General features: G+C 41.1%; 1 protein-coding gene and 1 long non-coding RNA gene across 2 annotated transcripts in view; both read left to right on the forward strand.

Annotated features, from left to right (window-relative positions):
- Window positions 1-4,629, forward strand: part of LOC126441765 (uncharacterized) — a 22,151-nt gene extending 17,522 nt beyond the window's left edge. Inside the window, exon 2 of the long non-coding RNA XR_007581501.1 lies at window positions 4,447-4,629. This is a non-coding gene — a long non-coding RNA (uncharacterized LOC126441765). The remainder of the gene's footprint in view (window positions 1-4,446) is intronic.
- A 1,926-nt stretch (window positions 4,630-6,555) lies between these two features.
- LOC126441768 (molybdenum cofactor biosynthesis protein 1-like) lies at window positions 6,556-119,218 on the forward strand. The gene is made up of 6 exons (XM_050090688.1): window positions 6,556-6,589; window positions 56,502-56,728; window positions 68,482-68,706; window positions 80,232-80,377; window positions 93,628-93,713; window positions 119,139-119,218. Exons 1-6 carry the CDS (start codon window positions 6,556-6,558, stop codon window positions 119,192-119,194), a joined length of 774 nt encoding a protein of 257 aa, XP_049946645.1. The 3' UTR covers window positions 119,195-119,218.
- Window positions 119,219-144,179: the final 24,961 nt, after the last annotated feature.

Below are 144,179 nucleotides of genomic sequence, written 5' to 3' on the forward strand. Positions count from 1 at the left end.
ATCGTCTCCTGTTCCCGCAATCGGTCGTCCATCTTCCTGAACGTCGGCCCCGGTCAGGTTGTACGATCGCAGTCCACGTCAAAGGGCTTCTCTCCGGGCTTAGGGTTTTTACAGTTCCACCTCCTTTCCGGGCCACTTTGCGACACCCCCATGGTGTGTTCCTCAGCCTTGCCTTCGGCTCGACTTGGCACAGGGCCCGAAGGACTCCGTCCCTCCAGAGGCCTTCCGCTGCCGTTTTTATTCCATCTTGGCCACGTATCAGGGCTCTGGCGTTGTATACACTGACGGTTCGATGGTTGCTGGTCGTGCCGGATATGCGCTTACTCTAGGGGACCATTCTGAACAACGTTCCTTGCTGGATGGCTGCAGCGTTTACACAGCTGAGCTGGTCGCCATCTTTTGTGCCCTAGAGTATATCCACTCCTGCTCAGGTGAGTCCTTTGTTATCTGTAGCAATTCCCTGAGCAGTTTACGAGCTCTCGACCAGTATTTCCCTCGTTCTCATCTGGTGATGGCTGTCCATGAGTCCCTGCATACTCTTGCACGTAGCGGCCGCTCTGTGGTCTTTGTGTGGACCCCAGGCCATGTTGGGATCCCCGGCAATGAGAATGTTGACCGCCTGGTGAAAGAGGCCATCAGTAAACCACCTCTGGAGATTGGCCTCCCGGCGACTGATTTGCGGGCACTATTACGCCGCAAAGTTTTCGATTTCTGGGACACTGAATGGCGCAACCTGCCCGTGCCAAACAAACTCCGTCATATCAAGGAGACGACGACTGTTTGGCGGTCATCCCTGCGAGCCACCCGCAGGGACTCAGTCGTCGTTTGTTGGCTCCGCATTGGCCACACCCGACTGACGCACAGTTATTTACTGTGTCGTGAGGATCCTCTTATTATGCGTTCAGTTAACTAAGTAGAAATTAGTATTATCTTATCTCAGTGAGGAACTTGAAACTTTCAGGACAGGTCAGGAGCATGTAGAGGTGCTCTTCCTCTACTTGAAAAGAACAGTTGACCATGCACTGAGTAGATAGGTTCCTAGTAGAACAGTTCATAATGGGATGGAACCTCCGTGGTATACAGTCACTGTAAAGAAAACGTCTAAAGGAACAGAGATTACTGCATAATAGGTGTAAAACAAAGTGTAGGATTATAGATTGAGAGACGCTGGATGAAACATGTTTGGCTGTCAAGAGAGCAATGCATGAAGCCTTCAATGGCTACTGTAGCAGAATACTGTCAAATGACATTTCACAAAATCCAAATAAATTCTGGTCGTATGTAAGGCCTGTTAGTGGCACAAAAGTTAGTGTCCAGTCCCTAGCAAGTGAGACAGGAACTGATATTGAGGGTAGCAAAGTAAAAGCTGAAATTATGAACTCGATTTTCAAATGTTCCTTTGCAAATAAAAACCCAGGAGAACTGCCCCAATTCAATCCTAGTACACTGAAAAAATGAATGAAATAGGTATTAGTGTCAGTTGTGTTGAGAAACAGTTGAAATCATTAAACAAAGCTCCAGACCCCGATGGAATCGCCGTCAGATTCTATATTGAATTTGTGGCTGAGTTATCCTCTCTTCTCACTGTAATCTATCCAAAAAACCTTATCCAGTTTTTGGAAAAAATTACAGATCACACCCGTCTACAAGAAGGGTTGTAGGAGTGACAAAACTACCATCCAATAGCCTTGACATAGATTTGTTGTAGATTCTTAGAAAATATTTTGAGCTCAAACATAATGAGGTATCTCGAACGGAACTACCTTCTCAATATCAACCAGCATGGTTTTCAAAAACATAGATGATATGAAATCCAACTGTCACTTTTCTCACATAACTTGCTGAAAGCGTTGGATCAAGGCAACAGGTAGATAGTGTTTCTTGATTTCCTAACAGTATTTGATTCTGTTCCACACCTACACTGACTGTGAAAAGTACGATCATATGGGGTATCAAGTGAAATTCGTGACTGGATTGAGGACTTTTTGATAGGAAGGACACAGCATGTTACCTTGGATGGAGAGTCATCATCAGATGTAGAAGTAACTTCAGGTGTGCCCCAGGGAAGTGTGTTGGGGCCCTTGCAGTTCTTGCCCATTAATGACCTTGCTGTAAATCAGGATTTTTGCAGATGATGCAGCTATCTGTAATGAAGTGCTATTTCAGAGAAGCTGCATAAATATTCAGTCAGATCTTGATGAGATTTCAACATAGTGCAGTGATTGGCAACTTGCTGTGAATGTTTAGAAATGTATAAACTTAGTATCCTGTGACTATAATATGGGTGAGTCACTGTCGGAATCTGCCAACTCGTACAAATACCTGTGTGTAACACTTTGTAGGAATATGAAATGGCATGATCACATAGGTTCAGTTGTGGGTAAAGCAGGTTGTAGACTTTGGTTTATTGGTATAATAATGGGGAAGTGCAATCAGTCTACTAGAGAGATGCTTACAAGTCATTCGTGTGACCCCCCCCCACCATAGACTATTGCTAAAGTGTGTGGGACTTGTACCACATAAGACTAGGAGGAGACATTGAATGTATACAAAGAAAGGCAGCATGGTCAGAGGTTTGCTTAATCCATGGGAGAGTGTCACAGAGATACTGAAGGAACTGAAATGGCAGACTGTTGAAGACAGGTGTAAACTATCCCAAGAAAGTGTATTAGCAAAGTTTCAAGAACTGTCTTTAAATGATTACTCTAGGGATATACTACAACCCCCCACATATTGCTCTCACAGGGGTCGTGAAGATAAGATTAGAATGATTACTGCTCACACAGAGGCATTCAGACAAATTCAGACAATCATTCTTCCACGCTCCATACATGAATGAAACAGCAAGAAACCCTGATAACTGGTACAATGGGACTTACCCTGTACCATGCACCTCCTGGTGGATTGCAGATTATAAACGTAGATGTGAACTGACAGTCTCTTACATGTGCATGAGGGAAACAGCTAATCACCTTTATTTTACCAAGACAAAAATTATGATTTACTAAAGTTTCAAACCTTGACAGGAAATAATGGATTAGGCTGTCCATAAATTATAAACTAACATTATTGTGATGATGGAAAATCTCATATAAAGACGTGAAACAAATACTAACAAAGAGATAGAGGGGCTGGCCAGTACAGCCAATAGATACACAAAACATAACAGAAAATTTACGTATCCTAGCTTTTGGAACTTTGTTCCTTCATCAGGGAGGAGAGAGGGGAAAGAAGGGGAAGAAGAGAAAGTGGATTCAGTTACTCACAACCCAGGTTATGAAGCAACAGGGTAGAGGTAAACAGGGAGGGTAGCAAAGATGGAGGCATGGGTGTATACTCTACAGTACGTCAACATGTTGCCTTGACCTGTTTGATCACCAGGTCTGGCTCCAATTCAGTGCACACGGGACATCGTTGAACAACTCCAGTGTCTCCCAAAAACAGCATTAACCATCCCTGTTTCGATGACAATGTGAAACAGGCATGGAACTTCATCCCACAAACTCATATCCAGCACAATGCATGCACGTTTGCATGCTTACATTCGGGCAGTTACACTGGATTTCAATGTATTACTGTATCACATTTGCAATGGTGTATCTCGCACTTATATTATCCTGTGATCTTGCAACGTTAATCACTTAAATAAGTTACTTAGACATATATATTCCTGAAATTTCATTACTCTACGTTAATTACTTTTTGGTGTTGCAATTTTTTTTTTTTTTTTTTTTTTTTTCAGTGTACATGATGACTACAATAATACATTATAATGTTTCTCCAGTGGTTTCAACATTAACTTTTTAACAGAAAAGATTTTGCTTACAGTTCATTTTTAAGTTAACATTTCTAAACTTTTTAACAATCCATATTAAAGCTAGCAATAGTAACTATATTAATAATTGCTACTGTAAACAGTTACACATATGGACATCAGTTTTGAATAATGGGTTTTGAGTGTAAATAATGTTTTATGTAAGTGTTTGTATTGATACTTAAAATTAAATGTCATGTAATGAATGTCGAGATACTCATATAAAAAGTTTTGTTGGATCAAGTTATTTACGAACGCGATGTACTGTGTTCTTCCATTAGAGAATGTGACTGTATTGTTTATCGGTTTCATTACAAAATGCTAATAAGCTTTTAGTTAGAAAACCTTCTATAACTAGAATTATTAATATGAGAAAAATAGGAACAATGAAAGAACGGAAGATCAGTTGCAGAAACAAGAGTAGCTCTGAATTGCAAGAGTGGTTGCTTTTCCCACACATGTAATTAACTGGCATTATCGCCACTATTAACTTACCATGGTTTCACATCTCATCTGTTCATTGTTCCCCATGTCCTGCCCTTCTGTTCCCCCTTCCTAGTAGATCATATATGCCTCTGTTACTGTAATCGATATGTAAACTATATTTATCACATGACCTTTTTTTGTTACAGGTTGTAATATTTGACATTGCAGCTTTTGAAAATGGAGCTGGATGTTGTGCCCTCTTTCCTATTGGAGTGTTTCTCTGTGATCAGAATTGGAGGCAGACAATTCACTTGAACGTCCATTGCTGTTGTTGATGTCTTTGAATCATGTTGTTTCTTTGTGATTAATAAAAAAGTTATACAATCCAATGGTTTCTTCGCCTTGTCTTTAAAAATTCCAGACCTATTGTTCAAACACATATTTTGAGAGTTATGCATCTGAGCCTTTTTGTGGAAAGTGCGTTTCACACATACTTTCAAGATAAAATGAATAATGACCCCCATTTTGTGTGTTGGGGAAGATAATTTGATACAGCTAAATGCATATACGGGTACACACATTTATTAGAAAGTATGGGACAGTCCTCATCAAGCAGGTGTGGTGGTGTGAGGCTGGGGTGGGAGCAGGTAAAGGCCTAGATATGTGAGACAGAGAGACTAGCAAAGGTTTAGGTAACGGGGTTTACAGGAGTGAAGAATATGTCGCAGCTAAAGTTTCTAGGCTTCGTTCCTGTGGCCCCACACCTCAATGCCCTCCACTGCTCCCATTCCAATCTCACACACTGTTACTGTCCCCCTAGTACACCTCTCTCTGTCTGTCCACCTCCACACTCCCAACCAGCAGAGACTCCCTATGCTGAGGTGGACTCTGTCCATTAGATTACACTCGTAAGATAAAAATAAACATTATGCAGCATGAAAGAATTATCTGTGTGGGATGGAAATATGTAGATGTGATGTACGTGCACAGACAAAAAAAAAAAAAAAAAAAAAAAAAAAAAAATTACAATGTCAGAAAAATTGATTGATTTATTCAAGAGAAAGAGCTTCACAAATTGAGCAAGTTGGTCCACCTCTGACTCTTGAGCAAGCTTGGCATTGATAGATTTGTTGGATGTCCTACTGAGGGACATCAAGCCAAATTCTATCCAAGTGGCACATTGTATTGTCTAAATCATGAGCTGGTTGGGTGGCCCTGCCCATAATGCCCCAGACATACTCAGTTGGGGAGAGATCCCGTGACCTTGCTGGCAAAGATAAGGTGTGGCAAGTATGAAGACGAATTGTGTGTGGGCAGGCATTATCTTGCTGAAATGTAAGCAAATGATGGCTTGTCATGAAGAGAAACAAAATGGGGTTTATAATATCGTCAACAGATGTCTGTGTTGTAATGGTGACACAGATGACAACCAAAGGGGTCCTGTTATGAAAAGAAATGGCACAGTAGACCATCAGTCCTCGTTTGGCTGTATGGCAGCCAGCAGCCAGGTTGGTATCGCACTGCTATCTGGTGTGTCCCCAGGCACGTCCCTGGTCTGGAATTGCATTGACTGGAATATAATTGGCTTCAGTGATGAATCCCACTATGAACTGAGCCCCAATGATCAGCACAGATGTGTCTGAAGACCCCCCAGACGGTGGGATACCACCTTGAATGTCACATCCCATACGGTCCAACTACCAGGACTGATGATCTGGGGTGCGATTTCTTTTCATAACAGATCCCTTTTGGTCAACAGACGACTATGCTGTAGGGGTGACATGGATGTCACCCCTACAGCATAGTTGTCTGTTGACAGTACTGCACATCCTATTTTGTTTCCCTTCTTGGCAAGCCTTACATTGCTTACATTTCAGCAAGATAAAGCCTGTCCGCACACAGCTTGTCCTCATGCTTGTCAAACCCTACCTTGGCCAGCAAAGTTGCTGTATCTCTCCCCAATTGAGAATGTAAGGAGCATTATGGGCAGGCCGTTAGACCACCTCGGGATTTTGACTATCTACAGTGACATTTGAATAGAATTTGGCATGATGTCCCTCTGTTGGACATCCAACAACTCTATCAGCCAGAGCCAAGCTTGTATAAGGGCCAGAGGTGGACCATCTCATCCAATTTGTGATGCTCTTTCTCTTGAATAAATCATCCAGTTTTTCTGAAACTGTAATTATTTTTCTGTCTTCACATGTATGTCACATTTACTGATTTCAGCCCTATTTGGTATTTGGATAATTCCTTCAGTACCTAAGTGTTTTTTTGAGTATATAATATCTGACAGTTTCTTTTTTTTTTTCAGTATGCTTGTCTGCTGCACATTGCCTGCTCTAACTGGTGAGTAGCAATCTGTCCTATTACATATTGTTAGAATTAACTTTTGACACTCAATATTTATGATGCAAGCAAACTGTTATTGCCACTTGACATGATGGTGAATGGTACTCTGTTAGCCATTGGCACAAATGGATTGACATGATAAAACAAGGGTCCACAGCTTTTACAAACTTTTTGGATGTGATAAATACTGCTTACTGCTGACAATACTTTTGTTAATTACAATATTGATCGTTTGTTATTTTCAAGCATACGTGTCAGGTGCTACGACACCTTTGAACTACTGCAAATGGACAAAGATGACCAGACTCATTTCTCTTCAGTAGAAACAACTATCGACAAGAGAAGAAACTTGATGTCATTCAAATCTACTTTTTCATTGGTAGAGATCTTTCACTCATGGGATTAGCAGCAGAGATTAAAAAGAAGCAGCAGCAAACAGATCCAAGGCATCCATTGTTTGGAACTCATGTTCTTCCATCACAACTCCTTATAATAGTATCAGCTCTGGAGAACTAAGTCCCGATTCATTTTCTTGTAACAAAATAGACTGTCATTACCTAGCAGTTAAAAATGGGAAGCTTTACATGAATGTCCTACATGCAGTTTTTTTATACTTGTGCTCTTTGAGTTCCTGTCCTAGAATACATTAAAATAAAATATTAAAAAATGTGTAAATTAATCTTTGAAACAATCCAAACCTTTCAATGGAAACCAGGAAAGACTTAGAAACATTATAATTTAAAAAAAAAATCTAGGAAAGGTAATGTAAGGAACAATCAGGGAAAGTCTGCTGTACCCTTCCTGTTGTGTACTGTGTTATTGTTATTCTTAATTTTTTAAAATTTGATAATGGCCATTAAAGACCACGCAGAATAGCAATTGCACATTACTAGAAGCTGCCTTTGCATTCTTCCTCCAACAGCCCGTTGTATTTGCTCAGTGTAGAAGCCTTTAAAGTTGTAACTCTGGTCGGTCTGAGATGCCGCTTAGATTTAATCTAGTCTGCCAAAGATCCCTTTGTCATTCCCCTGTAGTACGTCAGAAACTTTAGGGTTGTTTCCAAGAGTATTAAAAATCTGTTTTGTCAACCTGACCTTAAAACTTTAGTCTTCCTGACTCGACAGGTGCAGGCAGTATTTCTCGATTTCTGAACAGCTTTTGACTTAGTGCCAGATCGATGCTTATTATCAAAATTGCTACCGTGAGGGGTATCGAGTGAAATTTGTCACTGGAATTGAGGATATTTTGGTAGGAATGACTTAAATGTTATCTTGGCTGGGGAGTCATCATCTGATGTAGAAATAACCTCAGATGTGTCACAGAGAGGTATGTTCATGTACATTAATGACTTTGCAGACAATATTAATAGTAAAGCACTCTTTTCACAGATAGTGCATTGATCTAGAATAAAGTACAGTCTGAAAGAAATTGTACAAACATTCGTCAGATCTTGATAATTTCAAACTTTCTTTTAAATGTTCAGACATGGAAAATCGTGCATTTTGCAAAATGAAGAAAACGCAGTGTGGTATGACTACAGTATCAGGATGTCTTGCTTGGATTAAGTCTATTCGTACAATTACCTGGGTGAAGCACTTTGTAGGGATATGAAATGAACAGTCATATGGGCCTACTCAGGGGTAAGGCAGGCGAAAGAGTGAGATTTTTTTTTGTAGAATACCATAGAAATGCAGTCATTCTACAAATCGTTTGTGTGATCCATCCTAGAATATTGCTCAAATGTGTGGGACCTGTATCAAAATGGATTAATGGGGAATTGAATGCATGCAGAGAAGGGCAGATCAAATGGTCACAGGTTTGTTTGACCCAAGGGAGAGTGTCACAGAGATGCTGAAATAACTGAATTGGCAGACGCTTCAGGATAAGATGTACACTATCCTAAGAAAGTATGCTTACCAAAAGACGACTCTAGGAATATGTTACAACCTTGTAACTATTGCTCCCATAGGAACCGTGAGGACAATATTAGATTAATTACAGCATGCAGAGAAAGATTTAAATGGTCTTGAAACATGAACAAGCTTTAATATCTGGTACAGTGAGATGTACCCTCTGTCATACTCTTCATAGTGGTTTTCAGAGTGTGGATGAACATGTAGATAGCATCATCAAGAACGCAATCAATGTGTATCTGAAACTTGAGCTTCTCCTAGTGTGTAGTGTCACAAACGTTTTGACATTATTATACATACTTCTGCCACTGGGGCAATCATAGGTAATGACTAATTTGGCAGTAATATGCAGTGCTAGATTTGTTAAAAGAAAAAAAATAGACTTCTTAACATGTATTTATGGTAAGTAGCACTCTATCATTTCCTATATTTCTAAGTTCCTACCGAGAGTTTCCATAGTTTGATTTAGACTTCTGAAAAAGTTATAACACTTTTCTGGGCTTTTTAAAAGTGTGAATACAACATTTGCATCTTACCGCTTCAACTAGAGCAAAAGTTCTATTGTACCACATCTCAAAATCTTTGGGTCCAATTTTTTTCGTCATCAGCGGTAGTATACTGTCACAAATCAAGCCTTGGTTATGTGTATTGTTAGATTTTGTTTATTATTATTTATGTGGGGTGCATGAGCAATGCAGCTGACTGGGATTCACCTGCTGCAAGTCATAGACTGACCGCTGCTGTGTTCACTGCCTGGGTCAAAGGTGCTGAAAGGATGTTCTCATTGATGCTATGGAGACACTGTTCTGTGTTTTATTTTAACAACAATTATTGTCAGTTTTTTCTTGTTTTGTTTATAAGAAAGGAATGAGGACATCATTAGATCTTTTGAAGAGTACACAACATAAATCACAAAATGTTATTTCTGTATTAGCAAAAAATTGGACTACATTGTATGATAGAGATGAAAAAGAAACCGTGATTAAATTCTTTCTGTGTTAGATTCCTGAACCTGCCGATCTTTGAGAGAGAGGGGGGGGAGAGAGAGAGAGAGAGAGAGAGAGAGAGAGAGAGAGAGAGAGAGGGGGGGGGGGATGGGATTTAATTGTATCTCCCCATGCAGCCGTAGCATTTTGGCATGTCGTACATTGGTCAGATCATCAGTAGCTTGGAGGACTCGTATGTAGGGCATAAGCGACACACACACACACACACACACACACACACACACACACACACACACTTAATAATAGTCAAGAAAATTTGCAACCGCAAAATATTGCCTTGGTACAGGTCATAGAATCTAATATACAACACAGATATTTCAATATGCATATCCAGTTACTGGAATAGTGTTATTAAGAAAGCTGTTGAGAGACAGAAGTTTTTGCTTAAATTCTTATAATTTACACCAGATGATGTACAAAATAAACTCCAAATTACTGTAACAACATAGTGCACAAGGCACACATTCATTTTCTAATTACAACAATCATACCCCAAACTATAACAATTAAAATATTGAAGACCAGCATTTAATTTTAGCTGCTACAAAATTATGTCACAGGTAACAATTATTTAATTCACTTCTTAAACATAACAATTTAATTTAAAAAAGACAACAAATAACATTTTTAAGTACAATATTCAAGTTTAGCTGCTGCAAAGATGCATAACAATCATCTATATTTCAACATTCTTATAAAAAATACAACATAAAAAGGAAGACCTGATTGTAGATCATGGGTGGGCTACGTAAAATAAATGACAAAAATCAGCAGCTGTAAAAGGCAGATTTTTTTTTTTCAACTACAACCAATTCCTCCATTTTACAACAGCATAAATGAATGCAGCTCTTTTTCCCAAATTTGCTGCTTCAGAGTATTAGTGTCATAATGAAGTCTTTTAAGAATTAGGGGCACAAACAGATTAATAAATACAAACAAAATCAGGAATATTCAATTTGCTCGCGGCTACCAAATGAAAGAAGAAAGGGGGCTAGGGAGGAGAAAAAAGATCACGTAAGAAAGAAATAAACTGCTGATTGTTTGCATCATTCCTAGACTCAAAACCCTAAGCAAAAGAAACAGTGATGATAGCATTGATTTAAAATCATGTCAGAAAAGACGGCAGCTAATTCTAGGTGATGCTCCATAAAGCCATGGTCTCACGTTGTCAAACCCCTGCAGGATTGTTTGAGGGACAATGATTTGACACTGATTGTTAAGTCAAAAAGGCAATGCATCTTTGACTGAAGTAACAATCAAAAATATATTCTTTTAATGGAATATTTACATTGCAGTGTACTGATCTGAGAAACATACTGAAAAGAAACATGACTATGTTGAGAAATTTTCATTTTGTATTTTCTTATATTTGTAACCGCAGTACATGAAAAAAGTGACACTCGACATTTGAGTTAACTGAAAGATGAAAGATTAGGGTTTCATGCCCTGCCGATCCTTGTCCCCAAACAGGGACAGCCCGCAAACAGAATTCTACCAGCCAGCTTGGACTGAAAACATAACACACAAGGATCGTGCCCGTGAGTGTAGATGGCTCTCGGAATATCACGCAACACGGATACCCGAGGATGGTGTCTGTCAGAGCAGATTGCAGATGAAGCAGGAAGGCAGAGGGAACAAATTACAGACCTGCTCCATTTGACGATCAGTCTCAAGTAGCACTTTGTAAAAGCAACGACTAATGTCACCGAAATATGCGAGTAAGACAATGATGTCCGACTGTGCAAAGGACAACTCGGGAATTTCAGCAAACTTCTGGAAAAACCTGAAGAATTAAATTGACAGAAACCTGTTCTGGATTGGTAACTTACAAAATAAAACATTTTCAATCTCTGGACAAGTCACACACAAGAAAGATAATAGGCCTTTAAAAAAGAGGATACCATACAGTGTAAAGCTGAAACATGTAAATTAGTCTGGCCAATATGCTCTACACCTGAGCAAAAGTGTCAATGAAGTGGTGCACATTTTAGGAACTGTTAAAAAAGTGTCATTTTACTTCAATGAACACAGCAATGACAACCTGATCCTAGGAGAAAAGAGCTGATACACACTATTTATTTAAGAATGAACACTTCACCTCAACTTTTAACAGCACGGGACCATCAAAAATTGAAACAATAGAGCAACACAGAGGACACTACCACACAGCTGGGGGAGTGCACAGAGAGAGAGAGAGAGAGAGAGAGAGAGAGAGAGAGAGAGAGAGAGAGTTTAATGACCTACTTACTCACTTTTTACTGGCAACAAGATAAGAGTGCAGGTGGTGTCATATCAAAATTGTAGAAAACATACACGAGATAAAGTTTTAACAATAGCAAATTAACGTACTTGCTAGTGCTTATTTTTTGTTTTAAATATCTCTCTCAAATTGATCAGGTATTGGAAAAAGAAAGATAAATATTTTGAATTAAGACTTAAAACAGGATGGAAACAGGTACCATACTGGCCTGAATATAAGATACACCATTTCTACAAAAAATCTCCAAAAAAATTAGAGTATACAGCACACCCCATAAAAACTGGGACTTTTATGAATCATAGAAACCTCAACTGTAGTGCTTCTTCTTAAGTATGAAATGAAACAAAAATATCACTACAGTTTGTAAATCAATTGTTGTGTATGAGGTAGCAATGCAAACATTCTCTTTGTTGATATCCCATTTAGGTAGTGACTACAGAGGGATCCAGAAAAATGTAGACATTCTCTGATAGTTATTACCTTTGGAACAATGTGTTATATGGCTGCAATTTTGAGTGGTAGCATAAACCACTGTTTTCCCAACAGATCTTGTCATGTGGGTTTCCAGCAGATGACAATGCAGCACTGAATGAAGTACAACTATTGTTTGAGCAATGCAAGGCTGTACTGAAACAACAATTTATTGTATTTGGTATAAATTTTAAGCCGACAATACTGTTTAAAATGTGCACAAGGAAAGGTCCTCCGAACAAGAACATCAACCTCCAGGTTCCAGCACTGCTGTATTGCAACATTTTTGTAGATCATCTCAAAAATCTATGAAGCAGGATGTATGGGGAAGTGGGGTAAGCTGATCAAGTGCATGATAAATTCTGAAGACTGCAAAGTGGAAAGCGTACATTCCAAGATTATTTCACACTATGAATGAGGACAACTCGAATCGAAGGATGGAGCACTACGAGTGGTCTGAAGGCATGCTTCACGAAGATGAATGGTTTGCAGGGAAGGTTATCTGGCCTAATGAGGCACAATTCAACCTGAATGGTAATGTAAACTGTCATAGCTGCGTGTATTGGGCTGCTGAAAATCCTCATGTTCACATGGACAAACATGTTACTTCACTTGGTGTTAATGTGTGGTGTGGTCCGTCATAGTATTGTTTCTCTGACCCATTCTTCTTTGAAGGTACATAACTGGTGAGGTGTATCATATGCTGCAAACATTGATTTTATTAGCCATCCAAGAGGTGTTTGGAAACAAAAGATTTTTACCTACAAGACTACTCCGCCTCACCACCACAGAGATATCAGATTCTACTTAGATGAAAATTTACCTGGACGACGGATAAGTCGAAGAGGAGCTGTCAAGTGCCCACCAAGGTTACGGGACCTTACAATTCTCGACTTCTACCAATGGGGGACCTCAACAAACAAAGTTTACCAACAGAACCCAGCTACACTGAATGAGATATGAGAAACCATCAAGACATCCTGTGCAGCTACCACACTGGCAACACTGACAGCTGTACTTCAGTCAACAATTCAGCAACATTGATGTTGCTTGGCTGCTAACAGGTGTCACTTTGAACACACAAAATGATCTTCCTCCCATGCAAGAATTTTGACACTATGCCATTTTGTTCCATCAATATTGACTATCAAAGAGAGTCTACATTTTTCTGGACCCCTCTGTATTACCATTCTCACAGTTTCACTATTTTAGACAATGGGACAGGCACAATTTTTCTCTAACTAAAGAATATAATTTATTCTTCACCAATGAAGCACAACACTGAGAGAAAATTTTGGAATTCGGTACAGTTACGTTGCAAATTTCAAACTCACAGTTCTTCATCTAACAGATGTGCTTTTTAAAGGTACGGTTCAAGAAATGCTGCACATGCAATGCCCGGGATTGTAGTGACGGCACTGTACTTTAGGAGGAGAGTGACAAAAATACTGACAGTGATAAAAGAATGAATGTTAGTGAAGTTAAGAGTGTCTTACATGAAAACTGCAACTGAAAGCTTTGTTTTTGTGTGTAATTTATCTACAGTGTACTACAAAAAAAGTGGTTAAGGGTAAATCACATGTTGAAAAGCTTTTGTAAATGGGCAACTTGACAAATTATTTTTAATTAAGTTTCTCTCTTTTTCGAAATTAAAGGTGCAACTTATATTCAGTCCAATTCGATGTGTATATAATTTATGATAACTACGAACAGACTTTGAAATTTGCCTACATCACACCAGGTATACTTAACTTATTTCACTGACCCACACAGATGCTCATGTCCGGTGGAAGTCTCCTCTAGTTCCCCCACTTTTGGCCAGAAGCATTATTTCAGATATCACAATGTCATGACTCACAGCTTTGCACATATCGTACACTGTTAAGGCAGACACCGATACAGCAGTGAGAGCTTCCATCTCCACGCCCGTCTGCCCTCTACACTTTGCCGTGCCAGTTATAATCACACAGTTGAGAGCAGAGTCCAGTTCAATGTCCACAGCCTCAGAGGATAAAGATATATTATGACACAGAGGGATAAGGCTGGACGTCTGCTTGGCCCCCACAATTCCCGCCAGGCGAGCAACGCTAAGTACGTCACCTTTCTCGTACGAGTTTCATCAGTTCGGGTCCCACAAAAACCTTTGCTCGTGCTGTAGCAGTCTGTTCTGTCACCAGCTTCGAACCCACGTTGACCATTTTCGCCCTGCCGGTCCGGTCAACATGAGTCAGACTTCCGGACTGTGCTCCTGAACTGCAGAAACTGCAAGAGAAGACAGAGGGCTGTGCTCTGGGTGTTTGGCTTGTTAGGAGTCCTGCATTGCACATAATGCTTGGGGTACATGGAAGCAAAAGAAACTGTTTTCTAGATTCAGTCACTACACTCAAATTATGTGATAACAACTGAGACATCTGTGTATCCGACACAAACAGGGGCAAAATATTGGTATCTGAGAAGAAGTACTTTTGAAAATCTTGTTTCTGAAGGTTTAACAACTTCCAACTTTGTGCCTTCATGACATCACTACAGCCATCAAGTTCAGTGCCACCTGGAACAAAAATACAAGCTGTAACAAAGAACTCTTCATAATCTGAAAATAGGTTAACTACAAAAGAATTTTTAAGCATTCGTGTTGAAACATCCCTGATTAATTCCTTTACTGGATTTTGGGTAATTTACCGAAGCCACCAAACAGTTAATTATTATGATATATGACGGTATACTTAATGGATGAAAGGCTATTGGTTGTTCTGCGAATGCGGCTGTTCTGAGACAGAATAGCTAATGATTGAAAGTTTGTCTATTATTAAGTATCACAAAGGTTGCGATGTACAACTGATATATATTTCCTACTAACACACAAATTCTGAGGCAGTTGCTACCTTTGCCTTACACGTCTAATTGCGGTTATTTCTTTTTATTGATTGCTTAATTTCAGTACTTTGTCACACGCAATGCTGATGGTTAACATTCACAACAATCCTCACTGCAATCCATGGTTGTTGCTGGCCGATGTGGTTGATGCGAAACACGTAATTCGGCACTTGTCACTTTCTGTTTCATATCACTCGCGAATCGGCATTAGTGAGAGTCAACCCCACGATGATCAGGGGGACGTGCTCACTCGTCATACTCCAGTGAGTTTTACCGTTTACAACTCACTCGACCACCATTCTTGCCTGTCATTCCCGCACTACTTCTCACTCGACACTCTACCATACTACTGCGCACTCAGCACTAGTCTCACTGCCTACTACAGTGCTCGACAATCGACTCCTGTCCGCTATCGACCTGGGCGTCAGATACTAGCATCTATGTTTGTGGGATCACGGATCCCTTACAGTGTTCAAGACAAGTTCTTTGAACCTTAATGATCTGTGATGATTCTTTTCTTTCCTAAGCTAAGGTCGAAAATCTGTTTTGTCTGCAGAAGTGTGCAATATGAATATTACACAAAGTTGATAGGAACATCTCACATAAATCTCCTCAGTGGCTGTAGATTTCACAATCTTGCAGGAGTGGATACAAGGGGAGGTCGTGGCAATGGTGATAACTACCACCCACTTCCCAAACAACATATTATACTGGGGTGCACTTAAGAAGGCAGCAGTGTGGTGCATTCTGTGCAGAAAGAGATGGGGAATGCTTTATGGTGCTGTCTGTGTGTTCTCTCTCTCTCTCTCTCTCTCTCTCTCTCTCTCTCTCTCTCTCTCTTTCTCTCTGTCCCACGACTCACATTTCAGCCACTTCCAACCCTCGTATCTGGCACAGGCCACTGTGTCTGCTTCTGACTCTGCCTAGTAGAAATTATGCGGTCGGAAAGCTATCGCTGTTGCTTTCTAATGTAATACTTGTCATGTTTCCTTTATGCCAGCCGTTGTGAACACTAATTACTAAGTAACCTCACCATACCTAAATGCCTTGTATCGTACACGCACCCCAAAATGCACACTACAGACAGATGTGGCAGAATGACACGATGTCTTTATATTTTTTACTTCACCAATTTCCAAATGCACACATAACTTTTGGAGAAGGAGGTAGCGTGGAAACAGAAGTGTGTCAAAAATGCCAAGTTCTTCCAGCAATGACAAGCTACATTTAATAAACGACACTTTTCAGTTGCTCGTACTAGGGTCTGCCCACAAGGACATGCTTTTGGTCTGATTGACAACATTCCAGCCGGGTAAAGCTGCACACCACTGGGTTGAACATACCAGCTGTCAACAGATCCGATACAACAACAACAGAAAGAATGACTTCCCGAACACAGTTGGAAATCACTGATAGAAACAGTATTCCCCTCATTCACATGTGTTTGCAGACCGCTGTTCAGTCATAATGTTTATTGAAATAATGATGGTGAGCACACACTCTGACAGAGTTCAACTTGGTTGGTACGTGATTGTTCAGCTTTTTCCTTCTTTCCTCCTCCCTTTTCTCTTCCCAAAATCTTTTCATTCTTAGACTGTGTTCTTGTTTCCTTTGATATGTACATATTTTCTCTGTTTTCTTCCTTCCCTTTACTTCAAGTTTTATGTTCATAATTTTGTTTCTGAATTTGTCTCTTTCATTCATCATTTCCATTCTGATTCCTGCTTGTTTGTAGCCTTCTTCTATTTCTTGAAACCAACTGGTTTTTTTTGATTAAGGCATTTACTACATCCTAAATCCCTTTGTGAATCTGTCGCTATTCATTGTGTGTATGTGTCCACAGAATGTTAGTCGGTGTTTTCTGATTGTGACTGAGTCTGCCTCTGTGTTCATATAATTCTCTGGTTGATCTCTTCATCCATCTCTGTGCACTGCTCCAAAAAATTTTCTGAGGATTTTGCATTGTATTCTTTCTGCTTTGTGGTGCCTGGTCCTCAGATTGTGGTCATTTCTGATGCGAAGAGTTCTTCTGATACTATAACTGTATTGTAGTGCATGTGTTTGCCTTGTACTGAAATGTTTCTTTTATTATAGTGTGTCCATGTCAGTTTGTACACTTTCTGAAGTTCTTTTGTTTGTTCTATGTTTTCTTCCTTCTTTGATCCACCTATTTGTATTGTTACTATTATATTGAATAATTTAATATATTTTTGTGTATTTATTATTGTTATTAAAATTGTAGATGTCTGTCGTATGCTAACAGCGAGGTTGCTAGCGAGTTGCATTTTTGAGGGAAGCTGGGCGGGGGGGGGGGGGTGGAAACAATAACAAACCGTCACTCCCCCCCCCCCAAATAACTAAACCCTGGATGCCAATACATTTGCTCTGTATAGGTGTTTGTGTCCAGAAGTAAGAGTCAATTTAGCAAAAAAAAAAAAAAGCAAAGGAAAGCTTCATGTTCTGGCCCACATCAAAACCGTATGACCAACCACAGTGTAATCCTCTGCAATGGCATCACTGAAAGCAGAAAGGAGGGGGGGGGGGCGTCAGCACACCCTGTTCTGGTCACTGCCAGCTTTCTTGACCTCAGAGTCACTACACCTCAGTCCAACAGTTCCTCAATGGGCATCACAAGGCTTGGTGCACCTCGTTCCAGTCCTCCCACCAAGGAAAACCACAGGAAGTACTACGGGTGAGTCACAGCTGAGCAGCTGCCTTCCCCCTGTACCTGCAGTAGCTGCGAGCGAGAGGAAATTTGTGTTACACATATGCTAAAACTGGCGTAGATGCCACAGGACACTCTTTGGAGTGTCACTAACAAGCACACGCTGCTACACACTTGACAGTGCTAGGTGGCCAATAGTTCTGGCTCAAAGTTCCTGCAACTGTGGTTGGAACTTCCCCAGTGTGACTCTCCCATTCTTTAATAGGGTATTTCAGTGTCCGGGGCACGTTCACATTGGACAACACTGTCCAGTACAGGCTGCTGTCTTCCACCCGTGCTCTCTTGCACTGTGCATTGCATCTTGCACAAGTGAGTCATAAGGACTCCCCTCTTCTTTATGTACACTAAAAAAGCAAAATTGTCGTTTCAGACGAAAAAGTAAAATTGTCTCATATCCACATTCTATCCTTAAAAGTATCCTTATGTCTGGGAGATGGCAGATCCACCGAGCAGATCCCACCCGACGACCCGTAGCAAGACTGCAGCACAAGAGGCAGGAGTGCCATCTGTTCCCTTCAACGTCTTGCTTTGCCACCTATCAGTAAGTGATGAACCAGCTAAATCTGAACTTCGCTGCCACAAATCAAGAAGCAATGGCTCGGAGACAGCATGAGCTCATTGTCCAACTGATGGGTGGAAGCAACACAACAGCAACAGCAACACCAACACCAGTCACACCACCAGTGAATACACTAGAGGCCCTCAATATCACCGCAGTAGTCGTCGAGCTGGAAGTGAGAGCTCCGTGGAACAAAGATGGACCTTGGAAGCTGGTGGGTCCAAAATGCAATCAGGAGCAACATACATGAACAACTGAGCCTACTGACTCACACGGCAAATGCAGCGTGCTTTTACCAACACCAGTTCCGAGCATCGGTAATATGAGGGACCATACAAACAATTCTGCAGCACCTCAACTACATAACACTACCCCTGCCGCTACGCAGAACACTACACCGACTGGCTTCCGACTGGTCATAATACACAATTACACTTGCCTCGGCAAGCTAAACAAGACATTTGTAGAATGTCACTCCCCACCATATACCAAACACAAAACTCACAAGGGACCATGTATCACTGTATGTATGCAACAAAACAGATTGCACAAATCTCCTGAAATTCGTCAAAGCTGGGGGAATTGAGTATCATAAATATAGCACCCAAGGGGGGAAAACTCGAATGTACATCGTGAAAGGAGTTGACACCACAACCCTCAATGACATTCTTCATGGTATAATCACAGCTCTCAGCTGGGACTGTGAGAGCATGAGATGAATTCTGGGATTTGTGACACACAGACTGCAGCCAAACTATTTAGTGGAGTTGGATGACACAGCTTACTCCTGCAACTTTCTGACGCAGATGCTCCTGCTTCACATGGTCATAGTAGAAATATACACACCTCCGTGTGTCCCCCAACAGTGCCACCACTGCCAGCAGTTTGGCCGTGCGGCACCCGATGTGATCTGGCACACGGTGCCGCAAATGCACTGGTAACCGTGTAGCATGACACTTTAAACTTGGTACAACTATCAAATGTACCAAATGTGGAGGGGTCCATGTGCAAACTACAGATGGTGTGCAGCATACAAAGAAGCTCTAAGGTGCAAAAGTGCCAAAGACAGACAAGTGGTAACCAGAACAGCTCCAAGACACTTCCCACCCCCCAACCAGTAAGGTGTGGAATCTCTTTTACTGGCATTGTCAGTGGAAGTGGATGAACTGAGGATGCACAGAGCTCCACAAACTCATGGCACACTCCCACAACAACAGAACCACAACCCACACATGCAATGCTAGAAACTGCCCCTATACTGATGACAACACTGCCGGTCTCAGACAACACCAAGTCAACTCTGTCTGGGCCAGATTGTGACACTCGTGATATCACAGAAGACACACCCAAACTAGGACAACCACAAACACACGAAATGAAACGGAGGTACCCAAAAAACAAAAGAGGGGACACTATCACACCACAACAAATACACCAACAACAGACCAGACAAACATAGGAACACATTCAAAGGAATAATGTAACCGTAACTCACACTCTTGCCCCCCTCACCACAGCAATAACACAGGTGACCCCAGATGAAATACGAACCATGAATAACACACAAGCCAGCCCATCCAGTACACCAACATAAGGACCAGCAGCCACCAACACCACCGCCAACACTTTGGCTGACATAACAAACATTCTCACCACAATCAGAGGCATAGTGGAGACACTATTCCCCACTCACGTGGCTTAAGATCCTCTTGAGGCTCTTCATCGTAACACATGCACAAACTCAAGACGGCTACACCCAGCCATTGCATGGCTGCTATACAAACTGCTATCACCACACTGCCCACACTCTTCCATAGATAATGCACCACAAAACACAAACAACAGTACTTTGACCCAGATGCTATTCTGGAATGCAGATGGGATTGGCAACAAAAGGGCAGAGGTAGCTCCATTTATGGAGGAGAAGGGAATCTGGATTGCTCTCATGAACGAAGCTGAGCTCCAGTCACACAAACAACTACTCTTTCCAAGATATTACATTTACTGTACTGACCACCTGAAGGCACAACTGTGGGTGGAACAGCAATCATCATATATTGAGACAAAGAATACACAAATATTAAGATCCCTGAACCTGAAAGACTAGAAGCCACAGCTGTTAGGGTCAAGTCAGCTGAGTGAACACTTCATTGATATCGATATACAATTGATGTGGTAACATCATAACAAGCGATATCAGCACAATACTCAACATAGCATAGTGACCAATAGCCACTGGTGATCTTAATGCTAAACACTCTGCTTGGAACTAACAAAGATCAAACACCAATAGCAAAAAAACTATGCGAACATGCACTGCGCCCAAACTACATTACACTAGTGCCAGCTGAGGTGACACTTAAAACAGGGAACAGAGACTAGATGTGATAGACATTAGATGTGATAGGCATTATAGTCACAATCAACATTGAAATTATACATGATTTGGCCTCACCAAACACCTGTAATACTTTACTCGGAAGAAACACAGCAGTATGATGAATCTCACAGGATACTGAGCTACAAGCGTGTGAATTGGGCATTGTTCAAGGAAATGCTTGAAAAGTCGTATCCCACAAATTCCCAAAATTACACAAAGCAGGAATCTTGTTGAAGCTGTCAAAGCCCTTACCACCGTAGTTCAGGATGCAATAGCATTTACCATTACAGTACTTATACCACAAGAATGCTCATTGGCCCTGCTCCCAGAAATACAGGGGCCGATGTCAATGAGAGATCATCTCGGGAGATACTGGCTGTACAAACAGCATATTAGCAGGCTCCAGGGGATCATACAGGCTAAATTAAAACTTTTAAAACCACAAACTGGGACAATACACTCGCAGGGCTGCACACCACATGACCTGGAGTGTGGCAAATAGCTGTCCACTCCACCAAGAAGAAATACTACACACCAAGTTTACAAATACCTTACAGACCAGCATACTCCATGGAGGAGAAGCATGAGCCGATGACCAGAACACTAGCAACATCATTCACACTGAATCAGGCTCTTTCCAATCCAGCACTGCTACTTGAAATGGACCAGGAGGTTACATGGCTTGTAACCCAGCCCAAGTGCAATGTAACAATACATACTGCTACACATGAAATTACACAGGCTATTAAGCACAAAACAGCTAGAAAAGCTCCTGGTCCCAATCACTTTCAAAACCGTGTCACCAAGGAGTTCACGAATAAAGCTATAGAGCATCTCACACACATGACGAATACCATTCTACAACATCAACACTTCCCTGTCCTGATGTTCAGGAAGCCAGGGAAATACCACTCCCTACCACAAAATTACGGAGCCGTTAGCCTGCTGAGCTCCCTGAATAAGATTGTTGAGAAGATGATTCTCAAACATCTTACTATGCACTGCATCACCAATGACTCGCTGAGACTGGAGCAATTTGGATTCAGCAATCACCACTCCACAACACAACAACTCCTCCGTGTAGTAGAACATATTACACACACCCCCAACACCAACAAAGCTACAGGAGCACTGTTCCTGGTCTTCAGTCATCAACGGCACAATCGTCTCATTCGCAAAATCTGCACTGCTAGTCTCTCCGATGAGCTCATACATCTTACACACTCATATCTCACCCACAGAAGCTTCAACACCGATGTTCAGGGCAAACAGTCAACACAACACAGTATACAAGTGGGAGTACCCCAAGGCAGCATCCAAGGGCCCCTCTTGTTTAATCTCTACGTCAATGACTTTCCAACTGAACAAAACACAATGGCAACCATCTACGCAGATGACACTACCATCCTAGTGCAAGACTGGAAACCATCAGGCATAGTTCGCAACGGCAAACAAAACTGCCTAGCTGGAACGACAGTGTGTTAAAGCAAATGCTGACAAGTGTGAAGCAGTTCTGTTCACTGACAAACCATAACAACTGCACAAACATTACGTGTTCTGGCATACCCACAAGCTCTGGAATGAAAATTAAGATCGCAGGAGCAAAGAAGGCAGTGAACACACCGTCAGCCAATAGCCCACTGGCAAGGACCACACCACGACGGAAGCAGGCCCCTAGACAAAGAGAATATAAGTGCCGCTCCTGCCAGCCTCGGCCACTCAGTATTTGGACAGGATTAGGACAGTATACGGACAGGCCTAGCGCAGAATGCTACAATAACAGTTATTAGTGATCCACAAGCTGTGTGTCAAACTTGCACGAACATTGTATATAGCAAAGGACTCACATTTATACTGCATGTCGCCTGTTGCTTGCGACACCATTGTAAATTCCAGGTTAAGCATTGTCAAGCTTCTTATTTGTAATAAAATCTATGAATGTTGTTTGCTTGAATTGTTGTATAGCATTTTGAGAATGCAGCATCCTTTAGGCACCCTATATGAGATGAGTGGGTAGGACCCCACGTTAAGACTGCAGACAAATAACACTACACACACGCCCAATATGTTTCAGTGTGAAAGCCAAATACTTCAGTGACAGGCCAACTGAGCAAATGCAAGGCTCAAACAGTGTTACTCTAAGCTCAACAGGTAAAGCACACTGAATGGGAGTGTATCGAGGTCCGTGTACATGATACTATACTGATTAGACCCATGATGATACATGCAGCTGCAGTCTGGGGTTACGTGGCTCTGACCGCCTGTGCCGCCTACAGGTGATACAGAACAAAGTGCACCACAGTCCACACACACTGTCGACCTTCACAGAGAATGCTGCCTTGAGACTCACACACAGATATTCAAAAAACTCACCACAGGACTGTACAGGAACTTGAGACACTCTGACAATCACTTCATTCTTAACCTGGGAAACTATGACCACAACCACGGGTGAAAACACAACTGCTGAAAAACGCTTCTATCTAGGGACAATTAATCACCTGTGGACAGCACAAGCTCACAGACAAAATAAACACTGGTGAATCCCTGCATTACAGCAAAACTAAATGGCATTGCCAGCTGCAAATATCTAGCTGACCAACTGACAATACGGGAAAGCAGTATTGCACACTAAACATAAACATATCCAACCAAACCTCTTTATGGCCAATTGACCACTCGTATAACGACCTTGGCATGTTACAAGTACAGATGCTGCAGGTGGCCCCGGAGACACTCAGGTGCACAGCCCAGGAGTACCCCTCCTCAATAGGACTGACACTCGTAAAGAGTGTTTTAAGCTGCGACAATGGTATCGAGCATCGCACGATACCCAAAACTAATGACAACCTCACCCTTGCAGACAGAAAGAAACTGCTACTGCTCTTACTATCTGTCCAGACTATTGCAGAAGTTCTTTGCCTTTGGTGCTTGCCTCGTCACTTTTCTCCCTCTGCCCTTAAAACTGCTACCTTCTGCTCACTTCCCGACCACTTCTATCGCCTCAAAGTGCCTGTAGTAGTGGGTAATCCTACGGACAACATCATGACCCCACATCCTGTGCACTTCTCAATTGTAACAAAGCAAACAGAGGTGATGGTAGAACTTCGGTGATGGTCACCATGTCAGTGTGGGTGTGGAGTAGCTTCGCCCTTTAAAGAAAAAGGCATTACCACGAATTGGACCTGGGTCCTCCACATAGCAGCAAGATATACTGACCTCTGAGCTGCTCAAATGGACAAGAGAGAATTTAGCATTAATTGCAATGCTTGCAACCATAACAATCACAATATAAATAATTTCCATAGAGAATATGCATTGAAGCTTAGGGTTAAGAAAACTGTTTTATATTCAGGTGCAACACCCTTTTAACATCTGCCAGCCAACATTAGGAGCAATCTGGAAATCCCCAAATATTCAAAATTGAAGTAAAAAATGTTTTATTAGCCAGTCCACCAATAATTTACCTGGATATGTGAATTTACCTACCTGTCCCACCTCAGATACACAACGCACAAACACTTTCTAACAGAAAACCATATTTAGCCATGCAACATATTCTCTAGGAGCAGACAGGAATGGTAGATGGTTTACTCCACGGAGGGAAGCTGGCAGCAGCTTTGGAATGCCTTTTGAAGTGGTGATTCCATCATAATAATAGCCTATGTGCAGGTACGGTTGGTTCTCCACGGAACAGAAACTACTGTACCGGTCCCAACGTGGCATTGACAGCATAAAGGGCATTGCACAGGAAGGAAGTATATGAATTTATCAGAATAAGTTTAGATGACAGTGTCCTGTGTAAAATTAAATGCCCATTTAGCATGAAGTATTAAATCAAGATAGTGGCAGAGCAGTTTAAGTAGCAGGGCATTGGCTTTTTGCAAGTAGTTGCTTCTCTGTATATTTATAAAAATAAAATGATGTAGAACTGATCCCCTTGAATAATGATTAATGTTAGCAGATTAGTAGTAAATGAAAATGGTTGTTAGTAGTTCAGTGGCACTTCTCACTTACTCGTTTTACACCCCTGAAGGCTCTCATCGATGATGGAGCTGTTGGAATATTACATGTGAATGAATGGCTGAACTCGATAATTTTCAAGGTATTCAGTATTCTTGTACAGTGCATTCAAAACAAAGTTATATAAAAATGAAGAGGGATGTGTACTTCATAAACTGGCTTGACAACAAGCACACAACAAAGCAGTGTGATGTAGCTTACTCAAGCACCTCAGTTTCGCAGGAGACCCTGAGGCAACAAGTACACACATCATGTTTGCTCACTGTTTTTTATTGCTTGTGCTCGAGCACAGTATGAAATGTATTAATTTTTATGGAGTCAGCTATCCGTCCAATTTCCTTCTCCAATCTTGGGCTGCTTCGCATCTCTAATTAATTTGTCATTAACAGGATGTTAATTGTAATATTCCCTTTAATGAACTCATTTTCAGCAAATTGCTAAGCTGGTAATCTTCCTTTCTGTATTGAATAATAATAGTAACTCTGACATTTACATGAAGAGGCATACCAGCAGCAGCAGTTAGCTGTCTTTTAAACTTCATTTGATGCATCCAGAACATTGGAGATATACTGCAACGTCAGTAGGACATATTTACTAAGAAAAATCATACACGACACACTTGCCTCCACTGAACGCATCCACACCCATTAATGTACAGGCAAAAATCCACAAAACCTAACATTCTAGAAGTGAAACAAAATGAATAATATTTTTCAAATACAGTGCTTAAAAAGTTTCACACTGCCCCCACAGCTTGCATACTTTGTTTTTAACCCATTTGTGGGCACATTTTTTGTAGCAGCCCTGTAAAGTTAATTGTTTTGGTATCATTTTAGAAGTGTCAACTACATTTAATTTTTGATTATTTTATTTTTGTGATTTAGGAGCAAAAAACTATAGTGGTAAGTATACTTGCCACTGTCTTTAGTAAGCTGTTATGAGTTACTACTACATGTGAAAAAAAGGAATTTTCTGTTTTTATTTGACTATCTATTTTACAATCCTAGAAACTTCATTTAACACTACATAAAGAAACCAGCTGAGACAAGTCACAATAGCATATATTGCAGAATGAAACAATGTGTTCTGTTGTAACAAGTGACAACAGCACTGATGTCATGACAAACAGACACCAGTTGTTTAGCATATTATCACAAAAGGTCAACCACATCCAGAGGAGGTAAAACATTTTCCCAAGAGCATAGTAAAACAACTAAATTAGTGGTAAGTATGGTCAGTTGGTGGTAAGTATCCTTTCTGCAGTCCAAAAAAGAAATTAATTTTGTGGTAAGTATATTCCCCTTGTATCATGGAAAAATTACTTTGGTAGTAAGCATACTTCCCAGTGGCCTTCAAAACAACATTATTTGGTGGCACATATATTTGCAACTGCTTCTGAAAGGAACAAGTGACATTTAATGACAATTAAAAGCTACATTTCATAACAGACAGAAAGTTCAGCTGGTGCAGCAAACTAACATCAGGTGCCAGGTGCATACAGAGCTCGTATGTTGTGTTCTCAGGAATACAGTAAAGAAATACAGTTGATGGTAAGTATACTCCCCACATCCTGTGAAATGGTTAAATCAGGAACTTCTCTCACAATATATCGAGTGAGGTGGCACAGTGGTGAGCTCACTGGACTCACATTCAGGGCGACTAACAGTTAAAGTCCATGCATTACTCTCCTGTGGCAACCTGTTCATCTCAGAGTAGCCCTTTCAACCTACAGCCTCAATTATCTGCTGGATGTATTCCAATCTCTGTTTTCCTCTACAGTTTTTGCTCTCTACAGCTCCATCAAGTCCACCCAGACTTGGGTTTCCTGAGCTTTCTTTAAATCAGTACAGGCAAATGCCGAGATGGTTTCTCTGAAAGGGCACAATAAATAGCCTTCCCATCCTTGAAACAATCAGAGTTTGTGCTCAGACACTAAAGACCTCAATGTTTATGGGACATTAAACACTTATCTTCCTTCATTTCTCCTTTCTCAATATTCTTTTGTCTACCAGAAATCACTAAGTACAACTGACTGTGTAATGTAGGTGAAAGCGAATCTGCACTCTCATTTACCTTAGCAGAGTGCACTGTGTCTCCATTCGTTAATGGGACAGTGTGACTCACGTGGGCCGTACAGTCTGTCGACCTGCTGCAAAGAGTCACTTAAGGCTTTTACTGGTCATGAGAGATATACTTAGCAGTAGCTGTGTTTCTTTACTGCATTTATGGGAATACATTGAACTACTTCTGCATGCTCCTGGCATCCAGTGATAGTCCGCTGCACCAGTTTACTTTCTTTTTGTTATGAAATATAGCTTTTAGGGCTGTGAGAAGTATACAGCCCACCAAATAACAGTGTTTTAATGGCTCTTGGAAAATATGCTTTCCATCAAAATAGTTTCTCAAAATGGTTTGGGAAGTACACTTACTGTATTTACCCGAATCTAAGCCGCACTCAAATCTAAGCCGCACCTGAAAAATGAGACTCGAAATCAAGGAAAAAAATTTTCTCGAATCTAAGCCGCACTTGAAATTTGTGCCTCGAAATTCAAGGGGGAGAAACGTTTTAGACCACATCTCCAAACCGAAACAAAGTTGGTCCATTGTAATATGAGACAATTTAGGTCGAATGAATGATGATGCAGCTACAGTAGTTTGGTGCGTGTGGTAAACTTAGCAGTTAAGCTTTACCACGTAGTCATTGCTATGCGTCAGGCTCTCTGTCCGTATTTATACTAGAGAGCCTTTTTCACGTGCTTCGTCTGGTTTGAATTGATTGCTTATTTTTCTTTGATCTGATAAGTGCCGTTCTCTTTGTTATAGGTGTTTCCGTCACTCTAAGCTCAAAATGCATTATCATACTGTGCCATGCATTGTTTGTCGCATTCTGATTATGCGTGTTTACAGCCTGTCACTGCTCGTGGGATGGCTTGCTTTTGCGCACGCTACCGCTGCTTACAATTAAAAAAAAAAAGAGAGGAATCGTCTCATCAGCGAAACAATGGCAAGAGACTGCTATTTGTTGTTTCTTACACTGCCGCTTTCTTTGATAATGATCAACAAGAACCATATAATAGACTGCATATGATAGATGTTCCAAACGAAAGTTTAGCGAAAAATTTTCTCCGTTTGAAAATTTTTGCAGACGCCTCTTTAGTGCATTACATTCTGCACAGAAATTAGAGCCATCTTAGGTTTAAAAACCTAGTCAGTTGCCGTGCTTCATTTCTGACTGTATCACTATTCAGCATAGGAATAATACCAATATAAACATGATATATATATTCTTCTGCGTTTGCTGTTGTCTCACTATAGTTTCGTAGTTTATTAGGAAGACAGGATTTACATGAGATAGCAGGAAAGACGTAGGAATACATGGCAAAATGTTTACATTCGTATTATTCTTATGGTGAAGAGAATACTGCATGTGATTCACAATTCATAAAAGTTGGTAATAACAACCATCTCTTGTCACAGGTAGGACAAAAATTCAGAATGTAGACTTGGCCATATTGACAAACATCCCAAACAGTCTTCCAGTCGGATTTTCGTAGCACATTGAAAGGCTGCAACATTCGGAGATGAATAATATGGAATTTGTATTTACTTCGTTGGATAAAGTATGAAAATGCAGTGGTCGAAACTTGGGGCAGAGAAAAAAGCTCATCTTCCACCCCCCAGACCCGTTTTTTTTTAATTTGTTTACTGACGCAGAGGTTTTGGCGCCAGTATTTATCTATGTGCCTGCAAAGCATGCCTGTGTAGTGCTACATATATTCAATGGCAGAAGTTAGTTGTGGCAGCACCTACCAACATTTTTCAGAACTTCCGCTTACTTTGCACTTGATTCTAAGCCGCAGGCGATGTTTTGGATTACAAAAACCGGAAAATAGTGCAGCTTAGATTTGAGTAAATACGGTATTACACAATTATGTCTTTTGTGAATCTCGGGAAGCATACTTGCCAACCACTTAGTGGTTTTACAAAGCTTTTGGGAATATATATTACCATCTGTAGATGTACCTGGTATCTTGTGATAGTACACTGTACCAGATGCATAAAAATTGCTACATCAAACAGTTTGTGGCTATTCTAACAGATATACGTAAGGCACTACATTCTAAAATATTTGCATCTTTAACTGAAAAGAAAGCAACTAGAGGTAAAGTTCTCTTGCCATTTGTAAAAACAGTCGCAGATCGCAACCTCCGAGTGCTATGAAGAGAAGGTATTGACGCAGTGCTTAAACCAAACTGAAGACCACAACAGCAGCCATACCCAAGTAAATTGCTATGCACTAGTTTCAGTGAATTTGACAATGATGTGGCTGCTTTCATGGTGGCCCAGTCATATTGTGGGGTAAAAATACGTTTTGTTTATAACAAGTTGTATACCAATAAAAACATCACACACAGATACTCTTTATAAAATTATTTAATTGTATAGATAAAAAATCTACTCACCAAGCAGTGGCAGAACACACACATAAAAGACTGTTGTGATAGGGAAGCGTTTGGAGCCAGTGACTCCTTCTTCAGGCTGAAGGGTTGCAGGGGAAGCAAGAAGGGTGAAGGAAAAGGACTGGAGAGGTCTAAGAAAAGGGGTAGATTTTGGGAAAGTTACCCAGAACCGTGGGTCATGGGTGACTAACCGTACAGGATGAGAAGGAAAGACTAATTGTTGGGGACTGCATCGGGCAAGATTCGGAAACCTGAGAGCTTAAAGGTGGAAGACAGGGTAATATGCAAGACAGAGATTACTACTAAAACTGTACGTGAGTAAATAAGAGTGAGAAGCTAAGTGTATTGTATGCAACAGCTGTTGGAGGGGGCAGTGAAAATAGATGGGAAAGACAATGAAAGATGTAGAAAGCTAAAACGGAGTGAAGCACAGAGTAATTACAGTGAAGAAAGGCTGAGACAGGAGAAATTAACGTAAATTAAGGCGAGGTGGGTGGTGAGAGCCAAGGACACGTTGTAGTGCTAGTTCCCACCTGCGGAGTTCTGAGAAACTGGTGTCTGGCAGAAGAATCCAGGTGGCATGTGTGGTGAAACAAGTGTCGAGGTCACGTATGCCATGTTGTAGAGCGTGCTCTGCAACAGGATATTGTGAGTTTCCAGTATATACACTATGCCTATGCCCATTTATCCTAACTGATAATTTGGTGGTAGTCATGCAGATGTAGAAAGCTGAACAGTGTTTACATAATAGCTGGTATATGACATGTGTCGTTTCTATTTTTCGCCTGATCCGCAGTTCTGGGTGACTTTCCCAAAATCTACACCGTTTCCTGGAACTCTCCAGGCCTTTTCCATTACCCTTCTTCGTTCCCCTTCAATGCTTCTATCTGGAGGAGCCACTGGCTCCGAAAGCTTGCCAATCACAACAGTGTTTTATGTGTATGTTCTGCTGCCACTTGGTGAGTAAATTTTTTATCTATTCAATTAAATAATTTCAATATAATAGAAGGAAACATTCCACGTGGGAAAAATTATATATAAAAACAAAGATGAGGTGACTTACCGAACAAAAGCGCTGGCAGGTCGATAGACACACAAACAAACACAAACATACACACAAAATTCAATACATCACGTACCCTCCTCTCCACAATTCTTCGAACACATAGTTTTGCCTTTTGTAAAAAATCACTGCGTTTCTGTATAACATACTTGGAGTCAAAGTGTCCAACATCTATTACAATCATAAACAGAAGAAAGAAAGTCATTGTATTTATTGGCAGTATTACCCAATCAAATATTTTGAAAGAGTTCCAGTGGTATAAATTTACAAAATCTTACAAATAAATATATACGTTTATTCTTTAAATCAATTCTTAGCAATAACATAATAGTATAAATTGCAGAATCAATATAGCCAATTTTAATGTAATGACTGCAATACAAATACAAAATAACAGCGGTAAGTTATAACAAATGAGAGAGAGGCATTTAGACAATGTTTCATTACAGTGTGAAACTTATTAGAATTAAAATGAAGCCATAGTGAATTATTACATTCCAAAAATAATAATTATTGTGCTCTTTCACCCCAAAATAATACATTCATTAGGTAATATATACTTTTAATTTCAGAAATTTTTACAACAGCTCTGGACTTCACTGCCTCGATGAATTTATTACATGTGTCAATGAATGAGGGTTGATAACACTGCTTTAGTCATTCAGTTGTTCGTCATGTGATATTCGCAATGTTCTTAATAACTTCTTATGTAAAGTTCTATCATCAAAAAGATAATCTACGTAAGTTTTAAAAGTCGCGAATCTTTAAACAACAACTTGAAAATGGGTATATCAGTAGTTTGTATACATTCTAGCATTGCTAGATTTACTTTTAAATTTTAAAGTATATGAGCAGATTGAGCTACTTTCCATCCAGAAAATTTGCTGTTGGCAAGACCTCACTACAACAAAAAATGGTCTTTCCGGAGTCAAATGCTAAAGAATTCATAAATACCAGCATTGTAAGTGATACAAACAGGTATTAAGCAACGGGCATAAATATCGTTCTGCTTGATGAGAAAAAAAAGTAGGTAGATGAAAGAGTAAATTGGGTGCAAGGAATGAACATAAACTCACCCAAATTGCAAAGGTTTTTTTTTAAAAAAAGAGAATTACAGATAAAGAGTTTTCTAGAATGAGATTTTCACTCTGCAGCATAGCGTGCACTGATATGAAACTTCCTGGCAGATTAAAACTGTGTGCTGGACCAAGACTCAAACTTGGTGATCGTAATGCCAGACCTGTGTTGCCATTTTTGGAGGTAAATCTCGTATCTGGAAAGAGATGACAGTTAGGGTACTATGGGCGAGCAGCTGCCATCAATTTTTGATGGTGCAGAACCCACAATAGTGCAACTGCTGCCTAGTCCAAAGGCACCTGTTACCAGTCTTACCCCACAATAGTGTATCGAATCCAGGCGTAATGTCGAAGCTATAAAAAGTCATATGAGAGATTCCTGTAATCTAGGTGTGACTGCACCAATGCTGCATACAGGCATATCAAACTAGAGTGGACCACACCGCGGTTGGTGTCGCTGAGGCATAGAAGAGCATTCAGGTGCGACCTACATGTCTGCTTTAGTTGACAAAGACGGGGAAGCCATGTCAACTAGGCATCAAAGACCGGTCCTAAAAAACACAATGACAGAAATGCATAACTTAAGTCATGGCAGCCAAAAAATGGATGCTATGAGTGAAAGCCCAGGATTGTGCTTGGTGTATTGCTCCGTGCATTCTGCCTCCAGCAATAGCCGTCGCGGACGAACAGAAAAGATGGGGACACCATATGTCATGCAGCTGCCGCCAGATCATTGATAGCCACAAAAAGGAGAGCGACACTCAAAACAGAACCTTGTTCAAGCCCCTTCTTCTGCAGGGGGGGATGCTACAGGAGGCACCAACCTTTACCCAAAAAGTGAGACATGGAAGAAAGTTCTGGATACAAATCAGGAGTGGGCCATGGAGGCCCCACTCCTTTAAGGTGGCAAGGACGTTATGGCACCATGTGGTATCATAAGATATATACGCAGATCAATGAAAACTGCAACAAGGAACTGATGCTGAGCAAAAGCTGTTCAGATAGCACACTTCAAGTGGACTAAATTATCTTCAGTAGAGCGCCCTTGGCGAAAAGCACCCTGGATCGAAGCCAAAAGATCCGGGGATTCAAGGACACAATACAGCCTTCGACTAACCATATGTTCAAATAACTTGCAGGACACTGAGTAAACAATCTGGACGACAGCTGTCCGTTTGAAGAGGCAATTTATCTGATTTCAAAATTGGAATAACAGCATTTTCTCGCTACTGGGAAGAGAATTCTGCATTGCACCAGGAATGGTTAAAGAAAGGCCAGGTACACTGATGGAAAATTTTGCAACGCCAAAAAATAATTAATGTAGAGTAATGAAATACCAGGAATATATTTGTTGAGACAACGTATGTAAAGTGATTAATGTTGCAGCATCAGAGATCAATGTAAGTGTGAGATAAGCCACTGCAAATGTAAAAGTAAATGGTGGTATGCTGTTATACTCGTGTCATGTGTCAGTTTGTGGGATGGAGTTCCATGCTTGTTGCACTTGGTTGGCCAATATAAGGACAGTTAATGATGTTTGTGGCTGGGTTGAAGCTGTCATCAGATAATGTCCAATATGTGCTCGATTGGAGGTAGAGCTGGTTAGTGTTGACACACTATAGCATGTTGGCTTACAACAGCAGTATGTGAGCAAGTGTTATCCTGTAGGAAAACACCTCCTGGAATGCTGTTTGTGAATGGCAGCACAACAGGTCAAATAACCAGACGGACATACAATTTTGCAGTCAGCGTTCGTGGGATTCATACAGACAGTTTTGTCAGTGGAAAAGCGAAAGCCATTGTCGATGCTCCAGGAGTAAAGACAATCAAGACATTGCTGAAGATGCCACTAAGTGAGACAGGTTCATAGAGAACTGCAATAGAATGCAAAATCATCAAAAAAAGGGAGCGGGAGATGTCCGAGGAGGCAGACCCCATACGTACTTCGAAAACTCGTCTTTTAAAAGTTCCTCAAGGAGATGGGGCAGTTGGCCCCATGTGTAGAGAGTACAAACGATACTAGTCCTCCAACAAATGTCATAGACTTTCTCCAAATTGAAAAACACAGCCAGTCTGGGATTTCCACAGAAAACCATTCATGACATGGGTAAACAAAGTGGGTGATGGCCAGAAGGAAGTTGTTTGTCCTTACTGGGCTTAGGTGTGGGTATGACAGTGGCTTCATGACAGTGGCTGGAAAACATGCCCTCTGCCCAGGTCCGGTTGTATGTATTAAGCAAAAAGTGCTTGCCTACAAGAGAAAGGTGCTGCAACATTTGAAAGTTAACAGTGTCTGGTCCAGGGCGGAGGATTGAGATGAAGTGAGAGCGTGATCTAGCTTCCTCATAGTAAAGGCAGCACAGTAACACTCATGATTCTGAGAACAGAAGGGTATTGCCTGAGTCTTCTCTGCTCATTTCCAATAGAGGTAGGCAGGACAATAGTGGGAGGAGCTCAAAATTTCTGCAAAATGGCGACCCAAGGTGTTGGAGATAGCAATAGGGTACACGATGATATTGTCTGCTACTGTCAGGCCGAAAATTGGGGAATGGATCTTGCTCCCAGAGAACCGTCAGAGGTTGGTGCACACGAAGGTAGAGGGGGGGGGGGGGTGAAACTGTTAAAAGAACTAGTGAATGAAGTTCAGCTACCTTTTTGGTTATCCTGAAGAATGCGAATTGCATCGCAGCAGGCTTCAGTCCACCACAGGACTGGGACACAGCATGGTAAAGAGGAAGTGTGAGGAATGGAATGTTCTGCGACGGTAAGGATAATGTTTGTAAGAAATTCCACCTGGTCTTGACAACTGCGGAAATCGTGTTCGTTGAAGGTCGCCAGGGAGGAGTAAAGTCTCCAGTCAGCCTTAGTGAGCTGCCATTTCGATGTGCACAGAGGTGGGGTAGGAGTCAGCAAATGGATAGCACACAGGAAATGGTCGCTCGAGTAGGTGTCAGAGAGAACGGACCGTTCAAGATGATGTGCAGGACGGGCAGTGAAGAAGGAAAGGTCCAAATGGGAATAGGTGTGTGACGAGTCTGAAAGCAACATGGGTGCTTCTGTGTTAAAGAAGACAAGGTTAAGTTGATTAAGAATGGCAGCGAAGAGGGCACCTCTCGGAAAGGTTCTGGAAGAGCCCCAAATGGGATGGTGTGCATTAAAGTCCCCAAGCAGCAGAAATCGGCGAGGAAGCTGTCCAATAAGCTGGAGGAAGTCGAACCTGGTGACATCGAATGACGGAGGGATGTAAATGGTAGAAAGGGAAAAGCTCAAGTGAGGAAGGAAAAGACAAACTGCAACAGCTCGATGACAGGTAGTCAGGGAGATGGATGGGTTGACTATGAATGTCATCCCATATGACTCCCCCATGAGACAGAATGCCAACCTCGAGCGGAAGGTCAAAACAGACCAGGAAGAAATGCAAAAGCTCAAAGCAGTCGCGAGGATGCAATTTTGTTTCCTGAAGGCAGAGTACAAGTAGAAGCTGCGATTCTAAAAGCAGTCATAAATCCTCTTTGTTGGATCAAAGGCTGCAAAAGTTCCATTGGAGGACAGTCACGATGAGGACAATACGAAGGGGTGTCACCTCGGCAGCTGCCGAGTGCCAGTCTGCAAAAACTCGCTGCTACAGGGCACAGAGGCAAGAGGATCCTGCTCCATGAGGTCCTACAGAAGTGTCGGCTTTCTTCTGCTGTTGAAATGAGGAATCCAGGGCATGTTGTCTGTAGTTCAACAATGTCTAGATGATCAATACTGCAGTTCGATCGCATCTGCGTTATTACTTTGTGCCAAGAAGGGCTCTCAGCAAGGGTAGTGTCCAGGCATTGTGGCGTGAACCGTGGCAATGTTGTTCGGACATGGAGGAGATACAGAGAGACAGGAACTGTCGGTGACATACCTTGCTCATGCCACCCGAGGGCTACTAATGCAGGGGGTGACTGCTACCAATGGATTATGGCTCTGAGGAACCCTGACAGCAATGCCACTGTGTCGAATAATGCTTTTCGTGCAGCCACCGGACGTCACGTTACGACTCAAACTGTGTGCAATACGCTGCATTATGTGCAGTTTCACTCCACACATCCATGGCGAGGTCCATCTTTGCAACTGCAACACCGTGCAGCACGGTACAGATGAACCCAATAACAAGCTGTATTGGACTGCTCAGGATTGGCATCATGTTCTCTGCACCAATGAGTGTCACATATGCCTTCCGACGATTGTCAGAGATGTGTTTGGAGGCAACCCCGTCACGTTGAACTCTTAGACACACTGTCAAATGAGTGAAGCAAGGTGGAGGTTCCCTGCTGTTTTGGGTGGGATTATGGGGGGCTGATGCACACTGTTGGTGGTCATGGTAGGCACCATGACAGCTGTGCTATAAGTGAATACCATCCTTATATTAGAACAAATAAGCCCTCGGTCACAAATATTAAGTCAAAATTGACCAGGTTTCGATGCTACTATGAGCGTCATCTTCAGAATAAGACTAACTGTTCTAAAATATATTAGGTATATAATACATTAATAAAATTAAAGTTTGTACTGACTGGAAAAGATGCAGTACAAACTTTAATTTTATTAATGTATTATATACTTAATATGTTTTAGAACAGTTAGTCTAATTCTGAAGACGACGCTCATAGTAGCGTCGAAACCTGGTCAATTTTGACTTAATATTTCTGACAGAGGGCTTATTTGTTCTAATATAATTCTGACATGGGCACTGAACCTTAGCAGCTATGTTCAAAGTTTTATGAATGCCATCCTCCGACCAATAGTGCAGTCATATTGGCAACATATTGGCGAGGCATTCGTCTTCGTGGATGACATTTCGCATCCCCATTGTGCACATCTTGTGAATGACTTCCTTCAAGATAATGACATCACTCGACTAGAGTGGCCAGCATGTTCTCCAGACATGAACCCTATCAAACATGCCTGGGATAAATTGAAAAGGGCTGTTTATGGGCAATGTGACTTGCCAACCACTCTGAGGGATCTACGCCGAATCGCCGTTGAGGAGTGGGACGATCTGGACTGACAGTGCCTTGATGAACTTGTGGATAGTATGGTACGACGAACACAGCCATGCATCAATCCAAGAGGACGTGCTACTGGGTATCAGAGGTACCCGTGTGTACAGCAGTCTGGACCAACACCTCTGAGAGTCTCGCTGTATGGTGGTACAACATGCACTGTGTGGTTTTCATCATCAATAGAAAGGGCGGAAACGATGTTGATCTCTATTGCAAATTTCTGCACAGGTTCAGGAACCGAGGAGATGCAAAACGTTTTTTGATGTGTGTGTGTATGTATGGGATAGGCATCAGTTGTTTGGTAAGTGGTGCTTAGGTGTGTGTGTGTGTGTGTGTGTGTGTGTGTGTGTGTGTGTGAGAGAGAGAGAGAGAGAGAGAGAGAGAGAGAGAGAGAGAGAGAGAGAGTGGAGGGGGGGAAACCGTGGTTGGTAAGACCTTTTCCCTTTTTGTAAGAGTGTAGTGGATTTGTTTACGGTTCATTGAGGTAATTTATGTTTGATTAATTTGGTATTATTTTTTGGGGGTATTTATTTGCTTATATCGGTGGGTTTTATGGAGTGTGGTCTGGTGTTGTTGATTTGTGGCAGTTGGTAGTATTGTGCACCTTGGTTGAGCTATATAGGTCAAGTGAAATTTGCAGTACCAGGTTTTTGTGTCTGGTTTCATGGTATCTCTGGCTATGTTTGAGCGGTATAGACCAAGTGAAAGTTTCAGTGTATGTGTGGGTTTCTAGTATCACTGTCTTCATTGGAGCTGTTTAGTTCAGGCAAAATGTATGATACCAATAGCTGTTTTTTGCAGTTTTGGGGTGGGATGATTGTTGAGGGTTTGTTGAGGATTTTGTGTGCATAATTTTTGGTTTGATATTTATTTTGGAATGGTGTCATGATACTTATTGTTGTGTGTGCTGATTGACACTGCCCAAAACCCCTACTTCGAGCGGTTCCCCCATTAGTTTCACTTTATTTCTGGTGTTAAATATTCCACTTGTTAGGGCCTGTTTATGTTTGTTCATGGGTGTAGTGACAGATGTCGTGGTCTCCATATTGAAAATGCTTGAAATAGGAGTGTCAGCATCTTGAAGATGCCACGGGTTAAAGCAAATAAGAGAACAAGAACTTTTGGTAATCCCCTGCTGCCTATGTCTGTAAAATATGCTAACAACAAATTATGGCTAGTGCTTCTCTGCTCGAATTGATAATTATGAAATTACTTGTAGATTTGTTATGTCAGGGGTAAAACAGCGATTTTGAAAATATCCACTGCTTGTCCTATACTATTTAGCTGCTATTTTTATATAATACTTCAAACAAAACATTCATGTAATGGGACACAGACTACTGTCAACTCTCTATATATGGTTAAAGTCAGGATCTATATAATAGTATTAGTATGCAGAATTTACCTTCTGGAGCCCAGGTATTCTTATAAATTATGGACACCTTGTCTCATGGGGTATTTTTTTACTTCATTTTTAAGGATTTGGGGATTTTTGTTTGCCTGTCCGTCTCTTGTCATACAGTTACACTTTTGTAGCAGAATATAAAGCTGTAATCTGAACCGTACGGAGAGGTGCACAGTCTACATGGAAATATGCCATTGGTACTTGAGGGAACATAGATATATTAATGCTTAAATTCACATCATTGATTTTCCACAATAGTATTTGTTTTATAGTCTGTTATAAACCAGCGTTTGGCATTCTGTGTCATCCTCAGACAATTTCTGATGATGTCCTAAAAAGCCAAAATCTGATTCATAACGAACTGTAAAATAAATGACTTTGATCATGCTGAGCACCACAGCTGAGACCAATATTAATGATTATATGTGTTATTACATATTTATCATGTTGCAGTTGGTTTCACTGATTGAACATCTTCAAATTGCCCATTTGTGTCATGACTTTACACATGTAGGCCACCTGAATATGTTCAGTGAACAAATCTGGTCATAACACAATAAATGTGTAATAATACAGCTTAGATGGTTATTAATATGAAATAAATATTATTGTGGCACATCAATCATGTGTATTTCCAGGGTTGCCGCATGTTCTGGAAATCAGGGAATTTCAAATGTATCAGGGAAATTTGAAAAGAGCACTGGAAAAATCTTGTTTTTGTCTCAGTAGATGAAATGGTTTATTTACTGAGATGTCATGTGTCATCACTGGCTGCATGCAGCTGAGTACGTGCGTAACTTCCCTACTCCCTTATTCTTACTGCTTTTCCCCTTTATACCACTCCCCTCGAATTGCAGTCAGTACCGCCACCACTTCTTGCCACTAGCCTAGCAGCTATCGATGAGAGACAGGGAGACAGGAGGAGTGGTTATTTGAATCTGATTCTCAGAGATTGTTGACGCATCAGCCAGAGGTGGTGATCACGTATACATGAGTTGTGTCTGGGTGAGTGTCTGAATATCTGTGTGCTCCTGTTTTGTGACAAAGGGTATGGCGGAAGTTTAGTTGTGAGAATGTTATTGTCTTTTTTACATGCCTGGATGTGGCTCAGCAATCATCTTTAGCGTGAGTTGCTACTATCCTCATTAGTGTTGATTCTCAGAGTATTTGTGCAACTCACCAGCTACACAACCGGCAGGCCGGAAAGGACAGAAGGAAGACTCCCTTGAAGACTTGCTACATCCCTCCAGCCAATCAACACATGAGTCTCCCTCTGCCAACTGGAAAGGCTCGAAAAAGTCCAACAAAGGCAAATGGTCTTCTCTTTCGCTGACCCAAAGATCCTCTTTGACGGTGTCGCCATGTGATACCTTCTCCTGGCCGGCCTCCATGTCGCCAGTGTGCCCCACCAACCTTTCTTGTGCCCTGGATTCCTCATGTCGACAGCAGAAGAAAGCCGACACTTCTGTAGGACCTCATGGAGCAGGATCCTCTTGCCTCTGTGCCCTGTAGCAGCGAGTTTTTGCAGACTGGCACTCGGCAGCTGCCGAGGTGACACCCCTTCGTATTGTCCTCATCGTGACTGTCCTCCAATGGAACTTTTGCAGCCTTTGAACCAACAAAGAGGATTTATGACTGCTTTTAGAATCGCAGCTTCTACTTGTACTCTGCCTTCAGGAAACAAAATTGCATCCTCGCGACTGCTTTGAGCTTTTGCATTTCTTCGTGGTCTGTTTTGACCTTCCGCTCGAGGTTGGCATTCTGTCTCATGGGGGAGTCATATGGGATGACATTCATAGTCAACCCATCCATCTCCCTGACTACCTGTCATCGAGCTGTTGCAGTTTGTCTTTTCCTTCCTCACTTGAGCTTTTCCCTTTCTACCATTTACATCCCTCCGTCATTCGATGTCACGAGGTTCGACTTCCTCCAGCTTATTGGACAGCTTCCTCGCCGATTTCTGCTGCTTGGGGACTTTAATGCACACCATCCCATTTGGGGCTCTTCCAGAACCTTTCCGAGAGGTGCCCTCTTCGCTGCCATTCTTAATCAACTTAACCTTGTCTTCTTTAACACAGAAGCACCCATGTTGCTTTCAGACTCGTCACACACCTATTCCCATTTGGACCTTTCCTTCTTCACTGCCCATCCTGCACATCATCTTGAACGAACCGTTCTTTCTGACACCTACTCGAGCGACCATTTCCTGTGTGCTATCCATTTGCTGACTCCTACCCCACCTCCGTGCACATCGAAATGGCAGCTCACTAAGGCTGACTGGAGACTTTACTCCTCCCTGGCGACCTTCAACGAACACGATTTCCGCAGTTGTCATGACCAGGTGGAATTTCTTACAAACATTATCCTTACTGTCGCAGAACATTCCATTCCTCACACTTCCTCTTTACCATGCTGTGTCCCAGTCCTTTGGTGGACTGAAGCGTGCTGCGATGCAATTCGCATTCTTCGGGATAACCAAAAAGGTAGCTGAACTTCATTCACTAGTTCTTTTAACAGTTTCACCCCCCCCCCCCCCCCCTCTACCATCGTGTGCACCAACCTCCGACGGTTCTCTGGGAGCAAGATCCATTCGCCAATTTTCGGCCTGACAGTAGCAGACAATATCATCGTGTACCCTACTGCTATCTCCAACACCTTGGGTCGCTATTTTGCAGAAATTTTGAGCTCCTCCCACTATTGTCCTGCCTACCTCTATTGGAAATGAGCAGAGAAGACTCGGGCAATACCCTTCTGTTCTCAGAATCGTGAGTGTTACTGTGCTGCCTTTACTATGAGGAAGCTAGATCACGCTCTCACTTCATCTCAATCCTCCGTCCTGGACCAGACACTGTTAACTTTCAAATGTTGCAGCACCTTTCTCTTGTGGGCAAGCACTTTTTGCTTAATACGTACAACCGGACCTGGGCAGTGGGCATGTTTTCCAGCCACTGTCGTGAAGCCACTGTCATACCCACACCTAAGCCCGGTAAGGACAAACAACTTCCTTCTGGCTATTACCCACTTTGTTTACCCATGTCATGAATGGTTTTCTCTGGAAATCCCAGACTGGCTGTGTTTTTCAATTTGGAGAAAGCCTACGACATTTGTTGGAGGACTAGTATCGTTTGTACTCTCTGCACATGGGGCCAACTGCCCCATCTCCTTGAGGAACTTTTAAAAGACGAGTTTTCGAAGTACGTATGGGGTCTGCCTCCTCGGACACCTTTATCAAGGAAAATGGTGTACCTCAGGGTTCTGTCCTGAGTGTCGTCGTCTTTGCTGTCGCCATTAACCCTACAATGGCCTGTCTCCTGCTGGGCATCTCTGGCTCTCTTGTTGTTGACAATTTTGCTATCTACTGCTGCTCTCCATGAACCTGTTTCATTGATTGGTGTCTTCAGCAATGTCTCGATCGTCTTTACTCACGGAGCATCGACAGTGGCTTCCGTTTTTCTACTGACAAAAACATTTGTATGAATTTCTGGCAGCACAGCTGGTTTCTCCCACCATTTTTACATCTTCGGCCTGTTGCTCTTCCATTCATTGAAACTACAAAATTCCTGAGGCTCCTGCTTTATACAAAACTATCTTGGTCCTCCCATTTCATGCTCCCTGCAGCTTTTTCGATGGGTGTGAACCCTTCACCATCTTGGCTTCGTGCGGCAGTCCATCTTCACCTTGACCTTCAATCACTTTCTAAAGACACTGCACCAGGCTCGCTCTATTGCCTTCAGTTTCACGACCTATGCATGGAATTTTGCAATAGTATCATTGTGTACACTGATGGCTCTTTGACTGACCATGGTGTCGGGTGTGCCTTCAACGTCAACCAACATTTTTTGGTACTGACTTCTGGCACATTGCTCAGTATTTACAGCAGAGCTCTTCACCCTGTATCAGATCATGGAGTACATCTGGTGACATACTCTTTTCAACTGTGTCACTGCTCAGACTCTCTCGGCACCCCTCAAAGCCTCTGTGCACTGTGGACTGTCCATCCCTTAATGCACCGGTTCCAGGAAAGCTTCCACTTGCTCACTTTTTATGGAGCCACTGTGATGTTTATGTGGGTTCCAGGTAATATCGGTCCAAGAGGTTGCTGACACTGCTGCCAAAGCTGCATTCCTCGTACTTCAGCCCAATAATTCTTGCATTCCCTCTGATGATCTCTTGTAGCTTTCTGTCAGGAGGTGGTGTCACTTTGACATCGACACTGGTCCTCCATTCATAGGAATAAGCTCTTGGTTATTAAGCCTCTCCCAGTGGCTTGGACAACCTCCTCTCAGTCCTCCTGCGGCGAGGTCATTTTAACTAGGTTGCATATTGGGCACTGCCTTTTTAGCCATCACCATTTGTTAAGTGGTGCTCCCCCACTACTTTGTGCACATTGCACCCAACTTTTAACTGTCTGCCGTTTCCTGAGGGGATGCCCTTTTTTACCGTTTACGTTCCCGTTTGGGTTTGCCATCTGAGTTATTGGCCGTTTTAGTGAACAATGCGTGGGCTGTCGACCGTGTTTTACTTTTTATCAGTTGTAGCAATATGGTGAAGGCCATTTAATTTTTAGTTCGGGGCCTCCATTTCCCTATTGCGTACTTCGTAGACCTTTCTCCACGTCCCTGTTTATAGCTGTCCTCTCTTCTGTCATTAAACGTTGACATGTAATCATTTTTAACTCCTCTCTTCATCTTTGTGTTTCACAGTTTTGGCATGGACACATATGACCCTAGTTGTTTTTGCGCCCTAAAACAAAATGGGGGAGAAATACAAAGCCCTTACATTCTTTTGTTGACTTATGTCTTTACCTCTCCTCGAGACCTCAAAATTTGTCGGGGAAAAATTCTAAAATGTGTCTGTGGAATCAGAGAAATATCAGGGAATTTCACTTGGAGAAACTTGTGGCAACCCTGATTTTAGGTTTTTATATATGGAAATTATTTTTGCTTCTAGTATTGCAGTTCTGAATTGCTGAGTTCATCTTAAACCAACTCTTGTTATTAATCACAAATACCATTAGGGAATATAACTTCTATAGGCATGTAAGTGTGAGAATCCATGGGTCCCTGAAGAAGCTTTTTCAAGATGTAGAATAAATATTTTTTTCCGCTTAGCTGAAGTACCTCAGAAGATTATGCCATATGAGTAAACTGAGTGAAAGTGTGTTAGCAATCCTTTGTCCAGTTTCATACAGTAATAGATTTCTAAGCACAAAATGGGCGGAACTGAGCTTCTCGGTTAACTGACCCACATGCTGGTCTCACACGTGATTGGTATCTGCATACCCAGGAACTTAGAACACGGGAGCCTAATTGCCCATTTATCCCCCCCCATGAACCATGGACCTTGCCGTTGGTGGGGAGGCTTGCGTGCCTCAGCGATACAGATAGCCGTACCGTAGGTGCAACCACAACGGAGGGGTATCTGTTGAGAGGCCAGACAAACGTGTGGTTCCTGAAGAGGGGCAGCAGCCTTTTCAGTAGTTGCAAGGGCAACAGTCTGGATGATTGACTGATCTGGCCTTGTAACATTAACCAAAACGGCCTTGCTGTGCTGGTACTGCGAACGGCTGAAAGCAAGGGGAAACTACAGCCGTAATTTTTCCCGAGGGCATGCAGCTTTACTGTATGATTACATGATGATGGCGTCCTCTTGGGTAAAATATTCCGGAGGTAAAATAGTCCCCCATTCGGATCTCCGGGCGGGGACTACTCAAGAGGATGTCGTTATCAGGAGAAAGAAAACTGGTGTTCTACGGATCGGAGCGTGGAATGTCAGATCCCTTAATCGGGCAGGTAGGTTAGAAAATTTAAAAAGGGAAATGGATAGGTTGAAGTTAGATATAGTGGGAATTAGTGAAGTTCGGTGGCAGGAGGAACAAGACTTCTGGTCAGGTGACTACAGGGTTATAAACACAAAATCAAATAGGGGGAATGCAGGAGTAGGTTTAATAATGAATAGGAAAATAGGAATGCGGGTAAGCTACTACAAACAGCATAATGAACGCATTATTGTGGCCAAGATAGATACGAAGCCCACACCTACTACAGTAGTACAAGTTTATATGCCAACTAGCTCTGCAGATGACGAAGAAATTGAAGAAATGTATGATGAAATAAAAGAAATTATTCAGATTGTGAAGGGAGACGAAAATTTAATAGTCATGGGTGACTGGAATTCGAGTGTAGGAAAAGGGAGAGAAGGAAACATAGTAGGTGAATATGGATTGGGGGACAGAAATGAAAGAGGAAGCCGCCTGGTCGAATTTTGCACAGAGCACAACATAATCATAACTAACACTTGGTTTAAGCATCATGAAAGAAGGTTGTATACATGGAAGAACCCTGGAGATACTAAAAGGTATCAGATAGATTATATAATGGTAAGACAGAGATTTAGGAACCAGGTTTTAAATTGTAAGACATTTCCAGGGGCAGATGTGGACTCTGACCATAATCTATTGGTTATGACCTGTAGATTAAAACTGAAGAAACTGCAAAAAGGTGGGAATTTAAGGAGATGGGACCTGGATAAACTAAAAGAACCAGAGGTTGTACAGAGATTCAGGGAGAGCATAAGGGAGCAATTGACAGGAATGGGGGAAATAAATACAGTAGAAGAAGAATGGGTAGCTTTGAGGGATGAAGTAGTGAAGGCAGCAGAGGATCAAGTAGGTAAAAAGACGAGGGCTAGTAGAAATCCTTGGGTAACAGAAGAAATATTGAATTTAATTGATGAAAGGAGAAAATATAAAAATGCAGTAAGTGAAACAGGCAAAAAGGAATACAAACGTCTCAAAAATGAGATCGACAGGAAGTGCAAAATGGCTAAGCAGGGATGGCTAGAGGACAAATGTAAGGATGTAGAGGCCTATCTCACTAGGGGTAAGATAGATACCGCCTACAGGAAAATTAAAGAGACCTTTGGAGATAAGAGAACGACTTGTATGAATATCAAGAGCTCAGATGGAAACCCAGTGCTAAGCAAAGAAGGGAAAGCAGAAAGGTGGAAGGAGTATATAGAGGGTCTATACAAGGGCGATGTACTTGAGGACAATATTATGGAAATGGAAGAGGATGTAGATGAAGATGAAATGGGAGATACGATACTGCGTGAAGAGTTTGACAGAGCACTGAAAGACCTGAGTCGAAACAAGGCCCCCGGAGTAGACAATATTCCATTGGAACTACTGACGGCCGTGGGAGAGCCAGTCCTGACAAAACTCTACCATCTGGTGAGCAAGATGTATGAAACAGGCGAAATACCCTCAGACTTCAAGAAGAATATAATAATTCCAATCCCAAAGAAAGCAGGTGTTGACAGATGTGAAAATTACCGAACTATCAGCTTAATAAGTCACAGCTGCAAAATACTAACACGAATTCTTTACAGACGAATGTAAAAACTAGTAGAAGCCAACCTCGGGGAAGATCAGTTTGGATTCTGTAGAAACACTGGAACACGTGAGGCAATACTGACCTTACGACTTATCTTAGAAGAAAGATTAAGGAAAGGCAAACCTACGTTTCTAGCATTTGTAGACTTAGAGAAAGCTTTTGACAATGTTGACTGGAATACTCTCTTTCAAATTCTAAAGGTGGCAGGGGTAAAATACAGGGAGCGAAAGGCTATTTACAATTTGTACAGAAACCAGATGGCAGTTATAAGAGTCGAGGGACATGAAAGGGAAGCAGTGGTTGGGAAGGGAGTAAGACAGGGTTGTAGCCTCTCCCCGATGTTGTTCAATCTGTATATTGAGCAAGCAGTAAAGGAAACAAAAGAAAAATTCGGAGTAGGTATTAAAATTCATGGAGAAGAAATAAAAACTTTGAGGTTCGCCGATGACATTGTAATTCTGTCAGAGACAGCAAAGGACTTGGAAGAGCAGTTGAATGGAATGGACAGTGTCTTGAAAGGAGGATATAAGATGAACATCAACAAAAGCAAAACAAGGATAATGGAATGTAGTCTAATTAAGTCGGGTGATGCTGAGGGAATTAGATTAGGAAATGAGGCACTTAAAGTAGTAAAGGAGTTTTGCTATTTGGGGAGCAAAATAACTAATGATGGTCGAAGTAGAGAGGATATAAAATGTAGACTGGCAATGGCAAGGAAAGCGTTTCTGAAGAAGAGAAATTTGTTAACATCCAGTATTGATTTAAGTGTCAGGAAGTCATTTCTGAAAGTATTCGTATGGAGTGTATCCATGTATGGAAGTGAAACATGGACGATAAATAGTTTAGACAAGAAGAGAATAGAAGCTTTCGAAATATGGTGCTACAGAAGAATGCTGAAGATTAGATGGGTAGATCATGTAACTAATGAGGAAGTATTGAATAGGATTGGGGAGAAGAGAAGTTTGTGGCACAACTTGACCAGAAGAAGGGATCGGTTGGTAGGGCATGTTCTGAGGCATGAAGGGATCACCAATTTAGTATTGGAGGGGAGCGTGGAGGGTAAAAATCGTAGAGGGAGACCACGAGATGAATACACTAAGCAGATTCAGAAGGATGTAGGTTGCAGTAGGTACTGGGAGATGAAAAAGCTTGCACAGGATAGAGTAGCATGGAGAGCTGCATCAAACCAGTCTCAGGACTGAAGACCACAACAACAACAACATCCCTACTTTTGATATTCGTATCTGTAAGTCGCTTTTATTTCTTTAGAACTGCACAATACAAGTTTTTAGGCCTTAAGCTGGTACCTGTGGATCAGTACAAGCCTGTTCTGTTATTCTCCTGAATGTTTCTGGTATGGATGAGTTTAGATCTTGCATCAATAAGTTTGTGACACTGCAAAACATTAGAGTTTTTCCAAAGCCCTCCAGTGCCCCAAGTAAATCATTTTTGTGGACTTGGCAGCAAACACTGTGTGCCACACCATATTTTATGTTTTCCCTTTTTGAGTTTAATCTTATTACTGTCTTATCATTTGTTAATGTGACCTTCCATTTTCTGTAGTTAAAGTACAACTCAATCCATGCAAGGGGAAGACTTTTAATGCCATACTATTTTAGCTCCCCCTCACAGAATTTTTTAATCTAAACAGTCAAAGGCTTTGGCAAGATGACAGGGGGGATATTTTCCACTATTTAATTCTACTGGAATTGAATTTTTGAGATATTATGTTGGATTCTCAGTATAGAACCTTTACAGAAGTCAAACTGTGTTGTTAAAAAGTTACTCTCTGAATGGTGGTTCACCATTCTAAGTGGATTTAGGTTGAAATACTATGCAGAGATGAAGAGGCTTACAAAGGCTGGAATAGGCTGGTGAGATGCACCAAAGCAGTAGTTGGATGAAGACCACAACAGCAGACTTCAACTCAGTTTATTGATGGAAATCCAGCTCTTGCCGAAATTAGCTCTCTCTCTCTCTCTCTCTCTCTCTCTCTCTCTCTCTTTCTCTCTCTCTCTGTCTCTCTCTCTCTCTCTCTCTCTCTGACACACACACACACACACACACACACACACACACACACACACACACACACACACACACACACACACACACACACACACACTTCCTTCTAGCTACCACTCCATCTCTCTTACCAGTGTGTTCGCAAGGTGATGGGACATATGATTCATGCCCGGATGATATGGTGGCTCGAGTCTCACAATTTTTGATGAATGCACAGTGTGGCTTTCAACACGGCATTCTGCAGTTGACCGTCTCATTATTTTGCTCACCCATGTCATGAATGGTTTTCTGCAGAAATCCCAGACTGTCGCCGTGTTTTTCAATTTGGAGAAGGCCTATGACACCTGCTAGAGAGCTAGTACCCTCCATACTCTACACATGTGGGGCTTCCGTGGCCACCTACCCTGTTTCCTTCAGACATTTTTAAAAGACTGAGTTTTCGAGGTGCATGAAGGGTCTCCCTTGTTGGACACCTTTATCCAGGAAAATGGTGTGTCTCAGGGTTCCATTCTGAGTGTCATTCTCTTTGCTATCACCATAAACCCTATAATGGCCTGTCTCCCACTGGGCATCTCCGGCTCCCTTTTTTTTGACGATTTTGCCTTCTATTGCAATTCTCTATGAACCTGTCTCACTTAGTGGCATCTTCAGCAATGTCTTGATTGTCTTTACTCCTGGAGCATCGACAATGGCTTTCGCTTTTCCACTGACAAAACTGTCTGTATGAATCCCACGAACGCTGACTGCAAATTTGTATGTCCGTCTGGTTATTTGACCTGTTGTGCTGCCATTCACAAACAGCATTCCAGGAGGTGTTTTCCTACAGGATAACACTTGCTCACATACTGCTGTTGTAAGCCAACATGCTATAGTGTGTCAACATATTGCCTTGGCTTGCTCGATAACCAGCTCTACCTCCAATCGAGCACATATTGGACATCATCTGATGACAGCTTCAACCGATCCACAAACATCATTAACTGTCCTTATATTGGCCAACCAAGTGCAACAGGCATGGAACTCCATCCCACAAACTGACACATGACACGTGTACAACAGCGTACCAGCATTTACATTTATATTTGCAGTGGCTTATCTCACACTCACATTGATCTCTGATCCTGCAACGTTAATCACTTTACATATGTTGTCTCAACAAATATATTCCTGGTATTTCATTACTCTACATTAATTATTTTTTGGTGTTGCAAATTTTTCCGTCAGTGTACCTGGCCTTTCTTTAACCACCCCTGGTGCAATGCAGAATTTTCTTCCCAGTAGCGAGAAAATGCTGTTATTCCAATTTTGAAATCAGATAAATTGCCTCTTCAAACGGACAGCTGTCGTCCAGATTGTTTACTCAGTGTCCTGAAAGTTACTTGAACGTATGGTTAGTCGAAGGCTGTATTGTGTCCTTGAATCCCCGGATCTTTTGGCTTCGATCCAGGGTGCTTTTCGCCAAGGGCGCTCTACTGAAGATAATTTAGTCCACTTGAAGTGTGCTATCTGAACAGCTTTTGCTCAGCATCAGTTCCTTGTTGCAGTTTTCATTGACCTGTGTATGTATCTTATGATACCACATGGTGCCATAACGTCCTTGCCACCTTAAAGGAGTGGGGCCTCCATGGCCCACTACAGATTTTTATCCAGAACTTTCTTCCATGTCACACTTTTTGGGTACAGGTTGGTGCCTCCTGTAGCATCCCCCCCTGCAGGAGAAGGGGCTTGCACAAGGTTCTGTTTTGAGTGCCGCTCTCCTTTATGCGGCTATCAATGATCTGGCGGCAGCTGCATGACATATGGTGTCCCCATCTTTTTTGTTCGTCCGCAACGGCTATTGCTGGAGGCAGAATGCAGGGAGCAATACACTAAGCACAATCCTGCGCTTTCACTCATAGCATCCATTTTTTGGCTGCCATGACCTACGTTATGCATTTCTGTCATTGTGTTTTTTAGGACTGGTCTTTGATGCCTAGTTGACATGGCTTCCCCGTCTTTGTCAACTAAAGCAGACATGTAGGTCGCACCTGAATGCTCTTCTATGCCTCAGCGACACCGACCGCGGTGTGGTCCACTCTACTTTAATATGGCTGTGCAGTCACACCTAGATTACAGGAATCTCTCATATGACTTTTTATCAGCTTCAACATTAAGTCTGGATTCGATACACTATTGTGGGGTAAGACTGGTAACAGGTGCCTTTTGACTAGGCAGCAGTTGCACTATTGTGTGTTCTGCACCATCAAAAATTGATGGCAGCTGCTCGCCCATAGTACCCTAACTGTCATCTCCTCTTTCCAGATACGAGATCTACCTCCGAAAATGGCAACACAGGTCTGGGGTTATGATCACCAAGTCTGAGTCTTGGTCCAGCACACAGTTTTAATCTGCCAGGAAGTTTCATATCAGTGCACACTATGCTGCAGAGTGAAAATCTCATTCTAGAAAACTCTTTAACTGGAATTCTCTTTACATATTGGCTATTTTCTTCACATATGTGGGACATGGTCTCATCTGAAAAGTGAAAGCAAGCCTGTAAAAGAAAGGGGGGGTAGTTCTCAATTCTTGAGCAGTGACCCTCTTTTTTTTTCTTTTTCTTTTTTAAAAAAAAAAAGATCCTTTGTAATTTGGGTGAGTTTATGTTCAATCCTTGCACCCAATTTACTCTTTCATCTACCTACTTTTTTTCTCGTCAAGCAGAACGATATTTATGCCCGTTGCTTAATACCTGTTTTGTATCACTTACAATGCTGGTATTTATGAATTTTTCTTTGTAGTGAGGTCTTGCCAACAGCAAATTTTCTGGATGAAAAGTTGCTCAATCTGCTCATATACTTTAAAATTTAAAAGTAAATCTAGCAATGCTAGAATGTATACAAAATACTGATATACCCATTTTCAAGTTGTTGTTTAAAGATTCGCGACTTTTAAAACTTATGTAGATTATCTTTTTGATGATAGAACTTTACATAAGAAGTTATTAAGAACATTGCGAATATCACATGACGAACAATTGAATGACAAAAGCAGTGTTATCAACCCTCATTCATTGACACATGTAATAAATTCATCGAGTCAGTGAAGTCCAGAGCTGTTGTAAAAATTTCTGAAATTAAAAGTATATATTACCTAATGAATGTAGTATTTTGGGGTGAAAGAGCACAATAATTATTATTTTTGGAATGTAATAATTCACTATGGCTTCATTTTAATTCTAATAAGTTTCACACTGTAATGAAACAATGTCTAAATGCCTCCCTCTCTCTCTCTCTCTCTCTCTCTCATTTGTTATAACTTACCGCTGTTATTTTGTATTTGTACTGCAGTCATTACATTAAAATTGGCTATATTGATTCTGCAATTTATACTATTATGTTATTGCTAAGAATTGATTTAAAGAATAAACGTATATATTTATTTGTAAGATTTTGTAAATTTATACCACTGGAACTCTTTCAAAATATTTGATTGGGTAATACTGCCAATAAATACAATGACTTTCTTTCTTCTGTTTATGATTGTAATAGATGTTGGACACTTTGACTCCAAGTATGTTATACAGAAACGCAGTGATTTTTTACAAAAGGCAAAACTATGTGTTCGAAGAATTGTGGAGAGGAGGGTACGTGATGTATTTTAAGTAGGTTATAAAGAGTAACTATAACAACAAAAACAATAAATTATTGATAAAATTATTTAATTGAATAGATAAAAAATCTACTCACCAAGTGGCAGCAGAACATACACATAAAACACTGTTGTGATTGGCAAGCTTTCGGAGCCAGTGGCTCCTCCAGATAGAAGCATTGAAGGGGAAGGAAGAAGGGTAATGGAAAAGGCCTGGAGAGTTCCAGGAAAAGGTGTAGATTTTGGGAAAGTCACCCAGAACTGCGGATCAGGCGAAAAATAGAAACGACACATGTCATATACCAGCTATTATGTAAACACTGTTCAGCTTTCTACATCTGCATGACTACCACCAAATTATCAGTTAGGATAAATGGGCATAGGCATAGTGTATATACTGGAAACTCACAATATCCTGTTGCAGAGCACGCTCTACAACATGGCATACGTGACCTCGACACTTGTTTCACCACACATGCCACCTGGATTCTTCTGCCAGACACCAGTTTCTCAGAACTCCGCAGGTGGGAACTAGCACTACAACGTGTCCTTGGCTCTCACTACCCACCTTGCCTTAATTTACGTTAATTTCTCCTGTCTCAGCCTTTCTTCACTGTAATTACTCTTTGCTTCACTCCGTTTTAGCTTTCTACTTCTTTCATTGTCTTTCCCGTCTATTTTCACTGCCCCCTCCCACAGCTGTTGTATACAATACGCTTAGCTTCTCACTCTTATTAAGTCATGTACAGTTTTAGTAGTAATCTCTGTCTTGCATATTACCCTGTCTTCCACCTTTAAGCTCTCAGGTTTCCAAATCTTGCCTGATGCAGTCCCCAACAATTAGTCTTTCCTTCTCATCCTGTACGGTAAGTCACCCATGACCCACGGTTCTGGGTAACTTTCCCAAAATCTACCCCTTTTCTTAGACCTCTCCAGTCCTTTTCCTTCACCCTTCTTGCTTCCCCTGCAACCCTTCAGCCTGAAGAAGGAGTCACTGACTCCAAACGCTTCCCTATCACAACAGTCTTTTATGTGTGTGTTCTGCCACTGCTTGGTGAGTAGATTTTTTATCTATCCAATTAAATAATTTTATAAAGAGTATCTGTGTGTGATGTTTTTATTGGTATACAACTTGTTATAAACATAACTTATTTTTACCATTTAATATGTTTCCAGATATTTACCAGTGGTAAAGATGAAATTGGGTTGATTGTACTTGGTTCTGACAAGACACAGACTCCACTTGATTACCCAAATGTGAGTGTGGAATTTCCTCTTGCACTGCCTACATGGCAGATGATATCCATTGTGGAGAAATCTTTACATGAAAGAGAAATAAAAACAGATTGGATAGATGGTGTTGTTGTTGGCATGCAAGTCTTGAAAGATGAGCTAGATTAAGTATTTAAAGCTGTCTGTTTCATGACATTCCTGGAACATGTTCCAGAATGTGTGTTACACAAATCACAGTGACATAGTTGTGACTTTATAAACTTGAATCAATATGTTTTTGTAATGAAAAAGAAACAGAAGGCACAATACCTGCAGAAATAGGAAATTTGTTTGTGTGATTTTACTGTATGAATGTTTTTTACAGTTTTTCAGCTCAATAATTAAGGAGGTATTGATACAAGGCTTTGCCAAAAATCCATCTGTCACCTACAATTCCAGCCCTGTCACTGGCATTCCCTACCCCACAATATGACTGGGCCACCATGAAAGCAGCTACATCATTGTCAAATTCACTGAAACTACTGCATAGCAATTTACTTGAGTATGGCTGCTGTTGTGGTCTTCAGTTTGGTTTAAGCACTGCGTCAATACCTTCTCTTCATAGCACTCGGAGGTCGCGATCTGCGACTGTTTTTACAAATGGCAAGAGAACTTTTCCTCTAGTTGCTTGTTTTTCAGTGAAAGATTCAAATATTTTAGAATGTAGTGCCTTATGTATATCTGTTAGAATAGCCACAAGGTCTGAAAGTTATTTTCAAATGATTGAGCTCTTCTACACAGTATTTAAATTCACAGATTCTTCCAACCTGGTCCACCAATGTCTTACATACTCCTCTTCCTCCATGAATTGTTTCCAGCATTTGGAGATGAAACATTAGGAGCAAAACGTGCCTTATAACCAAAATCTAATGAACATATAATTAAATTAACCAAAGATGTAATGTTGCACTCTCAGGTAAGACTGATCTTGAATGCAAAGCCAAAGTGGAAATTAAATGTACGCTGCAACATTCATCACACTTTTTGTTATTGAATTTATTCACAGTGCCATAAGGAGAACTGAGTTTATGTGTTTTATAGAGTCAGATACACGCTGTGGCACAGGGTGCTGTCCGTTATTCTCCTGACTATGATGTGCAGGAATGGTAGTCTTCCTTCTTCTTTGGTCTCCATAGTGAATTTGATTTTGTGGCGTGTGGAGTTCACATGTACAAAGAAGTCAAGAAGTTTGTCTCTTCCATGAGGCCAGATGACAAGTGTGTTATCCACATAACAGAAGAAGAAGAAGAAGAAGAAGAAGAAGAAGAAGATGGATTTCCATTTGGATGACATCAGGGCCTCTTCCTCGAAGTGCACCGTAAACATATTCACAATCTCTGGTCAGAGTGGCCTGCCTATTGTGACTCCATCTGTTTGCGGGAGGGGGGTGTGCCACAAGTCAGTGAAGTGGGAAAGCTGACCAAGTAATATGCGTGACGTGTCATACCTCGACCGATATTGAGAACAGAATAAAAAATTCAGAGGCATTACTTTTCAGCACTCCCATGCATATTCTGTATGCAAGAAAAGCTTATGGAGCAGGTTTCTCATTCAGAAATTCTATTTCAGTGTTGGTTGTTTACACGAAGACCGTGTTAAGCATAATGGAAGAAGGAGAAATGTTTATCAGCATTCCAGATTTGGCAGTGGCAGGCTCATGGTCTGCTGAGACTCTGGTTTATAGTTTCACTATATTGCTGCTTGCATTGCTCAGAATCTCATTTTGTGCGAACATTGAATTGGTAGGTTCAGATGGGCCATGCTAAATGCCTTGCAGGGCCTCAGTAGTGCCACCCAACTAGCACCTGAGAGGGCAGACAAGTGTTCGCTCATGCGTACATGATCCTGCAGTGAAATTGTGTACATTTAGTCAGGAAGTGGGCTTGTATACAGTGAGACAAGTATCCACACAGACAATGTGATGGCATCTGGAGCAGCACAGACTGTCAAGCCCTTAATGCAGCTCTAGAGAGAGGTGAACTGACAGCGGTGCAACTAACAACAATGCCAGACACAGGAATGGCACTGTGTCATCGTATCAGATGAGTCTCGGTTCTGCAACATCGTCACAATTGATGTACTTGTGTGTGGAGGCTCTGATGCCAACAGACCTGGCCAGATTGTACCTGTCATTCCCATGCGGGTCCAGCATGTGATGTGATGGTATGGGGTGCAACTGGATACATGTCACAACCTCTGCTTCGCATCGCCAATAATTTGGACAGCAGCCATTGCATTTGTGTTTTGTTAAGGCCTATCGCTGTGCCCTGTTTTCAAGGGCTCCATGATGTTATCTTTTAACAAGATAATGCAAGACTACACATCACCTGAGCTGTACTGAGCTACCTCGATACAGAGAGTGTTCCACTGTTGCCATATCCAGCATTTTCTTCAAATCTGTCAAGTGTGGAGAACGTCTGTTCACAGAATGCCAAGAGATGGGTATGCCACCAGTCGCCAGCCACCAGTCGCCAACCACTACAGTTGATGAACTCTGACATATGACATACAGTTGAGTAGCATGAATTAATGTACCCATGGCTGTAATCCAACCTCGATTTGATATCCAGTGTGATGAGAGCTGTTCTGCTGTTCCAGTTTCAATACTGAAATTCATATATTATTTTTATGCTATCCTTACCAGATTGGACTGTGGTGTCATACAGCATAAAATATCTTACAACGTGTTGAATCAGTGATGAGAAGTGTAGAACAGCCAGCAGGGGAAAGATGTTGGCAATGAGACAGCTTTTATGTAGAACAGCAGTACAGTGTTTTACAGTGCATAATACTTCCACTGATTGAGAACAAAATGTGCAGTTTGCTGTCATCCATTTTCACAAACATAGCCTTGAAAAATAATGTTGACATTACTGTGCATTTCACTCTGAGGCATATTGCACTCTGAGAATGTTCATCGAATTCAGTTACTTTGTATTATATTTCAGTAACAGTGACATAATAGCAAATTGGACTGTATGAGTTTTTATTGATTTTTTTTCCAGAGACACACTACCATTTCTTCAGATTTATTTAATTTGGGTATAAATCCTTTCCAGCATATATGCTGTACACAACATGTTGAACATAAAATATAGCTATCTGCTGATTTAACATCTTGCTGAGTATACCAGTACAATGTTCTGTTGTAACACATAGTTCAATGTATTTTACACACTTATAAACTTATTTATACAGTTATAGTAATTTATACCATTACATTAATGTTGTACCTTAATGTTCTGGAAGATGATATTATAAGGAACCTCATACTTTTCCTGGATGATAGAGTTGTCTATAATGAATTATTGCCTGAAAAAGATCTGCACAAATTTGAGTCAGATCATAACATTTCAAATTGGTCCAAAGATAGGCAACTGAGTTTGAGTTTTCAGAAATGTAAATTGGAGCACATCACAAAACAAATAAAAGACAGTATTGTATGACTACATTATCAAATAATCACAGTTTTAACTGGTCAACTCATACAAATATCTGGATGAAATGAAATGGTGACATAGACTCACTTGTAGGCAAAGCAGAATGCAGACTTCAATTCGTTGGTAAGATACTGGAAAATGCAATCAGTCTATAGAGGACATTGCTTACAAAATACTTGTGTGGCCCATTCTAGAATATTGCTTAAGTATGACCCATAACAAATAAGGCTAATGGCAGACATTGAATGTATACAAAATAGTGTAGCATGATTGATCATAGATTTATTTGATGCTTGGGAGAGCATCAAGAAGCTACTAAAAATTGGAAATGCCAGACAAGTGAAGATAGACGCCAAATATATGACAAAACCCAACTTATGAAATTTCAGGGACCTGTATTAAGCGAGGTATTTGGGGATTATACAATAACCACATATGTATCACTCCTATAGGGACCATGAAGGCAAGATTAATTACAGCATGCACAGAACCATTTAAAGAATCATTCTTCCCACACTCCACATGAGCATTGAATGGGGAAAAACCATAATAGGTGGTACAACAATGTACTGTGTCGGACAAACCCACAGTGGTTTATACAGTGTGCATGGAGACATGGAATCAGTTGACAGTAGCTGGGTAATGGTTCATATTGATTCCCATTTCCCTGTTGCAGTAGGTGATCTTATGCCTCTAATTATTTTTTCGTTGCTATCTTAACTTGCATTCTTCAATTCAGTTTATTAACCCTTCTTATCTCTTTGTATTAGGGCAAATGTACAGTTAACTTTTAAGGAATTTGTATTTTCAATTTATCAACTGGAGTTTTGTTTCATATGCAACAGCAATGTTACAAATTATTTGTTTCAGTTTGTTTAGAATAATTTGCTGTTTCACAGGTGCCTTGAAGAAAATAAAAGATCTCGAAAGTGTCTTAATGACAACCGATGGCCTCATATTGACAAGACAGCTGGTTGCCTTGCAGAGGGCAGGGCTTGACGGTCTGAACATCAGCTTAGACACCCTGCAGTCCCAACGCTACAACCAGATCACGAGGAGGAAAGGCTGGGAGCGTGTCATGGCTGGCATAGATCTAGCCTTGCAACTTGAATACGACCCTGTGAAGGTATTACTAGTGCAGCTGTCATCGCATGCAGACTTTCATAAGCAAAAGATATAAATCTGTTGTTAAGAATATCAATACAAGAATCACCATTTTAAAGCAGTACGCCCTCACCCTCGCCCCCATCCCTGCTCCCACCCTCACCCCTGTCTCCACACTGCAGCTGTAAGTGAAGGAAGGTATATTAAGACAGAAGAAGTAAATTTTAGCTGACGATGCTAACAGTTTCGTAGTTTATACAACATAAAAAGTATGCCTTGCAAGTTTACCAATTAAATGTCTTATATTTTCCTCCAAAGAGAGTCTTATGAGACTCAAGATCTTTATAGTTTCTCTTTTTTTCTTTTGTGTCTTTAGTTTAAAGTAAGTTTCCTCTATTGTGGTGTTGTTTTGAAAAAAATACTCAATTGTTTGGAAAAATTATTCTTAATTCTATAGTCACACTTTTGTTGTGTCTAAGTACTACTGGTTTCAGTAGCAAGTACCAGCATCAGTTCATCTTATTATCAAAAATTTCTTTGCAAAATAAAAGCTGACCACTGTGGCCGAGCGGTTCTAGGCACTTCAATCCGGAACCGTGCTGCTGCTATGGTCGCGGGTTCGAATCCTGCCTCAGTCAGAGATGTCCTTAGGTTAGTTAGGTTTAAGTAGTTCTAAGTCTGGGGGACTGATGACCTCAGATGTTAAGTCCCATAGTGCTTAGAGCCATTTGAACCATTTTGCAAAATAAAAAGCTTCTGTACAACTGCAAACTAGACATACCATTTTCAGGGTGCAGTTCACATCTATTGAAAGCACAACAGTGACCTTTACTTTTAGTAGATAAGACACCTACTGGGGTAAGTGACTTGATGAATGCACACAAGAAGTTGTCATTTATTCCACATGTAGCTGCCATGCAGAATCATATTTTGTATTAGTTTGTCCTTACTCTTCCAAAAGGTTAAACCTTGTCTCTGCAGCCACAGCTTCCTCTCTTCAGCAGTTGTCTTCATCTCCATGTGTGAAGAAAATCCCATTCATTGATCATATTGTTTAAGTAGGATGTTCTCAGTCATCCCCTTGTTTTCTTACCTACGATCTTGCCTTCAGAAATGTTTTTTAAAAGATTATCATCTCCAGTTAAGTGTCCAGTGTATTTTGCTTTGCTCTGGCCTATAACTTTCAGTGGTTCTTTCTTCTCTCCTATTTCCTTTAATTTTTCTGTCAATGCAGCTAGTTCTTGTACTTCTCTTCCAGAACCACATTTCAACAGGTTTGAGGTGAGCTTCCTTTGGCTTTTCTAATGTACAGATTTTGCATCTGTGTGTCAGAACACTCCACACAAAGGTCTTTACAAATATTTTCTTAATGTGGGAGCTGATATGTTTATTCAGTTGCAGCTTCTTCTTATTTTGGAAGGAACTCTTCACCTGTGCTATTCTTTTCTTGAATGCCTTGAAATATTGGTTGTTTTCTTGCAAAATGCTACTGAGATAGTGAATTTCAGTTCCTTTCTTGAGTTGCTCATTGCCTGTTCTTGTGTCAGTCCTACCTCCACCTCCTTTCTTGTCTGTAGCCATAACTTTTGTCTTCTTTGTATTCATTTTTAGCTTTAGTTTTACCATTTCTTGATTTAAGGCCTGAAACATTTTATTTAGTTCCTACTCTGATTTACTATTGCGATGTCATCAATCTGCAGTGTATATGCATGCAATTAAGTCTCCATATCGACATCATGCTCCAAAAACCACCTAACTGTGTGTGGCAGGGGGTACGTCTCATGCTACCAACTGATCCCCTCTGCCTTGTTCCATTTGTGAACAGTGCTTCGGAAGAATGACTGTCAGTACGCTTCTGTATTATCTCTAACTTCTCAAATTTCCTTCTCGTGATCATTTCGTGAATTGTATATGAGAGAAACTATTATGTTGTCAGACTCTTCTCGGAAACTACTCTCTCGAAATTTGGGTAGTAAATCTTTCCGTGATGCACAACTGCTCTCTTATGGCATCTACCACTGGAGTTGCTGAGCATCTCTGTAATGATCTCACAGTGACTAAATGATCCTGTGACAAAACACTCCGCACTTCATTGGATCTTCTTTCTCTCTTCTGTCAGTCGTACTGGGTAAGGACACAGGGGTAATTTACATTCACTTAAGATTCTTCCTGTGAATCTTAGTCTGGCATCTGCTTTTCTATTGCTGTCTTATGTGGTCATTCCACTTTAAGTTTGCTCTGGATAGTTACTTCTAGATATTTTATGGTAGATTCTGTTTCCAGCAATTTGTCATTAATAGTGTAGTTGTACAGTATTGGATTTCTTTTCCTCTGTGTGTGTGTGTGTGTGTGTGTGTGTGTGTGTGTGTGTGTGTGTGTGTGTGTGTGATATGTTACATTTATTTATGTGCAGGGTCAACTGCCAGAGCCTGCATCATTCACCAATCCTCTGCAGGTCATTGTGCAAATTGATGCTGTCTTCTGTTGTTGATACTTTCTTATGGACAAGTGTAATACCTGTGAACGATATTAAGGAGCCTCTGACACTTTCTACTGGATCATTTATATACATTGTAAATGTAATGGTCCTATCACATTTCCTTGGAGTATTCCAGAAATTACCTTTTGATTCTTGTCATCTTTTCTTTGTTGTTGTTATCACTTCCTTGATGAACATATTAAGGAAGTAAGGTGATAGAAGGCCCCTTCTCTCACTGCCCTTCTGGTTTTCCTTCTTTCATATCCGGTTCAGTACTCTGACTTTTGTATATACTCAAAATTAATCATCTGTCCTTCCACTTTGGACATTACTTTAAGGAATGATGATATAATGGTAATCTGTTTATTAAACAATATTTTAATGATACACGATGCTTTCTGATCATATAGTGGCTTGATGATGGAATTTGATACTGAAATTAGTAATCATTAGACAAAATAAAAGTGAAGCTATAATAAAAGAAAGTAATATTTTGGATCATGTCAGTTGTTGTTCCAAACAACAGCACGTCAGGAATAGGTTCAAATTGCTCTGAGCACTATGCAACTTAACTTTGAGGTCATCAGTCACCTAGAACTTAGAACTAATTAAACCTAACTAACCTAAGGACATCACACACATCCATGCCCGAGGCAGGATTCGAACCTGCGAACGTAGCGGTCACTCGGCTCCAGACTGTAGCGCCTAGAACTGCACGGCCACTCCGGCTGTCCAGGAATAGGTACTAAATTATTTGTCCGCTGATGACCTCACAGCTTAGAACACTAAAACACAAATGTTAATTGTTTGTTATGTGCCCTGGTAGAGTGTACAACTGTTTACAGTTCACGATTGGTTGTTGGAGATTGGGCGTTACTCACATAGTGTATTTGGTGCACAGTGCAGAAAAAGGCAGTGTCCAGAAAAGTAAACAAGTGTAAAGGCAAAAGTTTCATGACAGGATGTTGTGTCACCATACTTGGAAGACAATTATAGCCAAAGACAGAAATTTAAAAGAAACTGGCTCATTTGAGCTGCGGAGACCTAGTCGAGGAATCTCAGTAGATAATTGTTAGCACAGTAGAATTTATAAAGAGACAATGTCAGTTCGTGTGAGGGAAGGTTGATTGGTAAGTACCTATCAGCTTTCTCATAAAACTCACAATTTGAAGAATACACATCAAGGAAAAGGTAGAAGTCCAACAGTGTCAAATCTAGACAATAATATCGATCATCCAACAGTTTTGCAAAATCCCCAGTTGTACTTACTTTACTTACTTACTACTAACTTACTCAGATTTGCTGTGTACCATACAAGGAACTGCTTTCAACTAGTTCACTCGATCAGCTGCCAAGTTCTCACCTTCCTCCAAGTTTGTGTCCGTGCATTGAAGATTCATTGCAAAAGTTCCAGGTGTTAAAAGGTCTTCCTGTACATCTGTATCTGTCCATTGATTTCAACAACAGTGGTGATTTTGGGATTCTTCCACCTTACATGCGTAGAACATAACCTGCAATCTTCAGTCTTCTTTCAACAATAATTTTGTGCAGGCTGTGTAGACCTCGTATTCTCAGCACTTCATCGTTTGTAACTTGGTTGGGTTAACATCTTCAGAATTCATCTCTAGCATTGTTGGTGAAAAATATGGAGACTGTGTGCTGATTTTACTGACATTTTCCAAGTCTCACACATATAAACGATAAAGGAGTACAGTCAAAGCTTTGTTGACATATTACAGACCTAATTGCCATATGGGCTGATTTTCCAGTTCTGCTGGTGATTTCTGTATCTGTGACCTCATTATTACATATAAAGCTACCGAGATATGGCATCTGTCAACATCTTGTAGTATCTTCTATTGCAATGTAACCGGGGAAGAGACGAGTAATTTCCACTTACTTTGCACATTCTGTTTGCCTTATCTCTATTAATTTTTAGCCCTACACAATAGGGCATTTAATGAGAAAGCAGATAAAAATTAACTTGATGCCTTCAAAGGAGATGGTCTCTACTAAGTCTCTACTCCTTCAAGTCTGACTATGTAAGTGTAGACCAGAGATGGTTTGAATTCAGAGAAATAGTATCGACATCAATTAAGAGATATATACCAAATAAATTGAAAGGATACAAAATAAATTAAAAGGGTGGTGCACAAAATATGTCAAAACTCAGCTGCAGAAGCAATGAAAAAAAGCATGTCAAAATTTAAAAGAATGCAAAATCTCCAAGATTAGCGATGTTTTACTGAAGCTCGAAACTTAGGGTGGGTTTCAGTGCAAGATGTGTTTAATAGTTCCCATAGTGAAACTTCGTTTTGAAATCTGGAAGAAAATCCAAAGAGGTTCTGGTTGCATGTATAGTACACCAATGGCAAGACACAACCAATACCTTCACTGCGCAATAGCTGTGGTAATGTTACTGATGACAGTGCTACTAAAGCAGGGTTACTAAACACGGATTTCTGAAATTTCTTCACCAAAGACAACAAAGTAAATATTGCAGTATTCAAATCAAGAACAACTGCAACTGTGAGTAACTTAGTAGTAGCTCTCCTCAGTGTCATAAACCATTTATGTTTCTTTCAGAGAATGTTGATACAATAGCTCCATTAGAAATCATATATAGCTGCTCATTTGATAAAGATCCATACCTAGAGACTGAAAAGTTGCTCAGGTCACACCAATGCTCAAGAAAGAAAAGAGGAGTAATCTACTAAATAACAGACTCATATCACTAATGTTGATTTGCATTAGGATTTTGGAACATAAATTGTGTTTGAATATTATGAATTATCTCAAAGATAATGATTCATTGATAAATAGCCAAGATAGAGTCAGAAATATTGACCTTTTAAAACACAGCTAGCTCTTTAGTCACACAAAGTAATAAGTGCTGTTGACTGGGGATCTCAAATTGATTCCATATTTGTAGATTTCCAGAAGACTTTTTCCAGAAGACTTTTTGAAACAGTTCCTCACAAGCATTTTCTAATCATATTGTGTGCCTATGGAGTATTGTCTGAGTTGTACAACTGGATGTGTGGTTTCCTGTCAGAAAGGTCACAGTTCATAGTAATTGATGGAAAATCGTCAAGTAAAAGAGAAGTGATATCTGACATTCCTCAAGGAAGTGTTATAGACCACCTGCTGTTGCCGATCTACATTAACAATTTAAGAGAGAATCTGAGCAGTCCTCTTAGATGATGCTATCATTTACAGTCTTGCAAATCATTTACTGTCTTTTAAAGTGATCAGATGATCAAAATGAACTGCAAAATGATTTAGGCTACCTATCCATATGATGCAAAAAAATGGTAACTGACCTTAAATAATAAAAATTGTTATGTCTTCTGCATGAGTAGTAAAAGGCATCTACTAAATTTTGTTTACATGATAATTCACACAGATCTAAAGGCTGTGAAGTCTACTGAATACTTAGGAATTACATTTACAAATAACTTAAATTGGAATGCTCACATAGATAATGCGGTGGGAAAGCAAACAAAAGACTGTGATTTAATAGTAAAACATTTAGAAGATTAGGATTACTAAAGAGACTATCTACAACTATACCTGTCTGTCCGCTTTTGGAGTATTCTGCATGGTGTGGGATCCGTACCAGATAGGACTGACAGAGGACATCATTTAAAAGTTCAAAGAAAGGCAGCTCATTTTGTATTATTGGGAAACAGGAAAGTGCATGCCACAGATATCACATGTGAATTGGGGTGGCAGTCATTAAAGCAAAAGCATTTTGCTGGAGCAGGTTCTTAAAATTTCAATCATCAACTTTCTCCTCCGAATGTGAAAATATTTTGTTAGAGCCCTCTTACATAGGGAAAAATGATCATTGTAATAAAATAAGAGAAATGAGAGCTTGTACGGAAATATTGAAGTGTTTGTTTTTCCGCAAATGCTGTAGGGGAGTGTAATGGTAGATAAATAGGTTGAGGGTGGTTCTCTGAACCCTCTGCCAGCATTTAATTGTGAATTACAGACTAGTCATGCAGATATAGATAATGTAGATAGGCTTTCAATATTGTGCACCAATTCTCTAATTTTATACATTGCTCAAATACTTTCGTGGCGCTTTGGAGTGACCCCTTTAAAATAACAATTTACCAGTCTTCATAATATGTATTTTGGTCACGAGGTTGATAAGAAGTTACAACAATACTCTCTTATTACTCCCCAGTTTTGGTTTTTATTAATGAACAAAATCGCCGCAGTGTTCCATAACAATTACGGGCTGAAGTTTCCTGCTGATGGAACCAATATGATTTTCTGTGTTTCTGAGCATACAGGTTGTGTACGCTGTTTGGAGTCTGGTGTATGCTGAATCAAATGTTTTTATTGTTTTGATCTTCCATCTGAAGATTGGTTTCATGGAGTTGCCCATGCTAGCCTATCCTGTGTGACCCTCTTCACCTCTGCGTAACTACTGCAGCGTACAAAAACTTGAACTTGCCTACTGCAGTCAGTTTTTGGTCTCCTACACTTGTTACCCCCATTATATTCACAGATGACCACATATTGTGGAAATTGCATATTGTAATGTAGGATGCAATAATAACGTACGGAAAGTTTCTGTTGAAAATTACGAATTATTTAGGAATAAAGCAGATGGCTCACCAAAAGGCAGAAGCACTGTCTCATCGATAGGCACACGAACAAAAGGTATGTAGAATGAGATTTTCACTGTGCAGTGGAGTGTGCACTGATATGAAACTTCCTGGCGGATTAAAAGTGTGTGCCGGACTAAGAGTCAAACTTGGGACCTTTGCCTTTTGTGGGCAAGTGCTCTACCATCTGAGCCATCCATGCACGACTCACGACCCGTCCTCACAGCTTTACTTCCACCAGTACCTCGTCTTCTACCTTCCAAACTAAAAGGTACGTTGCTTGGCGAGCTTCCAGAATGCACTTTCTTTTTCTAGCTGTAGGGAAAACATGCGCGCGCGCACATACACACACACACACACACACACACACACACACACACACACACACACACACACACACACGCGCGCGCGCGCATGCATGTCTCCTTATGTTGTGGTCGCTCAACTGCCAGCTCTTTACTGGCCCATGGTGAGTGTTCTGTAGTGAGGTGGGGCTTTAGAGTGGGGTAGGATGGGGTGGGTTGAGGCAATGTGAGGGATGGAGAGAGATGGAAGGGGTTTGGAGGGAAGCATTTAGTGGCTCGTGGGAGAGTGGGGAGCCATCTGTGGGCTAGCTAGGGGTGCAGGTAGAGGGGTCAGGCGACAGACAGCTGGGCACTCATAGACTAGGGTGTGACGTAAGATAACAGCACACAACTAGCTGATTGGCGGGGGGGGGGGGGGAGGGGAGAGGGGTGGGGGAGTGGCATGTGTGTGTGGGGGGGGGGGGGGTAGGGGGGCTGGTAGTTAACTTGGATTTAGGTCAGGAAGCAAAGGATGTGCTGTAAGTATGGCTACGAAAGTTGAGTATTCTTAAATAAGATCAGCTGGTGGCAATGTATTGGAAAGTAACTGGCACACAAAGTGCAATTGTGGCTCCTTTTTGTCTTTGTGAATTTTAAATAGTCTGCAGAGCAAATTGAATTAGGAGGATCAGGCATTTGTGTGGGTCTAGGAAAGTAAATTGTAGAGCCAGATAAAAGGCGCGCAAGACAGGAGGGGTACTACTGCTTATCACTGCTGTATCGTGCTACTAGTACGTGTCAGTGTGAGTGCACCGAGAGTGGTGTTGCCGTACATGCGTCTTTAAATTGGTCACCCACTGATCACTGCAGGCTGGCTGCTGGATGCCGTCTCTGGAAGCCAAGCATGTGGCGCGGTCCCTGCCGTGCCATCTGCTGGCGACTCGCACATATATAGGTGTGGAACAGTGCTGACTGTCTCTCTGTGTGATTCTAGTTTGTAATGTGCACATCAGTGTTCTGTCTTGTTGAGTCCTTAGAGGCATATTGTTCGGAGGTTATTATTAAAGCCATATTTGTGCGACTTGGATCACACTTCAGTATTACTTGGTTATTACATCACCACAAACATATGGACCGGGAATGTACATGCTTTGACAGTTTCCTACGTCTCTCTCTTCTAGGACTGACATGGTAGCTGCCTTGCATTTGTTAATGACTCTGACCTTGTCAACCAAAAACCAAATCTTAGTACAGTCATGATTTCCCTGAAGAGATTACATGACAGCAGAGACTTGTAAAATTGTGTTACCCATTTCTCTAGCCAGTGAAGATTCATTCTATACCTACAGATACAGTGTCATGTAGGAGTAGAACAGCAAGAAATACGTAGCTCCTCTAACCGTAATGACAGTTTATCACCTCCCAACACTACATGTGCCAATGTTTCAGTGCATTTTTGAATATGTTTGTTAACAGATTCATCAACACAACAAAAATTTACGATCTCAGTAGCATCTTATTTCTTAACTCATACTTTACTATTCATCAGAATCTTCATTGCTGCTCTTTGATTCGTCAGAGCTCCCTGCTGTACTTTGTTTTATTTCATAGTCAGAATTAGTTGAAATACCACCTACCGTATTTACTCAAATCTAAGCTGCACTCAAACCTGAAAAATGAGACTCGAAATAAAGGAAGGAAAAAAAAAAATTCCCGAATCTAAGCCGCACCTGAAATTTGAGACTCAAAGTTCAAGGGGAGAGAAAAGTTTTAGGCCGCACCTCCAAATCGAAACAAAGTCAGTCCATTGTAATATGATACAAAATTTAGGTCGAATGAATGACGATACAGCTACAGTAGTTTGGTTCGAGTCGAAAGCTTAGCACTTAAGCTTTACCAGGTAGCCTTTGCTATGTGTCAGGCGCTCCGCCCGTATTTATACTGGTACCCTTCCTTTTTCACGTGCTTCGTCTGGTTTGAATCAATTGCTTATTTTGCTTTGATCTGATAAGTGCTGTTTTCCTTGTTATAGGCGTTTATGTCACTCTAAGCTGTAAATACATTACTGTACTGTGTCATGCATTGTTTGTCGCATTCTGATAGTGCGTGTTTGCGGCCTGTCGTCGCTCGCGGCATGGCTTGCTTTTATGCACGCTACCACCGTCTACAATTAAAAAAAAAAAAAAAAGAGAGGGAAATCGTCTCATTAACGAAACAATGGCAAGAGACTATTTGTTGTCACTTACACTGCTGCTTTCTTTGATAATGATCAACAAGAACCAAATAATAGACTGCGTATGATAGAACATGTTCTGAACGAGAGTTAGGCGAAAATTTATCTCCATTTGAAAATCTTTGCGGCCGCTTCTTTAGTACATCAAATTCTGCACAGAAATTAGAGTCATCTTGGATATAAAAATCTAGTCAGTTGCCGTGCTTCATTTCTGACTGTATCACTATTAGGCATAAGAATAATACGAATATAAACATGACACGATACGTATATTCTTCCGCATTTGCTGTTGTCTCACTCTAGTTTCGTAGTTTATTAGGCAGACAGGATTTAAATAAGATAGCAGCAAACACGAAAGAATACGTGGCAACATGTTTATATTCGTATTACTCTTATGATGAAGAGAATACTGCATGTGATTCACATTTCATCAGGTTCCTATAAGCAACCATCTCTTCTCACAGGTAGGAAAAAATTCAGAACGTAGAGTTGGCCATATTGGCAAACATCCGAAACAGTCTTGCCAGTCGGATTTTCGTAATACATTGAAGTTCTGCTACATTCGAAGATGAACAATGCGGAATTTATATTTACTTCGTTGGATAATGTATGAAAATTGTCTTCAACCTTTTTTTTTAATCTATTTACTGACGCAGAGGTTTTGGCGCCAGTATTTATCTTTGTGCCTACGAAGCATGCCTGTGTAGCGCTACATATATTCGATGGCAAAAGTTAGTTGTGGCAGCACCTACCAAAATTTTTCAGAACTTCCACTTGCTTTGCACTCGATTCTAAGCCGCAGGCGGTTTTTTGGATTACAAAAACCGGAAAAAATGCGGCTTAGATTTGAGTAAATATGGTACATCCTCTCCTTTGGATTCAACTTCTTAAGTATTATCTTTCAAGTCAACACCTGCTAATCTGTGAGACCGAAATGATGAGCCATACTACTCTATTTCACTGTGCCTGTTTGTTTCATTTATATAACATTTTATTCCATCATAGATGCTGCACTTACAGTTTCATATATGCATTGCAGCAGCAGACACAATAAAAGTAGCAATCAGCAGTGCTTAGTTTGTTGAATGGGTAAAAAATATGCCATTGTCCCAGTTCCACATATCCCCAAAATTTGATTCTCCCAAATTCTGTACTCTCTGAAATCGAATGTTTAATCCAAAGATGAAAGTGAACAAGTTTGATGCAGTATCGCTAATATTGTTTATTACTCATCTTGCTAAATGAAGTGCATACCGTGTCTTTTCTGAAAGGTAAGCAGAAGTAATGCACATACCAGTTTTCTAAAAACTTACATTGAGATTGTGCTCTCCTTCCTCTTGTACAAATTAGTAGAGCCCTTCGGATTACTCCACGATATGCCTCTTGGCAAGGTGGTAACGACAGTATTATGAAAAGGATAGATAGGCACTCACTGTATAGTGTAGATGTTGTGTTGCAGGCAGCGGGCGGGGGGGGGGGGGGGGGGGGGGGAAATACACCACCCATTAAACACATAAGCTTTTGGTGCGTTGGAGTGGGGAAAAAGATTGGAGATGTATGTAGTTTAATTTTCGTAAGTTGTTAAGATGGTTAACAGCTTGGCATGCTAAGATAAATTCCCACATTCTCTAAAAAGAGAGAAAAAGATTAATTTTACAGAATCAGTGAGGTATACAAATATAACAGCAGACTTGTAGAACCATTATTTTGTAGGTTAGATTAGATTAGATTCAGCTTTTGTTCCAAGACCCAAAAAATGAGATGATTCTCGTGGGTGAGTAACATGCCAGAAAGTATAACATAAAAAATATAAAACATTTGAATACCCTGATCATTTGTCAGGAGATTGTCAAACTAGGTGAATACAATACAAACTGGAACAGCTAATATTTTCAGAATTGATACACTGTCAAACTGAAACATTGTTATGCACTATTAATAAATTTATCAAACAAAAAGTACATAATCTTGACTGTTATGACAAGGTGCTCTCAGAACTGAAATCTAACAGACATTCTTATTTAAGCTGGCCCAACAGCCACTGTTAAGATATTCATCTATAGAGTAGGATGAGTTGCCTATCAAAAAGTCTTTCAAACTCTGTTTAAATCATGCTTTATCTGATATCAAGTTTTTAATGGTGTCTTTCTTCCACAGATAAATTGTGTTGTAATGCGAGGTTTTAATGAAGATGAAGTGTGCAGTTTTGTGGAGTTAACAAAAGAGAAAAATGTTGATGTAAGATTTATCGAGTACATGCCTTCCAGCGGCAACAAATGGAATGATGGGAAGATGGTCTCATTTAGTGAAATGCTCCAAATAATTAGAAAGCAGTGGCCTGATTTTGATCCTCTTCCCAATGGGCCCAATGATACCTCAAAGGTACGTGCAGTATTACATATGAACATACATTGAAAATAATTTAATGTTTATGACTTACTTCCAATCACAAGAATACTTCACATCTGCTGGTGGTATGAGAGATAGACTGGTTTAATTACATATTTCTCATCCCATTCAGTAAGTCTGTCCTGGCCTGGGTTTCTCTGCAGCTTTTCTGCAACTCTCCCCATTTCCTAAACCTTGACAATCCTTTTCTTTCTTCCTTTTTCCTTCCCCTTCATTGTTTCTGCCAGAAGAAGAAGCCACTGGCTCCGAAAGCTTGCACATTTCCATAACTTTAAGGGGAGTTAGAAGGGGAAAACATTCTTTTTCACTTTTTCGTGTTTTTATCTGATTATAAAATTTGCAATTTTCCAAATAAAATGATATGTATATTACTTATAAACTTGCGTGGGAAGTATTTTATTTTATTTTCTAAAATATAATCTACACCAGTTGAAAATGTTAAAATTTTTACATGCATTACTTCAAGACCTAATAAAATCGGTAATTTTTTATATACAGGGTAGTCCATTGATCGTGACCGGGCCAAATATCTCACGAAATAAGTGTCAAATGAAAAAACTACAAAGAACGAAATTTGTCTAGCTCGAAGGGGGAAACCAGCTGGTCCAATGGTTGGCCTGCTATAAGGCGCTGCCATTGCTCAAACTGATATCAACTGTGTTTTTTAAAATAGGAACCCCATTTTTTATTACATATTCGTGTAATACGTAAAGAAATATGAATGTTTTAGTTGGACCACTTTTTTCGGTTTGTGATAGATGGCGCTGTAATAGTCACAAACATATGTCTCATAATTTTAGACAAACAGTTGGTAACAGGTAGGTTTTTTAAATTAAAATACAGAACCTAGGTACATTTGAACATTTTATTTCGGTTGTTCCAATGTGATACATTTACCTTTGTGAACTTATCATTTCTGAGAACGCATGCTGTTACGGCGTGATTACCTGTGAATACCACATTAATGCAATAAATGCTCAAAATGATGTCTGTCAACCTCAATGCCTTTGGCAATACGTGTAACGACATTCCTCTCAACAGTGAGTAGTTCGCCTTACGTAATGTTCGCACATGCATTGACAATGTACTGACGCATGTTGTCAGGCATTGTCGGTGGATCACGATAGCAAATATCCTTCAACTTTCCCCACAGAAAGAAATCCGGGGACGTCAGATCCGGTGAACGTGCGGGCCATGGTATGGTGCTTTGACGACCAATCCACCTGTCATGAAATGTGCTGTTCAATACTGCTTCAACCACATGCAAACTATGTGCCGGACATCCATCATGTTGGAAGTACATCGCCATTCTGTCATGCAGTGAAACATCTTGTAGTAACATTGGTAGAACATTACGCAGGAAATCAGCATACATTGCACCATTTAGATTGCCATGGATAAAATGGGGGCCAATTAACCTTCCTCCCTTAATGCCACACCATACATTAACCTGCCAAGGTCGCTGCTGTTCCACTTGTCGCTGCCATCGTAGATTTTCCGTTGCCCAATAGTGCATATTATGGCGGTTTAGGTTACCGCTGTTGGTGAATGATGCTTCATCGCTAAATAGAAGACATGCAAAAAATCTTTCATCATCTCGTAATTTCTCTTGTGCCCAGTGGCAGAACTGTACATGACATTCAAAGTCATCGGCATGCAATTCCTGGTGCATAGAAATATGGTACGGGTGCAATCGATGTTGATGTAGCATTCTCAACACCGACGTTTTTGAGATTCCCAATTCTCGCGCAATTTGTCTGCTACTGATGTGTGGATTAGCTGCCCCAGCAGCTAAAACACCTACTAGGGCATCATCATTTGTTGCAGGTCGTGGTTGATGTTTCACATGTGACTGGACACTTCCTGTTTCCTTAAATAATGTAACTATCCGGCGAATGGTCCCGACACTTCAATGATGTTGTCCAGGATACCGAGCAGCATACATAGCACATGCCCCTTGGGCATTTTGATCACAATAGCCATACATCAACACGATATTGACCTTTTCCGCAATTGGTAAACTGTCCATTTTAAAACGGGTAATGTATCACGAAGCAAATACCGTCCACACTGGCGGAATGTTATGTGATACCACATACTTATATGTTTGTGACTATTACAGCAGATGACCGGAGTGGCTGAGCGGTGCTAGGCACTACAGTCTGGAAACGCGCGACCGCTACGGTCACAGGTTCGAATCCTGCCTTGGGCATGGATGTGTGTAATGTCCTTAGGTTAGTTAGGTTTAAGTAGTTCTAAGTTCTAGGGGACTGATGACCTCAGAAGTTAAGTCCCATAGTGCTCAGAGCCATTTGAACCATTTTTGACTATTACAGCCCCATCTATCACAAAGTGAAAAAGTGGTCCAGCTAAAACATTCACATTTCTTTACGTACTACATGAATATGTAATAAAAAATGGGGTTCCTATTTTTAAAAAATGCAGTTGATATGAGTTTGACCTATGGCAGTGCCATCTAGCAGGCCAACCATAGCGCCATCTGGTTTCTCCCTTCAAGCTAGACGAATTTCGTTCTTTGTAGTTTTTTCATTTCATGCTTATTTCGTGAGATATTTGGCCCGGTCACTATCAATGGACTACCCTGTAGAAAGCTGTGGATTGCTGTGTTATAAAGGTTAAATTATGTGTTTGTATTGGTAGCACTGTCAAAAATAGTATCGTATCTTTTCATAGTATAAACATGCTTTGTATATCGAAGTGCTAACGTTTTTCCGAGGAAAAGTGACGAATAGACTGGTAAATCTCTCAAAAAGTATGACTCCAAAATGAAGTGTTTTTAAGAAATGTGGGTTTCATGGTAATAAATTTTTGAATAAAGAGAAACATTGTGTTCAGCATGTGGTGTGTGAAGTTACAGACAATGAAATACTGGCAAACTCATGAGTATCTAGAGAAACACCCATTAGTGCTTCGAAGATTAAAATAAAACATAGTGATAACACAGTTATCTCAAAACAAAACTCATGTAAACGGTAGGTTAGGTTATATTCTGATACATTTACACATCCTAACAGGGGTGTTATGTGAATGTGTATGCTGTATGTATGTGGAGGGCCAGTTAGTTTACATGAAGACATTAAGGTATCAAATGGACTAGCCAGGAAACTTATCATTAATTCTGCCAGTTGTAAATACACTCATTCATTTTGGAATTCTGATAAGTGTAAAGATAATTATTTTGACATAAATGTTAGGTGGTTTTATGGATTGAGAGCTATTGGCAAAGGACACACTGCAGCAGAAACAATGTGTTTCGTGATGTATATGCCACACCCACTTTGTAAAATGGACAAGTATGCAGGATTTATTGGAGCTGCTGTGAAATCCACTGCATGTGAGTCAATTAAGGGTGCTGCAAATGAAGCTGCTGAAATAAACGATGGTATGATTGACATAGCTTTTGGGGCACTTGGTAGAAGCGCAGCTGCAGTTCTAAGAATTCTGTTGCTACAGTGACCAGTGTGGATACTGGAAAGCTAATAGATTTCCAGATTTTAACCAAAAATTGTTATAAGTATAAATCAGGGAATGAAGAAGGGCATATCTGTGACAGAAATTATGAAGGACAACTAGTCGTACGGAGGCCTGTGCAGCTGTTGAAATTTATAATCGATCTGTAAACTAAAGGGGAGTGTGTTACACTAAGTTCTTAGGTTATGCAGACTCAAATTCGTATAACAGTGTAGTAGCCACTCAGCCTTATGGTGAGAAGTTTATCACAGAACTGGAATGAGTTGGTCATGTCCAGAAGAGGATGGGTACCAGATTGAGGAAGTTGAAACAAAGTTTGAGAGACAAGAAACTTTCAGGTGGTAAGACCATAAGAAGCAGGCTGACAGACAAAATGATTGATGAAGTACAACAGTATTATGAGATTGCCATTAGAAATAATACTGAGGATTTGTTGAAAATGAAGCAGGCAGTATGGGCTACCTTCTTCCAGAGACTGTCAGCTGATGATAAACCAGTACACCATCTTTGCCCTCCTAGATCTGGTTCATGGTGCAATTACCGCAATGCCCAGTACTCAAACAGGTCATACAGCCATAAACATTCTATCCCAGCAGCAGTTGTGGATATCATAAAACCTGTTTACAGAGACCTGGCAATCCTGAATTATTGAAGAAGTGTCTGCATTGTCAGACTCAAAATCCCAATGAGTCGTTCAATAATCTTATTGTGTCATGACAGAAGGTTGTATACATGGAAGAACCCTGGAGGTACTAAAAGGTATCAGATAGATTATATAATGGCAAGACAGAGATTTAGGAACCAGGTTTTAAATTGTAAGACATTTCCAGGGGCAGATGTGGACTCTGACCACAATCTATTGGTTATGACCTGTAGATTAAAACTGAAGAAACTGCAAAAAGGTGGGAATTTAAGGAGATGGGACCTGGATAAACTAAAAGAACCAGAGGTTGTACAGAGATTCAGGGAGAGCATAAGGGAGCAATTGACAGGAATGGGGGAAATAAATACAGTAGAAGAAGAATGGGTAGCTTTGAGGGATGAAGTAGTGAAGGCAGCAGAGGATCAAGTAGGTAAAAAGACGAGGGCTAGTAGAAATCCTTGGGTAACAGAAGAAATATTGAATTTAATTGATGAAAGGAGAAAATATAAAAATGCAGTAAGTGAAACAGGCAAAAAGGAATACAAACGTCTCAAAAATGAGATCGACAGGAAGTGCAAAATGGCTAAGGAGGGATGGCTAGAGGACAAATGTAAGGATGTAGAGGCCTATCTCACTAGGGGTAAGATAGATACCGCCTACAGGAAAATTAAAGAGACCTTTGGAGATAAGAGAACGACTTGTATGAATATCAAGAGCTCAGATGGAAACCCAGTTGTAAGCAAAGAAGGGAAAGCAGAAAGGTGGAAGGAGTATATAGAGGGTCTATACAAGGGCGATGTACTTGAGGACAATATTATGGAAATGGAAGAGGATGTAGATGAAGATGAAATGGGAGATATGATACTGCGTGAAGAGTTTGACAGAGCACTGAAAGACCTGAGTCGAAACAAGGCCCCCGGAGTAGACAATATTCCACTGACGGCCGTGGGAGAGCCAGTCCTGACAAAACTCTATCATCTGGTGAGCAAGATGTATGAAACAGGCGAAATACCATCAGATTTCAAGAAGAATATAATAATTCCAATCCCAAAGAAAGCAGGTGTTGACAGATGTGAAAATTACCGAACTATCAGCTTAATAAGTCACAGCTGCAAAATACTAACACGAATTCTTTACAGACGAATGTAAAAACTAGTAGAAACCAACCTCTGGGAAGATCAGTTTGGATTCCGTAGAAACACTGGAACACGTGAGGCAATACTGACTTTACGACTTATCTTAGAAGAAAGATTAAGGAAAGGCAAACCTACGTTTCTAGCATTTGTAGACTTAGAGAAAACTTTTGACAATGTTGACTGGAATACTCTCTTTCAAATTCTAAAGGTGGCAGGGGTAAAATACAGGGAGCGAAAGGCTGTTTACAATTTGTACAGAAACCAGATGGCAGTTATAAGAGTCGAGGGACATGAAAGGGAAGCAGTGGTGGGGAAGGGAGTAAGACAGGGTTGTAGCCTCTCCCCGATGTTGTTCAATCTGTATATTGAGCAAGCAGTAAAGGAAACAAAAGAAAAATTTGGAGTAGGTATTAAAATTCATGGAGAAGAAATAAAAACTTTGAGGTTCGCCGATGACATTGTAATTCTGTCGGAGACAGCAAAGGACTTGGAAGAGCAGTTGAATGGAATGGACAGTGTCTTGAAAGAAGGATATAAGATGAACATCAACAGAAGCAAAACAAGGATAATGGAATGTAGTCTAATTAAGTCGGGTGATGCTGAGGGAATTAGATTAGGAAATGAGGCACTTAAAGTAGTAAAGGAGTTTTGCTATTTGGGGAGCAAAATAGCTGATGATGGTCAAAGTAGAGAGGATATAAAATGTAGGCTGGCAATGGCAAGGAAAGCGTTTCTGAAGAAGAGAAATTTGTTAACATCCAGTATAGATTTAAGTGTCAGGAAGTCACTTCTGAAAGTATTCATATGGAGTGTCGCCATGTATGGAAGTGAAACATGGACGATAAATAGTTTGGACAAGAAGAGAATAGAAGCTTTCGAAATGTGGTGCTACAGAAGAATGCTGAAGATTAGATGGGTAGATCACATAACTAATGAGGAAGTATTGAATAGGATTGGGGAGAAGAGAAGTTTGTGGCACAACTTGACCAGAAGAAGGGATCGGTTGGTAGGACATGTTCTGAGGCATGAAGGGATCACCAATTTAGTATTGGAGGGCAGCGTGGAGGGTAAAAATCGTAGAGGGACACCAAGAGATGAATACACTAAGCAGATTCAGAAGGATGTAGGTTGCAGTAGGTACTGGGAGATGAAAAAGCTTGCACAGGATAGAGTAGCATGGAGAGCTGCATCAAACCAGTCTCAGGACTGAAGACCACAACAACAACAACATTGTGTCAGTGTCATCGTAACTGCCATCTGGGTCACGTCTGCTGTGCAGCGAGCTATGCTAATTTAAGTATTAACTCTATTTTTCTTACTTGTCACTTCTTTTTCCGTGTGTTTTTGCTTTTAGGAAGCTTTAATTGTCGGGTGCTAGTAATAGTGTTCCATAGATTTCGTGTTTGTTTTGAATACAGTCAGAGAGAGTCCGTTTAGTCAGCCATAGTGCCAGTAGTGCTAGTGTTTGTTTTCAATACAGTCCAGAGACAGGTAGTGCTATTTTCATTGTTTTCTACAGGAAGTGTCTAGTAACCACAGTTTAGTCAACTATCAGCCGCCTTTAGTGAATTAGCAGTCTAGTTATAAGTTGATTAACTCTCTACAGTAAATTGATTTCTTAGGATGGATAGGATGTGTGACTGCTGTGTACGGACACAGGAGGAGCTGGCCACTGTTCGCGAACAGCTGAATGTATTGAAGCCGCGGTTAGCCATCTTCAGGCTGCTGCCTCAGAGTGTAGCAGCAGTGGGGAGTCTGGTGCATTGCATGGTACACCCCAGGTGTTACATGCTTCACCCACTGACCCTGCTGTCAAGACATCTTTGCGGGTACCGGGCGCAGTTGGGCCACCCTCTTCCCAAGGGGAGTGGCGGGTTCAGCGGCATTCGTGGCGCATGGGGCGGAGGGTCAGTGTGGAGGCTGGCCGTGTGGCATCGCCCGTTCTGCCTGTGAGTGGACATGTGGCCACTCCTTCAGCAAGGTCCGAGCAGGCACATGGGGGGAGGGGTATATTAGTTATTGGGAGCTCCAACGTTAGGCGGGTGATGGAGCCCCTTAGGGAAATAGCGGAAAGGTCGGGGAAGAAGGTCAGTGTTCACTCTGTCTGCTTGCCAGGGGTCTCATCCGAGATGTGGAGGAGGCCGTGCTGGCAGTGATAGAGAGCACTGGGTGCACCCGACTGCAAATTGTTGCTCATGTCGGCACCAATGACTCCTGCCGTCTGGGTTCAGAGGTCATCCTCAGTTCGTACAGGCGGTTAGAGGAGTTGGTGAAGGCGGAAAGCCTCGTGGGGTGGAATCTGAGCTAGCTATTTGTTGTATCATTCCCAGAACCGATAGTGGTCCTCTGGTTTTGAGCCGAGTGGAAGGCTTAAACCAGGGGCTCAGACAATTCTGCGGAGATCTGGGGTGCAAATTTCTCGACCTCCGCTATCTGGTGGAGAAATGTAGGGTCCCCCTGAATAGGTCACGCGTGCACTACATGCAGGAAGCGGCTACAAGTGTAGCGGAGTATGTGTGGAGTGCAGATGTGGGTCTTTTAGGTTAGAGAACTCCCTCCCTAGGCCCGACAAGACACCTCCTGAGATGCGGCAAGGTAGGAATAGACAAAATGCAGCAGGGAATAACAATATTAATGTGCTAATAGTAAACTGCAGGAGCGTCTATAGAAAGGTCCCAGAACTGCTCTCAGTAATAAGCGGTCACAATGCCCACATAGTACTAGGGACAGAAAGTTGGCTGAAACCAGATGTAAACAGTAATGAAATTCTAAACTCAGATTGGAATGTATACCGCAGAGACAGGCTGGACAGTGAAGGGGGTGGCATGTTTAAAGTGATAAGAAGTGCAATAGTATCGAAGGAAATTGACGGAGATCCGAAATGTAAAATAATTTGGGTGAAGGTCATGGTTAAAGCAGGCTCAGACATGGTAATTGGATGTCTCTATAGGCCCCCTGGCTCAGCAGCTGTTGTGGCTGAGCACCTGAAGGATAATTTGGAAAATATTTCAAGTAGATTTGCCCACCATGTTATAGTTCTGGGTGGAGATTTTAATTTGCCGGATATAGACTGGGAGACTCAAACTTTCATAACGGGTGGCAGGGACAAAGAATCCAGTGAAATTTTTTAAGAGCTTTATCTGAAAACTACCTTGAGCAGTTAAACAGAGAACTGACTTGTGGTGATAACATATTAGACCTTCTAGTGACAAACAGACCTGAACTATTTGAAACAGTTAACGCAGAACAGGTAATCAGCGATCATAAAGCGGTTACTGCATCGATGATTTCAGCCGTAAATAGAAATATTAAAAAAATGTACGAAGATTTTTCTGGTTAGCAAAAGTGACAAAAATCAGATATCAGAGTACCTAACGGCTCAACACAAAAGTTTTGTTTTAAATACAGATAGTGTTGAGGATCAGTGGACAAAGTTCAAAACCATCGTACAATATGCGTTAGATGAGTATGTGCCAAGCAAGATCGTAAGAGATGGAAAAGAGCCAGCGTAGTACAACAACCGAGTTAGAAAACTGCTGCGGAAGCAAAGGGAACTTCACAGCAAACATAAACATAGCCAACACCTTGCAGACAAACAAAAATTACGCGAAGCGAAATGTAATGTGAGGAGGGCCATGTGAGAGGCGTTAAATGAATTCGAAAGTAAAGTTCTATGTACTGACTTGGCAGAAAATCCTAAGAAATTTTGCTCTTATGTCAAAGTGGTAGGTGGATCAAAACAAAATGTCCAGACACTCTGTGACCAAAAAGATACTGAAACAGAGGATGATGGACTGAAGGCCGAAATACTAAATGTCTTTTTCCAAAGCTGTTTCACAGAGGAAGATTGCACTGTAGTTCCTTCTCTAGATTGTCGCACAGACGACAAAATGGTAGATATTGAAATAGATGACAGAGGGATAGAGAAACAATTAAAATCACTCAAAAGTGGAAAGGCCGCTGACCTGATGGGATACCAGTTCAATTTTACACAGAGTATGCGAAGGAACTTGCCCCCCTTCTTGCAGCAGTGTACCGTAGGTCTCTACAAGAGCGTAGCGTTCCAAAGAATTGGAAAAGGGCACAGGTCATCCCCGTTTTCAAGAAGGGACGTCGAACAGATGTGCAGAACTACAGACCTATATTTCTAACGTCGATCAGTTGTAGAATTTTAGAACATGTATTATGTTTGAGTATTAAGACTTTTCTGTAAACTAGAAATCTACTCTGTAGGAATCAGCATGGTTTTCGAAAAAGACGATCGTGTGAAACTCAGCTCGCGCTATTCGTCCACGAGACTCAGAGGGCCATAGACACGGGTTCCCAGGTAGATGCTGTGTTTCTTGACTTCCGCAAGGCGTTCAATACAGTTCCCCGCAATCATTTAATGAACAAAGTAAGAGCATATGGACTATCAGACCAATTATGTGATTGGATTGAAGAGTTGCTAGATAACAGAACGCAGCCTGTCATTCTCAATGGAGAGAAGTCTTCCGAAGTAAGAGTGATTTCAGGTGTGCTGCAGGGGAGTGTCGTAGGACCGTTGCTATTCACAATATACATAAATGACCTTGTGAATGACATCAGAAGTTCACTGAGGCTTTTTGCGGATGATGCTGTGGTATATCGAGAGGTTGCAACAATGGAAAATTGCACTGAAATGCAGGATGATCTGCAGCGAATTGATGCATGGTGCAGGGAATGGCAATTGATTCTCAATGTAGACAAGTGTAATGTGCTGCGAATACATAGAAAGAAAGATCCCATATCATTTAGCTACAATATAGCAGGTCAGCAATTGGAAGCAGTTAATTCCATAAATTATCTGGGAGTATGCATTAGGAGTGATTTAAAATGGAATGATCATATAAAGTTGATCGTCGGTAAATCAGATGCCAGACTGAGATTCATTGGAAGAATCCTAAGGAAATGCAATCCCAAAACAAAGGAATTTCGTTACAGTACACTTGTTCGCCCACTGTTTGAATACTGCTCAGCAGTGTGGGATCCGTACCAGATAGGGTTGATAGAAGAGATAGAGAAGATCCAACAGAGAGCAGCATGCTTCGTTATAGGATCATTTAGTAATCATGAAAGCATTACGGATATGTTAGATAAACTCCAGTGGACGACTCTGCGGGAGAGACGCTCAGTAGCTCGGTATGGGCTTTTGTTGAAGTTTCGAGAACATACCTTCACTGAGGAGTCAAGCAGTATATTGCTCCCTCCTACGTATATCTCATGAAGAGACCATGAGGATAAAATGAGAGAGATTAGAGCCCGCACAGAGGCATACCGACAATCCTTCTTTCCACGAACAATACGAGACTGGAATAGAAGGGAGAACCAATAGAGGTACGCAAGGTACCCTACACCGTCAGGTGGCTTGAGGAGTATGGATGTAGATGTAGATGTAGACCAAAAAATGTTTTTCTTGTAATGAAGACACTAAAGTGGGGGTCAGTCATGCTGTTATTGCTTTTAATGATGGCAACATTGGTAGCGTGAAAGTGCTACAACATATGGGAATTAATTCTGGAGCAAACTGCATCAGAGAATTTGAATGGATGGACACGGTTTGCAATGGTAAAGCAGAGTATGCAGCACAGTTGGCCACTACGGAGTCCAGAAAGAAGAAAACAAAAAAAACTTAAAAAAGATCAAGAGGATGATATACAGTATGGTGCAGGGTGCTTCTGAGTGACTAAAAATAAAATGTTAAGCATATATTGAGTTACAGTCTATTAAAACTTTAAAAACTCTTCCTGAAAATTTACATTTTCTCTTGCATTTTTCCCTAAATCTCAGAAACTAGTTCAAGTAGCGAATTCAAATTTTCAGGGAGTAATGACATACGTATCCTGAGTCTTCTGAACTAAAAGAAGAACATAATGTTATGTATAAATAAAATTATTTAGAATAACATACAAAAAAGTACACAAAATTTTAACTGTGTAATTAAAAAATTGTATTTCCAAAAGCAGTGGCTGAAATGCAATTATTGTAAGACTCAGAACATATAGTTTAATGTCCTGTAAAAGTTTCTTGTCAATGGCTACAGTTGTTCCTGAAGTACGGGGAAGTTAAGTCACTAAATTTAACATTGTCAGGATAGGGCGTTCAAACTCCCCTTAATGCACATTTTCTCCTTCCTCCACTTGGTGAGCAACACATTTATAGTATTTTCACAACAGCAGTAGCTATTTTCTTACAATTTCTTTTTGCAGGCATACCATGTCCCGGGCTTCAAGGGACGTGTGGGATTTATTACCTCAATGAGTGAACACTTCTGTGGCACGTGCAACCGTTTACCGATAACAGCTGATGGCAATTTGAAGGTGTGTCTCTTTGGGAATTCAGAGATATCTCTCAGGTGAGTGATGAAACATAGAATAATCATGTCCAAGTGAAAATTCATGCAAGGAAACCATAAAATTACTAGAAGACTGACAGACTGATCAGTATTTTACCTTCAGGAGGTGAAATTCCAAAACTTCTTATAGACACATTTGTTCCTCTTGTCCTCACATTAGTTGTGGAGTCCGAGTGACCTTTCAGACCTTCAGAAACTTATCCCTCTTTCCTCTCTCATGAAGGAACTGATAGTTCCAAATGCTGAGTATAGAATAATACTTTCAAACTGTTTGCCATGCACATTAGGTATGTGGTTGGTATATGGAAGAGATAAACTGCAGTTAAATCCAGCAGGTATGAAATGAGTAATCTTTTCTTGAAGTTTTCAGCTTGCACCCTCCTCCCTCCCAGACATACAAACCAGATACCTCTAGCTAAATAATTTGTGAGTATATATAATTTGCCTCTGTCAACATCATGTTACACTAACATATTTGTGAGATTAAATTAAAGGAAAGTAATCAGGACTGGAAATTATGTGAAGACATTTTTAGCTATGTCCCTAGGTTGTAATAAAGTTAACACAGTATTTCTGTCCATGTGATGGTAACTATGATTCGCCAGCCACCATTGCCGAGCGGTTCTAGGCGCTTCAGTCCAGAACTGCGCGACTGCTACGGTCGCAGGTTTGAATCGTGCCTTGGCTCAGATGTTAAGTCCCATAGTGCCCAGAGCCATTTGAACTGTGATTCATGATTATCAGAGTCTATATGTTCCAAATAAAAATTGGAACGTCATGTGTATAAATGTACAAATTATTAGACAATGGGACCAACAACTGACACTTTTAAATTGATGACTAGACTAAGAGATTAATAATAGGAAAAAAACTGCAAGATACTTGGCGATAAGTTTGTTTCAGGACAAGGTAAGGGGGGTGGGGGGTGGGAAGAATCAGCTCTCTCTTTGTGAGCATACCAGAAATCCTTTATCAACCGAAGGTAAAATAAGATATAAAAATACAGGGTCAAACAATTAATTTAAGTATCTTAAAAACCAAATGACTAATAAAATTGGAAGCTAAGAAAAGTAAGTTCGTAGTAAGTAGGGTGAAACACAGGGGGCTGCAACATATTGCCATTGTTGTTTGACTTGTCTATCAAAGAAAAAAGAAATGGATCGAAACAAAATAAAAGTGAGAATGGAAATGTATCAGAAGCAGATAGGAATAAGCAAGGAACATATTCTTTAATATAAAAAAAAAAAACTGACATGTGAGGCAGATTTTCCTACAATTTTATGTTCAAAGCACAGCAGTCTGTGAAAGCAAAATATTTATGACATTGAAAAAAGAAAATCAGTGAGTGAAAAGTGTGTGTAGGTGAATTGTGGTGAAAGATTGGATATTGGAACTTCTGTTAGGCTGCCCAGTATTAGTTAACTTGGTAGTAAAGGAGCAAGTTTGCAAGGGCAGATAACTGTTTGACTACGTAAAATAGAGTGGGAGTATGGAAAAGCTAGTCCAAGATAGGATGAAAAAGATAACAGCAACTTAAAAAATGAACTGATAAGTTACCATGAACCCCATTCCAATCTAGTGAATGCAGTGGTTGACAATATCTTGTGACATTCACCTATAAGGCTCAAACAATAATTCAATAATTGCTAAATAAAAATACAAAATGTTGACAAGACTGTATCTAAGCTGTCACTCTCTTTTGAAACAAGGGTGTTTAAACCAACAAACACGCAGGAAAGCAGGGACAACTCGCACACTAGAGAAGGATGGGCAGTATCATTGAAGGAGTGAGCATAAACCATGTGGAATATGTGTGGTACAAGAAGGGGGGGGGGGAAAAAAAAAAAAAAAAAAAAAAAAAAAAGAGAAGAAGAAGAAGAAGAAGAAGAAGAAGAAGAGGAAAAATGTTGATCTGCAAACAAGGGAATAAAAATTTTCCACGTGAAGAGACAATATGGTACTGTGCTGATGAGTGTGTACAAGTGGTGATATACAATATACATTGATAAAGGAACTCTGCATTGGGCCCAGAAGACCACGCAATGCTCTTCGAGAGATGTCCTCTACTATATATCTATGGAGAGTTAGGGGGTCAGTATACAACTCTCCAGGCTGTTATCAACTTCCAGAAGTTGAAGACACTACTTCTCACTTGAGTATCTCCTCAGCTGGAACTACAAGCAGAGTGTACCCTATTCCAGTCTGTCCACCGAGCAGAATTTCCCGGCTCTACAAGGAATTGAACCTGATCCCTTTCTATGGCACGCCTGTGGCATACTGACTGCATGGCTGTGGCAAGAGTCATAATATATACTTGTGAACAATTGAGTTATAATTATTCTGTTTATTGGGGAGAGAGTATGTATATTGCCACTGTGAATGAAACAGTTTAGTGTATCATATCTGGAATGTATTCAGACCTCGTACTTGTTGTGTGAGAGCGCAGTGTCTTAGACACTTGTAGTGTTTGTCTTAGCATGTACTAACTGGTGTGCCTTACTTTCTAGTATTTTTAATTGTATATCATTACTGGTGCCTCTGGCACTTTTGTGTTGCAATAGCAATAGCTTGCAATAGCAAACATTGAGTAAACCATGGTTTTTGGATTAGAAGTAGAGGTCAGCTGGATTGACATTGGGAATAGAGTGATGGGAAGTGGACAATAAGCAGTTATATCGAAGGGTGCATTATTTGATATGTTAAGGTTAATTACAAAATGTGAATTGGAGAATTTTTCACGTTGAGCAGAAGTAAGTTTACAGGACCAGGTGTCAAATTACACATGATCAGTGTGAATCCCTATAGTCAGCATGAACACTGGCACACAGAATAATTTATAGGTAGCCTTGCTGTATATAAAAAATCAGATTTGTGCTGAACTGTCATAAACAAACTGTCACTTCTCTGGAATAAATAGACTCTGATTTGTTAATTACATCTGTGTAAATGAAAAATATAGGAAAACATAGATTGCTGCTTACTGTAAAGGAGACATGTTACACTGTAGACAGGCACAATTAAAAAGGCACTTACACAAAGCTTTCGGCCACAGCCTTCATCAGCAAAAGAGATACAGAGAAACACACACATTCATACACACAGGCAAGCACATGTCACACACATATGACTGCCAACTCCAGCAGCTTGCCCCTAGCTGCTGGACTTGGCAGTTTTTTTTTCTCTGTGTGTGTGCAGGGAAAGATAGATCACTATTTACCATAAAGAAAACAAAGTTGCACCAGGCACAACACACAAGCATTCATTACGTATCCTGTTTCAGACCTCACACCCTCCATTTTTAACCTAGCGCGTGCCTTTCGGCTTCCTCTCATTGTGTCTAGGCTGTCTTGTCTAGACACAACAATTTTTGGCGACGAGTCAACGGAAAGGGTCTTGTCCTTTCTAATTGCTTACATTTACTTGTGTCATGTCTTCGCCAGATGTACTGTCCGAATTTTATCGCTTGCAGAATCAGCAGACGCAGGCGTTATTGGATGCCCTTGGACAGCTCGTCCAGGGTCAACGTGAACTGCACAACGATGCGGCAGCCGCCGCTCTACCACTACCACAGCCACAACTCACAGTTGCACCGCCTTTTAGGCCGTTTGACCCAGCTAAGGAAACATGGACGGAGTGGTCACGCCAGTTTGGATTTCATCTCGCCGCCTACAGAATTCAAGGTAACGAGCGGCAGCCTCATTTATTGGCGTGTGTAGGGGTGCAAACGTACCGTGTGATAGTGAAATTATTTCCCCGACGCGACGTAGCAACTCTGTCCTACGGAGAACTTTTGTCTGCTTTAGATGCCTATTTCAAGGAAACAGTTAATGTAGTTGCAAAAAGGTATACGTTCTTTCGTACAAAATGTACGGCTGGTCAAACTAATAGGGAGTAGGTTGCAACATTGCAAGGCCTTACAAGGGATTGTGCTTTTGAGTGTGAATGTGGACTCCCTTATTCAGATACAATGGTCCGTGATGCAATTGCACAGAACGTTTCTGATGTTCGTATACGGGAACAGATTTTGAAACTAGTTAATCCCTCCCTTCAGCAAGTGATAGACATATTAGATAGACAAGACACGCTTGACTTTGCTGAGGAATCATTTGCAACTTCGCCAGCCGTGTGTAACATTAACCGGCCCGCCGGGCGCGCTGCACGGCCCGGTAAACTGCCCTCGCGCACGTCCACGCAGCTGCCGCTACGCTCTAAACCAGGTGTGCCGTGACAGCATACAACTGCAGTGAAATCATGCCCGCGGTGTGCTACTAGACATTCGCGTGAAAATTGCCCGTCACGCCAAGCTATTTGCTTTTTCTGTAATAAGAAAAGACATGTTCAAAGTGTTTGCCAGAAAAAGCTCAGATCAGACAATCACAACCATTCCAGGCCTTTTGCTTCGCGCTGGAATCGAACCAAGGACACTCGGGCTCGTGGACCTTCGCCCATGGACATTCATGTAGTGAATTCCACCCCGTCCAGTGCCACTTTCTCAAACAGTGACAGTGTTCGTCCCACACAAAGTGTGCGTCGACGTCGCCGGAAATCACGTCAATTAGCAAGTGATGCTGTACCTGTATCAGTTCAGATTGCACGAGACAGTCGCTCTTGTCGTCAGCAGGACAATAAACTTTTTGTAGATTTGGACTTTAATGGAATGGTCATACCATTCCAGCTCGATACTGGAGCTGCAGTTTCATTGCTCAATCACGACACGTACAAACAACTGGGCAAACCTCCGTTGCGTGCCGCAAATGTTAAGTTAAATAGTTATTCAGGTCAGAATATCCCTGTGTTAGGACAGTGCAGCCTTCTTGCAACATACAAGGGACAAACAAAACTTGTCTCATTTTACGTTCTTCGTTCTTCTACTGCAGTGAACTTGTTTGGTTTCGATTTATTTCAGTTGTTTAACATGTCTATAGTAAATCAGGTCCTATCAATGAATCAGACTGTGCCTTCAGACAATGTTTCTCGTCTGTGTGAAGAATTTGCAGACATTTTTTCACCGGGCTTAGGTTGCGCTAAAAACTATGAAGCACATTTGGAACTGAAAGTCAATGGGCAACCGAAATTTTTCAGAGCGCGCAATGTTCCTCACGCATTGCGTGATGAGGTCGCAAGAACATTACACGATTTAGAATCACAAGGTGTAATTGAACGTGTGCAGGCTTCTCTCTGGGCCTCACTATTACTAATTTTGCCCAAACCTTCCGGAAAACTGAGACTTTGTGTGGACTTCAAGGCCACTGTGAATCCACAACTAGTGATTGCAACTTTTCCATTACCCCGCCCGGAAGATCTTTTTGACAAACTGTGCCCGGGTAAATATTTTTCAAAGTTGGACGTCGCAGATGCGTACTTGCAAATACCAGTGGACGAAGAATCCCAGCGTGTCTTGGTGGTTAACACGCATCTTGGTTTGTACCGATTCAAAAGACTGCCATTCGGGTGTGCATCCGCCCCTGCATTGTTTCAGCAATATTTACAAACTGTTTGTGTGTCGGTCCCTACTGCTGCGAACTATCTGGACGATATTGTGATCTCCGGAAAGACAGCAGACGAGCATTTAGCACACCTACGAACATTATTTCAGGTATTGCGACAAAATGGTCTTCACTTGCGGAAGGACAAATGTGTGTTTTTTGCTCGTGACTTACCATACCTGGGACATGTCATCAATGCCCAAGGCATACATCCGAGTCCAGAGCACCTCTGTGCCATACAAGACTTGCCTTCGCCGCAGAATTTGAAGCAGCTACAGAGTGTGTTGGGTAAAATTAACTATTATCATCGCTTTCTGCGCAATGCCTCTTCCATTTCAGCTACGCTTCATAGCTTACGCCGTAAGGGTGTTCCGTTCGTCTGGATGACGGAATGCAAACGCGCCTTTCGCCAGTTGAAATCGGCGTTGCTTTCTAATACTTGCCTTATGCCATTCGATCCCCAGAAACCACTTTTGTTGATGGTAGATGCATCAGATTTCGGGATCGGTGCTGTGCTTACGCACAAAGATGGGTCGCATGATCGCCCTATTGGCTTTGCTTCCAAATTGCTCTCGTCTGCGCAAAGAAATTATTCACAGATAGAGAAAGAAGCTTTGGCTCTCGTGTTTGGTGTTACTAAGTTCCATGATTTCTTGTATGGTCATCACTTTACCATCATCACAGACCACAAACCTTTGACGTCGCTTTTTCATCCGAACAAGCCTGTACCTACGCGTACAGCGCAGAAATTCATTCGCTGGTCTATTTTCCTCTCGCAGTACTGCTACGATATCTTGTATCAGTCCACTGCTAAGCACGGAAATGCCGATGCGTTGTCCCGTTTGCCTGTTGCTGAGGATAGAGCATTCGATTCTTCCGAACTTGCTTGCATGTTCATTGATTCGGAAACCGATGACGTGGTCGACTCATTTCCGATTGATTTTCGTCGTGTAGCTACAGCCACAGCTGCTGACCCGGTCCTTGCTACCGTTTTGCGTTTTGTTGCTACGCAATGGCCTTTGTCAAAGTCTCGGATCGAGGATCCGTTGGTTCGCCGATTTTTTGCTCACAAGGAGAGACTTTTTGTTCGACGTGGTGTTTTGTTGCTGCGTTCTGATAATCATCAGTCCAGAGTCGTGGTCCCACGTTCGTTACAGTCCTCTGTTTTACGGCTTCTTCACCAAGGACATTGGGGTATAGTGCGAACGAAACAACTTGCTCGTCAGCACTGTACTTAGTTCGGAATTGATGCTGCAATTACGAATATGTGTTCTTCTTGCATGGCGTGTGCCGAACAACAATCCGCACCGCCGCGGAAAGTCTTTGCATGGCCAAAAGCCACTTCCCCTTGGCAACGCTTGCACATCGATTTTGCTGGTCCATTCTGGAATGCTCGGTGGTTTGTTCTGGTAGATGCCTTCAGTAATTTTTCTTTTGAGGTCCGGATGTCTTCCACGACGTCAACTGCCACCATCCAAGCGTTGTCTGCTATCTTTTGCACTGAAGGTCTTCCGCAGACTATTGTTTCCGACAATGGCCCACAATTCATGTCCGCATAATTTCAGTCATTCTGCCAGGCCAATGGTATTCAACATCTGACATCCGCACCGTTTTCGCCTCAGTCAAACGGTGCCGCTGAACGATTGGTCCGGACTTTCAAGTCACAGATGTTGAAGTTGAAAGAGTCGCATTCTCGGGAGGACGCGTTGTTGCTCTTTTTGTCTTCGTATCGCTCTCAGCCCTGAGATGGTCGCTCGCCGGCTGAGTTGCTCCACGGTCGTCCTCATCAAACCTTGATGTCTTTGCTGCACCCGCCGCATCAGGTTCCTGTGCAGCGGCAGACTTCTGCTTTTGCTCCAGGCGATGTTGTATTTTATCGCAACTATCGAGGTTCACGGCGTTGGGTCGCTGGGCGCATTCTTCGCTGCCTTGGCCGCGCGATGTATTTGGTTTTGGGGGCCTCTGGTGAGGTGCGTCGGCATCTCAATCAGCTGTGCCTCTGTTGTCGCACGGGTTCTGCCGCTCCCCGTCTGCTTTCAGCGACGGTGCCATCTGGTCAGCGCCCTCGGGACCCATCTACTGGCTCGCCTCATCCCCAGGTGTTACAGACGATGCCTTCCATTTTGCCCCATGGCGACGCGCCGCTGCCGCCTCCGCCGCCGCCTGTCCTCCAGCTAGTGCCGCCCGCAGTGGATGCTTCGCTGCAGCCACCAAGCGCCTCCCTGGGTCATGCGCCACCGATCGCTTCCCGTGACCAGCTGTCCTCCACCATGGAACTCTTGCCCGCTCCGGACCACATGGCGTCTTCGCGCGTCGGGTACCCCGACGCAATGGAGGTCGACCCTTCGGCCCCTCCTGTCTCTTTACGGGCGCATACACCGCATGTTGACGTGCACCCTGGACTAGGTTTTCAGGTGTTTCCTAGCTCCCCTTGGACCGAATGGCCGGGTGCGGGTGGCACAGCCTCGCCTGTTGTTAGGCTCCCCACCTCATCGCATACGTCAACATGGGGTTCTCCCCACGGCGGGCGGAAGCCTTATAACACGACCGTTCGCCGATTTGCAGGGGAGGAATCTGGTGTCACCGCCAGACACCACACTTGCTAGGTGGTAGCTTTAAATCGGCCGGGGTCCATTAGTACATGTCGGACCCGCGTGTCGCCACTGTGTGATTGCAGACCGAGCGCCACCACAAGGCAGGTCTCGAGATACGGACTAGCACTCGCCCCAGTTGTATGGACGACTTTGCTAGCAACTACATGGACGAAGCATTGCTCATTAGCCGAGCCGATAGTTAGAATAGCCTTCAGCTAAGTCAATGGCTACGACCTAGCAAGGCGCCATTAGTAACATTGCATGTATATAAAGAGTCTCACTTGTATCACCACAATCTCCAGATGTACCAAAAGGATGGATTAAAGTTAAGTATTCCAGAAGCTACGTACTTTTCTTTATAGCATTCATTACGTATCCTGTTTCAGACCTCACGCCCTCCTTTTTTAACTTAGAGCATGCCTTTCGGATTCCTCTCATTGTGTCTAGGCTGTCTTGTCTAGACACAACACGAAGCATGCAGGAAGGTCTGATGATTTGCGGTACATATTGCCAAGGTGGCAGGGAGCAAAATAAGGAGTGATCAAAAAACTTCCATTTGAAGGTTGCATAGTTCAGATCAGATCACTCACACACACACACACACACACACACACACACACACACACACACACACACACCCTAAGGTAAGTCTTTCCACTCCCAGGATTGGAATGACTCCTTACCCTCTCCCTTAAAACCCACATCCTTTTGTCTTTCCCTCTCCTTCCCTCTTTGCTGATGAAGCAACTGTGGGTTGCGAAAGCTTGAATTTTGTGTGTGTGTTTGTTTGTGTGTCTATCAACATACCAATGCTTTCGTTTGGTAAGTTACATCATCTTTGTTTTTAGATATATTTTTCCCATTTGGAATGTTTCCCTGTATTATATTATATATCAGTGCTTTCCTCTCCCACAACTATCCTGCAGATCTTGTCCACAAACAGATCTCCCAAGCAATACATTCCTCCCCACCCAACAACAATGTTACTACCCCCAGACCACACAGAAGCATCCCCCTTGTCACCCAATATTATCCTGGCCTCGAGTACATCAACTAATTACTCCGCCAGGGATATGACTTTCTCAAGTCAAGCCCTGAAATGAGATCATCCCTTGACAATATTCTCCCCACACCACCCAGAGTTGCCTTTTGCCAACCCCCTAACCTCCGTATCATCCTTGTCAAACCCTACAATATTCCCAGGCCACCTTCTCTACCCAGCGGTTCCTACCCCTGTAACCGACCCCGATGCAAAACCTGCCCCATGCATCCCCCCACAACCAACTACTCCAGCCCCGCTACTGGTATAACATACACAACTCAAGGCAGGGCCACATGTGAGACAACACGTCATTTATCAGCTGACATGCCTGCACTGCACAGCCTTTTACATTGGTATGACGACAACTAAACTGGCTGAGCGCATGAATGGGCACAGACGAACTGTCCACCTAGGAGATGTCCAATACCCAGTAGCGGAGCATGCCCTCCAGCATAATTCTAGGGACCTAGGAACCTGCTACACCATATGTGCCATTTGGCTTCTCCCACCCAACACCAGTACCTCGGAACTGCGGAGATGGGAACTTGCACTCCAACACATCCTTTCATCCCGCCATCCCCCTGGACTGAAACTATGTTAACCAACCTCACTCCCATTTACTCTTTAGTCTTCTCCTCTTTCCCTTTCCTCTTTAGCCATTCATGCATCTTTTCATCCTACATAGTTGCATTTATCTTTATACTATGTACCTCTTTACTTCTGTATTCATCCTCCTTGGTTTGAAGCTGGCAAAGTAATTACAGTAGAATATCTTTGGCTTCCCTCTGACATCCATGCCTCCATCTTTGCTACCCTCCCTGTTTACCTTTCCCCTGTTGCTTCATAACCTGGGTTGTGAATAACTGAATCCACTTTCCCTTCTTCCCCTTTTTTCCCCTCTCTCCTCCCTGATGTAGGAACGAAGTTCCGAAAGCTAGGATACGTCAATTTTCTGTTCTGTTTTGTGTATGTATCGGCTGTACTGAGCTGAGGTAAGTACTGGCCAGGCCCTCTATCTCTTTGTTAGTATTTGTTTCATATATATAAACACACACACACACACACACACACACACACACACACACACACACACACACACACACACACACAGGGTGATGCGTATTAACATTTAAAAACCTCCAAAGCACTGTAGATGACCCTGAGACAAGTAATTTAATACAAGACACATGGGATCACAAATGTTGGATACAATACAAATGTTGGGAAATGTGTCAAAAGTGAATGATAAATGTCACCAGATGATGTACCTTGCCATGCTTGCAGTGGTAGAGCCTCTCGGTCTGTCACACTTGATCATCCCAACCCAAGTCAAGTATTCATATCATTGTGGCTACGGACATACATGTGCGACTTTAGTGATGGCGTTCAGGATTTGAGTCTTGCATCTGGCAGGCAGTATTTTTTCATTGTGTTAAACAATTATGTATTTATATTGAAGTTTATTATTTTATTTACCGATCTTGCAGTTTCCTTGATTTCTTGCAAAGTACAGTACAATGAAAACCTACCGTATTGCATAAAAAGTAGATGAGTATAAACTTCAGAATAGCATCATTGCCATTAAATGACCTATGTTTTCTTTACTAACTAATGTCTGTAAACAAAAAGAGGACAGAAGCAAAAAACACAAAATCAGAACTTGTTTTGCTTGATTACAGCAGGGACAATAATTTTGTAACATATACAATTACAACAGATCATATTTACAAAATGTTTTCGAAATTTGCTCTGTTTGCTCAAATGAAAGTATTGCACTGCTCAATCATTCCTTTACACTCAGCCCTGACTGCTGCACATGCTGCAGGGTATGTCATCTGGTTATGTCATATGTTCAGTGTTTCTCACCAATTTTTGGGGTATTTTGAAATGTACAAAAAGGCAAATGTAGAAAATTATCACATTTTGCTGCACATTACATGCGTCACATAAAAATAATGTATACAAATCTTCTCAGATTTGCCACTGAATAACTTTGTGCAAGCCTCACAATATTTCACCAACACAACTGTTCATCATCTTCAGGTAGTGGTGGGTCCTGTCATCACTGCTGCAAGATGTGACTGGTGATATTTGCACAGCAGAATTGAAATTTGTCAGGCTAGAAGCAGGAGTACGAATGTGTGGACAGGCACTCCCAGTTGGATGGAAATGCTATTCATAGTAGCCTTCTGCTTATGTGTTGTGGGCAATGACTGCACTTCTGGACACTCATGTGGTTAAAAGCTGAATTAACTCTCTGCAAGGTGCTGCATCAGGTCATACATCGGAGGATCTGGTTTCTACTGTTTTAATTTCATGGCAGTCAGTGCTGGATTCAGGGCAGTGCTTAGTCAAAATTCCATATTCCTGTTGGTAAGATTGCCCACCGTGTGGATACATGCCTCATTCTTAAAAACACAATCCTAAAGTGATGATGCTGAGGATAAAATTTCAGTCCTCTTGGGAAATGTGTGGTGCCCTGTATTCAGGCAGTGCTCTGCTACCACTAATTTACTGGGTGGCATTTTTGTCAGCGCTGTTGAACACAGTGTTCTTGCACAATGTGAGGTGTCTGCCCTATATAAGATTTCCCATAATGGCATCAGATCTTATATATGATCTGTGTTTTCTAAGGTCAAGATTGTCTTTAACTGAACACAAACAATTCCTTAGTTTTGCTGGTAGACGAAAAACACACTTGATTCTGTTTCTCTTAGTGATTCTTTCTATTTTTGAAAACATGCCACTGAAATATGGTAGGAAAGCCATTTGCAGTGCTTGTCTAAGTATCTTCATTTACATCCCTACACTGAACTTGCTTTGCTCAGAACACATTGCAAATCTGTTTACAAGAATAAACATTCTGCTGGAACACTGTTCTTAGGTGTTACAGTTCACCAGGCAGACTGTCAGTATCTGAGATCACGTGTGCTCTATGTGCCAGGGAGTGTAAGACACTACCACATTGTGCAGGGTGATGGCAACTTTTGGACTGCAAATATAACTCTGCATGTATCAGTTTGCAGTAGAGACTATGCCCCAGTGTTCTGTCAGCTTTTCTTCTAACCGTGACATCCAGGAATGGTAAGCTGCTATCTTTTTGTACTTCCACAGTGAACTGAATATTCGGATGGACCGAGTGCAAATGCTGCAGGAACATAGGTAGTGTCTGTATTATGTGGGCCACACCACAAATGTCTCTTCAGCATTCTGCCAGAAGGAGGAAAGTTGGATATTTACTAAGGGAAATAGAGGATCTCCCATGGGAACACTGTCCACTTGATCAAAGTAGTTGGTGTTACATAAGAAATAGGATGAGGTATGCACATGTTTAAACAGCACCACAATTTCTTTCTCAAACTTGCTGCTAATAACCTCTAATGAGGGCTGCAGGGCACTTGTGTAAGTAATGATATAACATTTGAGCTAACTAAAAGATCTGAAAGTTCTAGTTTAAGCATCTTCAGGTATTCTATGAAATCCTCTGAATTCTAAATATGACGGTCATAGTCATCCACATGATAAATTTCAAAGCTGTCATGTGGAAATTGCCAGTTCCATCTTGCAGCAGTGATGGTGGAAATCACCACCACCTGAAGATTCCAAAACGTTGTGTCACTGAAGTATTGAGGGAGGGACTTGCATAATGTTATCTGGTGGGGAACCCAAAGTGTTTTTGCAACAGATCTATCAGGCAAGCCTGAAAAGTCACATATACTCCAAGCAGTAAGTACCTGTTGTAAAATGGCCACATTAGTGAGCTTGGCAATTAATTAACAGTTTATCAATAAATTTGGCTTCATTTTGCAAGAAATTGTGCTGTGTTCCACTACTCCCTCTTCAACAAAACTAATGTCAGTTTCTGCTCCACCTCTTCAGCCCGAGATCCTATGTATACTCTTGAGCATTTGTGTAAGATACCTGTTTATTTATAAAAATAAAAGTAACTTCTATCATGACTTTCCCATTCTTGTCCAGTGGGTTTGTTATCCTGCTGTTGCCTACTGCAGACTACAAGATTACTGTTGAAGATTTCTGCAAAATTTTTCTTTCTTTTTAGTGTACCAACATTTCACTGTGTGGTAATTGCCTGGTACTGTTTAACGGGTGTTTTAACTGTTGTTTCAGAGATGCAATACGAAGCAAATGCAGTGAGGATGACTTGCTTGCCATGATTGGGGCAGCAGTGAGAAGAAAGAAGAAACAACATGCAGGTAAGATACATTACAGCAAATGTAACTCTATAGATAGAAAGAAAATTTCTGCTTAACAAGTCATAGCAAACATAAGAGCAAAATAGAACGGAAAACAACAGTGATAGAACCTGAGTTTTTTGTGTAAAATTGGATTTAATTTTTTATTTAGTATTCATTCTGATTAATGCCCATTGGTCAACAGTACATTTCAGCCCTAGAATTTGGTTCTGCAAGGTCCACCAGATAACCATATATGGCTGTTGTAACTCCTTTATTGGACTTCAGAAGTTTTCCAGCAACAAATCTTTTTTTTTCTTTCTTTCTTTCTTTTTTTTTCTTTTTTTAAAAATAGCTAAAATGCAGAAAACATCATAAAGGAAACACTCACAGAAAAGCATCAGTGTCCTTGAAACAATGGAAACTCCAGTAGGAATATCAACAATGTTGGAAAAGACAGATTACTACTTACTGATGAAGGCTGTGGCTGAAAGCTTTATGTAAGTGTCTTTTAATTCTGCCCATCTGCAGCCTAAGGTATCTTCTTTATGGTAAGTAACAGTCTGTCTTTTCCTTCATTATTCATTAGTGTTCTTTGTTTTTATTGCTGTTTAGCAAGCATCGTGTGGTATATAAGGGATGTGAATAGCGTCAGATGTTGAATCATCACTCTGGAGGATATGAAGGTGCTGCATATTGGTGTGAGACAGCATTATCTGATGAGAGTTTGAAAGAAACCTCATTGTGGATGTCCATTTGGTCGCCTGGTTAAACCTTGCAACATCTGTATTTTTGGAGTATTTGGATCTGGCAGTGGCCTGATGTTGGAAAGTAAGGGCATACTCATCATCAATCTTCCAGTTGACTACATCAGACCACTATAAGTGAGCATCACTGTGTAGTGTACTGAGTACATTGTAATCTGTACACGTCTGTGACTGCCATCTGAGAACAAGTACAGTAAACTCTCGTGCAGCTACACTTTTGGCTAGCTAGATTGACACTTGACAAGTTTCAATTTGCGTGCACCTGGAGCCAAGCATTTGCTGGTGTTTTTTGGCAATCTACTGCTAATCAGTGCACAGGTGCGTGTCAAAAGTCCAAGTATCGTCAATTTGTGCGTGTGTTGGTTGAAGCTCTAGTGTGTTTCTTATTCGTATTGCATGGTTTCATGCCACTGCCATCTATTGGAACTCCTTGGAAGTACAGTACATACAGTATTGTTCTGTGCAGTGCAACGTAGCCCTGTCGAAACCGACAATTAGAGTGCGCCGCCTAACACTTTCCACTTGTTGTCGGTACATCAAAGCTGAGTGTTTAACAGTGAATGTACAACACCCTGTTATGTTGCCACGTGGGCTTGGGTATAACAGAGGAAATGGCATAGATGTATCGAATGCTTTCATTTGATGGCTGCCACAGCCTGGTTTCAAAAGTCAAAAGTTTGTCTAGTGCATCTCGAGTGTTGTCAAGTTGTGCATCTGTGTGTTTCTGATTTGAGGTTTTGTGCTCCCACTATGTGCCTTAAAGTGTCCAGAGATAAAAGGGACCAAAAACCATAAAGGACTCAGTCGAGTGTCTGTAAAAAGAACACTGAACGTGACTACGGGCACAAAACATAAAACGAATGTGATCTTGTTGGAAAAAGAGCTTCACACTTTGCAGAGAATTGATGCTGGTGAGCCACCCACAAAAGTTGCTGCAGAGTAGGAGTACAATTACTGATCGGAAGACAAATCGATCAGGAATTGAAAAATTTTGTTCCATCCAAGCATTGGGCAGCGCAGTGAAATCTTGAAAAACAATGAGAAAAGGTGCACATCCTCAGTTAGAAGAGGCATTATTTTTGTGGCACGAATAAATAAGAGCCAAAGGTGTGTCAGTTTCAGGTCCTCTATTTTGTCAAAATGAGCTGATGAGTTGATTGAAGGAAAGAAGCAAGAATTCCTCGGAAGTAATGGCTGGCAGGATCGTTTCAAGAAGCGGCATGGCATTCATGAAATTGCCATCAGTGCCAAATCATTATCTGGGGATGAAGCTGCTACGCTGATTTTAAGAAGAAACTGCACACAATCATAGACAAAGGAGGTTATACTGGCAATCAACTTTACAAATGTGATGAAACTGAGTTGAATTACAAAGTGCTGCCAACGACAACCCTTGCCTCTAAAGAAGAAGAAATGGCTTCCGGATACAAAAAAATCAAAGAAAGATTTACTGTCCTCACTTGCAGTAATGCCACTGGTAATCATAAACTGTGTCTTACTTTAATTGGCAAATCCAAAACACCAAGAGCATTTAGACACCAACCAACCAGCTTTGCCACTGAGGTACACGAATCAGTCTTAAGGCATGTATGAACAGTGCCATCTTCAGAGAGTGGTTCCAGGCAGAGTTTGTTCCAGCTGTAGTAAATTACATGGAAGGAAATGGACTTCCTTGAAAAGCGCTACTTCTTGTGGACAGTGCTCCTTATCACCCAGGTGATCTGCAAGATGGGGATATCAAAGTTGTATTTCTCCCACAAAATGTCACATCTCTATGTCAACCGATGGACCAAGGTATTCTTGAGGCGATGGAAAAACATTACAGACGCAAGATGCTGGAATACTTAATAGGTGTGATTGATGCTGCAGATGATTTTGTGGAAGCTCTTAAAAAAATCGATGTTTTAAGTGTCATTCATTGATTGCTGAAGCTTGGAATCTAATTCCTCCAGTTCCTCTTGTTAGGTCTTGGAAAAAACTCTTAGATCGTAAGGCAACCTAAGTGATGGGAAGGAGGAGGCAACACCGAAACTCAAGCTGACATAATTTTGGTGAATTTACTGGAGAAGCTGGTTGTAAAGACACACACTTCGAAGACATTGAAGAGTGGATGGAAAATGGCATTTTTTCATGTGACTGAGGATGAAATCGTCCAAATTGTGACCGTTCATAAAGTGTCAGAAGACTATGTTTCTGATGATGAATCAGAGAAAAATATTCCTCACACATTCTGTTACGAAGTGATCCAAACTGCCCTGGAGTACATCAGCCAACAGGAGGAGATGATTTATCCTGAAATAGTTTGATTTCAACGTTGGAGATGTATTGTTGCAGCAATAGTTTCTCAAGCAAAAAAACAAAAAAAAAGACATTCGTGACTTCGTTACCAAAAAATAAACTCTAATGAAGCATCCTAGAACTTCTATGTCCATAACTTAAAAAGTTTTTTTTTTTTTTTTACTTTCCTTGAAAGTTCCTCTGGACAGACTTTTCGTTCCTTTGAGTAATCTCTAGATTTGTTTCATAATTTTGTTCAGTAGTTTATATTTTATTCAAAAGAGCAGGTAATAAAATTAAAACTCCTGTTTTTTCCTGCTGCCAAATAAGGGAGATTTTTTTTCTGTAAGAATGCAAAATAAACGAGCTTTGTTATACAGCATTTAAAAACTTTGAGTTTTCAATCATAGTTTGGTGCCTTTTTAACATGTCAACACAATTTTTTCAGTAAAAAAGTGCAGGGTTATTTGCAACCGTATCAGAAACGTTTTACATACCCTACACACGTTTTACGATCGTATTTCGCAATATTGACACAATTTGAAGTGTTCACATGTGAAAACAGGGGGACTTTGATTTATCTGAAATTTTCGTTATCGGAACCGGCCACCGTCCTGATCATTTTGGATAAACAGGAGTTCACTGTAATAGACTCCTTGCAACATGCTGTGTCATACAGCTAGGAGCAGCCAGACTGGAATTGCCATCCTGCGCATAGGCTGCCATTAACACCCAAGCAAATGACTGCGTGTGAAGTGGTGCCATGATCGAGAAGTATGGACTGCTAATGAATGGTGTCACATTATGTTCACTAATGAGTCCCAGTCCTGCACTGCTCCAAATGACTATCGTGAAGTTTGACAGTGACCCGGGGAGATTGGGAGAGGTCCCATTCTTCCACATTTTGGGGGGGGGGGGTCACAAAGGAGTCCCATGGTGTGGGGAGCCATTGGGTATGACTTCAAGTCACGGCTTGTAATGGCCGAGGGAACTCTGATGGTACAGCAGTGTGTAATAGTATTGTGGTGCTATTTTTCAACAGGCCAGTGCTTGTCCACATGTAGTATGTGTCTCTTTAAATTGTCTGCGTGATGTTGATATACTCCTGTGGCCAGCAAAATCCCCATATCTGTCCCCGATAGAACATTATGGGACCAACATGGACGTCAACTCCGTCCCACTACCTGTATCCATGATTGCAATGTCCAGTTACAACAGTTGTGGATCACCTTTCTCAGGAGGGTATGCAGCAGCTTTACGACATCCTCCCGCACTGTCCAAGCCAGACGGGGTGCATTTCTGTATTGATAAGTGGGCTCAAACTGATAAGTTCTGTGTAAATTTGACTCTGTTTTGTTATCACTGAAATAACATCACATATCCTCTAAATTCGCTATGTTTCAATTTGTTTTCTCCCCACCTTCTGAGTGTCTCACTTTTTTTCAAGCAGTGTAATTTAAGACAGACATAAGAATATGAAAATGGGATGGCATATCACATTGCTATTCAACTATGCCCCTAAGAAAATTGTAAGGTAATGGAGAAGAGCAGGTGCACTATTACACTGACAAGAACGTAAACTTAAAGATAGAATTATATTGTGTAACCTATACCAATGACATAATACTAATTGACAAAAACATCACTGATGTGCTAAAGCAATTTGAAATATTAAGGGAGCAAGCTAGGAAAATTGGACTACTAATTTCACCTGGAGAAAAAATTCTTGGCTGATACCAAAATGGCACTAGTTGAACTTATATAGGCAACGACATAGTATTTGGTGTTAAAGAGTTTAAATAATTAGGTGAAAAAGACCACTGAACATCATAATGAAAAGAAGGCCATAGAATCCAGACTTCAGAAAATACAAACTGTCTCTCAGTTAACTAAAAGTATTTTTCCTGGAACTTTAAAATCTAACATTGTACAACAGTGATCAAATTAGAATTTCTTTATGCATGAGAGAGACTCTTTGTCCAACACAAGACATGAAAACAGCAAACTGAATTAGAAGAATGTAAAACTGTAGTAAAAATCTTAGGTCCAAGAATAAAAGATGGAACACATCACACAGAACCCAGCGTGAAATCTCCAGGCAAATTCCAAAAAACTCTTGTTACAATGTGTCTCCAAAGACTCCAACTTGTGGGACATACAGAAAGAATGTATCCAAACAGGCAGCTCATTGGGTTCCCACATACTTGAAAAATAAGATCCAACTGATGAAAACAAACAGGAAGAGACCTTAAGAAATTGGAATCACTACATTTCCAGTATTCTGATGTAGTGATGAGTCACACAGAGTGCAGTTTCACAGTAGCTTGATCGATGCTTGTACTTGTGTATGTAGTATATGCAAGTGTGTACAGCGTCTATTCTGGTGTACTCACAATATGCTAATTTAGTGGCTGAGCAGTAAACCGGATCCCTACTCGGTTCCAGTGTGCTGTGCTAATTATTCTTCTTCACTTGACATTTATGCTTGGAGCTGCAAGAGAGGTCATTTTCCAGATAGTGCCACAAAAACAACAAATTCTCAGATATCAGTTTAACTTACACTCTTCAACATCATAGACAACATTTCACATTAATATGTTGCAGAACACTAGATTAGTGTTAAAATTGCCAGAGTAAACATTGTTCTCCATGTGACAGATTGTCACCCAACGTCCAAAATAGATAAATTTTATATCTCTGCACAGAGAAGCAGCTGGTTGCTCATTGTCATCTGTGGTGCTAATCAATGGGTCGAGCTCGTTGCTGGCACAGTGCCACCACAGAGTAAGTGGCCCCTCATCCCAGCAGGTGGCGATGTTTTAACACCCGTATAGCTCCCCAGACTTACCACGTCTGTGGATAACTCCGTCTCTGCACAGAACTTCCCACATTTCCCACACAGTGGGCCATAGTGCCTTTTACACATAATAAATCTTCAAACTTATTTCATTGGCTAAGTTAAAATTCGAGTGTGACATGCTATTTCATAAAAAATAGCAAACGGTAGACATGGATGTTATTGTGACTCTTTCCTAAGGCAACATTTGTGTATTACACTTGTAGAAGTGCACTGCAACATAAAACAGTAGACCGTAAGTTCAAACAATGGAAACTCCAGGTTGGAATATCAGCAGTGTAGGAAAAGATAGAGTGCTAATTACCATAAAGATGGCACGTTAAAATGCAGACAGGCACACTTAAGACACTTACACATAAGCTTTTGGCCACAACCTTCATCAGAAAAAGAAATAGAAATACACACCATTCATTCACACAAGCAAGCACACCTCACACACACATGACCGCCAACTCCGACAGCTCAGACCAGAATGCTAGTCTGTAAGTTTGCTACACAATAAAATAATTATTCTGAGCTACAAAAAAATGGATTCAAAGAACTAAACTGCTTGAAGAAAAAAAAGGGAAGCTCCCTGAAGCAACGTAGTTTCACGAGTGTGCATACCAGTGGTAAATTATGAGAGTAGCAACTCTCTGAAATGGATACAAAGGCCACCAGATTGCATTAGCTTTGTTTGTGTCTGGGATTGTTACCATGAATGGTAGGAGCTATAAGAGATGTGAAGAGTGTAAGATGTTGAGTGATCCCTGTGAAGGACACAGATGCCCTGTACTTCTGTGAGTCAGCATTATCAGCACATAACAAAATTTGAAAGGGCCTAATTGTGTGTCTCCATTTGCCAGGCTGATTGAATTATGCAATATGCAGATTTGTGAGACATTCAGACGTGGTAGTGGCCCCATGTTGGACTGCTTGGGAACGTAAGGGCGGCGTGCTTGTCAGCAAGCTTCCAGTTGACCGTGTCTGACGAGCCCATGGGAGAATCGCTGTAATGTACGCCGAGCACATTGTAACCCTTTCACACCTGCACCTGTCATGTGATCAGCAGTGAGTCACATTCTGCAAGACCCGCAATGACAGTTGTCAGTGAGTATGACAACGACATAGGGAGAGGGCGTGTGGGGCAGCATCAGATATGACTTCAGGTCACTCTGACAGCACAGCAGTATGTCATGGACATCCTACATCCTCATTTGCTACCTCCATGTCCAACGGAGTTACAAGAGACAGAGCAGTGAAAACATATCCAGTTGTTGACTCACAAAACGGTTTTGAGCTGTGACGCATGTAGTCTCAAGTGAATCATTCATACAAAAAGAAAAGAAGAAGAAGCCAAAGTCAGAATGTGAAAAAATTGGAGAATGGAATAGATATTTGAAGACTTCACACTTGAAACTCCCAGTTTTCCTATTGTGAAAGTACCTTTGTGACCATATGCATTTCACTGACGATAAACTTTCTTTCTCCCCCTGGGTCTTGGCTCCATATTTTTTCATCCAGTTGAGTCATAATACTTGCATAGTATTTGTGAGGTATTGTTTCAGTCTTGCAAGCTAATCTAAAATACAATCCCTTTTGCATCCTAGAAAACAATGACCACTCTTTCTCTCCGATGAAGTCACCTTGGCTATTTTTGTGCAACTGCTGTTTCATTTCATCCACGGGAACAGATTGGTGCATAGAATCAGTTGTGTGTCAGATTGTCCCAAATTGTTTTTCACATTAGGTTGTAGTCAGGCTTCAACAGACATGCCACTCACTTTCTGGTACAGCCACGGCATCAGCTGGTTTGCACATCTTTTTAATTACTGATCTTGCAATATCACACTGTGTTCTTTCTCAGCATTTTCATATTTGATTGTAATTCTAGGAAGTTTGTTCATGAGTCATCTTACAGACATATGCCACATATGAATTCAGCCACCCATTCCTTAACTGTTGACTATGAAGGAACTTCCCCCATGAACCATGGACCTTGCCGTTGGTGGGGAGGCTTAAGTGCCTCAGCGATACAGATGGCCGTACCGTAGGTGCAACCACAACGGAGGGGTATCCGTTGAGAGGCCAGACAAACATGTGGTTCCTGAAGAGGGGCAGCAGCCTTTTCAGTAGTTGCGGGGGCAACAGTCTGGATGATTGACTGATCTGGCCTTGTAGCATTAACCAAAACGGCCTTGCTGTGCTGGTACTGCGAATGGCTGAAAGCAAGGGGAAACTACAGCCGTAATTTTTCCCGAGTACATGCAGCTCTACAACTTGACTAGAAGAAGAGATCGGTTGGTAGGACATGTTTTGAGGCATCAAGGGATCACAAGTTTAGCATTGGAGGGCAGTGTGGAGGGTAAAAATCGTAGAGGAAGACCAAGAGATGAATACACTAAGCAGATTCAGAAGGATGTAGGTTGCAGGAGGTACTAGGAGATGAAGAAGCTTGCACAGGATAGAGTAGCATGGAGAGCTGCTTCAAACCAGTCTCAGAACTGAAGACCACAACAACAACAACATGAATGAACTGACTCCTAATAAGTAAGATGATGCCTGTAGAAAAGTACAGCAAAACAGTAATCTCAAAAAAGGACAGGATAGACAGTACATTCTGTAGGACATATTAAAAATGATTGGTAAAAGAGACTTGCCGTGTTAAATGCAGCTTTTGATTACATGATAATTGAATTGGATAGATAAACAATCTACTCGCTAAGTGGCGGCAGAACACACACATAAAAGAAGATTATTATTAGGCGAGCTTTCAGAGCCAGTAGCTCATTCTTCAGGCAGAAGGGTTGAAGTGGAAGGAAGAGGGGTGAAGGATAGGTCTAGGAAAAGGGTAGATTTTGAGAAAGTTACCCAGAACTGCAGATCAGGGGAGACTTTCCAGATGGGATGAGAAGGAAAGACTGATTCCACATCTACATACATACTCCACTAGCCACCATATGGTGCATGGCAGAAGGTACCCTGTCTCACTACAATAGTCTGAATAAAATTACTTGACAGTTGACATCAATCACTTGCTGCAACAATGTTGCCACATTGGCTACCAGCTACCGTTTGGTTACAGGTGACAACAAACAAGCGGCTCACTTCACAAATTATGTTAAATGTTTAACACAGAGCAATTTTTCTGGTGGCTGGTGCAAGGTATGTCAGAAATGTTGGATACTCTGTCGACTATTGATTTAATGTGATCAGTGACTGAACTGGGGCAGACAACCCGTTTTGTATCCCTGACTGTAAACTTGTGTCCTAACCCAGCTGAGAAAATTGTGGTCAACAGTCTGCAGCAGTACTAATATCACTATCGCTTTGTTCATGGCGATTAAAGCTAACCCTTAAGGGTAAACTCAAGACAACAAAAACTCAGTTTCAGGGTTGAAAGCAAATTGAAATTTCTCCGTGTCATTTGTTACCTGTAACTATCCTTACACTAGCTGCACATGCTGCCATGTTAGAAACCAGTGAACAGTCCGTGTGGGCCCTTAGTCGTGGATTATAGATGACTGAGGCAGATTCCAAATGAAGAAATAATGACAGGACAAAAAATAAGACCAAATAGAACAGTCAAAACAATGATGAAAAATGATGCAGCAAAGTATTAAAAATAAAAAAATACATTTAAACCAATTAATTGAATGAAAATAATAATCACACTCATTTGGTTAGATTTAGAAATAAAAATTTTGCTACATTGATGAGATTCGAACCTACGACATGCTACACATTAGCTTAATCTGCCAACCATTGTGCTATGCCACAGCACTGCATGAAGTATTTATATATGTGAATGTAGTGACCCTAAAAATTTCAGTTTCACGCAGTGTAGTGAAAAGCTTATCTAATGTAACATGATCTCTGTGAATATGATAACTATAAGTATGATACTGAATTACACCTTGTGCTGATTTATTCGGTAATGTTTGGTTAGTGCTATGAATGAAATGTGTGTCTTTCATTAGCATTGTTAATGTGTGTTGTTTTTGGTGTAGTATCGCGTGTCATGAAATACATAATAAAAGTGTTGGGCTCATAATTTGGGATACAAATACATCAAGAAAGAATGCTGAACCAGGAATTGGAAGTGACTGGCCAATTTTGGTGGAGTTTGGCAACAGCAGACAGTTCAAGTGTGACGCTGACAACTCTTATTGACGTTTGAAGTGCCAACTATCAAGTAATTTTAATTCGACTGTAGTCAGTTCCTTTCCCGTTCCATCTGCCAATCGAGTGGGGAAAAAGTGAATGTCTATATGCCTCTCTATGAGTCCTAATTTCTCGTCTCTTATCTTCGTGGTCCTTATGCGTAATGTATGTTGGTGCAAGCAGAATTGTTCTGCAGTCAGCACAGTGTTCCTCAAAATCCCTCCAGGGATTCCCATTTGAGTTCCAGAAACGTCTCCATAATACTTGTATGTTGTTGTTTCAACCTACTGTTAACAAATCTAGTATCCTGCCTCTGAAATACCTCAATGTCTGCTTTAATTCGATCCCTTGTGGATCCCAGACACTCAAACTGTACTCAAGAAGAGATCACACTAGCACCCTATATGTGATGTCCATCACAGCTGAGCCACACAAGTAAAATCCACCCAACAAACGAAAGATGATTATTCACCTTCCCTACCATGACCCTCACAAGTTTGTTCCATTTCATATCACATTGCAAAGTTATGTCCAGATATTGAAACAATATGACTTCTTCATTCATGACACTACTAATAATGGATTCTGGCACTATGGATTTGTTTTTCCGACTCATTTGCAGTAACTTATATTTTTCTACATTTAGGGTTAGCTGTCATTTATGGCACAAACTGGGAACTTTGTCCAAGTCATCTTTTATCCTCCTAAATCACTCAACAATGACACCTTCCATACACCACAACATCATCAGCAAACAACCATAGATTACTGTCCACTTTGTCCATCAGATCAGTTATGCACATAGAAAATATGAGTAATAGCGCTCCTATCACACATCCCTGGAACGATCCTAATGATACCCTAGTCACTGATGGACACTCACCATCGGGATAATGTAGTGGGTTCTATTACTTCAGAAGTCTTTGAGCCACTCACATGTCTGGGAACCTATTCCATGTGCTTGTACCTTTGTTAAAAGTCTGCAGTGAGGCACTATGTCAAATGCTTCTCGGAAATCAAGAAATATGGAATCTGGGTTTGTGAATTTTGTGATGGCAAACTTAGAGGAGCAATGCATCTGCATTAAATTTTGCGTGAAACTCAAGAAAACCTTTACAGAGATACACCAAATGATGCAGGGAGCCAATAGCGATGAGTGCTTAAGCCATACTCGGTGTTACGTATTATTCACACATTTTAAAAATGGCTTTACAAAAGTCAAAAATGATCCTTGTTCAGGACACTCTTAGATGTCCTCTGATGACGCTTGTGTCAGGAACGTCGACGAAATTGTGTGTGCCAGTCAAAGATTCACTGTCCGAGAGATTGTAGAAGAATGTAACATTTCAATTGGATCATGTTATGAAATGACACAGCATCTTGGAATGCATTGTGTTGCCGCCAAGTTCATTCCACGGCTCATGAGTCAAGACCAAAAAAACTTTTTGGATCTCACAAAAGAGAATGAGATGTTCCGTGTGAGAATAGTATGACCCCTGCAGACTTCTTTTTATTTCCAAAGTTGAAAAGGATGAAGTTTTGCAATGGAAGATGAGATAAAAGAAAATTCGCAGACGGCACTTTATGCAACCCAGCAAAAGGTGTGTCAAGACTGCTCCTGGAAGTGGAAATGATATTGGGAGCAGTGTATCAATTGTGGAGGAGAGTATTTCGAAGGAGACAATCCGTAGTAACTAAAAGATAAGCATAGAAAATTTTGTGGACAAAGTTCTGGAATTTTTTGAACAGACGTCGTATGACAAAAGAGCATGCTGAGTTGCCCATGAGCGATGCTTTGTACTGATTTGTGGACATAAACTTATTGGTCTCTATGAAACTGATTAGATTCAAACCCAGAATATGTTCAAGAATTCTGCAGCAAACTGATGTTACGGGTATTGGTCTGTAATTTCGTGGGTCTGTTCTTTTGCCCTTCATATATACAGGAGACGCCTCTGTATTTTTTTCCCCAGTTGCTTAGGTCTTTCTGCTGGGTGAGAGATTCACAATAAATACAAGCTAAGTAAGGGTCCAGTGCCATATAGCACTTTTTGTAAAACCAAATTGAGATTCCATCTGCAACTGGCGACTTATTTGTTTTTAATTATTTCAGATGTCAGGGATGCTTACGAGGGTGGTTTGAAAAGTTCTTGAAACAGAATAGAAAAAAAGTACTTATGTCACTGAAACTTTTTTGTTTTCCAATGTACCCTGCTTGTAGATTAATTCACTTGGTCCAACAGTGTTCCAATACCTTGATCCCATCTCGACAATGATTTTCCTCCAGGCCTACAAAATAGTTGTCAACTCAGGCTACCAATTCTTCATTTAAGTGAATCTTCATCCACAAAGAAAAATTTTCTGTTTAGGGAAGAGGCATGTGTGGCAACAGTTCATACCTTAGTTTGTGTAATTTTACCATGGCGATGGCACACGCGTGCGAGCGTGCATTGGCTTGATGCTAGATGACTTTCTTCCTTATTAAACCTGGCCTTTTTCGTATACCTTTTGTTGTAATTTGTCCAGAAGGTTAGCATAATATTCTCCAGTAATTGTTTGCCCAGTGGGGAGACAATGTACAAACAGAATCCCCTTCTCATCCCAGAACACTGATGCCATGATCTTCCCAGCTGAAGGAATTTGGTGGCACATCCCAGAACACTGACGCCAAGTCCTTCCCCGCTGAAGGAGTTTGGCGGCAGAGATTCAGCATGTTTCCACTGCTTTGATTGTTGCTTTGTCTCGGGGCTTCCCCCATGAACCATGGACCTTGCCATTGGTGGGGAGGCTTGCGTGCCTCAGCGATACAGATGGCCGTACCGTAGGTGCAACCACAACGGAGGGGTATCTGTTGAGAGGCCAGACAAACATGTGGTTCCTGAAGAGGGGCAGCAGCCTTTTCAGTAGTTGCGGGGGCAACAGTCTGGATGATTGACTGATCTGGCCTTGTAACATTAACCAAAACAGCTTTGCTGTGCTGGTACTGCGAACGGTTGAAAGCAAGGGGAAACTACAGCCGTAATTTTTCCCGAGGACATGCAGCTTTACTGTATGATTAAATGATGATGGCGTCCTCTTGGGTAAAATATTCTGGAGGTAAAATAGTCCCCCATTCGGATCTCTGGGCGGGGACTACTCAAGAGGACGTCGTTATCAGGAGAAAGAAAACTGGCATTCTACGGATCGGAGCGTGGAATGTCAGATCCCTTAATCGGGCAGGTAGGTTAGAAAATTTAAAAAGGGAAATGGATAGGTTAAAGTTAGATATAGTGGGAATTAGTGAAGTTTGGTGGCAGGAGGAACAAGACTTTTGGTCAGGTGATTACAGGGTTATAAATACAAAATCAAATAGGGGTAATGCAGGAGTAGGTTTAATAATGAATAGGAAAATAGGAATGCGGGTAAGCTACTACAAACAGCATAGTGAACGCATTATTGTGGCCAAGATAGACACAAAGCCCATGCCTACTACAGTAGTACAAGTTTATATGCCAACTAGCTCTGCAGATGATGAAGAAATTGATGAAATGTATGACGAGATAAAAGAAATTATTCAGGTAGTGAAGGGAGACGAAAATTTAATAGTCATGGGTGACTGGAATTCGTCAGTAGGAAAAGGGAGAGAAGGAAACATAGTAGGTGAATACGGATTGGGGGGAAGAAATGAAAGAGGAAGCCGCCTTGTAGAATTTTGCACAGAGCATAATTTAATCATAGCTAACACTTGGTTCAAGAATCATAAAAGAAGGTTGTATACCTGGAAGAATCCTGGAGATACTAAAAGGTATCAGATAGATTATATAATGGTAAGACAGAGATTTAGGAACCCGGTTTTAAATTGTAAGACATTTCCAGGGGCAGATGTGGATTCTGACCACAATCTATTGGTTATGAACTGCAGATTGAAACTGAAGAAACTGCAAAAAGGTGGGAATTTAAGGAGATGGGACCAGGATAAACTGAAAGAACCAGAGGTTGTAGAGAGTTTCAGGGAGAGCATAAGGGAACAATTGACAGGAATGGGGGAAAGAAATACAGTAGAAGAAGAATGGGTGAAGTAGTGAAGGCTGCAGAGGATCAAGTAGGTAAAAAGACGAGGGCTAATAGAAACCCTTGGGTAACAGAAGAAATATTGAATTTAATTGATGAGAGGAGAAAATATAAAAATGCAGTAAATGAAGCAGGCAAAAAGGAATACAAACGTCTCAAAAATGAGATCGACAGGATGTGCAAAATGGCTAAGCAGGGATGGCTAGAGGACAAATGTAAGGATGTAGAGGCTTGTCTCACTAGGGGTAAGATAGATACTGCCTACAGGAAAATTAAAGAGACCTTTGGAGAGAAGAGAACCACTTGTATGAATATCAAGAGCTCAGATGGCAACCCAGTTCTAAGCAAAGAAGGGAAGGCAGAAAGGTGGAAGGAGTATATAGAGGGTTTATACAAGGGCAATGTACTCGAGGACAATATTATGGAAATGGAAGAGGATGTAGATGAAGATGAAATGGGAGATAAGATACTGCGTGAAGAGTTTGACAGAGCACTGAAAGACCTGAGTCGAAACAAGGCCCCGGGAGTAGACAACATTCCATTAGAACTACTGATGGCCTTGGGAGAGCCAGTCCTGACAAAACTCTACCATCTGGTGAGCAAGATGTATGAGACAGGCGAAATACCCTCAGACTTCAAGAAGAATATAATAATTCCAATCCCAAAGAAAGCAGGTGTTGACAGATGTGAAAATTACCGAATTATCAGTTTAATAAGTCACAGCTGCAAAATACTAACGCGAATTCTTTACAGGCGAATGGAAAAACTGGTAGAAGCAGACCTCGGGGAAGATCAGTTTGGATTCCGTAGAAATGTTGGAACACGTGAGGCAATACTAACCTTACGACTTATCTTAGAAGAAAGATTAAGAAAAGGCAAACCTACGTTTCTAGCATTTGTAGACTTAGAGAAAGCTTTTGACAACGTTAACTGGAATACTCTCTTTCAAATTCTGAAGAGGGCAGGGGTAAAATACAAGGAGCGAAAGGCTATTAACAATTTGTACAGAAACCAGATGGCAGTTATAAGAGTCGAGGGCCATGAAAGGGAAGCAGTGGTTGGGAAAGGAGTGAGACAGGGTTGTAGCCTCTCCCCGATGTTATTCAATCTGTATATTGAGCAAGCAGTAAAGGAAACAAAAGAAAAATTCGGAGTAGGTATTAAAATTCATGGAGAAGAAATAAAAACTTTGAGGTTCGCCGATGACATTGTAATTCTGTCAGAGACAGCAAATGACTTGGAGGAGCAGTTGAACGGAATGGACAGTGTCTTGAAAGGAGGATATAAGATGAACATCAACAAAAGCAAAACGAGGATAATGGAATGTAGTCAAATTAAATCGGGTGATGCTGAGGGGATTAGATTAGGAAATGAGACACTTAAAGTAGTAAAGGAGTTTTGCTATTTAGGGAGTAAAATAACTGATGATGGTCGAAGTAGAGAGCATATAAAATGTAGACTGGCAATGGCAAGGAAATCGTTTCTGAAGAAGAGAAATTTGTTAACATCGAGTATAGATTTAAGTGTCAGGAAGTCGTTTCTGAAAGTATTTGTATGGAGTGTAGCCATGTATGGAAGTGAAACATGGACGATAACCAGTTTGGACAAGAAGAGAATAGAAGCTTTCGAAATGTGGTGCTACAGAAGAATGCTGAAGATAAGGTGGGTAGATCACGTAACTAATGAGGAGGTATTGAATAGGATCGGGGAGAAGAGAAGTTTGTGGCACAACTTGACTAGAAGAAGGGATCGGTTGATAGGACATGTTTTGAGGCATCAAGGGATCACAAATTTAGCATTGGAGGGCAGTGTGGAGGGTAAAAATCGTAGAGGGAGACCAAGAGATCAATACACTAAGCAGATTCAGAAGGATGTAGGTTGCGGTAGGTACTGGGAGATGAAGAAGCTTGCGCAGGATAGAGTAGCATGGAGAGCTGCATCAAACCAGTCTCAGGACTGAAGACCACAACAACAACATTGTCTCTGGGGTATAGTAGTAAACCAAAGTTTCTTCGTGGTCACAAACCAGCACAAAAGATCTTGTTTGTTTCTCCTAAAACAGGCCAAACATTGTTGTGATATGTCCATTCTCATGCGTTTTTGACCCAGCGTCAAGAGTCGCGGCACCCATCTTGTGAATACCTTTCAGATACATCTGGCAAGCGTGAGCAATTTCATGCCCTCTAAATTGGTGATCCTCCTTGATCATTATGCACACTTTTGCAATGATTTATAGAGTAGTGACTCATCTTGGCTGACCTATTCATGGATGATCATCATCTAAGCTCTCCTGACCAAATTTAAATTCATTTATCCACTTGGCAACAGTTGAAGACAAAGGAGCAGATTCCCCTGGTGTATTCTGGAAATCGGCATGAATGTCCTTCACTTTCATACCTTTCTTTATGAAGTAATTAATCACTGCTTGAATCTCGACCCCCCCCCCCCCCCCCCCCCCCCCCGTGTACTGTCACGTCTTTGCAGATCACTACACAGGAACAACAACAGAGCCGTGTCACTGCCACAGCTCTCTTCCAAGAGCACTGACATGGCACGTGTTTACAGGCAACAGTCCAACGAATATCATGTGAACAACTTGTGCTAGCGCTGGCCTCTTGTGGTGATTGTTGTTAGGTGTCTTTGTGCTATTGTCAAATGACGGTATGTTTATATGATTCTCTTGCATGAATGATTTCTTGAATGCAAAATTTAAAACATTTATCTCCTACTGCCACACCAGACTGGTCAAGTGACTTGATGGAAAACTTTGACTCACTTAGTGATTTTACATAGGACAATAATTTCCCCTGCTTCTCAGCCAGATCTTTTGCTGAGGTATGACAGTGGTAGTAACCTTTCCTTGTTGGCATTTGGCATTCTCTTTTGAACTAAGAGTGCAGTAGCTTTTCCTTCCTCAGTATTTTCTGAATTTCATTGTTAAACCACAGTGGCTGTTTTGCATCCATAATTCGTTTACTAGGTACAGACTTGTTGAGAGTGCAATTCACGAACTATTTAAGCTTTGACCATAATCTCTCTACGTCCATCTTAATGGATCTAAGTGATGTCAGTTCTGTCTAAGTGAGATGCTAACATCTGCTTATCTGCTCTTTCTGGCATGAACATTTTCCTAGCTTTCTTGACTGATTTATTAATTTTTGTAATCTTAGTTGTTATGATGTTATCATGATTATTAATCCCCATCTCTATGCTGAAGTCATTGATGATATGTGGCCCGTTTGTAACTACAAGGTCTAAGATATTTCCATTGCATGTGGCGTGCCAAACTAGGTGCTCAAGACAATTTTCGAAAACCACATTCAAAAGTGCTTCACAAGATTGACTGCACCCCCTGTAATAAAGGCATAGGCTACCATCTATACTCAGTAGGCTAAATTCACCTCCAACCAGTATTGCATGATCTAGGTATTTACATGCTACTGTCTGTAGACTTTCTTTGAATGGCTCCAAAACTGTCATAGCAGAACCGGGTGGCTGATTAAAACATCCATTAATTAACGTGATTTCACATAGACTTGTTATAGGCAACCAGATAACTTCACTGTCACAATCAGCTTTGACCTCAATAGAGACAATGGACACTCCCTCTCCTACAGTGTCTAACCTGCCTTTCCGATATACATTCCATTAATCACTAAATATGTCAGAGCTTTCTACTCTGGGCTTCAGCCAGCTCTCAGTCTCTGAGAATAATTTGAGTTGGAGACTTCCCTGGATGGCAGTAAATTCGGAAACTGTGTTACAAGTACTTTGACAACTGATAAAATTTTGACAATCTACACTGGAGTGAATTCAAAAGATAAACCTCAACCAACATTGAATGTATCTTGGTGATAAAGAGCCAAAATAAATAAATTGATGATTTTATTCCATTTCATCTGATTGAATGAAACACACACAGCATAACTACTCAGAAAACAACTATAGTGCGGATTACATTTACTATCATACATGTAGCACTCTGAGAACATTTCACCTTGTCATAGTAGTCCTGTGTTTTGGAACTAGGCAGTGCTTCATTTCACAAAGCGAAAGGAATGGCTTGTGTAAAAAAAAAAAAAAAAAAAAAAAAAAAAAAAGAAGAGGAAATAGTGGTTGCTGGTGTTTTTAACACTATCATTCAATTTAGTTCCTATTGTGAACTTTGCAGCTGGGATATGTAAATGCTCTGAGACTGCTATTGATAATATCTTTATGAACAAATCTAGGGGAAAAACATCATATCACAAAACCAATAGTAAATGGACTATCTGATCACGACATGCAGCATCTTGTGTTAAATGTTGAAACTTGTCAGGATAAAAAAATATTAAATCTGAGTACAGGAGGATAATGAATAAGCCAGAAATTGAGGAATCCAGGAAATTGCTCAAAGACATGAACTGGAGAGATATTTACCTGACTCAAATGGAAAATACAAAGCATTTATTAATAAAGTTACCTCCTCTTTTGAAAATTGTTTTCCCCTAAAGGTAACTCAAATCACACAGAAAAGTCAAAAGATAAACCATGGATTACACAAGGAATAAAGATATCATGTGGGGCAAAAAGGAGACTGTATCTACTATCTAGGAACATTTCTGATATTAGCATTGTAATGCATTACAAAGAATACTGCAAAATATTGAATCAAGTAATCCAGAAATCGAAGTAGCTTTATTAAGAGAAAAAGATAATTGTATCGGGCAACAAAATAAGAACTGTATGGGATATAGTGAAGACAGAGAGAAGTGGGGCCAAAAAGGAAGTGGAACAGATAGCTCTAAAAGTAAATGAGACTTTGGTAACAAGTGCATGTAGTGTTGTAAATCTCTTAAGCAACACTTAATTTTTGTTACTGACAGCTCGGGGTTATCAGGTTTGGTGAATGGTGCAATGGAGTATCTGGGATCAGTCTTTGAAGAACATCGTGTAGAACCTATTCGAGGAACTTTGAATTCCAACCATTGCTTCTCAGTATACTTACTCCTTAATGAAATTTGTTGCAAGTTATATATCTATATTTCCAACAAATAGCTCAATACATATTATCAATACTAGGAATAAGAAAAATCTACATAAAGACCTAAAATCACTTATGTTGGTCCAAAAGGGGGTCCAATATTCAGGAACACACATTTTCAATAAATTACCAGCAACCATTAAAAACTTGGTTTCAGATAAAGCACAGTTTAAACAGAGTTTGAATGACTTTTTGATAGGCAATGCCTTCTACTGTATAGATGAATATCCTAACAGAGACTGTTAGGCCAGCGTAAGTATAAATATGTTAGATTTAAGTTTTGACAGCACTTGGTTGCAACAGTCAATATTAGGTATTTTGTGTATGCTAAATTTATTAATAGTGCATAACAATGTTTCATTCTGACAGCGTATTAATTCTGTAAATATTAGCTTTCCCAGTTTACTGTATTGTATTCACCTATTTTGACAATCTCGTGACAAATGATCAGGGTAGTATTCATTATATTAAAATGTTTTGTGTTATACATTCTGACATGTTCCACACCCTCGAGAATCATCTCATTTTTTCGGTGTATGTAACGAAAACTGAATCAAATCAAATCCAATCACCATCTCTCGTCATGTAATAACTTCACTTCTTCTTCTTTTCTTGTCATCTCCTGTTTTTCCAGTACTCGTCCATCTCCTCCTCATGTTTTCCCCCTTTATTCTATTTGTGTTGTTCTCAATCCCCTATTTCTTCTGCATCGAAAGCCTTTTATTTTTATTTATTTATTTTTTTTATCGAGGTGAGTCTCTATGGACTGCGTGGTAACAACCGACTTCACTCTAGTGTCCAGGTCTTGTACTTGCTCCAGCTTTGACTTCCTGCCAGTATCTTCTGAGTCCCTCCAAGAAGTGCCTTTTTATGCCCTTCAGATAATGGTCCTCACTGTCTTTCGGATGTTGATGCCATGTTAAAACCTTGGTAGTTGGTCACCAATCTTCTAAATTTGTCCCTTTCAGGAATTTCTCTCTGAGACACCAATCTGCTTAAGATCTTTTTCACATTCTTTGAACCATCTCGGCCTCGTTTTCTTAGATAGGATGAAACTCTGTATTCTTTTTGTTAGTCGATCACCGTCCATTTTCATGAGATGACCATAAAATAACAATCATTTCTTCATAATGGCTGCTGTGATAGGTTCTGTCTTGCTGCACGAGTCCTCATTTGCTCTCATTCGCCATTGTCCATCGACCCATCTATTACCTTAGGATTTTCCTTAATATCCTACACTCACGCTTTTCCAGCCGCTCAGCTTGACCTTGTCTATTCGTGGTCAAAGTTTTGGATGCTTATAAGCCCTCAGGTTTTACAACTGTATTATAATGTTGGAACTTGGCCCATATACTCATAGACTTTTTGTTATAAGTATTCTTTGTCAGTTGGTATGCTTGGTCTAACTCCCTCATCCCGACAATTGCTTCTTCTTTTAATCCATTCTCCTGGTGGATGACTTCACCGAGATACCTGAAATTCTTAACTCATCCGATTTTTTCCCAGGTTGGTTATCATCCATTCAGGTCCGTTACAGATGTTCATCATATATTTTGTCTTTTGAATAGAGATCTGGAGTCTAACTTTTTTCAGCAATTTCTGACAGCCTATTTATCTTGTTGACTGCTGACTCTATGTTGTTAGCAAAAATGGCCAGGGCAGCCGCAAAATCTAAGCAGTCAATGCACACCCCTTTGTTCTTAGGACCAAGTCTGAACCACTCTTCATTTGTTTCTTCTTGGGCTAATAACTTTCTCCACTCTCGAATGACCTTTTCCAAGACACAATTGAAAAGGAGAGGTATAGTCCATCTCCTCGTTCTATGTCCGTTCTGGTTGTAAAGGGTTCAGATACCTCACCCATAAATTTAATTTTTGACACTGTGTTAGTAAGAGTTTGTTTGATCAGCTTTCTTGATGTATTATCCATCCCAAACTTTTCCAAAATATTCATTAATGCCTGTCAGTCGATGGAGTTATATACTTTTTGAAAATCAACAAACATGACCACATAGTTATTTCTTCCAGTTTTTTGGACCTGATGATGTTCTTCAGGCTAAAGATCTGTTCTGCGCAAGAATCGCCCTTTCGGAAACCAGCTTGATAGTCCCCAATCAGTTGGTTACAATGACCTTCTATTCTATTCTGTATCACTTTGGAAAGAATCTTATATGGAACAGATACTAATGAGGTACCCCTATAGTTATTGACATTCAATTTATCACCTTTTTTGTGTAGACGATGGATTAAAGCTGACTGCCATTCAGTTGGTATCATCCCAGCTCTCCAGATCTCCTCAAAAAGTTGGACTAGTATATCTAGAGTTTCATTATTTGCCAGCTTCAGTAGTTCCACCACTATTGAATCCTCTCCAGCTGCCTTATTATTCTTAAAGTTGTTGATGATCTCTTTGGTCTCCTCTATACTAGATGGAGATGAGGGGTAGTTTGTGGATTGGGGCACATACACGGAATCTTTCTTTTGGTTCATCACAATTAAGTAGGTTTTCAAAGTAACAAGACAGGATCTTGCAGTTTTCTTTGTTGGTCAGGCCGAGTGTGGTGTGCGTACTGTAAGACCTTCAGTACACACACCATCAGATTATTTGACTTGTTGCTCTAACGAAGTAAGCGAGTGTCAGCAATATGTCTCGTGGTCTTATCATGGTGTGTTTATCTTCTGCCATTAGGTCAGATGATAGAAATGCCACTTGCACGCTTAGAGTAGCAGATTGACGGTGACCAACTTTAAACAGAACTTGATTAATTTTCACACACATTTATTAAAATAATAACAAATATAAAAATTACTTAACTTGGTTCTGGATGCTATTTACAATTGACAATCTGAAGTTCTTTGGGATTGGTACGTTAATCTTAGTCTCACATATATCTCAGATACTTGACAAAAGTGTCTATACATTTATCTTCATGGCTATGTACAGGAATATGGTAATCTTATTAGGCGCAGACTGAATCTTGACTATGGACTGGTACAGACAATTGTAGAACTCGACAGACTGGTACAGACTAATGCAGACTGGTACAGACTAATGCAGACTGGTACAGACTGGTGCAGACAAATGCAGACTGACTGATCGAAGGTCTTTACACTCGTTATAATACCTCGCACGTTCATGTATCACTGCGCGAGTGTTATGCGCAAGGAGAAAATGTTCTATGTTAGCAGAAATCTCATTGGCTGCGCTACATATTAATAAGTGGATCGGCAGAAGCAGAATTTGGTCCGTCTCTATGGGAGCGCCATCTCATAGTGCGGAGATGGACGAGCGCTGCGCCTGCGCTGTTGTGCTTAGCGGGGCGCACTCTAGTGGGAAATTTGTGTACGCGCTGAATATGCGGAACTATGTACACAACACTGAGCTTTCCATTTTCGTCTCTAAAACAAAAACTAGGGGCTTGGTATCCTTTCAAATTCGATTTGAACGTCTGATAGAAGTCTCTGACATTGTTTATCTGAAAACGCTGATCGATCTGTTCTAACTGCGGTTTCTCATGCAATTGCTTAGACCTTCATAGAGTTCTGGCTGCATATTTTCGAACTTCATGGAATACATCAAAATCATCAGGTCTCCTGGTAGAGTTCCACTTTTTCCATGCACTTGCTGTTTGGGCCACCACCTCGCCACAAACCTCATTCCTGATTCCTCTTTTTAGCTGTCAGGATTGTAGTATTAGCTGCTTGTTGGATCATGGAGGCAATGTCTGCCCATTTATGGGATTCAACTGTCAGTTACTGGTGGCATTGTTCCAATATGTTTTGATTGATTTTGAGCTTCGCAATATCATATTTATGAATTTTATTTCCGGTTTTCACGGTCTTATTGAGAGGGATGAAATTAATTTTGATCTTGGAGAGGTGATGATCCTTTTAAATTCAGTATTTTATCTGTAAAAAGGTTTCTTTCTATTATTTCTGATTGTTTGATGTTGTTTCTTTCTTATTTCTGTAATCCATGCTATCATTGATTCCTTCTTCCAGAACTACTCATTCAGTATACGTCTCTAAAAAAAGATTAATCTTCTTTTAGCCATTACTTCTGATATTTTCTCAAAATTTTTGTAGATCTCCTCATTACTTCTCATTTTCCAGCCATCTGTAGCTTGTATTGCAACCATTATTTTCTAATAATCCTCCTTTGAGGATCCTCTGTTCTGTCCAGCTTATAGTTCATCATTAGGCATCCTCATCCATATAAACATCCTGGTCATACCACTGTGGGATAGTGTTTTAGTTTTGTTTTTTTAGTTGTGCATTTCTTGTTGTAAATATCCTTTGTCAAACGATTTGCTCTCTCCAGTTTGCTGACTCTTGCATCTACTGTTAATTCTTCTAGTCCATTTTGTTGTACAGTTTGTCCAATATATTTAAATTTACTTACTAATGCTTTTTACATTTTTGTTTTTCTAAGAATGTTGATGCATTGTTTGAAATTGTCATCAATGTTGTTTTTTCAGCTGAAATTTTGGGACCAGCTCTCTTTGCTATTTCTTCCAAAAGATTTCTTTCAATAACTGTCTGTCAGATTTTTTGAAAGTATATCAGAATCATCTGCAGAAGCCAGGCAGTTTACCTTAATTCCACTTGTTATTCGTCCTAAAATTATTGGTTCAGTTTTGTGATTTTTTTTTCTCCAAATTCCAGATACTTTCTATTTTTTCTAGAATGTAGTGTTACAGTAAAGGTGATAAACTGTCCCCTTGTCTAACACCAGTTTTTATTTCAAATGGTTGAGATACTTCTCCCATAAATTTAGCTTCAGTCATCCTATTTGCTATTGTTTTGAGGATTATGTTTGCTTTAACACAAAATTCTTTGATGATTTTACCTATAGTTTCTCTGCCTACCAAATCAAATGTTTTCTTGAAACCAATACATGATACTATTATAGGTTTGGTTATTAGCAGTCTGTGGAGGATTATCGATTTTCTAATAAACATCTGCTCTGTGCAGGGTCTTCCCTTTCTAGAGCTCCTCGAGATTCTCCCAGTTATTTGTCTAAAGTTTCTACAACTCTGTCCAGAGAATTTTTGATAATATTTTGTATACCACTGGCAGAAGTGAGGCATCTCTGCCATTGTTGACATTTTGTGTGTCCCCTTTTTTCCATAGCTGTGGATTAATGCTTTCCATAATCTCTTCAGCTTTCCAAATGTTCTCAAACAGCAGTTGTAGATCATTTGTGTGTTCTGACTATTTCAATAATTTTGCTGTAGTGGAGTCTTCATTTGTTGCTTTGAAGTTTTGGAAGATTTGATGGCTTCATGAATTTATTGCTCTGTTAGTGGAAAATCTTCCTCCAGATGTTGTGGGACTGCTATTATATATTGCTACAATGTGCTGTTATTATTGTTGTTGTTGTTGTTGTTGTTGTTGTTGTTGTTGTTTGGTTGCCTGTTCTTCAGCACTTTCTTTCTGTTTCGTTTATCTATTTGCCGCCATTTTAGCCCATTTACCGGTATTTTCAGCTTGTTCTTTACTTATTTGACCTTTTGGTGGCTCCTCTTGAAGAGATCTTATTTCTCGGCATTTAAAATTACATCATCTGCTGCTCTTTCGCAACTGAATTTCATCATGTCCATCTTCCTTGACTCAAGAGACTGAATTTTCATCCTTAATTCTTGAACAGTCTCATTTCTCTTTTTACGTTTTCCAGATGAAGAAACGTTTGGTCCTCAAAGCTAAGATTAGTATCAGTTTTTTTATTTGTTTCTGCCTATGGCTGCTATATCTCTTTAGTTAGAATATTTTCTCTCTCTGTATTTGATTATAGTCTAAGTCTGAATATTTTTATAAGTACATTTATTGCTGTAGCATTGAGTAAAATAAATTGTATTGCACTGCCTGTAGCATGTAGCACCATTTTGACTGTTAGTCCTCTTGCTGTGCAAAAAGTAGCTTTGATGATTACTTAATGCAAGTATTTTGTAAGAGCTGTGGAACGGTTAGTATCTGTTTATATTTTTCTGATTAATTCAAGCTCGTCAATGCACATCCTGTGTTAAGGAAATATTTGAACTGAATTTACTGTGTGTTAAATATAAGCAGTGGATCCATTGCGGTAGTCTTTTTGGTAGAAATATGTCAAGGTGAACAAAACAGGAGATGGTGAAGGAAGAGAGGGAAAAGATCAACATTTGCTTCTCATCAGCAATATAACTGGGTTGCAACATTCAGTGAAAATTATCTGTGACAGGAAGTTGTCAGAAATACATTTTTTGAAGAAACTTTATGTTTGTATAAGCATTTATTAAATTTAAAAAGTTGGATTTCATCTGTTAATACAAAAGATAATGTTTTGCATTGCAGGCATGATGAACCTGTCAAAGATGAAGAATCGGCCAATGATTCTTATTGGAGGATAACAGTATGTATAACTTAAACTTGAGATTCTTGAAAATAAAGCTAGTCAGTATTTCTTAACAGTACTGATTTAAATATATCTAAAAGATCGCTGTTACCTAAATGAAAGTTGACGAGCAAAGTCTTAGTGGACATTTGTATAAAATTGTCATAGGTGTTATTTACAAGAAGAGTAAATAGTTTCAATAGGAATGTGGTGAGACATTTAACAAATGTCATGACCACACATTAATAGGACCTTATAACACTACCATTATGATATTAGTATGCTTTTACGTAAATAACAGAAACCCTGTCTCTATTTTGCCACGTATAACCCTCTTACTAAAATTTAGTTTAGTTTCCAAATAAAATACACTATGGAAGGATAGTCCTGTTTATAGGAAAAGATAATCAATAGAGTTATCCTTCTTACAGGATTTACCATGTGTTGCGTCTAATGGACTATTCACTTCTTTTCCTAAGATCTTACCCAGTGGCTAGATAGGAACACAGTATGAATAATAATATACTGAAGCTAGGACAACTCATTTCCAAGTTCATTTAGTGATTTAAAACATGTACTTAATGGTCACCAACCTATCCTGGCAATGAAATAGTGAAGTATTGGAGAAGCAGAAATGTGAATTTTGCCTACTTTCTTGCTACTGTTTAGTTTGGCTCTTCAAATAAATTACCCCACTTAAACAATTTTGGGCTACATCTTTATACATTATGTTTTTAAAAAAGAAAAAACCCAGTAGATAACTTCAAGGAAGGTAAAAAAAATTAGCCGGGGTGGGGGGGACTACCTTTAGAAAAGCACTTTCCATAATCAAGAAACTTAAATACTTAGACACTAAAGCACACACTTTTTAACTGAACATTTCACTTAAAGAAAACCTCTTTCTTGGTGGAATTTACTTTCAGAAGCTATTATTCTTTGAACTAATTCTGTATAGCCATCTAACAGGTTCTAGTAACTTGGCTTCACTCTGATTGAATTTTATGTAAGCAAACCATAACACTTTGCAATAGTTAAGAAAACATTTTTATTATTTACACTAAAGCAATTTAAATGGTGCCTCTTTATATTAACTTGGCACTTCATAAGTCTGTAAAACAGGACACTCGGATTAATCAAACACCAGGAAGGAACCCTATACAGATGTATGATTAGGATGAAATAACAGGGTGAGCCAGTTTCCGTAAAGTTCAAGAGTGATTATTAAAACACAGTTTAAATTAATGGTTCATGCTGTACAAAGGTAAAAATAGAAAAAAATCTTATCTGGTGGCTGTAGGCTTGGGTGTGGCGAACAGTTATGATGGCTACACTACCCACACTACGGCCTGCAAGTTTCTTGCTGTACGGGCTCAATTTATCTTCTTGGCTTCATTCAGTTTTACATACAGTAGCTCAACAACTCGCAGCTATGCTGTAAGCTGTTTGCAGTCTTCAACTGAGGCATTTTTATGAAAATTTGCAGGCAAAGCTTCTGCTCCACAAAGGAGTTACCTCAATCACTGCTGCCTTCAGACTGTGTGACTTACTTCCCGAACTTGCTCAAGGTAGCACGCCAATTCGCCTTTCGCACCTTTTCCACTCGCCACAGCCATTTTCATTTCAAACAAAAGCACACTGGCTTTTACATAACACCTATTTCTTACATTGTTCAAAAGCATGACCATTTCTTAAATTGTCAAATTTACAACAACATGAACAATTTATACACACACATATTTTTAAATACAAAATGTTATCAAAACATTATTTAGACACTTGGTATCCTTTGTAGAGGACTTGGGCAGGTTTGTCCCATCCTAGTACACATTATTTTGTTACTACCCTTCAGATATTCCATTTAGCTACATCTACAATAATTCCCAATGTTCTGCCTTTTGAGGTGTCCAGTGTGGGTTGCTCTCCACTTCCTGGGTGTATTGTATCGAGTTACCTTTTTCAAATTTCCATGAGGGTTTATCAATGTATTTTGTAACTGATATTTCAGCACCAATGATAACTTTTGTGAGCCAATGTACACTCCTTGAAAAATGTTTCAGTACTACTATTGAGTGATTCAGTGGTAATTTGTTCTCATCAGTGGAAAAGATGGATGGGTCAGGTTTTGTATCAGTTTCCATCTGCCTGCCCAAAACGTTTTAAATTCCTTGGCATCAAACTTAGATAATTTCTTGTGTGTTGATCCATTCGAACAATGGTTCTCTATTTTTGTCTCTATTTATGTATCTCCGGGTTGTGTTTTGGAATTAAAATCTTAAACATATACGTGCTGTCTAGTTGCTGTGTGTAAGACTAGTGTCAGACACTTTCCGTTAGGTGATTTGTGGACTGATGTAATAACCAGGCCTTTGAGTTTTATCCTAATTACTTCTACATCACTAATTTTCTGACAGCTTAAGCCAGCATAATCCAAGAGCTGTTTCTTTTTTCATTTATTGTGGATGCACCTAACAATTGAGAGGAGTATTGATATTGCTTTATATTGCGTAATCTTGCATGTAGCTGCTGAATTATCACCTAAATGCATTTCCTATAGAGCTATAATACTGATGGCATGCTCATCATTTAATTTGTTTTGGTAACTGCATTTGTCACTTGTTAATCCTACATTAATTTGCATAATATGGACACCTTGCCTGATAATTTTTGACTGTAAGCTCTGAGAAGTGCTGGACCATCTTTTGTGTAGAGTTTTTGCTGTCTGCTCCTGCAGTCACACAGCCTTGGTGCACCATCTCGGGGGTTGTCTACATGCCCCACAACAGTCTTTTTGGTGTCCAGTGTGAATGATTCACTGGTAAATATCCTGTCCCATACACTTTTGTTTGTAGACAATACTTCTGTGTTAGCTGAAAATAGAAACCCTGGGCCCGGAAGCAGTAGTCTCAGTACCTCAGAGAATTAGTTTCAGGTAAAGTATATGGATCTAACATATCTAAAATGCACATGGTTTAATTTGGAAACCACACAAACACCCAAATGTACACACCTGCAGTAGCTGCAGGGGGGGGGGGGGGGGCAGAGTGATTGGAGAAGACAGTACATGGTCTGAATGGGAAAAGATTGGTGGGTACAGAAGATAGAAGGGAAAAGGTAAAGTGATACAGTGGGAAAAAAATTAGCAGAGGTTTCGGTCAGGTGGATGGCACTAGATGTGCAGGAGAGACAATTTCCACCTGCATAGTTCAGAAAAACTTGCACTGGAAGGGAATATCCAAATGGTATGTCTAGTGAAGCAGTTGTTCAAGTGGTGTACAGCCTCTTGGCAACTGGAATGTGAAGTCTCTGGTTTGCCACAGTTTGGTGCTAGACATTACTGCGAGTGAACAGTTGGTTACTTGTCATCCCTACATGGAAAATTTTATGGTAATTGCAGCATAGCAGATTTTTAACAGGTTGCTTTTGCACATGATCGTGCCTTTTATATGGTGGGAGATGCCTGCGACTGGACTGCTGTAGGAGGTGGTGGGTGGATTTGTGGGACAGGTCTTGCACCTGGGTCACTCACAGGATTAGTGGCGGACAAGTATGTTCTCTAGATTGTGCGGGCTGTGGAACACTACTTTGCAGGACATTGACCGTGAAACACAGAGATTGCATCGGGATTGAATAGAATAGGCACTATGCCCACTTAAGTACAAGAAGAGTGAATCTTTTAAGATTTTGTGCTTTGAGTGGCTCCTGGGTGACCAGTATTAGATTCATATACACCAGTGCAGGTTTACTGTATCCCTTGGACTTTCAGATTGACATGGAACAAGAAATTGCATCGGGGCTGAATACAAAAGGCAGAATGCTGACTTAAACACAAGAAGAGTGAATCTTCTAAGAGTTAGTGCTTTGAGCGGCTCCTGGGAGACCAGTATTAGATTCTGTTTCACCAGTGCAGGTTTGCTGAATCCCTTGGACCTTCACATTGACAATGAGACACAGAAATTGCATGGGGATTGAATACAAATGGCACAATGCCGACTTAAGTACAAGAAGAGTGAATCTTCTAAGAGTTTCTGCTTTGTACAGATCCTGGGAGGCCAGTATTAGATTGCGATGCACCAGTGCAGGTCTGCAGAATCCCTTGGACGTTCACATTGACCATGAAACTCCGAAATTGCATCGTGATTGAATACAATAGGCTCTATGCCGACTTATGTACAAGAAGAGTGAATCTTCTAAGAGTTTGTGCTTTGAGCGACTCCTGGGGGTAAAGTATTAGATTCCAATGCACCAGTGCAGGTTTACTGTAAACCTTGGACCTTCACATTGACCATGAAATAGAGAAAATGCATCGGGATCGAATACAAAATTCACAATGCCGACTTAAGTACAAGAAGAGTGAAACTTCTAAGATTTTGTGTTTTGAGCTGCTCCTGGCAGACCAGTATTAGATTCTGATGCACCAGTGCAGGATTACTGTGTCCCTTGGACTTTCACAGTGACCGTGTAACACAGAAATTGCATTGGGATTGAATACAAATGGCACATTTACGACTTAAGTACAAGAACAGTGAAATGTCTATGAGTTTGTAGTTTGAGCGTCTCCTGGGAGACTAGTATTAGATTCCGATGCACCAGTGCAGATTTACTGAATCTCTTGGACCTTCACATTGACCATGAGACACAGATATTGCATCGTGATTGAATACAAAAGATAGAATGAAGACTTAAGTACAAGAAGAGTGAATCTTCTAAGAGTTTGTGCTTTGAGTGGTTCCAGGGAGACCAGTATTAGATTTCGCTGCATCAGTGCAGGTTTACTGTATCCCTTCGACATTCACATTGACCATGAAACGCAGAAATTGCATCGGGATTGAATACAAAAGGCTTAATGCCGACTTAAGTGCAAGAAGAGTGAATCCTCTAAGAGATTGTGCTTTGAGCGGCTCCTGGGAGACCAGTATTAAATTCTGATGCACCAGTGCAGTTTTACTGAATCCCTTGGACCTTAACATTGAGCATGAAACACAGATATTGCATCGTGATTGAATACAAAAGATAGAATGAAGACTTAAGTACAAGAAGAGTGAATCTTCTAAGAGTTTGTGCTTTGAGTGGTTCCAGGGAGACCAGTATTAGATTTCGCTGCATCAGTGCAGGTTTACTGTATCCCTTGGACCTTCATATTGACCGTAAAACACAGAAATTGCATCGGGATTGAATACAAAGGCACAATGCCGACTTAAGTACAAGTAGAGTGAATATTCTATGAGTTTGTACTTCGAGCGGCTCCTGGGAGACCAGTATTAGATTCTGATGCACCAGTCCAGGTTTACTGTATCCCTTGGACATTCACACTGATCATGAAACTCAGAAATTGCATCGTGATTGAATACAAAAGGCACAATGCCGACTTAAGTACAAGAAGAGTGAATCTTCTAAGAGTTGGTGCTTTGAGCGGCTACTGGGGGTTAAGTATTAGATTCCGATGGACCAGTGCAGCTTTACTGTAAACCTTGGATTTTCACATTGACCATGAAACACAGAAATGCATCGGGATTGAATACAAAAGGCACAATGCCGACTTAAGTAGAAGAAGAGTGAATCTTCTACGAGTTCGTGTTTTGAGCTGCTCCTGGTAGACCAGTATTAGATTCCGATGCACCAGTGGAGATTTACTGAACCCATTGGACCTTCACATTGACCATGAGACACAGAAATTGCATCGTGATTGAAAAAAAATGCCGACTTAAGTACACGAAGAGTGAATCTTCAAGAGTATGTGCTTTGAGTGGCTCCTGGGGGTTATGTATGTGATTCCGATGCACCAGTGCAGGTTTACTGTATACCTTGGACCTTTGCATTGACTGTGAAACACAGAAACTACATCGGGATTGAACACAAAAGGCACAATGCCGACTTCAGTACAAGACGAGTGAATCTTCTAAGATTTGTGCTTTGAGGGGCTCCTGGGATACCACTATTAGATTCCGATGCACCAGTGCAGATTTTCTGTATCTCTTGGACCATCACATTGACCAAGAAACACAGAAATTGGTTCAGGATGCAATACAAAAGGCACAATACCGACTTAAGTACAAGAATAGTGAATCTTCTAAGAATTTGTGCTTTGAGCGGCTCCTGGGAGACCAGTATTAGATTCCAATGAATCGGTGCAGATTTACTGTAGTGCTTGGACATTCACATTGTCCATGAGACACAGAGAATGCATCCGGATTGAATGCAAAAGGCACAGTGCCGACTTAAGAACAAGACGAGTGAACCTTGTAAAAGATTCTGCATTGAGCGTCTCCTGGGAGACCAGTATTAGATTCCGATGGACCAGTGCAGGTTTACTGAATCCCTTGGACCTTCATATTGACCATGAGACACAGAAATTTCATCGTGATTGAATAAAAAACGCCGACTTAAGTACAAGAAGAGTGAATCTTCAAGAGTTTGTGCTTTGAGTGGCTCCTGGGTGTTACGTATGAGATTCCGATGCACCAGTGCAGGTTTACTGTGTACCTTGGACCTTCACATTGACAATGAAATACAGAAAATGCATCGGGATTGAATGCAAAAGACAGAATGCCGCCTTAAGTACAAGAAGAGTGAATCTTATACGACTTTGTGCTTTGAGCGGCTCCTAGGAGACCAGTATTAGAATCCGATGCACTATTCTAGCTTTACTGTATCTCTTGGACCTTCACATTGACCATGAAACACACAAATTGCATCGCGATTGAATACAAAAGCACAATGCTGACATAAGTACAAGAAGAATGAATCTTCGAAGAGTTTGTGGTTTGAGCGTCTCCTGAGAGACCAGTATTAGATTCCGATGCACCAGTGGAAATTTACTGAATGTCTTGGACCTTCACATTGGGCATGAAACACAGGAATTGCATTGCAATTGAATACCAAAGGAACAATGCTGACTTATGTACAATTATTGTTAATCTTCTAAGTGTTTGTGCTTTGAGCGGACCTGGGGGACAAGTATTAGATTCCGATGCACCAGTGCCGGTTTACTGAATCTCTTGGACCTTCGCATTGAACATGAAACACAGAAATTGCACCGGGATTGGATACAAAATCACAATGCCGACTTCAGTACAAGACGAGTTAATCTTCTAGGAGTTTCAGCTTTGAGCGGCTCCTGTGAAACTACTATTAGATTCCGATGCACCAGTGCAGGTGTACTGTATCCCTTGGACGTTTACATTGACCATGAAACACAGAAATTGCAACGGGATTGAATACAAAAGGCACAATGCCGAATTAAGTACAAGAGGATTGAATCTTCTAAGAGTTTGTGCTTTGAGCGGCTCCTGGGAGACCAATATTAGAATCCGATTCACCAGTGCTGGTTAACTGCATCCCTTTGACTTTCACATTGACCATGAAACACAGAAATTGTATCGGGATTGAATACAAAATGCACAATGCCAACTTAAGTACAAGAAGAGTGAATCTTCCAAGAGTTTGTGCGTTGAGCGGCTCCTGGGAGACTAGTATTAGATTCCGATGCACCAGTGGAGGTTTACTGAATCGCTTGGACATTCACATTGACCATGAGACACAGAAATTGCATCGGGATTAATTCAAACGGCACAATGCCGACTTAAGTACAAAAAGACGGAATCTTCTAAGAGTTTGGGCTTTCAGCGGATCTTGGGGGACCAGTATTAGATTCCAATGCACCAGTGCAGGTTTACTTTTTCCCTTGGACCTTCACATTGACCATGAAACCCCGAAATAGCATCGGGATTGAAAACAAAAGGCACAATGCCGACTTAAGTACAAGAGGATTGAATCTTCTAAGAGTTTGTGCTTTGAGTGGCTCCTGGGAGACCAGTATTAGATTCCGATTCACCAGTGCTGGTTAACTGTATCCCTTTGACTTTCACATTGACCATGAAACACAGAAATTGCATCGGGATTGAATACAAAATACACAATGCCAACTTAAGTACAAGAGGAGTGAATCTTCTGAGAGTTTTTGATTTGAACGGCTCCTGGGAGATCAGTATTAGATTCCGATGCACCAGTGGAGGTTTACTGAATCCCTCGGACGTTCACATTGACCAAGAAACCCAGAAATTGCATCGGGGTGAATACAAAATGCACAATGCCGACTGAAGTACAAGAAGAATGAATTTTCTAAGAGTTTGTAACTTGAGCGGCTCCTGGGACACAAGTATTAGAGTCCGATGCTGCATTGAATGTTTACTGTATCCCTTGGACCCTCACATTGACCATGAGACAGAGAAATTGCAACGGGATAGAATATAAAAGGCACAATGCCGACTTAAGTACAAGAAGAGTGAATCTTCAAAGACTTTGTGCTTTAAGCGGCTCCTGGGAGACCAGTATTTCATTCCGATGCACCAGTGCAGGTTTACTGTATCCCTTCGACCGTCACATTGACCATGAAAGACAGAAACTGCATCGGGACTGAATACAAAAAGCACAATGCCGACTCAGGTACAAGAAGAGTGAATCGTCTAAGAGATTGTGCTTTGAGCGCCTCCTGGGAGACCAGTATTAGACTCCGATGCAATAGTGCAGGTTTACTATATCGCTTGGACCTTCACATTGACCATGAAACACAGAAATTGCATTGAGATTGAATACAAAGGCACAATGCCGACTTAAGTACATGAAGACTGAATCTTCTAAGAGTTTCTGATTTGAGCGGCTCCTGGGAGACCAATATTAGATATCGATGCACCAGTGCAGGTTTACTGTATCCCTTGGGCTTACACATTGACCATGAAACACAGAAATTACTTTGGGATTGAATACAAAAGGCACAATGCCGACTTAAACACAAGAAGAGTGAATCTTCTAAGAGTTTGTGCATTGACCGGCTCCTGGGAGACAAGTATTAGATTCCGATGCACCGGTGCAGGTTTACTGAATACCTTGGAACTTCACATTGACCATGAAACAGTGAAATTGGATCGGGATTAGTTCAAACGGCACAATGCCGACTTGAGTACAAGAAGAGTGAATCTTCTAAGACTTTTAGCTTTGAGCGGCTCTTGGGAGACCAGTATTAGATTCTGATGCACCAGTATAGGTTTAATGTATCCCTTGGACCTTCACATTGACCATGAAACACCGAAATTCCATTGGGATTGAATACAAAAGGCACAATGCCGACTTAAATAAAAGAAGAGTGAATTTTATGAGAGTTTGTGATTTGAGCGGCTCCTGGGAGACCAGTATTAGATTCCGATGCACCAGTGCAGGTTTACTGTATCCCTTGGACCTTCACATTGACCATGAAACACAGGAATCGCAATGGGATAGAATACAAAAGTCACAATGAGGACTTAAGTACAAGAAGAGTGAGTCTTATAAGAGTTTGTGCTTTGAGCGGCTCCTGGGAGACCAGTATTAGATTCCGATGCACCAGTGCAGGTTTACTGTATCAATTTGACCTCCACATTGATCATGGAAACAGAAATCGCATCGCGATTGAATACAAAAGGCACAATGCCGACTTTAGTATTAGAAGAGTGAATCTTCTAAGAGTTTGTGGTTTGAGCGGCTCCTGGGAGACCAGTATTAGATTCCGATGCACCAGTGCAGGTTTACTGTCTCAATTGGACCTTCACATTGACCATGAAACACAGAAATTGCATCGGGATTGAGTACAAAATGGACAATGCCGTCTTAAGTGCAAGAAAAGTGAATATTCTAAGAGGTTGTCGTTTGAGCGGCTCCTGGGGGACCAGTATTAGATTCCGGTGCGCCAGTAAAGGTTTACTGTATCCCTTGGACTTTCACATTGACCATTAAACACAGAAATTGCATCGGGATTGAATACATAAGGCAGAATGCCGACTTAAGTACAAGATGAGTGAATCCCCTAAGGGTTTGTGTCATGAGCGTCTTTTGGGGCACAAGAATTATATTCCGACGCACCAGTGCCGGTTTACTGTATCCATTGGACTTTCAATTTGGCATGTAACACAGAAATTGCATCGGGATCAGATACAAAAGGCACAATGCCGACTTAAGTACAAGAAGAGTCAATCTTCTAAGGGTTTGTGCTTTGAGTGGCTCCTGGGAGACCGGTATTAGATTCTGATGCACCAGCGCAGGTTTACTGAATCCCTTGGACCTTCACATTGACCATGAAACACAGAAATTGGATCGGGATTGAATAGAAGAGGCACAATGCCGACTTAAGTACAAGAAGATGAATCTTTGAAGAAAATGTGCTAGAGCGGCTCCTGAGAGTCCAGTATTAGATTCCGATACATCAGTGCAGGTTTACTGTATCCCTTGGACCCCCACATTGACTATGAAACTCAAAAATTGCATCGGGATTGAATACCAAAGGCACAGTGCGGACTTAAGTACAAGATGAGAGAATCTTCTAAGAATTTGTGCTTTGTGCGGCTCCTGGGAGGCCAGTATTAGATTCCGATGGTACAGTGCAGGTTTACTGTATCCCTTAGACCTTAACATTGACCATGAAACACAGAAATTGCATCGGGCTAGAATATAAAACGCACTATTCCGACTTAAGTACAAGAAGAGTGAATCTTCTAAGACTTTGTGCATTAAGCCGCTCCTTGGAGACCAGTATTAGATGCCGATGCACCAGTGCAGGTTTACTGTCTCAACTGGACCTTCACAATGACCATGAAACACAGAAATTGCTTCGGGATTGAGTACAAAATGGACAATGCCGACTTAAGTACAAGAAAAGTGAATATTCTAAGAGGTTGTCGTTTGAGCGGCTCCTGGGAGACCAGTATTAGATTCCGGTGCGCCAGGAAAGGTTTACTGTATGCCTTGGACTTTCACATTGACCATTAAACACAGAAATGGCATCGGGATTGAATACATAAGGCACAATGCCGACTTATGTACAAGAAGGGTGAATCTTCTAAGAGTTTGTGCTTTGAGTGGCTCCTGGGAGACCCGTATCAGATTCTGATGCACCAGTGCAGGTTTACTGAATCCCTTGGACCTTCACATTGACAATGAATCACAGAAATTGGATCGGGATTGAATACAAAAGGCACAATGCCGACTTAAGTACAGGAAGAGTGAGTCTTTCAAGAAATTGTGCTAGAGCGGCTCCTGAGAGTCCAGTATTACATTCCGATACACCAGTGCAGGTTTACCGTATCCCTTGGACCCTAACATTAACCATGAAACACAGAAATTGCATCGGGATTGAATACAAAATGCACAATGCCGACTTAAATTGAAGAAGAGTGAATCTTCTAAGAGTTTGTGCGTTGAGAGGCTTCTGGAAGACCAGTATTAGATTCCGATGCATCAGTGCAGGTTTACTGAATCCCTTGGTACTTCACATTGACCATGTAACACAGAAATTTCATTGGGATTAGTTCAAACGGCACAATGCCGACATGAGTACAAGGAGAGTGGATCTTCTAAGACTTTGAGCATTGAGCGGCTCTTGGGAGACCAGTATTAGATTCCGATGCACCAGTACAGGTTTAATGTATATCCTGGACCATCACATTGACCATGAAAGACCGAAATTCCATCGGGATTGAATATAAAAGGCACAATGCCGACTTAAATAAAAGAAGAGTGAATTTTATGAGAGTTTGTGTTTGAGCGCCTCCTGGGAGACCAGTATTAGATTCCGATACACCAGTGCAGGTTTACTGTATTCCTTGGACCTTCACATTGACCATGAAACACAGGAATCGCAATGTGATAGAATACAAAATTCACAATGAGGACTTAAGTACAAGAAGAGTGAGTCATATAAGAGTTTGTGCGTTGAGCGGCTCCTGGGAGACCAGTATCAGATTCCGATGCAACAGTGCAGGTTTACTGTATCAATTTGACCTCCACATTGACCATGGAAAACAGAAATCGCATCGCGATTGAATACAAAAGGCACAATGCCAACTTAAGTACAAGAAGATTGAATTTTCTAAGAGTTTGTGCTTTGAGCGGCTCCTGGGAGACCAGTATTAGATTCCGATGCTCCAGTGCAGGTTTACTATATCCCTTGGACTTTCACATTGACCATGAAACACAGTAATCGGAATGTGATAGAATACAAAATTCACAATGAGGACTTAAGTACAAGAAGAGTGAGTCGTATAAGAGTTTGTGGTTTGAGCGGCTCCTGGGAGACCAGTATTAGATTCCGATGCACCAGTGCCGGTTTGCCGTATCAATTTGACCTCCACATTGACCATGGAAGACAGAAATCGCATCGCGATTGAATACAAAAGGCACAATGCGACTCAAGTATTAGAAGAGTGAATCTTCTAAGAGTTTGTGGTTTGAGCGGCTCCTGGGAGACCAGTATTAGATTCCAATGCACCAGTGCAGGTTTACTGTACCCTTGGACCTTCACATTGACCATCAAACACAGAAATGGCATCGGGATGGAATACAAAATGCACAACGCAGAGTTAAGTTCAAGAAGATTGAGTCTTGTAAGAGTTTGTTCTTTGAGTGGCTCCTGGGAGACCAGTATTAGATTATGATTCACCTGTGCTGGTTAACTGTATCCCTTTGACTTTCTCATTGACCATGAAACACAGAAATTGCATCGGGATTGAATACAAAATGCACAATGCCGACTTAAGTACATGAAGAGTGAATCGTCTAAGAGATTTTGGTTTGAGAAGCTCCTCGGATACCAGTATTAGATTCCGATGCAATAGTGCAGGTTTACTGTATTGCTTGGACCTTCACATTGACCATGAAACACAGAAGTTGCATTGGGATTGAATACAAAAGCACACTGCCGACTTATGTACATGAAGAGTGAATCTTCTAAGAGTTTCTGATTTGAGCGGCTCCTGGGAGACCAGTGTTGGATATCGATGCACCAGTGCAGGTTTACTGTATCCCTTGGTCTTTCACATTGACCATGAAACACAGAAATTGCTTCCGGATTGAATACAAAAGGCACAATGCCAACTTAAATAAAAGAAGAGTGAATTTTATGAGAATTTGTGATTTGAGCGGCTCCCGGGATACCAGTATTAGATTCCAATGCACCAGTGCAGGTTTACTGTATCCCTTGGACCTTCACATTGACCATGAAACACAGGAATCGCAATGTGATAGAATACAAAATTCACAATGAGGACTTAAGTACAAGAAGAGTGAGTCTTATATGATTTTGTGCTTTGAGCGGCTTCTGGGAGACCAGTATTAGATTCCGATGCTACAGTGCAGGTTTACTGTATTAATTTGACCTCCACATTGACCATGGAAAACAGAAATCGCATCGCGATTGAATACAAAAGGCACAATGCCTACTTAAGTACTAGAAGAGTGAATCTTCTAAGATTTTGTGGTGTGAGCGGCTCCTTGGAGACCAGTATTAGATTCCGGTGCGCCAGTAAAAGTTTACTGTGTCCCTTGGACTTTCACATTGACCATTAAACACAGAAATTGCATCGGGATTGAATACAAAAGGTACAATGCCGACTTAAGTACAAGAAGAACGAATCCTCTAAGGGTTTGTGCTTTGAGCGGCACCTGGGACACCAGTATTATATTCCGTTGCACCAGTGCAGGTTTACTGTTTCCCTTGGACTTCCAGTTTGACCATGTAACACAGAAATTGCATCGGGATCAGATACAAAAGGCGCAATGCCGACTTAAGTACAAGATGAGTGAATCTTCTAAGAGTTTGTGCTTTGAGTGGCTCCTGGGAGACCGGTATTAGATTCTGATGCACCTGCGCACGTTCACTGAATCTCTTGGACGTTCACATTGACCATGAAACACAGAAATTTGATCAGGATTGAATACAAAAGGCACAATGCCGACTTAAGTACAAGAAGAGTGAAACTTCGAAGAAATTGTGCTAGAGCGGTTCCTGAGAGTCCAGTATTAGATTCCGATGGAACAGTGCAGCTATACTGTATCCCTTGGACCTTAACATTGACCATGAAACACAGAAATTGCATCGGGCTAGAATGTATAACGCACTATTCCGACTTAAGTACAAGAAGATTGAATCTTCTAAGACTTTGTGCATAAAGCGGCTCCTGGGAGACCAGTATTAGATACAGATGCACCAGTGCAGGTTTAGTGAATCCCTTGGACCTTCACATTGATCATGAAACACAGAAATTGCATCGGGGTGAATACAAAAGGCACAATGCCGAGTTAAGTACATGAAGGCTGAATCGTCTAAGAGATTTTGGTTTGAGCGGCTCCTCGGGGACCAGTATTAGATTTCGATGCAACAGTGCAGGTTTACTGTATTGCTTGGACCTTCATATTGACCATGAAACACAGAAATTGCATAGGGATTGAATACAAAGGCACAATGCCGACTTAAGTACAAGAAGAGACAATCATGTAAGAATTTGTGATTTGAGCGGCTCCTGGGACACCGTTTTTAGATTCCGATGCACCAGTGCAGGTTTACTGTATCCCTTGGCCCCTATCATTAACGATGAAACACAGAAATTGCATCAGTATTGAATACAAAAGGCACAATGCCGACTTAAATACAAGAAGAGTGAATCTTCTAAGAGTTTGTGCGTTGAGCGGTTCCTCGAAGACCAGTATAAGATTCTGATGTATCAGTGCAGGTTTACTGAATCCCTTGGAACTTCACATTGACCATGAAACACAGAAATTGCATCGGGATTAGTTCAAACGGCACAATGCCGACTAGAGTACAAGAGGAGTAACTCTTGTAAGACTTTGAGCTTTGAGCGGCCCCTGGGAGACCAGTATTAGATTCCGATGCACCAGTACAGGTTTAATGTATCCCTTGGTGCTTCACATTGACCATGAAACACCGAAATTCCATCGGGATTGAATACAAAAGGCACAATGCCGACTTAAATAAAAGAAGAGTGAATTTTATGAGAGTTTGTGATGTGAGAGGCTCCTGGGAGACCAGTATTAGATTCCGATGCACCAGTGCTCGTTTACTGTGTCACGTAGACCTTCACATTGACCATGAAACACAGATATTGCATTGGGATTAAATACATAAGGGACAATGCCGACCTAAGTACAAATTGAGTGAACCTTCTAAGGGTTTGTGCATTGAGCGGCTGCTGGGACACGGGAATTAGATTCCGATTCACCAGTGCAGGTTTACTGTATGCCTTGGACCTTTACATTGACCATGAAACACAGAAATCGCATCGGGATTGAATACAAAAGGCACAATGCCGACGTCAATACAAGAAGAGTGAATCTTCTAAGAGTTTGTGGCCTGAGCAGGTCCTCAGGGGACTAGTATTAGATTCAGATGCACCAGTGCAGGTTTACTGTGTCCCTTGGACCTTCACAATGACCATGAAACAGAGAAATCGCATCGAGATTGAATCCAAAAGGCACAATGCAGACTTAAGTACAAGGAGAGTGATTCTTCTAAGAGTTTGTGCATTGATCGGCTCCTGGTAGCCGGGTATTGCATTCCGAATCATCAGTGCAGCTTTACTGTATCCCTTGGACCTTCACATTGACCATGAAACACAGAAATAGCATCAGGATTAAATACAAAAAACACAACGCCGACTTAAGTACAAGGAGAGTAAATGTTCTAAGAGTTGATTGAATACCGAAGGCACAATGCCGACTTAAGTACAAGAAGAGTGAATCTTCTATGAGATTGTCACTTGAGCTTCTCCAGAGAGACCAGAAATAGCTTCGGATGCACCAGTGCAGGTTTACTGTATTCCTTGCATCTTCACATTGGCTATGAAACACAGAAATTTTTTCGGGATTGAATACAAAAGGGACAATGCAGTCTTAAGTACAAGAAGAGTGAATCTTCTAAGAGCTTGTGGTTTGAGCGGCTCCTGGGAGAATATTATTATAATCCGATACACCAGTGCAGGTTTACTGTACCCCTTGGACCTTCACATAGACCATGAAACACAGATATTGAATCGGAATTGAATACAAAAGGGACAAAGCCAACTTAAGTACAAGAAGAATGAATCTTCTAAGAGTTTGTGGTTTGAGCGGCTCCTGGGAGACCAGAATTATATTCCGATGCACCAGTGCAGGTCTACTGTATCCTTTGAACCTTCACATTTAAAATGAAACACAGAAATAGCATCGGGTTGAATACAAAAGGGACAATGCCGCCTTAAGTACAAGCAGAGTGAATCTTCTTGGAGTTTGTGGATTGAGCGACTCCTCGGAGACCAGTTTTTTATTCCGATGCACCAGTGCAGGTTTACTGTATCCCTTGGAATTTCACATTGACCATGATACACAGAAATCGCTACGGGATTGAAAACAGAAGGGACAATACCGCCGTAAGTACAAGAAGAGTGAATCTTCTGAGAGTTTGTGCTTTGAGCGATTCCTGGGAGACCAGTATTTGATTCCGATGCACCAGTGCAGGTTTACTGTCTCCCTTGGACCTTCACATTGACCATGAAACACAGAAATCGCATCTGGATTGAATACTGAAGGCACAATGCCGACTTAAGTACAAGTAGAGTGAATCTTCTAAGGGTTTGTGGTTTGAGCGGCACGTGGGAGAATAGTATTAGATTCCGCTGCACCAGTGATGGTTTACTGTATCCCTTGGACCTTCACATTGACCATGAAACACAGAAATTGCATCGGGATTGAATACAAAAGGGACAATGCCGACTTAAGTACAAGATGAGTGACACTTCTAAGAATTTGTCCTTTTAGCGGCTCCTGGGAGGCCAGTATTAGATTCCGTTGTACCAGTGGAGGTTTACTGTATCCCTTGGACCTTCACGTTGAGCATGAAACACAGAAATCGCATCGGGATTGAATACAAAAATCACAATGCCCACTTAAGTACAAGAAGAGAGAATCTTCTAAGAGTTTGTGGTTTCAGCTGCTCCTGGGAGACAAGTATTCGATTCCGATGCACCAGTGAATGTTAACTGTATCCCTTGGACCTTTAGTGACCATGAAACAGAGAAATCTCAACGCGATTAAATACAAAAGGGACAATACCGACTTAAGTACAAGAAGAGTGAGTCTTGTAAGAGTTTGTGGTTTGAGCGGCTCCTGAGAGACCAGAATGCGATTCTGATGCATCAGTGCAGGTTTACTGTGTCCCTTGGACCTTCACATTGACCATGAAACACAGAAATCGCATCGGGATTGAATGCAAAATGGACGATGCCGACTGAAGTATAAGAAGAGTGAATCTTCTAAGAGTTTGCGGTTTGAGCGGCTCCTGGGAGAATAGTATTAATTCCGATGCACCAGTGGAGGTTTACTGTATCCCTTGGATCCTCACATTGACCATGAAACACAGAATTTGCATCGGGATTGAATACAAAAAGACAATGCCGACTTAAGTACAAGAAGAGTGAATCTTCTAAGAGTTTGTTGTTTGAGCGGCTCCTGGGAGACCAGTATTAGATTCCGATGTACCAGTGTAGGTTTACTGTATCCCTTGAACCTTCACATTTACAATGAAACACAGAAATTGCATCAGGTTGAATACAAAATGGACAATGCTGATTTAAGTGCAAGAAGAGTGAATCTTCTAATAGTTTGTCGTTTGAGCGGCTCCTGGGAGACCAGTATTAGGTTCCAATGCACTAGTGCATGTTTACTGTACCCCTTGGACCTCACACTGACCATGAAACACAGAAATCACATCGGGATTGAGTACAAAATGCACAATGCCGACTGAAGTACAAGGAGAGTGGATCTTCTAAAAGTTTGTGTATTGAGTGGCACCTGGGAGACCAGTATTAGATTCCGACTCACCAGTGCAGGTTTACAGTATACCTTGGACCTTCACATAGACCATGAAACACAGAAATCGCATCGGAAATGGATACAAAGTCGAAAATGCAGACTTAAGTACAAGTAGTGTGAATCTTATAAGAATTTGTCTTTTAGCGGCTCCTGGGAGACCAGTATTAGTTTCCGTTGCACCAGTGGAGGTTCACTGTACCCCTTGGACCTTCACGTTGACCATGAAGCACAGAAATCACATCGGGATTGAGTACAAAATGCACAATGCCGACTTAAGTACAAGAAGAGTCAATCTTCTAAGAATTTGTGGTTTGAGCGGCTCCTGTGAGAAGAGTATTGGATTCTGATGCACCAGTGCAGGTTTACTGTATCCCTTGGACCTTCACATTGACCGCGAAACAAAGGATTTGCATTGGGATTGAATACAAAGTGCACAATGCCGACTTAAGTACAAGAAAATTCGATCTTCTAAGAGTTTGTGCTTAGAGCGGCTCTTGGGAGATCAGTATTAGATTCCGATGCACCAGTGCAGGTTTACTGTATCCCTTGGACCTTCATATTGACCATGAAACATAGAAATTGCATCGGGATTTTAACACAAAAGGGACAGTGCCGACTTAAGTACAAGCAGAGTGAATCGTCTAAGAGTTTGTGCTTTGAGCGGCTCCTGGAGGACCAGTATTAAATTCCGATGCACCAGTGCAGGTGTACTGTATCCCTTGGACCTTCACATTGACCATTAAACACAAATATCACATCAGGGTTGAATACAAAAGGGACAATGCCGACATAAGCACAAGAAGAGTGAATAATCTAATAGTTTGTGGTTTGAGGGGCTACTGGGAGACCAGTATTAGATTCGGATGCGCCAGTGCACGATGACTGTATCCCTTGCATCTTCGCATTGACCATGAAACACAGAAATTGCATCGGGATTGAATACAAAAGGGACAATGCCGACTTAAGTACAAGAATATGAAATCTTCTAAGAGTTTAAGGCTTGATCGGCTCCTGGGAGACCAGTATTAGATTCCAATGCACCAGTGCAAGTTTACTGTATACCTAGGACCTTCACATCGACCATGACACAAAAATCGCATCGGGATTGAATACAAGAGGCACAATGTCGACTTAAATACAAGAAGAGTGATTCTTCTAAGATTTTCTCCTTTGAGCGGCTCCTGGGTGACCAGTATTAGATTCCGATGCACCAGTGCAGGTTTACTGTATCCCTTGGACCTTCACATTGTCCATCAAACACAGAAATTGCATCGGGATTGAATACAAAAGGGAAAATGCCGACTTAAGTACAACAATATGAAATCTTCTAAGAGTTTGAGGTTTTATCGCCTCCAGGGAGACCAGTATTAGATTCCGATGCACCAGTGCAGGTTTACTGTATCCCTTAAACGTTCACAATTACAATGAAATACAGAAATTGCACCGGATTGAATACAAAAGGGACAATGCAGACTTAAGTACAAGAAGAGTGATTCTTCTACGAGATTGTGGTTTGAGTGGCTCCTGTTAGACCAGTGTTAGATTCCGACTCACCAGTGCAGGTTTGCTGTATCCCTTGTACCTTCACATTGACCATGAAACACAAATATCGCATTGGGATCGAATACAAAATGCACAATGATAACTTAAGTACAAGAAAATAGGATCTTCTAAGAGTTTGAGTTTAGAGCTTCTCCTGAGAGATCAGTATTAGATTCCGATGCACCAGTGCAGGTTTACTGTATCCCTTGGACCTTCACATTGACTGTGAAACATGGAATTGCATCGGGATTGAACACAAAAGAGACAATGCGAACCTAAGTACAAGTAGAGGGAATCGTCTAAGAGTTTGTGCTTTCAGGGGCTCCTGGGAGACCAGTATTAGATTCCGATGCACCAGTGCAGGTGTACTGTCTCACTTGGACATTCAGATTGACCATTAAACACAAATATTTAATCGGGGTTGAATACAAAAACTACAATGCCGACATAAGTACAAGAAGAGTGAATCTTCAAATAGTTTGTGGTTGTGGGGCTCCTGGGAGACCAGTACTAGCTTCCGATGCACCAGTGCAGGTTTACTGTATCCCTTGGACCTTCACGTTGACCATGAAACACAGTAATCGCATCGGGATTGGATACAAAAAGCACAATGCCCACTTAAGTACAAGAAGAGATAATCTTCTAAGAGTTTGTGTTTTCAGTTGCTCCTAGGAGACCAGTATTAGATTCCGATGCACCAGTGCATGTTAACTGTATCCCTTGGACCGTTAGTGACCATGAAACAGAGAAATCTCAACGCGATTGAATACAAAAGGGACAATACCGACTTAAGTACAAGAAGAGTGAATCTTGTAAGAGTTTGTGGTTTGAGCGGCTCCTGAGAGACCAGAATGCGATTCTGATCCATCAGTGCAGGTTTACTGTATCCCTTGGACCTTCACATTGACCATGAAACACAGAAATCGCATCGGGATTGAATGCAAAATGGACGATACCGACTGAAGTTTAAGAAGAGTGAATCTTCTAAGAGTTTGCGGTTTGAGCGGCTCCTGGGAGACCAGTATTAAGTTCCGTTGCACCAGTGTAGGTTTACTGTATTACGTGGACCATCACACTGACCATGAAGCACAGAAATCGCATTGGGATTGAGTACAAAATGTACAATGCCGACTTAAGTACAAGAAGAGTGAATCTTCTACGAGTTAGTGTTTTGAGTGGCTCCTGGGAGACCAGTATTAGATTCCGACACACCTGTGCAGGTTTACAGTATACCTTGGACCTTCACATTGACCATGAAACACAGAAATCGCATCGGAAATGAGTACAAAGTGGAAAATGCCGACTTAAGTACAAGTAGTGTGAATCTTCTAATAATTTGTGGATTGGTCACCTCCTGGGAGACCAGTATTAGATTCCGATGCACCAGTGCAGGTTTACCGTATCCCTTGAACGTTTACAATTACAATGTAATACAGAAATTTCATTGGATTCAATACAAAATGCACCCTGCCGACTTAAGTACAAGAAGAATGAATCTTCTAAGAGTTTGTGGTTTGTGCTGCTCCTGGGAGTCCAGTATTAAATTCCGATTCACCAGTGCAGGTTTACTGTATACCTTGGACGTTGGCATTCACCATGAAAAACAGAAATCGCATTGGGATTGAATACAATATGCACAATGCTGACTTAAGTACAAGAAGAGTGAAACCTCTAAGACATTGTGGTTTGAGCGGCTCCTGTATGAATAGTATTAGATACCGATGCACCAGTGGAGGTTTACTGTATACCTTGGACCTTCACATTGACCAAGAAACACAGAATTTGCATCGGGATAGAATTCAAAAGGGACAATGCCGATTTAAGTACAGGAAGTGTGAATCATCTAACACTTTGTGGTTTGTGCGGCTCCTGGGAAACCAGTATTGATTCCGATGCACCAGTGCAGGTTTTCTGTATCCCTTGGATCTTCACATTGATCATGAAACACAGAAATTTTTTCGGGATTGAATACAAAAGGGACAATTCCGACTTAAGTACAAGGTAACTGAATCTCCTAAGAGTTTGTGGTTTGAGCTGCTCCTGGGAGAATAGTATTATATTCCGATGCACCAGTGCAGGCTTACTGTACCCCTTGGACCTTCTCATGGACCATAAAAAACAGAAATTGCATCGGGATTGAATACAAAATGGACAATTCGGAGTTAAGTACAAGAATATGAAATCATCTAAGAGTTTGAGGTTTGAATGGCACCTGGGAGACCAGTATTTGATTCCGATGCACCAGTGCAGATTTACTGTATCTCTTTGAGCTTCACATTTACCATGAAGCCCAGAAATAGCATCGGGATTGAATACAAGTCGGACAATGCCGACTTAAGTACAAGAAGAGTGTATCTTCTAGGAGTTTGCGGTTTGATCGGCTCCTGGGACACCAGTATTAGTCTCCGATGCACCAGTGCAGGTTTACTGTATCCCTTGGACCTTCACATTGACCACGAAACAAACATTTTCCATTGGGATTGAATACAAAGTACACAATGCCGACTTAAGTACAAGAAAATTCGATCTTCTAAGAGTTTGTGCTTAGAGCCGCTCCTGGGAGATCAGTATTAGATTCCGATGCACCAGTGCAGGTTTACTGTATCCCTTGGACCGTCATATTGACCATGAAACATAGAAATTGCATCGGGATTGAATACAAAAGGGACAGTGCCGACTTAAGTACAAGAATATGAAATCTTCTAAGAGTTTAAGGCTTGATCGGCTCCTGGGAGACCAGTATTAGATTCCAATGCACCAGTGCAATTTTACTGTATCCCTAGGACCTTCACATCGACCATGACACAAAAATCGCGTCGGGATTGAATACAAGAGGCACAATGTCGACTTAAGTACAAGAAGAGTGATTCTTCTAAGATTTTCTGCTTTGAGCAGCTCCTGGGTGACCAGTATTAGATTCCGATGCACCAGTGCAGGTTTACTGTATCCCTTGGACCTTGACATTGTCCATGAAACACAGTAATTGCATCGGGATTGAATACTAAAGGGACAATGCCGACTTAAGTACAAGAAGACAGAATCTTCTAAAATTTTCTGCTATGTGCGGCTCCTGGGAGACCAGTATTAGATTCCGAACCATCAGTGCAGGTTCACTGTATCCCTTGGACCTTCACATTGACCATGAAACACAGAAATCTATCGAGATTGAATACAAAAGGCACAATGCCGACTTAAGTACAAGAAGAGTGAATCTTCTAAGAGTTGGTGGTTTGGGCGGCTCCTAGGAGACCAGTATTAGAATCCGAAGCACCAGTGCAGGTTTACTGTATCCTTTGACCTTCACATTGATCATGAAACAGAGAAATCGCAACGGAATTTAATACAAAAGAGACAATGCCGTCTTAAGCACAAGCAGAGGGAATCGTCTAAGAGGTTGTGATTTGAGCGGCACCTGGGAGACCACAATTAAATTCCGATGCACCAGTGCATGTGTACTGTATCCTTGGACCTTCACATTGACCATGAAACACAGAAATTACATCGGGATTGAATACAAAAGGGACAATGTGGACTTAAGTACAAGAATATGAAATCTTCTAAGAGATTGAGGTTTGATTGGCACCTGGGAGAACAGTATTAGATTCCGATTCACCAGTGCAGATTTACTGTATCCCTTGGACCATCACGTTGACCATGAAGCACAGAAATCGCATCGGGATTGGATACAAAAAGCACAATGCCCACTTAAGTACAAGAAGAGAGAATCTTCTAAGAGTTTGTGGTTTCAGCTGCTGCTAGGAGACCAGTATTAGATTCCGATGCACCAGTGCATGTTAACTGTATCCCTTGGACCTTTAGTGACCATGAAACAGAGAAATCTCAACGCGATTGAATACAAAAGGGACAATACCGACTTAAGTACAAGAAGAGTGAATCTTGTAAGAGTTTGTGGTTTGAGCGGCTCCTGAGAGACCAGCGACTCTGATCCATCATTGCAGGTTTACTGTATCCCTTGGACCTTCACATTGACCATGAAACACAGAAATCTCATCGGAAATGGATACAAAGTGGAAAATGCCGACTTAAGTACAAGTAGTTTGAATCTTCTAATAATTTGTGGATTGAGCACCTCCTGGGAGACCAGTATTAGATTCCGATGCACCAGTGCAGGTTTACTGTATCCCTTGAACGTTCACAATTACAATGAAATACAGAAATTTCATTGGATTGAATACAAAAGGGACAATGCCGACTTAAGTACACGAAGAGTGAATATTCTACAAGTTTGTGGTTTGAGCTGCTGCTGGGAGACCAGTGTTAGATTCCGATTCACCAAAGCGGGTTTACTGTATCCCTTGGAGCTTCACATTGACCATGAAACACAAAAACCGCATCGGGATTGAATACAAAAGGCACAATGCCGACTTAAGTACAAGAAGAGTCAATCTTCTAAGAATTTGTGGTTTGAGTGGCTCCTGGGAGACCAGTATTAGATTCCGATGCACCAGTGCAGCTATACTGTATCCCTTGGACCTTCACATTGTTCATGAAAAAGAGAAATCGGCACGGGATTGAATACAAAAGTGGCAATGCCGACTTAAGTACAAGCAGAGGGAATCGTGTGTTTGTGTTTTGAGCGGCTCCTGGGAGACCAGTATTAGATTCCAATGCACCAGTGCAGGTGTACTGTATCCCTTGGACCTTCACATTGACCATTAAACACAAATATCACATCAGGGTTGAATACAAAAGGAACAATGCCGACATAAGCACAGTAAGAGTGAATCATCTAATAGTTTGTGGTTTGAGGGGCTCCTCGGAGACCAGTATTAGATTCCGATGCACCAGTGCAGGATGACTGTATCCCTTGGACCTTCGATTGACCATGAAACACAGAAATTGCATCGGGATTGAATACAAAAGGGACAATGCCGACTTAAGTACAAGAATATGAAATCTTCTAAGAGTTTAAGGCTTGATCGGCTCCTGGGAGACCAGTATTAGATTCCAATGCACCAGTGCAAGTTTACTGTATCCCTAGGACCTTCACATCGACCATGACACAAAAATCGCATCGGGATTGAATACAAGAGGCACAATGTCGACTTAAGTACAAGAAGAGTGATTCTTCTAAGATTTTCTGCTTTGAGCGGCTCCTGGGTGACCAGTATTAGATTCCAATGCACCAGTGCAAGTTTACTGTATCCCACGGACCTTCACATTGTCCATGAAACACAGAAATTGCATCGGGATTGAATACTAAAAGGAGAATGCCAACTTAAGTACAACAATATGAAATCTTCTAAGAGTATGAGGTTTTATCGCCTCCAGGGAGACCAGTATTAGATTCCGATGCACCAGTGCAGGTTTACTGTATCCCTTGGACCTTCACATTGATCATGAAACATAGAAATTGCTTCGGGATTGAACACAAAAGGGACAATGCCAACCTAAGTACAAGTAGAGGGAATCGTCTAAGAGTTTGTGCTTTGAGGGGCTCCTGGGAGACCAGTATTAGATTCCGATGCACCAGTGCAGGTTTACTGTATCCCTTGGACCTTCACATTGACCTGGAATCACAGAATTTGCATCGGGATTGAATACAAAAGTGACAATGCCGACTTAAGTACAAGAAGACAGAATATTCTAAAATTTTCTGCTATGTGCGGCTCCTGGGAGATCAGTATTAGATTCTGAAGCATCAGTGCAGGTTCACTGTATCCGTTGGACCTTCACATTGACCATGAAACACAGAAATCCATCGGGATTGAATACAAAAGGCACAATGCCGACTTAAGTACAAGAAGAGTGAATCTTCTAAGAGTTGGTGGTTT

Source organism: Schistocerca serialis, unplaced genomic scaffold (assembly GCF_023864345.2).
Source record: "Schistocerca serialis cubense isolate TAMUIC-IGC-003099 unplaced genomic scaffold, iqSchSeri2.2 HiC_scaffold_1370, whole genome shotgun sequence".
Taxonomy (NCBI): Eukaryota; Metazoa; Arthropoda; class Insecta; order Orthoptera; family Acrididae; genus Schistocerca; species Schistocerca serialis.

Excerpts from the sequence above, each read along its gene's own strand:
- LOC126441768 (XM_050090688.1), top strand. The coding sequence starts at position 6,556 with ATGCTTGTCTGCTGCACATTGCCTGCTCTAACTG. Across the intron at positions 56,729-68,481 it reads TTGAATACGACCCTGTGAAG|ATAAATTGTGTTGTAATGCG; the intron begins GTATTACTAGTG and ends TTTCTTCCACAG. Across the intron at positions 68,707-80,231 it reads GGCCCAATGATACCTCAAAG|GCATACCATGTCCCGGGCTT; the intron begins GTACGTGCAGTA and ends TTCTTTTTGCAG.